Source organism: Leopardus geoffroyi, chromosome D1 (genome assembly GCF_018350155.1).
Source record: "Leopardus geoffroyi isolate Oge1 chromosome D1, O.geoffroyi_Oge1_pat1.0, whole genome shotgun sequence".
NCBI lineage: Eukaryota > Metazoa > Chordata > Mammalia > Carnivora > Felidae > Leopardus > Leopardus geoffroyi.
The window spans coordinates 31,082,679-31,226,857 of record NC_059329.1 but is presented as its reverse complement, the minus strand read 5'-3'; the positions used below and the strand labels follow the sequence as shown (position 1 = coordinate 31,226,857).

General features: G+C 45.4%; 2 protein-coding genes and 2 long non-coding RNA genes across 7 annotated transcripts; 2 read left to right on the top strand and 2 right to left on the bottom strand.

Moving 5' to 3' along the window:
• Positions 1-53,705: 53,705 nt before the first annotated feature.
• Positions 53,706-83,999, top strand: B3GAT1 (beta-1,3-glucuronyltransferase 1). Of its 2 annotated transcripts, none has more exons than XM_045483537.1 (7): positions 53,706-53,850; positions 74,775-74,887; positions 75,036-75,182; positions 78,575-79,083; positions 79,725-80,021; positions 80,761-80,861; positions 82,053-83,999. In XM_045483537.1, exons 3-6 carry the CDS (start codon positions 75,071-75,073, stop codon positions 80,845-80,847), a joined length of 1,005 nt encoding a protein of 334 aa, XP_045339493.1. In that variant the 5' UTR covers positions 53,706-53,850; positions 74,775-74,887; positions 75,036-75,070; the 3' UTR covers positions 80,848-80,861; positions 82,053-83,999. The 2 variants fall into 2 exon arrangements, with proteins under 2 accessions (XP_045339493.1, XP_045339492.1); XM_045483536.1 differs by having other exon boundaries at positions 53,836-53,850; positions 74,775-74,870.
• On the bottom strand, positions 72,438-73,134 carry LOC123600974. The gene is made up of 2 exons (XR_006713904.1): positions 72,570-73,134; positions 72,438-72,536 (listed from the first exon to the last, which is right to left on the bottom strand). It is a non-coding gene; the product is annotated as an uncharacterized LOC123600974 (long non-coding RNA).
• Positions 84,000-86,310: 2,311 nt separating the features above from the next.
• LOC123600972 (beta-galactosidase-1-like protein 2) lies at positions 86,311-135,938 on the bottom strand. Of its 3 annotated transcripts, XM_045483535.1 has the most exons (21): positions 135,779-135,937; positions 128,951-129,137; positions 118,208-118,255; positions 117,607-117,804; positions 115,881-115,949; positions 115,197-115,292; positions 113,303-113,411; positions 108,546-108,638; positions 105,626-105,707; positions 98,830-98,900; positions 95,659-95,743; positions 93,445-93,582; positions 92,803-92,883; positions 92,296-92,402; positions 91,503-91,643; positions 91,136-91,207; positions 90,808-90,886; positions 88,555-88,642; positions 88,163-88,274; positions 87,609-87,725; positions 86,311-87,336 (listed from the first exon to the last, which is right to left on the bottom strand). In XM_045483535.1, the coding sequence occupies exons 4-21, from the start codon at positions 117,726-117,728 to the stop codon at positions 87,250-87,252; spliced, it is 1,749 nt and encodes a 582-aa protein (XP_045339491.1). In that variant the 5' UTR covers positions 117,729-117,804; positions 118,208-118,255; positions 128,951-129,137; positions 135,779-135,937; the 3' UTR covers positions 86,311-87,249. The 3 variants fall into 3 exon arrangements, with proteins under 3 accessions (XP_045339491.1, XP_045339489.1, XP_045339490.1); XM_045483533.1 differs by lacking the exon at positions 128,951-129,137 and having other exon boundaries at positions 135,779-135,938; XM_045483534.1 differs by lacking the exons at positions 118,208-118,255; positions 128,951-129,137 and having other exon boundaries at positions 135,779-135,938.
• Positions 102,914-118,802, top strand: LOC123600975. Its single transcript, XR_006713905.1, has 3 exons — positions 102,914-103,439; positions 113,259-113,368; positions 118,477-118,802. It is a non-coding gene; the product is annotated as an uncharacterized LOC123600975 (long non-coding RNA).
• Positions 135,939-144,179: the final 8,241 nt, after the last annotated feature.

Genomic DNA, 144,179 nt, shown 5'->3' with positions numbered 1-144,179 from the left:
TTGGCTGAACTGTCACATCCCTAGCAACGCAGCCTCCTGAGGAAGGAGGCCCCAGGGACGACCCGTGCTCCTCTCTTCTGCATATTTTGCTGCTTGTCAGCACTGGGCTGGGCACTCAGAACAAAATAGTGAACAAGCCGTGGGCCCAACAGCAGGCTGGCCACCCCTCACTGGTGTTGACCCCAAGGTGACTGGCATGGAGTCCCCTGCTTCTCCATGCTTCCATTCTCCACTCATAATATGGGGCATTTCCAAGAAGAAGGCAGCTCATTGTCAGTGAAGAACCAAGGATTTGGGGTTTCAATGCAGACCACATCACCTGCTGACCCCTGAGGGGAGTCACACAATACTCACCTCACACATGGGCCCTACTATCAATTCCCTGTTTCTCCCATTCCAGCCAGAGAGGGTCATGACTCAAATGTCTTCAAATGATCCCCATTGCTATCAATGTATAATTTCCCTAGCCTGGCATTTCAAAATGTTTTCCCTCTCTCCGTTCCCAAAAGAACATTTAGCCTCATTGTCCCATCCATCCCTCTATGCCTCCTGTGTGCCAACCACAGCCAACCACTTGTTGTTCCTGGTAAATAATACTTGCAGTTCCTGTCAGATTGTATTGCCACTCTCACATGTGATCCCACAGCAATTTTACCTCTATGCTTCTTATGTTATTTTTACATTTCACAGTTTCATATTTTATATTTTTATATCACTATATTATACTTTACCCATTGCATTAGGTACTCTCAGAGGTCATTGCTTATACAATGTAGCTCAGAGATATCTCTGAGCATACATATCTCTGAGCTTCTTGAACACCTCTGACTGCTTCTTGAATGGATGAATAAATACATAGATGAATGAATGAATTTACCTACTTTGCCCATGTCTGTGAAAAGGGGATTACAGTGAATGTCAGAGTGTTAATGTGAGCATCAATTGTGATCTACTGACTAACAATGGAAATAATTATTCAAAGTGGATGATCACTGAAGTCATTATACTTTACCTCCCTCTCTGTGTTTTCTGGCAGCGAGGATGGTATGAAGGCACAGCTACAGAGGTCTTAAGGGGAAAACAGCCATAGAAAACCCAGGTTTTCAGTCTTACCGAAGGAGCAGTTTTGGTTTTGGTTTCTCAGGCCTGAAAAATTGTTGATTGTTATTCCCTGAAGTCACAGTCTTTTCCTGGATCTTACCGTTCACTGAGGCCTCCTCCATGTCCAGGGACACCTGGAAAATAGGCTAGAAACCTAAAGAAGAGAAAGAAGAGGAGGAATTACTAAAACCACCCATGATCCTGCTGGGGGGATAAGAGGTTTATAGGAGATGATTCAGGAACTTCACAGTCTCAAGGAAGACTACCCTTCCCCCAAACATACTGCCATAAGGGTCCTGGATCCCCCACCCTTCCTTTCTGCTAGTGTTATCTTCTAAAGCCCCTCTAGCCTGTATACACGGCTACCGAAAAAATGAGGGAACATATAAATAAATGGGATAGACAGGATGAGTAGAGCTTTAACTCATCAAAGACATAAAGAAAATTCCTGGTATGAGGCAAAAGGATTAAGCTGAAGGCTTGGAGCTATTTCTTCACCCGTGGAAACTGATGCAGCATCAGGCTAGGAAACCCAGACCCTGCAGTGCCTCTCTTCATAATAAAGACAGCAGAAGCCTTTCCTTAGGTGTTCATCCTCTGAGTCTGGGGTGGGGATACCTGCTCTTCTCAGAAACCTCTGTGAACACAGCTAAGAGCTAGAGTGTAGGGGGAAGTCACCACCCCAACCCTGGGGAGTCTCCTGTTTATTCGGGGATGTGGACATGAGAGGAAGCACAACACTCCTAGACACAATTAAATAACCATGTGTCTTGTAGACACTGCCAAACTTTAGTAAAAAAGGCAGGGTCATTTCAGCTTCATTTACCATGACCCTCCCCTCTCAGGTTATATCAGATTGAGTTTCAGTAATAAATTTATGAAATCAAATGTGTCTTCCTATAATCAAGATCCAGAGAAACTTGCCAGAGGATAAGCAGAGAAGTAAGTCTGAACAAAGGAGGTTTTGCCTGTGTGTGGGAAGTGTAAGAAGAATACAAAGTATCCATCCATCCAATAGAAGTTGCAATTGGTTATTTCCTTTGGTAGTATCACATAAGTAGAGTTTTCTCTTTTATGCAAATCATTAATTTTCACCAAAAATGTCTTCAGAAAGACAACCTCCATGACAGAACATTGGAGGGAAAAATAATCGTGCATCCTGGAGATATCCATTCATTTACCTGCAATGCCTAGCATCCAGGCATAGACTGCAGCATTCTCAAATCTGGGAGGGGATGGGACCACAGAACATGTCTTGAGGGACTATCACTCAGGAGCAGAACAGCATCTATCAAAAGTGTTAGACTCATTTTTGAGACAGACTGTCTCACTTCCAGCAATACATAAGTCAATATAGAAGAAAAAGAAAAGAAAAGAAAAACTGAGTTCAATCAAATAGCAAATGCAGAAGAAATCATGGTATTTTTCAATATTCTTGAAATTACATTGGCAATCCTAAAGTGCTCCAGAGGTCTGCATCAAGCACACCCAGAGTAACACAGTGGCCATCATTAGGCTCTGAAGAACTGTCAGTGCAGTTCTTGTGGTGAAGAATATTCCCATTTCGAATGTAATGAAGGCAGACACAAACATAAATCCCAGTCCTTCCTGAAGAAGAAATGTGGCTTTGATAAATGCATACTATTTCATTAGTCAAAAATAATTGGGCATATGTTTAATGTGGTACCTCCATGTCTTCCTACCATGCAATCAGATGGCATGTCTTACACTAAAGAATTTTCTTAGATTCAAGAAAATACAGTATAGTATTTGAGGATCGACTCTGGGCCAGGCTCTGTGTAAGACACCAGGACCAACCATGGTTCTGACCTCAAGAGCCTCCCAGGCCTCTGAAGAGATAGGTGCATTAGCAGGCCATCTGAGAACTGTGTAGCAGGGGCTTGAATGCAGATACTTAGATGGTCTTCGGGAGCACCCAGCTGGGACACTGGTGGAGGTATCTGTGGAAGCTCATGTCTAAGCCAAGCTTGGAGGCAAGGAGTTGGCCCAAGGTGAGAGATAAGAGGATTACAGACAGAGGGACAGGAGATGCAAATGTCTAAGGAAGAGAGAGTGCAGTGCTTTAGAGGAAGCACCAGGAGTTTCATTTGTCTGGAGGCCTGGGCAGCAGGAGACAGGGGAATGACATTAGAGCAGTAAGTGGAGTTCAGATCATGAAGGCCTAGAAGGTTGTGTGGGACTTTATCCTGCAAGCAGTGAGTGGGAAGCCACTGAAGGATTACAGCAGAGGGATGATGGGCATAGATTCACAAATTTAACAAGGGCTCAAGGTGTCAGCGAGGAGGCTACTGCAACAGACAAATGGGAAATGATGGTGGAACCAGTGTGGTGATACCAGGGCTGGAGAAAACAGTGTGGGCTCACAGGAACATTGAGGAGGTAAAATCCATCAGCACTGGAGCTTGATAGGATATGGGGGCACAGTGGTATAATGAGCCCTTGAGGAATGGGGATCAAGAAGGGCCTTGCACCAAGATAAAGAGGAACATGTCTGGGGGGACAGTTTGGGTTTCAACTTGTCTGACCTGTGGCTTGATCTCTATGCACTCAGCTGGCTTGTACTGAGCAACACCTGGCGGGGGTGGGGGGTGCTATGTGCTTGTCACATGAAGGGAAGATATAGCTCCTCACAGAGTCCTCAGGCTTGCAAAAAGCACAGTCCAGGGACTCAACTTTCTCCTGCCAAGCTGACCTCAACTGGTCATCTCTGCTGTGTATCCATCTCTCTGAGGTCATTCCCTCGCACTTCTTCATTCTGGCTTGCTCTTGCTATGAGCTTCCATGTCTTGTTAGTGAGTCCTGAGAGTAGGCAGTTTGAAAGAAAGGAAGCTTCTGCTGCTTCATAATTAATATGCTCAGCATTTTTCCCAAGACCTTCCCTTCAGTCCTGGACTGTAGGTACCAATTCTAGAATGGGGACCTCCAGATTTCCTAGTCCTGGCAACCAGACTCTCCTCCCCTGCTCTGTTCATCCCAACAATTAGAAAGCTTACACCATCTGTGTGTGTGCGTGTGTGTGCATGCACACACATGCCCACGTGTATACACACACACGCACACACATACACACACACACCACAGCGAGGATACAGCTTTTCCTCTGAAACTGATGACAACTTCGACTGATGTAGTTCCTGTTTACTCAGCACCCTCTTTCTTTGCTCCCTATTTTGGAATCTCCAAGGATCACAGATTTGTAAGGACCTTATATAACCTAAAGCAAACTCTTTCATCTGAAAGCGAACAACAGAAACTGATAAGAAGCCCACCCCTATCTCTGCCCCAACCCCCTTTGTCTCCCAGGCCAATGTATTTTCCCCAACCTATAGATCATGTCCATGTTTCTTTCTCCTCCCAGGGCCAAAATGATGGAGAGGTGTTCCTGGGTGTTCTCCACTGATTATGTTGGCTCAGCCTTATATACCTGGTAATAGGGCCCCTTCCCAATTCCATTGCAGGCACAGTGCTGGCCAGAGAGCCACCCTGCAGATGGGCTTTCAAGCCTTTGGACAAACTGCTACAGGGAAAGAAGATGACTCATGCTGCTTGGCTGCCACAGCAGCTACAGCAAGCTCACAGGGGCCAGCCCCATGAATTTGGCTGGACTAGATCCCTGGTTCCCCCTTGGTCTCTCTTTTGTCCTCTTCCCATGCCTTGCCTTCTTTGTCTCTCCCACATCATGCCCCACAACACTGCTGCTAACACAAGGCTTCCTGCCTTTCTCCCTCTGGCCTAGGTAAGGTCTGTGGTGCTGAGGGGAGCTCTGCAGACAGGACAGCTGCCCCTCCAGTGAAAGCCATCTTCATAAGAGCAGCCATCAAGGGCAAAGCACATTGCCCCTCAAAGGTGTGTAGAACTTTTCTGAAATAGTTCTTTTCCAAGCATTAATTAAGGGGATCTGGCAAGGGGGTCCTCCTCTCTAAGATGCAATCTGAGCTTCTTCATCAGTAGATGGGATGATTGAAGAAGGTTCTGAAGTGTAGAACAAGAACTGTCTCTGCAGAGAGAGGCAAAGACGAGGAGGCAGGGGTGTCAATGTGCACAAGCACCCTACATGGCCAAATCTGAGCTCGTTCTCCAGCAGAAGCCTGAGTTTTCAGAACAGAGTCCCTCACAATGGGATCTGGGCTTCAGGGAGTATTTCCTGTATCAAGATGTCTTTACACAACACAATTTGGAAATGGCCTAGAATGAAATTAAATGGTAGTTTGGTTACATTTTAATTACCAGAGGAAGATCAAGATGTTGCTATGATTATAACAAAGGAATCTATATTTATCATCTTGTGGGGTTTTGCATCGGAGATACAGTGATCTTTCTGCAAGGCACCCAATTTATTCATAAAGCCATAGCAAGGCATGGCAACTGTGAGTCATTCATGTGTGTCTCCCTCCTGCCTCTGAGTCAGGAGACAGGCCTAGTGGACAGAATTCTCTGGGTCAAGCCTTCATCTAGAAGATTTGGAAGGAGCCCTGAATCCACCTCCTAGCAGTGGAGGATGAGGTGGGGCAGAATCACTTTATACCCAGCTTTCCATGAGGACAGAGGGACTGGGTTGTCCATCACTGCTAAATAAGGAAGAGGAACACGCAAGCCCCTGAGAGAGAGCCCACAATGCTGACAGGAAAGACAAAGGCCCATACAGGCTTTTCCAGGGCTGGGCGAAGGGAAGCTTCAAAGTTCTTTAATTTTCCTTGCCTGTGCCCACGTGTGACTCGTGATTGAAAACGCCTGTCATTGAATAGGCATTCATAAAACGCCTACAGCCCGCCTGGCTATAGACCAGAAAAGGGTGGGAGGGTGGGGAATGCACTTACAAAGGTGGTAAATGCCACCCAGCAGGGCATACCAGGAAAGCTAAGCTGAGCAGAATCTCAGAGATCCTGGGGCTGTGCCATCGGCCCAGTGAACCAACCAGTGCTACTGCCGGTTCCAGCCCTGGAGCAAGGTACTTAGGAAATAGCTGAGAGAACATGTATCCTCACCTTCAGCATAGCTGCACAGCTTGCAGTGGGATGACAGTTGGCTAATAAGAGGGGACTCAGCCACCAAGGAGCCTAACCCCCACTTATAATGTATGTTATATTCCCTAGCAGTGCTGGAGCCCACCCAGACCAATTGTGCTCATCTCTTCCAATTCCAAGACAAGTGATCTCACTGCAAGCTCAAAATCAGTCATGACAGGAGTATTTACTCCACTGAAACCAGCACACACTAGGCTCCAAGGCTTTTTTTTTTTTCTTGAGGTGATAAACACTTACCAGCACACTATCATACCCCCAAGTCTGAATGGCTAGAATAAAGTGAATTCTGGTTGTCTCTAACCTATTCTTAAACTGATTCTAACACTTCATGCCTTTAGGCCAGCAAAGTACTCTGTTAAGTCAGAAGTGATCTAAAAATATGTCCACCTGCCCCCCAAGACATGAAGGAAACATGCCACCTCTCCTAAGGATGTGGCTTCCTGCCCATGTTGGGGGGACGAAGAATAAATGTGAGTGATCACAAAAGTGAACTGTCTCTCTCTCTCTCTCTCTCTCTCACACACACACACACATACCACATATTTATTGAGTACTTTACCTTATTACATTGTTGAGCTTTTTTAGAATTTAAGAAATAAATACTTGTTTTTTGCTCATTGTATAGATGAGGAAGCTGAATCTCAGAGAGCTCTAAGTGTACAGTCCTAGTTCCATACCTAGAGCCAGAATCATCCAACACTGTGGGGTTCTAACCTCAGGAGCTCCCTGGGAATCACTGTGGGGGCCTCAGGGTACCCCCAAAAAAGATTATGGCAGAACACTTCTTTTAGAGGCCACTGACACCATGTTATTGAATGACAATGACTCTCCCAGGGCTGGGCCTTCAGGGCTGCTGCCCCACAAGCAGACTCCTCTTGGTCTCTGGGGTGGGAGGAGTCACCCACAAGGTGACAACAGAACAAAGGTCAAATGTCATCAGGCTGAGCTAGGTACACTTCTCAAGGGGTAGCTGCCTCTTCGTGGGGCCAGAGACTGTGGGGGCAACTGGACTGGAAGACTCAATTTGCCAAACAACTGGCTGCACTAATGAGGATACAAGCATCCCCCCTTAGCCAGCCAAGAAACTGATGAGAGCTGCCTGAGTCCCCAAAGCAGCAACCTCTCTGATCTGGGTCAGAGAGCAAAAGAAAGCATAGCAGGTTGGAGTTAGGAGGCCATATCTGCATCCCTTGGAAGCCTCTGAATAAGGAAAGGATTGAACTGGATGTCCCTGAGTCCCCTTCTAACTCACACTTTGTTGCTCAGATTCCTCCTACTTCCTGTACCCCTATCATCAGGCTCAGGAGACAAGGCCCAAGAGAATGAATCCTTTGCTGCCTTAGGCACTGGCAGCTTTCCTTCTCTCCCTCCTTGGACTCCTGCCCATGGACAGGTACAGGTCCCACCCCCTAGATGTGATTAAGCCATCTGAAACCATTCACCAGAATTATTGGCTAAAGCATGCTAAGCAGGCATAGGAAACTGAACACTTAAGACATCCAGGGTGACAGGAGACAACAGGCTGTCTGATCTGTTGTTTAGCAATAGATTGTAATTCTAAACACGATGTTCGTTATTCCACTGTGTGGATTCTAATTAACTGTCAGGAATGCATTGTTGAGGGGATGATGGATTATGCTGGGGAAAGTATTAATACAGCTCATTCACTTCTGCCCATGTGCATCCTGAGCCCAGAGCAACTGACTTTGGAGACACTGAGCTGAAGTGAGATGGCCACTCCATGCCTAATGGTGAGAAGGTTATCAGCACCACCACAGCTGCACTGACAGAAGTCACAGCCTCCAGTCCTTTTAGGTCCTACAATCACAGCAGATGTAAGGGTAGCATCACATGATGGCCCACTGAGTCATAAAGGATGCCTATGGCCTGAAGCAATGGGCCAGGCAGTGAAATGGAAATTATGTAGGATAGATATAAGGGTCTGTACATGGTGGTGAGAAGGTGTGGGGTTTACAATGAGAGTCACTAAGTAGAGTCAATCTGCCATCCAGTAAGCAGATGCAAAAATAGTCTGCATTAAGAAAGTTTCTCTCTATGTATAACTCCAAAAGGCTGCCTGCCTCCTCTGTTTCACATTGGTCATACTGTTCAACTCTACCTAAAATACGTTCAAAGATTATATTAGTCTGGATTCTCCATAGAAAGAGAACCAATAGGGGAGAGTAAGGTTTTCTTGTAAGGAATTGGCTCATATGAATTTAGGGCACAGCAAGTCCAAAATCAATAGGGCAGGCCAGCAGGTTGGAAATTCAGGTGAGATTGATATGACAGTCTGGAAGCAAAATTACTTCTTCCTCAGGAAAACTCAGTTTTTGGTCTTCAGGCCTTCAACTGATTTCATCAGGCCTCCCCAACTCCCACATTATGGAAGATAATCTATTTTACTTTTTTATGGTAAACTATTGTCTACAAAATACTTCCACAGCAACATCTACACTAACATTTAAACAACTGGACACCACATCCTAACCAAGTAGACACAAAAAATTAACCATTACAAAGAATCATTGTCAAATCAAACCAACTCATCCAAAGGAAAGGAAACACAATTACATCACCATGCCATATGAGAATTACTTAAAGGAACCACAAATATTTGTGATTTACATACTGCTATATTTCACTAAATGTAACACATTAACAATTGTATTTTTATGTACTATTTATTTTTCTAATTTTTAATGTTTATTTATTTTTGAGAGGCAGAGAGAGACAGAGCGTGGGCAGGGGAGGGGCAGAGAGAGAGAGGGAGACACACAATCTGAAGCAGGCTCCAGGCTCTGAGCTGTCAGCACAGAGCCCGACACAGGGCTCAAACTCACAAGCCATGAGGTCATGACCCAAACTGAAGACGGATGCTTAACTGACTGAGCCATGTAGGTGTGCTTTATGTACTATTTATTAAGAAAGAAGGGACTACCAATTAAATCTGGACACAATGCATTCTTACAACATAATTTTTACTTTATATTTGTTCAAAGAGTTGTTTTGGCTTATTTTGGCTGTGTCTTTTATTATGTATTGCTCTTTTACACTTGTAGAAAGAAAAACAGCAAATATATTGAGTAAAATATTCTTAAAACTGTTTCCCATTCAGAATCTAACTCTTCTGAATCAGTTTTGATTCAAAGCTGGTAATGTTCAGGTTTTTCCACATGATACCATCTGTGCCATCACAAGCTTAGCTGATGCAACATTTTTAAAGGAAACTATATAAGAACTAAAAAAGCTTTGGGAGCTCTTAAGCAGGTTTTGAAATTATGTAGACTAACCAACTTTGACTCTTATTTTAGGAAGATTGCTAAACATTCCTGATTCACTATGCCCCACAACAATTTTGTCCCTGTGCATTAGAAAAGTCCACCTATATTGTCCCCTGGGTGGTTTTCTAGGCCAGTGACAGCAGTCTGCAAGTTTGGAGGCTGGAGCTTCAGACCTTTGTACATATGCAGGCAACAAACATGGTGTCATAATTCACCTAGCTGAAGCCACCATGAGAAGTTGTGATGTATTCCTAAGGCAGAGGTGTTGAAAACTGGGGGCAAATGTGCCTTTAAAAACAATGAACACATTCGCATCAAGTAATTACAGTGCTCTTGCAATGTGGCAGTGTCACTGGCCCATAAGCCCACACCTTGCTCTATCTAGTCCGCACAACAACTGTATCAAGTTGGCATTGCCACCATCCCTGTCTTATGACATAACCAAGGATTAGGGAAATTAAGCAATTTGCCCCAGTTTACAGTGCATTGGTGAAGAAAGCAAGCAATAGCTCAGGTCTGTCTAACAAAAGGAACAGCACTTGCTCTCACAAAGCCTCTTGGAAGAGATGGTAGTGTTCTGCCAGCACTTTGAGGGCCCTTCTTGTAGAGACTTCTGATGATCCCACTGAATTGATGGAGGAAACAGAACTCAAGAAGAGTGGGATCTTACAAGGGAAGGGCCGAGTCTGAGGATACAAACACCCCCAACACTACACTGGTATTTCCACTTGTGTGATTTGGGCCAGGCCTGCACATTATTGCTCCCCCAGAGTTATTACAGGGTGAAATAAGGCACATGGGAAAGAATACCATCTGCCACACCTGCCCTGAAAACAAGCGAAGTTAATATCACATTCATAAAGCTCTGGGGACTGCTTCTCTGATTTTCCCTCTCTGAGCTAGGAGTTTTTGATGAGGAGATCAGCCCCCACCTCCAATAAGAGAGTACTTCAGGTCAGTAGTAGAGAAAGGAAATCAATGTTCAAAGAACAAAAGGATCATTAATGTTTTATTCCCCTGGATAAACAGTATGAAATCCTTATTGATCTTAAATATGTTACTGGACAAATGTACCTTTCAAAAAATGGCCTCTTAGAACTTTGTTCACTGATGATACAGTTTATCTTCCTCTCACCTGCTGGATATCACAAGGTCATCGCTCTCCAATCTGAATGACCCCAGGGGAATTCTTAGAGAGGTTTCAGATTAAACTTTTATATGAACAAAAGCCTGTAATGGCCATGTGTGTGTGATGGTCCCCAGCATCAGGTTGCTGAGCATACTCCTTTCCCCTTCTTCAAATGCAGTTCTGACAAAGACAAAGCCTTACTTTAATCCTGATTATGTTTTTCCCCCGGCCATAACACATTATCCGATAAAGTCTATCTATGTAAAAATAATTTCTAGAGGGCTTATTTACTCAGGACCTAAGGAAGACAGCAAAAACATCTGTTGAGAATGCTCAAGCCCATCACCCCATAAAGAAATACATGAGTTGATTCTACAAGGTCACATGCAGCAGCTAGCAAGACACACTGTGGGTTTGGTGTTGGCCATCAGCCTTCCCTCTAAGTAAAATACTTATTATATTTATCAGAAGCTCCCATATGGCCCTGTGTTGGGCAGGATACTCTGCACAGTCTGCACTGTGCTGGCACGGCCTCTCCTTTCCTCTGTTTCTACCAACGCACATACCCAAAGCTTACCTGTTAGTGCCACAGTTTGACCAGCTGGTTATCAAAGGCTTCTTCTCTGTAAATGTCACAGCTTCTGTCTTTCCATAATGAGCACCCTAAATTTGTGCCCGTGGTCTCATCCCACTTGGGTTTTCTACTGGCCCTTAGCGAGAGCGACCTCCCCCTCCCACCTTTCCTCCTCCTGCTTACTCCTAGATGATCCAGAGTAAGAGAGAGAAGAAGTCAAATCTAGATATGGATTTACTACTGGAAATAAGACCTGGGGCAGGTTGCTTTAGTTTCTCAGAGCTTCAACTTCCTCATCTTTAAAATCAGGATAATTACATGTACCCTCTGCCTTATCTCCATGATGATTTGGAGAACTAAAGAACATTGTCTATATTAACAACTATTATAAAGACATTAATTACCATCACCATGGGTATTGTCATTGAAAGATGTGAATTACCATAATTTTTTTCCTGTGGAAGTCATATCTGATGACTGAGATAAGGCCTTCGAGGACCTTGACCTATGGATCAGGGCTTGGGAAATTTTACTATCATTGTCAGCCTCATTCAACAGCATGTATTAGGTTCCCAGGTATTTTGGACAAAGCTAGGCAGAGATCGAGTGAAGAACTTCTATCCTCGAGGAGATTAGTATTTGGCCCTGTGGTTGTACAGGAGATACTCTTTCTGATGAGATTAATCATCATATAATTCAGGTGTGCTGGAAAAATCTGAACCTCAGAATAACAGAACTCCAGTCTCCACTTTCCATCAAGAGATCTAGAACAACCCAGCGTGACAATGATGCTGGTCCAGCTGCTGGCACAGAAGTGATGGCCAGCTCAGCAATGAGTCCTTGGAAAAGCTCTCCTCCTTGCCTGTTTCACCTACAGCAGCCTCTAACTCTGGTATCTTACTATCGCTGTCTCAACAAACGGTCTGCATTTAGACCCTTTTCTCAGGCCTTGATTTGGGGGAAAACTTAGACAAGACAATGACTAGAGTGTTATGAATTTGGACTCCAGCTGCAGAAAAGAGAAGGCTCAAGCCATTAGAATAGGTGAGTTGTCAGATACAAAAGAGAGATCAGGAGACAGACTCTGAATAGTCTGATTTTGGGAGAAATCTTCATATATAGGGCAGGAGAGGAAAGGATTGTGCTGGTCCTGACAATGTAGTAAATAGACCTTACAAGAGAGATGCTGGGGCCTTTGGGTGCCTGACAGATTGGTGTGGCTTCTCTGTCTAGGAGGCTGGAGGGACAGCCCAGGCAGTCTGGCTCCTCTGGAATTTTGCATTTCATTCAAATAACTGATCTGGAAAACAGGGTCTGGTCACTAACTAGTTCCCTAGTGTTTCTTTAAAAAATACAAAGCACTTTCTTCTACTAAGGATGTTCCTTACCCATAATATCAAGAGATAATAACCAAAAGGGAAAATCCAAAGATTTAACAGTAATGAAATAGAAGTATTTGAATCTAAATACATAGAAGACTTGGTTCTCTGGCGTTTCTACTCATGCCTCAATCCCATACTCCTACCACTTTTCATTCTCCAGACAGGTCTCTCCAGTAGTGGTGAAAAGGAACCCCTGGGAAGTGGAAGGTGGCAGAAAGATGTGATATCACAGAGACAGGGAGAAGGGCTGCCAGAATAAAAGGCAACCATCATCGTCTGATCATGCAGAGAGGCTGAAGGAGGAGAAGGTGGAGGAAATGCCACTGATCCAGCATTTCAGTCTTTGGTGACCTTTTAAAAAAACAGACACCAGAGGGTGCAAAGTTGAATACTGGAGAGATGGGAGGGCCAGAGAGAGCACCAAAATCAGATAAACTGGGAAGTGAGTGAGAGGGAATAGCAACCAGGTGTAAGGGTGTGTAGCAGAGATTTTGTAGAGAAGAGGGGCCTGGGAGTGTGGACGCTAACTCTTGTTTATATTAAACTGAATATATCATATTTTGTTAGGACAGAAAAGTACTTTCTTGTTAATTTAAGTGTTTTAAATATAGTTATATATTTTTCTTATTTTTAGAAAAAAAGATTAGAGCAGAAATCAATGCTATCAAAAGCAAAAAAAAAAAAAAAAAAAGTAGAATGACCAATGAAACCAGAAGCTGGTTCTTTGAAATAATTAACAAAATTGATAAACCACTAGCCAGTTTTATCAAAAACAAAAAGGAAAGGACCCAAATAAATAAAATCAAGAATGAAAGAGGAGAGATCACAACCAACACAGAAGAAATAAAAACAATAATAAGAGAATATCACAAGCCAATACACCAATAAAATGGGAAATCTGGAAGAAATGGACAAATTCTTAGAAACATAAACTACCAAAACTGAAAACAGGAAGAAATAGAAAATGTGAACAGATCATAACCAGTAAAGAAATTGAATTAATAATCAAAAATCTGCCAAAAAAAACAAGAGTCCAGGGCCAGATGGCATTCCAGGGGAATTCAACCAAACATTTAAGGAAGAGTTAACACCTATTCTGCTGAAGCTGTTCAAAAAAAAAAAAAAAATAGAAATAGAAGGAAAAATTTCCACACTGCTTCTATGAAGCCAGCATTACCTTGATTCCAAAACCAGACAGAAACCCCACTAAAAAGGAGGACTATAGAACAATATCCCTGATGAACATGGATGCAAAAATCCTCAACAAGATATTAGCCAACTGGATCCAACAATACATGAAAAAAATTACTCACCACAATGAAGTGGGATTTATACCTGGGATGCAGGACTTGTTCAATATCCACAAAACAATCAATGTGATTCATCACTTCAATAAAAGAAAGGAAAAGAACCACATGATCCTCTCAATAGATGCAGAGAAAGCATTTCACAAAATACATCATCCTTTCTTGATAAAAACCCTCAAGAAAGTATGGATAGAAGGATCATACCTCGAAATCATAAAATCCATGTGTGAAAGACCCAATGCTAATCTCATCCTCGATGGGAAAAACAGAGAGCTTTCCCCCCAAGGTGCAGAACGAGACAAGGATGTCCACTCTAGCCATCGTTATTCAACATAGTATTGGAAGTCTTAGCCTCAGCAATCAGACAACACAAAGAAATAAAAGGCATCCAAATCAGCCAAGAGGAGGTCAAACTTTCACTCTTTGCAGACGACATGATACTCTATATGGAAAACCCAAACGATTCCACCAAAAAACTTCTGGAACTCATCCATGAATTCAGCAAAGTTGAAGGATATAAAATCAATGCACAGAAATTGGTTGTATTCCTATACACCAACAATGAAGCAGCAGAAAGAGAAATCAAGGAATCGATTCCATTTTCAATTTCACCAAAAACCATAAAATACCTAGGGATAAATCTAACCAAAGAGGTGAAAAATCTATACACTGAAAACTATAGAAAGCTTATGAAAGAAATTGAAGAAGACACACAAAAAAAGGAAACATATTCTATGTTTCTGCATAGGGAGAACAATTATTGTTAAAATGTCAATGCTACCCAAAGCAATCTACGTATTCAATGCAATCCCCATCAAAATAACACAAGAATTCTTCACAGAGCTAGAACAAACAATCCTAAAATTTGTATGGAACTATAAAAGACCCCAAATAGCCAAAGCAATATTGAAAAAGAAAACCAAAGCAGGAGGCATCACAATCCCAGACTTCAAGCTGTATTACAAAGCTGTAATCATCAAGACAGTATGGTACTGGCACAAGAACATACACTCAGATCAATGGAACAGAATAGAGAACCCAGAAATGGACCCACAAACATATGGCCAACTAATCTTTGACAGAGCAAGAAAGAATATCCAATGGAATAAAGACAATCTCTTCAGCAAGCGATGCTGGGAAAACTGGACAGTGACATGCAGAAAATGAACCCAGACCACTTTCCTACACCATACACAAAAATAAACTCAAAATGGATGAAAGACCTAAATGTAATACAGGAAGTCATCAAAATCCTCGAGGAGAAAGCAGGCAAAAACCTCTTTGACCTTGGCCACAGAAACTTCTTACTCAGCATGTCTCCAGAGGCAAGGGAAACAAAAGCAAAAAATGAACTATTGGGACCTTATCAAAATAAAAAGCTTCTGCACAGTGAAGGAATCAATCAGCAAAACCAAAAGGCACTGATGGGATGGGAGAAGATATTTGCAAACTGCATATCAAATGGTGAGTATCCAAAATCTATAAAGAACTTACCAACCCAACACCCAAAAAAACAAATAATCCACTGAAGAAATGGGCAAAAGACACAAACAGACACTTCTCCAAAGAAGACATCCAGATGGCCACCCAACACATGAAAAAATGCTCAGTATCACTCATCATCAGGGAAATACAAATCAAAACCACAATGAGATACCACCTTACACCGGTCAGAATGGCTAACATTAACAACTCAGGCAACAACAGTTGTTGGTGGGGATGTGGAGAAACAGGATCTCTTTTGCACTGCTGGTGGGAATGCAAACCGGTGCAGCCACTCTGGAAAACAGCATCAAGGTTCCCCAAAAAATTAAAAATAGAACTACCCTATGACCCAGCAATTGAACTATTAGGTATTTATCCAAGGGACACAGGTATGCTGTTTCGAAGGGGCACATGCACCCCAATGTTTATAGCAGCACTATCACAATAACCAAAGTATGGAAAGAGTCCAAATGTCTATCGATGGATGGATAAAGAAGATGTGGTATATATATATATATATATATATATATATATATATATATATACACACACATACATACAATGGAGTATTACTCAGCAATCAAAAAGAATGAAATCTTGCCATTTGCAACTATGTGGATGGAACTAGAGGGTATTATGCTAAGCGAAATTAGTCAGAGAAAGAGAAATATCATATGATTTCACTCATATGAGGACTTTATGACACCAAACAGATGAACCCAAGGGAAGGGAGGCAAAAATAATATAAAAATAGGGAGGGGAACAAAACATAAGAGACTCTTACATATGGAGAACAAAAAGAGGGTTACTGGAGGGGTTATGTGATGGGGGATGGGCTAAACAGGTAAGGGGCATTAAGGAATCTACTCCTGAAATCATTGTTGCACTATATGCTAACTAACTTGGATGTAAATTAAAAAAAATAATAATAACAATGATGATGAGAAGAAGAAGAAAAAGAAGAAGAAGAAGAAGAAGAAGAAGAAGAAGAAAAGGAAGAAGAAAAGGAAGAAGAAGAAGAAGAAGAAGAAGAAGAAGAAGAAGAAAAGAAGAAGAAGAAGAAGAAGAAGAAGAAGAAGAAGAAGAAGAAGAAGAAGAAGAAGAAAAAGAAGAAATTTTTAAAAAGCCATTCGGCAAGGAGGAGAAAGATGTGGAAGATGCAGGAGAGAGAGGGTCTATCTGGGGAGGGTCAGCCAAGTCCTTGCTCACCTTCTGCCAGACCCAGCAGTCTCCAAGTGGAAGAGATGTGTCTTGTTCTTCTTCATCCACACTATGCATCCCCATCACCTAACATTGTGTCCAGCATAAAGTGGGTGGTGTGCAAATATTTGCAAATTAAAATAGGAGGCAAGAAAGGGAAATGAGGAATGGAGAATTTGAAATACAAAAGAAGGGAAATGGGAGTTTCCATGGAGTAATCTCAACTTTCTCAGTAGAAAAGGAAAATGTCATCTGCTCAAAATGAGACAGATGGAGGGGCGCCTGGGTGGCTCAGTTGGTTGAGAGACCGACTTCAGCTCAGGTCATGATCTCATGGTTTGTGAGTTCAAGCCCCGTGTCAGTGTCTATGCTGACAGCTCAGAGCCTGGAGTCTGCTTCTGGCTCTGTGTCTCCCTCTCTCTCTGCCCCTCCGTCACTCATGCTCTGTCTCTCTCTGTCTCAGAAATAAATAAACATTAAAAAAAAATTAAAAAAAATGAGACAGATGGAGAAAGCACTAGAAGGTTAAGTAATGTGGAGAGGATGTAGAAATGCCTCTGAAAGCAATATGCTGAACAGAGCTTCCCAACCAGGGGGACCAAGGCAGATCTATGTGCCATGAGTCTGTGAGCACCAGCCATGAGGGCAGAGTGCCGGGTTGGCTCTTGCAGTCCCAGGAAGCCCAGAGGAGATTCTCAAAAGCGGTTCCAGAACTCACAGGACATGGGGCACATGCCATTCAGTGTGATGCTCTGAGTGTGGCTGAGGAGGTTCTAGGTCACACGCACATCTACTCCAGCAGCCCCTGCTTCTGGTTGACAAAAGGGCCCACAGGAGAATCTGTGCTCCTGTCACCCAAGGACACCATCTGCAGCCAAGGTATAGCCAATTGTGGTGATGGTTTCTGGCCAGTGCATCTGTAGGCAAAGGGCCCATATGTATATGTCCACATAACATTTGTGGCCGATATGTCCTTCAGTGGTGTCCAAACTGGCTGCTCTAAAAGTGTATGCACATTCATTATTTTGAAATACTTGATATGAAAAAGGCCAATAAGAAATCCATTTAAATTATTATAATAAATTCCAACATTACTTTTGTCAGTGAAAGAAAAGGAAGAACTGTTTGAGCCTTTAAATATAATTTTAGATGTTGTAAATTTTTGAGTGGTTGTAAAAAAATGGTTTTAAAACTTTTATTGCCTACTGTGTGAACAAAGTTTCCAGTCAATGGTGCCTATCAAGAATCTGAACAAATTATCACTAAGTCTGAGACATAAATTGCCTTGTAGCTATTTTAAGCATCAAAATTGATATACAAAAAAAGTTATGTTCATGGAAACCAGTTCAAGTTTTCATTTAAATTTTGTTATGAATTTCTAGAACTCTTATAAAAATTATTAAATATCTTCCTTAGAATTGTATATTTTATCATTTTTCATCAGCTTTAACATAAAAAAAGAATGTAATGGATATTTTCACCATGTGCCATATAGATACCACCAAATGCCCTCCAGGTTGCTCCAGTACACCATTCAAATATTATTTCCTGTGTATACCATGACATGAAAAAGAAGAAAGGTCAGAAAGCTTTGTGGAAACAAATCAAGAAGAAATTAATAGAAGATGGCATATAGATATAGATATAGATATAGATGATGGTATAGATTAGATATAGATATAGATATAGATATAGATATAGATATAGATATAGATATAGATATATGCAGTGGTCCAGGCCAGCATGAGCAAAGGTCTCTGAGGAAGAGACCCCCAGGAGGGAACAGCACGGAGGACCCAGAAGGAGGCTGTAAGGGACAAGGTGCAATTCCAGCAGTATGAGTCCCCCCTGGCAAGGTGAAATGCAAGGAGTAGGGGGTTGTTCACCCGACCTGGGAGCCTAAATTTGGGGGTCTAAATCCAATCCAGGTGAGCATCTGCAGGGCCAAGTCTTTCTAGGGATGTCCTAGAAGCATCCCTCCCTGAGACATTACCATGCATCACACAGACATGAAGACTTTCCATTTTTAAAGTGCTCCTTCTTATTTCAATCACCTGAAATGTCACTGTATTCCCTATTCCAACTGTGACTACAATGTGCCACGTCGGCCTTATAAATCATCCACTCATAGACAACAAGTCTAAGCCTGGAAAATCGTAGGGTGGGTTTTACTGCACCATGTAGTGGGAAATACTGGCCAGAGACTTGGGTTCAGGTATGTTTGGGCCACTGACCAGTTTAGGGACCTCTGGCCACCTACATTCTCTTTCTGGCCTCAGATTCCTCATTTGTAAAATGATAGGGTTTTACTAGATGCTAGCTAGCTATTTATTTATTTATTTATTTATTTATTTATTTATTTATTTTTATATTTTAAAAAGAGAGAGCAAGTAGAGAGAGCAGAAAGAGAAAGAGAGAATTTTAATCAGGCTCCATACTCAGCATGAAGCCCAATTCAGGGCTCGATCCGACAACCCTGGGATCATGACCTGAGCCGAAATCAAGAGTTGGAACACTCAACTGAGCCATCCAGGCATCCCAACTAGATGATCTTTAAGGTCCCTTCCAGCCTTGACATTTTCCATTTTTGAAGTAATCTATATCCAAAAGATTTAATTAAATGTTGATTCATAACACTAGGTCAGAATCACTGGGATGCAACCCCTCTGACAGGAGCTATACTTGCATTGTTCATGGATGTATTCCTGGTGCTGAGAACAGATCTAGGCATATGTAGGGACTCAGTAAGTATTGGCTGGCTGGCTGGATGGATGACTGGATGGCTGGATGGCTGGATGGACAAATGGATGGATGGGTAATATTTCTAAGAATATGTTCATGACACACTCTCTGTTTAAGACACCTATAAATTTAACTTATTTGAAAAAAATTTAGTAGGGCATAGGGAGTCAGCCCACCATGAACCAAAGTAACTTTATAGTGGCACATTTCATATTAAAACCATATTAGAAAAATGTACGGAAAGGGGAGAGCTATGAATACATACCCATCAGAATTCCCAGACCATGGGGCCGGGGAAGCTATTGATTCTCACTTTACCATTTTTGGAAAGTTTTTATAAGTAGGGAAGATTTAAAACCCTTTTAGGAGGATGAAACTCTGCTGGATGGTGGGAAAGAACATACCGCCTGCATTAAAGAAGTCATTGGAGATAGAGTTGAAGTCCAGGCCTTGTGCATGGGTGGAGGAGGTGATGAGGAGAACCAGTTCTTCAAGTTGATCAGTCCAGTCTTTGAATTTGAGCAGTGGCCACTACTTTCCAGCTGTTGGCCCTCCTCTGAGCCCTGATAAGAATGGTAATGCCCAAAGGCTAGAGAAAGCCTGAGGAACTGCCTCCCTCCTTCCACTTTCCCCAGGGGAAAAGCCCTCCATCCTCTAAAGTCAGCACAGAATGAATGCCCCATTAGAGGTTTGTCCATCCTGTGTCTTGCCTCCAGCAGTTAATACCTGCCCAGCTCTTGGATTGCCTTCTGTATTGTGACCAGGGCTGGTCCAGGAAGTGCAAAGACCTCAAATGATTGGTCTGGGCAAAATCCTTATGAAGGTGCTGTTCCTGGTGTGGGATCATCCACTATTCCACAGATACTTCTGCTTTCACAGAGGTGAGAGGTGATTCCCATCAGATATTCCAGTCAGGTCTATTTTGTTTACCTGTCCTCTCCCAGGAGACACCTGGCCCTGGTTTGCTCACCTGAACTCAATGTCTTTTATCATTTGCAGTTCACCTGGTGACCTCACTCTCTCCATCATTCACCTCTAAGTGGTGAGGAGGCCAGACTTCCCAACCTCTAGCTCTGTTATTTCCAATGGAATCACACACATAAATCATTCAAAGGATTGCCCACAAGTTATGGAACACCATTCCCGACCTCTGTATTTTCTTCCTGCTGCTGCCATACCAAATCATCCCAAATTTAGTGGCTTAAAGCCACATACATTTATTACCTTATAATAAACATTCAGGTCAGTGGAGCTGTGTTCCCTTCCAGAGGTACTATCAGAGAATATGTTTCCTTGCCTTTTCCAGCTTCTGGAGCCACCTTCATTTCTTGATGTGTGGCCCCATTCTCCATCTTCAAAGCCAGCAGTATAGCATCTTCAAATCTCTCTGTGACTCTCTGACCCTGCTTTGGTCATCATCTTTCCTCTCTCTCTGACTTGCTTACAAGAATCCCTACGATTATACTAGCACATTCAGGTAATCTGAGATTATCTCTCTATCTCAGGATCCTTAGTTTGGTCATCTGCACACATTCTCAGAGCCCAGGAACCAGAATATGGACATCTTTGGGACACGTGGATGGCTCAGTCAGTTAAGCAGCCGACTCTTGATTTCGGTTCAGGTGATGATCTCACAATTCGTGAGTTCAAGCCCTGCATCAGGCTCTGAGCTGACAATGGGGAGCCTGCTTGGGATTCTCTCTCTCTCTCCCTCTCTCTCTCTCTCTCTCTGCCCCCCCCCATGGATGCTTTCTCTCTCTCTCTCTCTCTCTCTCAAATAAATAAACAAAAAAAATGTGGGCAACTTTGGGGGTCATTATTGCCTCCCATTACATGGCTCAGGAAGCTCAAAACTATCCAGTGCCCTCCTATTAAAGAAAAGATGTGGCACCCAGTTGGCTCAATAGGTTGAGCATCCTACTCCTGATTTCAGCTCAAGTCATTATCCTCAGGTGGTCGGACCAAGCTCCATATCTGGCTCCACACTGAACATGGAGTTTGCTTAAGATTCTCTCTCTCTTTCTCTCTCTCTTCCTCTGTCTCTCTCCCCTCTCCCTCTCCCATGCTCTCTCTCTCTAAAATAAAATTAAAACAAGAGAAAAGTTTTTTAAAAAAGAAAAAAAAAAAAAAGAAAAGCTAATGCCCTGACAAGGACTGCACACTTAGGTCCCCAGTTACCTCTTTTTTTTTTTTAATGTTTAGTTATTTATTTTGAGACAGAGAGGGAATCCCAAGCAAGCTCTGTGCTGACAACCACAAGATCATGACCTGAGCCATAATCAAGAGTGAGACCTTAACTGATTGAACCACCAGGTGCTGCCCCCCCCCACCCCAGTTACCTCTTCGATGTCAACATTTATTACTCTCCTTTGAACACTTGGTTCCAGCCACATGAGCCTCCTTGGGATTCCTCAAGCATGCCAGGTCTATGTTCATCTCAGGGCTTCTGCCTGAAACACCCTTCTCTCACACATGCATACCATAGCTCCTTCTCTTTCAAGTCTTCGCCTCAATATCACCTTCTCAGTGAAAATTTTCCTGACCACTCTAACATTGCCACTCCCTCCCTCCTCCTTACTAATGCTCTGGCATTTGCTATATTCCTGTTTATTGCTCTTCTTTACCTTTGTCATCTTCCAGGATATTTTTCCCTTTTTTACTTGTGTATAGTCCACCTGCCCTCATTAATAAACTCCATGAGGGAGGTTTTGTCTTTTTTGGTCTAACCATAACCCCAGTGCATTCGATTGTCCCCCAAATTCAATGGACACTCAGTAAACATCTGTGGAATTCTGTTATTCATTCAAAATAATCTGTTAAGCACCTACTATCAGTGCCACTACATCACACAGCTCCAATAGGTATCATCCACATCATAATCTACAGACCAACCCATCTGGTGGAAGGGGCCCTGGGCTCTGTGCTCCAGGCAGGAAACAGAGATGAAGGAAGGTCTCTGCCCTTATAGAACAGACATCTAGTGGGAGAAGTTGATACAAAACCAAATAATAAAACATGGTGAGACAGGCACTAATTCAGGCAAGTATGAAATATCATGAGATCATTCCTCACCTTATCATCTCATACATGTGGTGACATCACAAGACACCATGCATGTCCTTGGCCTTGGCAGCCACCTGCAGTAAATAGCAGGCCTCATCCACAAGGCCCAGGAGGCAGGTGTGTGATGACTCAATTTTTTTCCAATAGAAGTACCATAAATCAACCCATTTAGGGTGCCTGGATGGCTTACTTGGTTGAGGATCTGATTCTTGACTTTGGTTCAGGTCATGATCCCAGGGTCGTGGCATCAAGCCCTGCGTAGGGCTCCGCTCTGAGTGTGGAGCCTGCTTAAAATTCTCCCTCTCTCTTTATCTTTGTCTCTCAATCCCTCTGCCCCTCTCCCCCATTGCATGTTCTCTCTCTGTAAAATTAAAAAAATAAGGCAATCCAATATTGCTACACCTTGTCACAGAACTGGATCAGACCATCAGAGGCCATCAGTCACATGCCACCCATCAGCAAGAAGCTGGATCCCCACATCTGCTGCCCTAGCTCACCAGGAGCTATGGTAGACAGCCAGAGTCTGGGACTAGTGGTGGCTGCCACCCCCTGTACTTGTGTAATTGAGTAGACCCAACTGGATGAGAATAGCATTTGTCACTTTTTATGAGGGCATCTCTCCTCTTGGCTTCAAAACCCACATTACCTCTTTCTTATTTCCTCTTGGATATGTAGTACACAGCTAAAATGAAAGCAATTAATTGAGGCCTTTTACTAATACGAAAGTTTTTCTGTAGTACCAACTTAATTACGTAATGGCATAGAAAGCAAGCTGCCTGCATGGGCTGAGAGCACACAGCAGAACTGGCCACCTCTCAATAACCCACACTTCAGATCAGGCTGTCATTGCCTTTGGAAGCCCAGGGACTAAATCCAAACCGGGTTACACATATGCTTCTGCAGTGCCTCACCCCTGTACAGCCAAGGATGGCTGTCAGCCCTGCCTGAATTAACTGTTCATATTTCCCTCATAACATGGACTAGTCATGGAGCTTTCTTCTTCCTTGATTCAGGAAGGTGAGGATCAGACAAGCCTGCTACACTCTGCTCATTCTGATCCTACCATAAATAGATTGCTTTTGGGGGGCTAGTGAGAGAAAAAGGCAGAGCCAATATCAAGCTTGTGGTCAGTGTCCCACATAGACCAGTGCATTCCTAGTCCATAGTCCCCACTGACCACCAGGCAGCAAGCACAAGGCCGTGGGAGTGAATCAGTCCTAGTTAGACAGAATTCCTGGAGTACTTAGCATCACTCACACTGCAGTACTCATGAGTACACAGACAAGTAGTTGGGAAAACAAGTCTCACTCACATGGATACATATCCAACTCTGGGAGCCACATACAAAGTGCCAAGTACACAGTTCAAAGAGTAGGTCCTTGGGGACCAGAAGACGCAGAGGCCACAGTGAGCTGAAGCAGACAGAGAAAGGCTTCTGGAGAGGAATGAAGATGAAGTTGGACTTGCTGGATAATCAGGACTCATAAAGGCACTCCAGTGTGTGGAAGGAGAGGTATGCCATGAGCACAAGCAAGGCACAGATGTGGTACGGACATGTCAGGAAGACACCCACAGATCCCTCTGCCTAGGTCACAGACCCATGCCAGCAAAGTGCAGGAGGCAAGTTTACAAGGCAAACCAGAGGGTCACTTGGTCATTATTCCAACCCAAACCACCCATTCCAACATCAGTGTGCACACAACACCACACCTCTAAACACTAACCACTCTGGAACATTCACTGTATCCAAACACTATCTAAGCAGTTTTCAGGTCCTAAGTCACTTATTCAAATCAACCATATGTACTAGATACCATTTTATATCCATTAACAAATGAGAAAACTGAGGCCCAGAGAAGGTAAGTTGCTGGGCCAAACTCACACAGTGTGGGAGCTAGATTTTGAACTTAGGGAGTCTGGCTCCAGAACCCATAAAGTTGTTTTTATTCCCAGTGCCTTAATTCAGAAGTGGTGTCTTTATTTATTATTAATGTACATGGTAGCAATATCAACTTTAGTGGAAAACAATCACCCATAGCCCAAGCCAACAGGTTAAAACTATGGGTTTTGTTTCCTGTTTTATTCTATTCCCTGTCACCGAGTGGCCGATTTGCTCCCACATCATTTGGTTCATAGCTGCTGCTGTAGACTTTCCACTCTGCCCATGCTAACATGTCCCTAGGACCCCCAGGCCTCCCCCATCCAGCAAATGAAAGATTAATACCTGACACATTTTTAACTGCTGTGATATATTGTCTCTTGCAGACAAGTGCTGATGATGTCCAAAGGGAGTGATTACTTATCCCTCTTGAGTAAAATAAGCAGGAGGCAACCTCTGGCTCCAGGTGGTACCCAGGAGGAAATGAGTCTAGATGTAAATCAAAGCCAGCAGCAGCCATGTGAGATCAGACCCAAGAGAGAACATCTTCCACAGTGCCAACTCAGCACCCTACATCTCCAGGTGCCTGCTATCTCCTGCCATAGGAGGTACTATCATGGACACTGTAAATGTGGGACCTTCAGGACTGGTGACAATTTTGATGGGTTGCACTAAAAAACTCTGTAAAGATGGTTAAGATTTAACATGACTGACTGCCTAAATGCTTCTTTTTATGTGTCTATAAAAGTGATATCATCAAAGCAGAGCCTTGGGACGATTAATCTGCCTGCAGTCTGCAGGGAGCCCAGACAGGGACTATTGCCCAAGGCCTGGAGGTGTGGCCAGAGGGCTTGAGTCAGGGCTGTGGATCTGGCAGAAGGGATGCAGGCAGGAAGCAAGAAGGAAGAGTCAACAGGACACAGAGACTGGATGGACATGGGTGAAGGGCACTGGGGGGCACTCGTGACTCTAGGGTTTGACCAGGAGAATGGAGATGCCAAAAACCAATAGGAATGATAGAAGATAATGGGCTTTATTTTTAATATGATGAGTTGGAGCCTGGAACTTGGGAGAGAAGGAAGAGCTTATGTCTGTCCTCAGTTTGAGGGGACAGTTCACACCTTGTTCACCTTGGCATTCTCAATTCCCAAGGCTTCCTGCTAGGAAAGGAGTCTTTGAAATTTCTGGGAAGGAGATGAGCTCTCTGTGGGAATATGCATGGAAAAGACATGGGCAGGGAGGAGAAGTCCTCCAGACTCCCCACCTCAGAAGATAGGAAGAAAAAGGGAGTCAAAGGGAGATCAGTTGGGGGGAGTAACAAGTGAACCAAAAATGGGCTTTATTTTTGAATAAAGTGTCTGCTACACTTTCCAGCTGGCACAGGCTCCCTACAAAGGACAAAACCAGCCACTCCACCATTGCTGGGGGATTGCCTACCCATCAACTCTGCACCTGTGATCCATCCAGGTGATTCACTCACACAGAAATGATCATTTTAAGGATTGATTCATTCTCTGTACAGCAGTAGGAAGATCAGCAATGGGCCCATAGGCTGCCCAGAAACTAGAGCAAGCCAGGTACCCATCCTCCCTCTGGGCAACTTTATCACCTGCCCTCAGACCCTGGGTCTTTTTTTCTTTTGTAGATTATGACAGAGTTGGCCTGCAGTCTATTTATTTCTGTTTCTTTCTTATTCTTCCCTTAAATTCATCTTTAGGGCAGATGAATCCACCATCACCCCCTCTACTTACCACTTAGAAAGAGAAACAAGAGTAATCCTTGTGGCGAACGACAGAGCTAGGAGGGATGCTGGCAGGCATTAGGGTGGGGGGAGGGGGCACTCTACCTGAAACTGGCCAGAGTTGAAGCTGGTGGGTAGCCACTCATTTCTGGATCATGAAGGCCAAATATTTCCTAACTGTGGCCAACAAGTTGGATCCAAAGTCCTCCCAGGTTTATGAAGACTTTGGGGATAGAAAGGTCATCACTGTTAGGACCCATCCACAAAACTGTATCATTCAGTTCTCAGGTCATGAATATGAGCTGTCTAATCTGACAATTGGAGTATAGAGACTGGAAGCATATACAGTCATATTAGGAATTTTTCCTAAAACTTCCACTATGTCCCTTCCACTCACAATCCCCCAAATAGATGGCTCCAGCAGAGAGCAGACTCTGAAGCTGCTAACCATTGTAAAGGAGCTTTGATGCTCACTAATGCAGCTTTGGTGCTTCAGCAAAGAGCAGCAAAAGCCTCAGGGAAAATGCAGAGATTAGATGGAAGCTTTCTTATCTCTGGGTGATTTAAGAAGTCACTGTTACCCACAGGGCTAACTCTCACATGGTCAAAACTTTAAATTCCTGGGAAGGCAGAGTATGGACCTCCCAACTCAAATACAACCCGCAAGTCCCCTGACCCTGGCTGGGTTATGACTGTGGAGATACTGCTCCTTATCCAGGCTCACAGCCCAGAACCCACCTGGTCTAAATCACCAAAGGTAGGGTTCTGTGTTCCGTGCTCTCCTAGAATCACAGAGATTGTTCAGAATGTATGAGATGGACATATCATGCCACTCCAAATGCCACACCGGCTTCCCTAGAACCAGTGGGTGGCACGTCCCACTAGCTGAGCAGCAGGGGAAAGGGCACCCACCCAGTGACCTCAGTGCTCTGGGAGGACACTCTGCACCTCTCTGGGCAGGATGACCATCAGGCACAGAGACTGCAAGGGGATTCACCCAAGTTATCTGACTAAACTCTCAAACCACTCTCATTTCGTGGGTAAGGAAACAGAAGCTCAGTGAGGTTTAAATGAGTGGCCCAGGAATAAGGGGTAAGCCCATGTTCTCACTCAGAGCTGGATGACTCTGAAAGTCTGTGGGCAGGGGAGGGGCTTAGGAATAAAGAGAGGGGGGCCCCAGACAAAGGGATCCAAAAGAGTTAGCACTGCCTCAGAAACATGATAAAGCCTGCAAAATTCTAATCCCCTGGGGTGGCCTTTCTAGCCATTTCCCTAGAAAGAGTGATGGAGCATCAATCCCCTTATCATAAACCTGGCTCATGAATCAGCCAAGACACTCAAAAAGGAATGGGGAGATCCATGGACTTCCCAGAATTTTAGCTGACCCCAAATGGACATTTCTTTCTCCACATCCACTTATTTCTCCACAGTGGTATATTTGGAATTGTGTGGGTTGAGAAACAGAATTTCTATTCCCACCCCACCCGGCTTTGCTTCCTCAAGGAGTCTGAAGCATTTACTATCTCTCTTCTGTTTGTTCTCATCAATGGGTGACTGCTGTTGCCTGCTCTCTCCTTATCCCTCCATCCTATCTCTTTCTCTGAGTGGCCCTGGATCTACCCCTGGGTCCTTCTACAACTCAGTCACCTAACAAAGATTTCTGCCAGAACAGCATGACCCAAACCCATGGCATGAGGGCTTTCCCAAGAGCCAGGGCTGGTTGGGGTCTGAACAGTGGCCTGGTTGCTGGGACCACTCCAGGAGCACCTGTACCCATGACCTGGCACCAGCCAAGGTCCCTCCCACCAAGGATGGAGGGGAAAGCCTGGGAGAATCTCTCCCAGCAGGATCTGATTTTTCAGAGAGGCGGGGCTCTTCATGGCTATGATGCCTCAGCAACTTTAAAAAATAATTATCTCTGTGCCACGCTTTTTCTGAGAACTGCTGGGACCAAAAGAACAGCTCTACTCAGGGGGGAAAAAACAAGGGACAGAAACTGTCAGGATAAATACAGCCAGCCGGACAGCATGACTCTGCTGAGCTGGAGTTTTGGGGGTTTTGTTTTATTTTTATTTTTATTTTCTCTTTGTTAAGATTCTTCATGGAACTGCTATGAGGCACATCTCACTAAGATGCTCTGCAGGAGAAGAGAGGGAAGAGCTGATGGCTCTGAAAAGTACCTGAATAAACCACCAGGGTTGATAGCATGCCCAGAGCTCAGATCTCTGTCTTCATGGGCAAGTCAGAGCAGTAAATAGGGATTTCCAGCTGGTGAGCAGTTCTATGGCCCCTAACATTGTTCAGGCATTTTGATCACTGTCCAACCCCTGTCCCTACCACCCAGTTGAATTGTCATATAGGCAAACAAGCAGACCCTTACATCTGCTCCTGCCACCTGAGGCCCTCCCAGGGTGTGATGGACCTGCGTAGAAGTCTTATTTCCTGTGGGGGAGCTTTGTAAAAACACCTTGCCTGGGGACAGAAGCTGCACCCTCATCAGAGGACCCTCCTCCAGATGCAAACAAGTGTTGGATTTAAATCTGGCTGCCTTATTTGTGGACAGGAAGGATCTTCCTCTAGGAACAGGAAATCTCCAGAAGTAAGTCTTCCTACTCAAGAATGAGAGGGAAAGGGACCAAGCACCTACCTCATTCTGACAGACTTATCTCAGGGATGGCAGGATTGATGTTAATACTGAAGCTACCTATACATATATCACAGTTAATAAAAATTTCATATTCATTAAATACCTGTTATGTACATAGCACTTTCTATGCAGTATAAACAAAAGCATACCACAGCAACCCATAACCTTTAACACACTGAAACAGTCCTCAAAAAGCCCTCATTCATTTTCCATTCATTCACTCACTGATTCAGTATTTAATTTTATCACCCGTTAGGCCCCAGCACTCAGCATGACACCTCAGGAAATGCTAGGATAAGATACACTTTCTTTTTTTTATGTTTATTTATTTTTGAGAGAGAGATAGAGAGAAAGCAGGGGAGAGGCAGAGAGAGAGGGAGACATAGAATCTGAAGCAGGCTCCAGGCTCTGAGCTGTCAACACAGAGCCCAATGCAGGGCTCAAACCCACAAACCTTGAGATCATGACCTGAGCCGAAGTTGGACTCTTAATGGCTTAACCAAATGAGCTACCCAGGCACCTGTGTCATATACACTTCGTAGCCTTACAAGGAATACACTCTTGTGGATAAAAATGAATTCTGGTTCAAATAAAAAAGTGCAGAAGCCCAGGGTGGGGGTGATTTTTGAGCTGGGCCTGGGAGCTGTTCAGTAGGAGTTCAGCAGATGGGAAAGAGAATGGTCACCTTCTAAGTAGAGAATAACATTACACATTGGAGAGGGGAGTTGCAAACACAGTAACAAATAACTGGCAATAAAAGGCAGAATGTGATAAATGTCAAATGAGTGTTTCTGACAGTAAATGCTAGACAAGTTAAAGAAAAATACCCATTTGAATTGGGCTGGTCAGGAAAGACTACACAGAGCGTGAAGTTTTTAACAGGATCTTACAAAAGGAGCAGCCTTTACTTAAGCAGCTAGAGAGAGAAGAGCACATTCCTGATAGAGGACAAAGTCAACTAGGGCCAGATTTCAGGACATCTGGAACCCATGGCCACCAAGTCAGGAGTTTGTTCATGGAAGTAGCAGGAGTGAAATGTGAAATCCAATGGAGTGGCTTGAGGAGAGGAGGGTTTTCCCCATTCAGAAGCAGAAGATGGTATAGCCATGGTGCTGATGTCTGGCAAGCTTGGACACGCACAAGGAAGGCAGGCCAACCACCGTCTCCAAGGCCCCTTTGAACTGCCCGTGGAGGTGTGCCCCTTGTCCCTCAGCTGCTCAGAAAGCAAGCACCCTTCCTCCAACATCACTCACACCATGTGGGTAGTGTTTGTTGCTCTTTATCAAGAAAGAGCCTTTTCTATCAAAAGCAAAATGAAACATCGAGGTATCCTAAACACAGCTTATATTGAAAATACAACTTTCCACTTTGTCTCTGTGGGTGGCAAGGGCTCTCTTCTTCTTCCCTTATTGCTCTGGACACTTTGTTCACAAGATACACCATTTCTCTTGAAGCCTTGGGAGCCCAGATGGCCACCTCTTGTCCTTTGTGCTACAGCAGCCAACTGCCCAGTGGTCAAACCTGAGGACTCACCAGCAGTAACTGGGGGAAACTTAGAGGAGAAAAACTCTGAAGCCTGACTTCCACAGAAAGGAATAAGGCAGGAAATAAAGACCATCTATAATCTCACCAGCTACTTCTAACAGTTTAGTAAATTTTCTCCTAGAATATTTTTACAGATTTTATACTGCTGATGTCATGTTATATGTCCAGTTGTGTATCCATTTTGTTAAGCACTTCCCAACATCTTTTTGTAACACTATTGTCTTCAGAGAGTTTGACCTCACTCATTCTTGGAATCCCAGCTTAGATGGCATTTCTTCCAGGAAGACTTCTCTGACCATTCTCACCTCAGGTAATGGTCTCTCTTGTGGGCTACCTTAGTCCTGACTTCTACCAGACTCCTTGTCAACGGTATTAGAATTTCCTTGTTATGTGAGGGTCACGAGGGCAGAAACTGTGTTTGTTTTGATAATTATATCCTCCATGCCTAGCATAGTTCCTGATGCATATTAGGAATTCAATATTTATTTGCTGGATGGGTGGATGTCATTCTTCATCTTTAATGGTCACATAATATTTTCTTCAAGGATATTCCATAATTATACATTAATTGCTAAGCATTTTTTTCCTTTTTTTCAGTTTTATTGAGATATAATCGACATATAAATTGTACCAGTTTTAAGTGTACCACCTAGCAATTCGGTGCATGGGTATATTAAGATACGATCGCCCCACAGTAAGTTTAGCCAACATCCATCACCTCACATGTTAAAATTTTTTTCTTGTGATGATGAACATTCTTAATTGTCTCATTTCTTTCTTGCCTCCCCCACTAAATGGTAAGTTCCATGAAGTGCAGAAACCATGCCCTTTCTATTCACCAACATGTCCCCAACATCAAATACAGTACTTAGAACATTATCGATCTTGAAATTTATTGAATAAATGACCTAAAGAAGAAATAGACAGTTGGATTGCAATTGTAATAAACAATACTTAGATGAATATCTTTGTACAAGAATCTCAAACACAAAGGAGAATTATTTACTCAGATTGTTTGGATATATATATAGACTTCTAATGCATGTGTCCACACTATGCTAGGTAAGGCAGTACCTCTATGCTCCTATCAGAAGTCAGTGTAAAAGAATGATGTTAGCATGTCCTCAACTCATTGAAGCAATGAGTTTAAAAGTTAACCTTTTAGGGGTGCCTGGGTGGCTCAGTCAGTTAAGCATCCAACTTCAGCTCAGGCCATGATCTCCCAGTCCGTGAATTTGAGCCCTGTGTCAGGATCTGTGCTGACAGCTCAGAGCCTGGAGCCTGCTTCAGATTCTGTGTCTCCCTCTCTCTCTGCCCCTCCCCTGCCCATGCTCTGTCTCTCTCTGTCTCAAAAATAAATAAAAAACATTAAAATTTTTTTTCAAAAAGTCAACCTTTTAAATCTCTGTAAATGTAGTAGGTGAAAACGTTATCTCTTGTATGTCAGTTTGCATTTATTTGATTCCTAAGAAGAGTTAACATTTTTTAAATGTTTATTAGGCATTGCTATCTTGACCTGCCCATGTATGATTTTCATCTATCTTCCTACAGGGGTCTTAGTATTTGTCTTACCAATGTAAGCATGAACTCTTCAGATCAGTTATTCTTTGTTTTTGATAGCTTTAACTTTTCCCATTACATTTGCCTTTTCATTGCCAAATACTTTTTATGCATAGAGTTTTTAAAATGTAATCAAATTTATTGTTATCTGTTTCTTCACTTTTATGCCTAACATACCCTTTTTCATTTAGAGGCAAGTACAGACTTAAATTTTCTTCTAATTTCAATATGGTTTGATTTTTCCCTATTAACATAGATCTCTTTTTATATACAGTACAAAGTGAGATCCTTAACTACCTATTTTCTCCAAAGAACAAGCCATTTTTCCTAACAATTTGATCACTCACTCTTTTTCACACTGAGATGCCATGCCTCCTATATCATATGAAAGGCCCTTATGTAGGTTATCCTGTGCCATAAATCTCTCTCCTCTTCCTTAACTACTAAACAGTCTTATTTAGTGATGATTTATGATATGTTCAAATATATGATAAAACAAACCCTCTCATTCAACTTCTCCGTCATAATTCTTAGCTATTTTCACCTGTATATTTTTTAATGAATTTAAAAATTATTTTGTCGTCTTCCCCTCCTCATGAAAAAAAATCAGAGCTTGAGAAAAAATTAAACTTATGAGTTAACATGGGAAGAATCGATATATTTATGATATTCAGGCTTCCCATTTTCCTGTCTTATTGAGGCTCCTCCTGCATGTGCTACACTCGGTTTGGATAGGGCATGAGGGCAAGCAGTGGGGTGTGCCAGGACTCTGGGGAGCACTCGACCTTTCTGACAGGGTTCTCTCCCCTGGAGGTAGAGGGCACAGGACAGAGCTGGCGTGGAAGGCTATCTGAAGAGCTGTTGGTATGAGATCCATACAGCGATTATTCAGCTAATTTACAGCCCAAATGAACATTTTGATCTGAAATAATTTGGTAATTTGGGCCAAAATGAGGATGAAAAATAGACTGCAGAAAGTAGCAACATCATGGCATATTTACAAAATTTTTTTTAAAAAAGCACTCATAAACATGAATCCTATTCTTAGCTCTGCTGCTTACCAGCTGCATAACCAGACACATCATTTCCCCTCTCTGGGCCTCGGTTTTTGCATCTGTGAAGTGAATAGGTTGGATTAGATAGTGTCAAATTTTTTTCTTCTCTGAGTTTCTACCAGCCAACTTGCAAACTATTGTGGCTACATTTGCTTATTGATTGATTAGCAAAATTTGGAAGATCCCATTCATTGATCTCTAACTCCAATTATACAAAACACAGTTTAACCTCGGCATTATTATCCATGACCTTTACAGTCAAACCTAAGACACCTACAAGACATTGGACTAGATTCCTAGGGTATGCAGGACATGGGGACAGGAGTCAAAGGATCCTCCCATTACTCACTGCTGTTTAGAATCAAGACTGGAAAACAGTAATCTTATCTGTCAGTTTCCTTTCTTCCATGACCGATGTAATAGGACCAGCATGGAGGCCACAACCAAAGTGGCAGGGTTTGGGAGGTTGTGTCACATGGGACAGCTTACTGCTGTAAAACAGCAATAGGCAGACACTCCTAAGTGCTGTGGACACTGTCAGTGGGCTTGAGGTCCTCAGGGGGTAAGCCTCCATACCCCAACAAAGGCTACAGTCAGATCTCCAGTCACTTCTAGTGGCTTCTAAGGGAAGGACCCATTCTCCAGGTCTTCACTGCTGCAGAAGTGAGTTCTAATTCTGAAACACCCTTTAATCCAAACAGACAAGGCTTTGCAAGCCCTGACTAAAATAAATAAAAGATAAAAGACCTGACTCCCCTGCAAGGCTCTATCGTACAGACCTAAGTGAGCTAACATGCCTGAACCCACAGTATTCTTAGTGCCCAAATCACACACAGGTACAATGGATAAGGAAGGGCCAGAAGAACCTGGGAACATCATAGGAAGAGGAAAGACACAGTGAAGTTGGATCTGAAGCAACAGTGCAGCACTGGGTACATTGTTTAGTTTCTTTGAGCCTCTGTCTCTTCACCTATAAAATGGGTATTGTTCATTAAATGAGTTAGCATTGGTAAAGTGCCTCACACATGAAAGGTAATCAATAAATGTTACTCTCTTCCTTTCCTCATCCCCAACCCAGAAGCACAGATTAATTAGAAAGAAATATGGTGAAAACTATGCCAATTCACATCTCCCACTTATTAACAATGTAAATTGGACCCTCCCTTCAACCTTCCCTTCCTCACCAGTTACATGAGAATGACGGTGCACACAGCAGACAGGAAATCAGTAGGCAGGTGTGAAAGTTCGTTATCCACCAATAAGTGCCACGAAAAGGTAAGGTAAGATTCTTGTTTTTAAAGAATGGAGAAGGGCACCTCTCTGACAACCCCATGGAGTGTGCAGTCACTGTGTGACTGCATGCAGGGTGGCTTCATGGTAATTAGTGCCCAATTCCCATCATTAGATCCAGCAGGCAGCCGGCATCTCAGAAAGGAGCCTTCTAACTGCTGAAGCTAATGATGATGTTGCCGTGTTAACCTTCCCCGGGGGTGTTCTCCATTGCTGGGAAGCCAGAAGATGAGCTATTTTCTGGCTTGGCTTTGCTCTCACAGCTGGACAGCTGCCTCTGGGCTGGAACCACAGGACTCTCCTACAGTGGTTTTCCTTCACTGCAATGTTATTTTCCAAGAAAACAGGATAAGAGTATTCAGATACACTCCCTGACTTTCTGAGAAAAATTAATGTAGATGACATGTCCCTCAGGTATCTGGGCAACAGCAGCTCTCCATGTGTGAGATACCTACTCCTGGTCCCTCTCCCATATGGCCCCTTATCCCCCTTCAAGGCTCAGTGTGAACCTCCCACACCATACTGTTTACCTGTTCTCATTCCCAAGAGTGTAAGCTTCTCCAGGGCAGACTGTATCTTATTCATGTTTGTGTCTCCAGTGCCTGGCTCATAATAGGCACTCAACAAAAGACAAATTTAAATAGTCTTGAACTCCACCAAAGACCCATGTACTGAGGACCTAGAGCTGCCCAAGGGTTAACTTCAGGGGTACAGGTAGCTGTGGGCAGGAGTGGAGCTCATGGATGCTAAGACGGAGACGGACAGGCAGGAAAGTGGGTGCTTTGGAAGTGAGACATCCCCCTGACCTGGGAATACCATCCTGCAGTGGAAGCAGAGGGCCTGCTTTTTCCAGGAGACTCCTAAATTTTGAGTTCTACCCATAGTGACCATATTTTCTAAACCAAAACCTAGAAAATTAAGATAAAAATTAAATATTATATGGTGACCCATTTAAGTTGTCCATTTAATGAAATGAATACAATCATTAGAAGTCAACAGTTATAAAGCCCAATACCCAGAACTACCAGGGGAAAACTTTCTAGGGGAGGGGTGAATTAACTTCATTATACTTTAGGTTGTATTGTGAAGAACCAATCCTAAGTAAAGCTGATAAAGTACTTGGCAGGTTAATGCACTGACAGCTGGTTCTGGCTCCCAGGCAACCCTGCCACATGTAACTCATGGAGAGTTACAGACTCACCCTCCAAACACCCAAGAAGCAATTTCCCTGCAGAAAGAAGAAATTTCCTCAGATCCCATCTCAGTTGGCCAGACATATTAGTTTGACCCCACTGAAGGACAGATAAACCTGGGTTCTATTCAGAGCTCTCAAGATATTCTGTGATCTTGAAGAAATCACCTGGAGCCTCAGTTTCCAAATCTGCAAAAGGGTGCATTGGGCCAATCGATGGTTTCCAACACCTTCTCGAGCTCCCCTGAGGTACTTGGATCACCATGTGGAGGTTGTCCAAGCCCTGCACCCACCCCACCTCACTGCCCCAGCTCCCATGGCAGCACTCCCAAGAACAGAAACAGCAACTCTTTTACCTGTTTTAAATACTGGAGCATATTATACAGTTTTGTTTGGAAAAATCAAGTATGCAAACCACTGGACTGGATGATCTCTAACAATCTTTCTGGCTCTTGTTCCAGGTATGGTCTTCTCAGTGGAACTGCAGAACAGAGCAAAGCCTGACTAAAGTCAATATCCTGGGCAGCCCCATGAGGGGACATCTTTGTAGCAGGAGGTGGAACGAAAGGACCAGGATATGAGGTAATGTTTTCCCCATCAAGCCAGATAGCTTGGGCCAGAAAGACATGGACCCCATCACCCTCCTAATATATCTGTGTGCCCTAGAGCAAATGCTTTAGCTTCTCTGATATTTGGTTTCCTCATCTGTTAAATCATAAGAAAATGTCTCCCTGAACGGTCAACCTGACACATGGAAACACAGGAGAGAGCCTTTCTGGGTGCAGATCTCTTTCCTTTCCTGCTAGAAGGAAAGAACACTGACTTGCTGCTTCTAAAAAATAGCATTCTTTTTTTCAGAATTGTTTTTGGTGTCTTTCTTTATAGAGGCTTAATTGGGAAGAAAAAATATATAATCTTCTCACATTATTATTAAAAGCATCAGTTAATCCTGCTGTGAAGAGCCGCAATTTACTTGGGAGGGGCTGAGGAACAGTGAGTCCTCCGGAACAGAGCCATCACTGGTTTACAAGCCCTCCAGGCAACTGGCTTCTTGCTGGACACTCCACTGTCCCTACTGATATGTGAGATATAGGGGAGGGCAGGGAGTAATATGACCCCATCCTGCTTCACCCAGCAGGACTGACAGACATCCAGGGAAGGGAAGGTGAGCTTGGTCTGACCCTCACTTGGAGTGTGTGAGGTCCTGCAGCTAAAGACCCCATGAGCCAGCTTAGGTGGGGGTATGTTAGTACCTGTGGGCCCTGTGCCTTGTATGCTCAGTTCAAGCCTCAGTCTCCTAAGTGTGTCCCTGTCTGTTCCCTGATCAGCACTTGCTTTTCTCTAGAGCTGATACCCCAACCCTTGCACCAACTAGAAACTTCAGTATATCCAGAAAGTCCCCTTCTATAGCCACTAGACTTTTCTGCATCAGCACTTATTAGTCTGACCTTCTCCTGGGCTCCTCCTTGCCAAGCTCCCCTACCTGCCAGACTTTTAGCCTACCTCAACTTTGCATGACCTCTGTGATCCATCTGGCTGGCTTCCCTGCTGCTAAAACCTGTTATATGGGCTGCCCTAGACTGCCTTGTGCTGCACCGTCTCTTGACCTCACCATCCCCAGATGTACTTGCTGCCAAGTAAAAGCCTCAGGTCCAGGACACCTCAGTTCCAGAATCTGTCCCGTTCCTTTTGAACATTGCCAAGCCCATCACCATGCCTAATTTACCTGAGAATCAAGTTTTTTATTACTGTGATGCTAAACTGACTATGCTAGACTAATTTGCTCCAGCATTACTAAGAAGTAACTAAGTTTAGATATAGCCATACATGCAAATCAAAGACATTTAGAATTAACAAGAATCTTAGACCCAGCTCATCTGGCCCAATCACCTCATTTCAGGGTTAAGAAGACTCAAGCTCCAAAAGGGGAAGTGACTGCAGAAGTCACACAGCAAGCCAATCACTTATAAAGGTAATTCCTCTGGACACAGCAGCCTGATGGAGACAGGTTGGGTGTCTCCTGCTTGGAGACAGGAGCAAGACTAAATGGCAGGGGTGGAAGCCAGGGCTCAACAGCAGGAAAACAGAAGTGACATTTGCCTAATGGTAAGCTTCTCTGACCCCTTCAAGGTCAGTGTTGATAGAACGTGGGTCCCAATTGATAAAAGGAAGGTTTTGAAAAACATTTGGTCCAATGACACTGCCTCCAGCCATCTCTGTGTACTCACAGGCTCTCTTGCAAGCAAATTTGTTTCCATTCTCTTTCCCTTGCACTCGACTCAGCTAACATGGGCCAACTAATTGTACCCAATGGACCCATAAACAAAGGTAAATCAGATCTGGGTTCCTGCATTCCTGAATAGTCACAGAATGTGGGCACCAGGACAAATGTGGGAGAGAGAATATACTCCTCTGGGTGACCTCAGCTTTCTACCTGGTCCTTTCATCTACAGCTGCACTCCCAAGGAGGTAAGATGAGGGAGAACATCTGATTTGACCAAAGGAACTGCTTGTTCTTGTGTGTGTGTGTGTGTGTGTGTGTGTGTGTGGGGCCTCAGAGCCTGAGTTCCTGATGGCTGTGTTAGTATAATTGGGTTGTAGGACAGACTAGGAATTTGAAGCCCCACACGCAGAAGGATCCAGCTCACTTTGCAGCTTGCACTCAAGAGCTAAATGACACGTAATTCAGTTAAAGGAGAAGGAAGCAAACCTCATCACAACAGTTGAAAACATGAAAACAACAAATAAACAGCTGCTTTGAGCCTGCTACAAGGAGGCCAATTTGATCTTTGCAGAAAGAAAAGTGCCATCTTGCATGTGCGTGCCTGTGTGGGCTTGTGTGTGTAGGGAGGGGCAGCTCTCTTCAAGAAGCTGCAGCTGTGAGCAGTTCAGAGCACAGCATTAACCAAGTTCCTGGAACAATTTGCTAGATTAGAACTACAGCATTCACAGCACACAGAGTAGGGTCCCAGGTGGCAGTACTAGTGGGGTACACTCACATATGTGCCCCCACCACACATGCACACACATAATCCCCTGCTATAGTTGGGCTAAAAGGGCAATATCTGGAGTCTGAGAACTGGTAGTCCTGGTCCTGAAAATGCATTCCAACACTCCTATCCCCAGCCACTGGTGAACTCAGACAAATAGCATCACTTTACCCAGTGTGTATGAGACAAACAGCCTGTCACAGAACCACAAGAACCCAACTTAAAAGGCAGATTCCTGGGCCCCCTCCTAAATTTGTAAATCAGAATTTCCTAGTAAATCAGAATCCCCTAGGAGAACCTCAGTGGGGGCACAGGAACCTCAGTGATTCTTCTGTGCACAAAAGTTGAAGCCGTACTAAGTGACATATTGTCTCTAAGAGTATCAGTTAGCTCTTGCTATAATAATTCTGCATAGTGAAAACAGGGGCACCTGGGTGGCTCAGTCGGTTAAGCTTCTGACTTCAGCTCAGGTCATGATCTCATGGTTTGTGGATTCAAGCACTGCATCAGGCCCTGTGCTGACAGCTCAGAGCCTGGAGCCTACTTCAGATTCTGTGTCTCTTTCACTCTGTCCCTCCCCCCACTCAAAGCCTGTCTCTCTCTCTCTCTCTCTCAACAATGAATAAACATTAAATAATAATAATAATAATAATAATAATTCTGCCTAGTCTAAACAAAACCACAAAACCTCAGTGGCTTAAAACAAGAGTCATTTGTCCTCACAGATTAGCAGGCCAACAGAGGCAATTTAGCTTCAAGCTATAGGTTTGCAAGTGCTGGGGTCTAGATGTGCAGTCATTCTGGAGTGAGGCTGAGGGGGAAGCAACTCCTCTCATAGCTATGGCAAAGATGGAAAAAAGGCAAAGATCTGTAAGACCTCTTGAGGCCTAGTCTCAGAATGGCTTGCTGCCACTTCCACCCTGTTCCAATGTCTGGATTTAGTTATATGGACAGACCCAGAGTCAAATAGGAAACTACACACTGCCAACAATAAGTCTATAACAATGGTATAGATTCAGGGATGGGTGAAGAATTGGGGCCAACTGATTCTCACAGTTTCTTATTTTCTTCATCTACAAAAGAACTTTAATTCTCAATTATCCTGTCTGTAAAATGTGTACATGATAATCCCTGCTCCTACCCTGTCCCATGGAAGCATCACAAGGATATAACATAATCATGGTAAGGAGGTAACATGTCTGACAATGATTTGTACTGCGTGAGATGATATGTACATTAGCTAACATGACTGTTATGGCTAACCGTGAGTCCAGGAAGGGGGAGGAGAGTGGCACACGAGACAACCTCCATGTCCTCCAGATTCTCCAAATCCATATGCCATGAGACTGGTTGTACAGCACTACCTGTGCTCATTCATCTATTCCCCCCTGCCTGCTGTCATGCTCTCTGCATAGTAAGGAACACAACAAGAAATCATTGTTTGGGAGACTCAGGACACAAAGCATAGGCTTGAACCCAGACACTAGTTCCTAGCCCACCTTCTTCATTGTGCATCTAGGATTTGGCTCCTTATATGTTTTTCCATGGGTTCATGACTATCACAGCAGGAATGTGGCCGAAAGCCACTCCCTTTCCCCTCATCCCTTCAATGGAATGTTGTAATGTGGGACCTGTTGAATCTCTCCCAAAGCTCCTCTCAGGGTAATCGTTAAGGGCATCAACATCCTTAGAGATACTCATCTCCCTAGAACTGAGGGAGATATAGTGAAGATGAAGACACACATTTTACACTTTTCCCAGTAGGTACCCAGGTGGGAGATTTTTGTCAGTCACACCTAGAACTCAGTAAGTTTTCAATCTCCAGACTCAAGTGTTTTGACAAACCAAGAAAAATTTTTTGTATTATTTCTTTATTTATTGCTTCTCCATCTGTTCCTTTTTCTCCTTATGGAACTCCTGCTATTTACATGTGAAGTCTCCAGAATCTGTCCTCCAAATATCTTCTTTATTGTCTCCTCATATTTTCCAACTCTTTATTTTTTGCTTCATATGTGAAATATTTCTTCCACTTGATCTTCTAAACCACTAATTTACCTCTCAGGAGTTTCCATCTTCTTCTTTAATTTAGCTACTGAATTTTTCAACTTGGAAAACCTGAGTTTTAGTTTTGGAAAGTGTCCATTATGCTATGGTTTAATATCACTCATTACTCTGGTTTTATAGTGTTGCTAGATTTCCTCTGTGTTCTCTAGTAGAGCCACTTACTCTGGACATTTCTGATTGTTCTGTCCCAGGCTGAAGGGTCCCACTCAGTGTGCTTCAATTTTCCATTGCTACCCCATATTTACTTTGTGGGCCCTTCCCAGCCAACTGAGCTTCCCTGAGCTGCTGCAAACCAGGATTCCTGTGAGTCCCCATGGCAAGCTGTCAGTCTTCCATCGATGATCGAGAAGGAAAGCTCTCTGCTTCTACCCCCATGGCAGCTGGAGTAGCACTCTCACACCTTCATGGCTGGGGAGGGACTCAGACCACCCCTAGACCTTCGGCAGTTTCTCTGAATCCAGGGATAATAGCGGTATCTAAAGGACTATTCAGAATCCTCCTTAAAGTATCTAATATTCATCTCATGGGGCACCTGGGTGGCTCAGTTGGTTGAGCATCTGATTTCGGCTCAGGTCATGATTTCGCAGTTCACAAGTTCAAGCCCCGGGTCGGGCTTTGTGCTGACAGCTCAGAGCCTGGAGCCTGCTTCAGATTTGGTGTCTCCCTCTCTCTCTGCCCCTTCCCTGCCCATGCTCTTTCTCTCTCTGTCTCAAAAATAAGCAAACATTAAAAAAAATCTTAAAGTATCTAATATTCATCTCAAACTTAATGGCCAAAACAGAGTTCTTGGTTTTTCCTAAGAAATCTGATTCCTGCTTTTTGATTCACAAACCTAGGAGTTGTCTTTAATTTCTCCATTTCCTTCATCGTGCATTTCCAAAACCTATCAAGTCTTATTGGTTATCCTAGGTCTAATTACCACACTGACCTATCAAGATATTTTTCATGTGTCTACAGTAATCAGATTTTCTTATTAGGACATACAGTCCTAGATTTTGACCTCCTGCTTCCAGTTTGTTATTCTAGCACTATGCATTCAAAACAAAAATATATTAGACTCACATGTGCTATCTTGCTATCTCTCAAAATAAATAAATAAACTTTTAAAAAATATATACATATTTAATACATACTGTATGCCAGGCCCTGGGTTAGGTGCTGAAAAGTGATGGTGAACCAATCATGGTTCTCACCTCCAAGATGCTTATTGTATATAGGTAGGGAAATGTATCTGTGAACAGGAAATACTGCACAAAGGGCTAAGTTCCATATAGGGGTAAGGGAGAAGTACTATAGGAATGAGAAGAATGAGTAACCATTTTCTGATATATGTTAAGGAATCCAAGCCTTTAATTCTTCCTTTGCCTTCAGTATTTCTTCCTATTCAATAGGAGTCCCTAAGAGCCATGCATTCTTTCTGTCTCTACTCTCCATGGTGTTTTCCCCCACCTCTCTTGACCATTGCCTTCCTCCTTCCCCATATCTCTCCTGCTACATCCTCTTTCCCCTGGAAGGAGCACCTAAGTCCAACTATTCTTACCCCAATAGAACGTCACTGAGAAGACCACCTCTTCTGTGCTTTTGCCTCCCACATCAGCTCAGGGAACAAAGTTTATCAACCTCTTTTATCTGTTATTCTTACTTGTACTATCTGAAGGCAGTGCAAATTAAGAGAAAAAGATGTTGGCTCAGAAAAATTTAACTCTAGTACTCTTGGCTCTGCCAAGCCTTATGATTTTAGGCAAATCACTGAACCTTATGGGCCTCAGTTTCCTCATTTATAAAATGCAAAAATTAGATAAGATATTTTATGGAGGACAAGGCCTCTTCTAGACTTGGCATTCTATGAGTTTGTAAAACTTGTTTACTGTGATTTTAATGGAATGTAGGACTTTTATCTTGGTGAAAAGAAATCAAAATATGAACATTATCACTGCCTTCACACTTTTATCCTGCCTTGTATCCATGAGCCTTCAATACTCAAAGTGAGCTTAGTGGAACCATGGTAACAGTATCAGTATCTGAATCAGAATCCATATTCCAATCAGATTCCAATCAGAATCAGGAGATTCCTATGTATTTTAAAGTCTGAGAGACAGTGCCCTAAGGACATGGCCCAAAGAGAAAAAAAAAAAAAAAAGGGGGAGATTTCAGTTTGAGTAGGAATAATTTTCTAATTTAGGAAGCAGACGAAAGATGGACTGAGATGTCTTAAAAGGCAGTGGGGCCTATGGCATTGGGTTAAAGCAGAAATAAGAAAGGCACCTATCTGGAGTGTTGTACAGGGGAATGGAGTATCCTATAGAGGTTTGGATGGATGGCCTGTGATTTCTTCTGAGGTATAAGGTTTTTAAATTCGACCTTTGCCCATTGCCTTGATTCTATCCAGAAGGCCAGTTGAGCCTGAATTCAAGCTCACTATTCTACTTCACTGGTTTTGAAATACAATTACTAAATACAGATGTAATGGTAGAAGACAGCAGAATGTGGCATAGGAAAGTGACAAGGGCCCATCCTGATTGTACATCATTTCCTTCCCTCCAAGAAACCCTTTCTTGGGATGCTGCTGGGTCTATTGCAGGCCTAAAAACATTATTAGTGCCTGAACTGTGTAAGACCCTTTTCTCCCTTCCTGGTCAAGGGCTTAGATTCCCAATTTAGAAGCTAATTCTTGTTCAAATTAGTCCATCTCATAGATAGAATTAGAAGCTGGGTGATGATTTGGAAAATACAATCAATTTAGTCCAATTGTTTTTGTATGTCAGCTTCATCCAATAATGAAGAATTTGCTCCTCAGGCTCTAAGGCTGATAATGAGCCATTATCCATAGAAGTGAAGTTAGTCTGATAGAACACAGGAGACAAATGGGTTAAGGGCTGCCTTCTTTCCCCAACATAGGCTCTCAGCCAGGGCCAGAAGGGAAGCTGGCATAAGGAGGCTAGTGATCATATTCTACCCAAGGAAGAAAACTTGAGCAAAGCAGGACAATTACCTCTAAGAGGTCAGATCTCAAGGTAGGGCCAGGTCAAGGCAAGGCACCCATCTGTGCCTCAGTTTCCTTATATCTAATTCGAGGGTAATGAGACCTACCCTATCTACCTCATGGTATTATATTTAGGAACAAACAACATAATTTATATGAAACCTCATTTATTCATTCATTTATTTTTAATAAACATTTATAACATCTGATATTTCTTAGGCCTCTAGCATGTACCAAACACTTTTAGGTGAAAGAGATGATTTAATGAATAAGTCACAGTTCCAACTTCTGTGGAACTCATGTGAAATTATACACTTACCTAATAAATAGTAGGGATGGTGGTGATGATAATGGTGGTGGTGATGATGGTGGTGATGATGATGATGATGACAATGATGATTAGGAATTCACTCCAGAAGATACTGCTAACCAGTGCCTGATTTTAATACACAGTGAAAGATTGTTCCTTCCATTGCTCATCTTGGCTATGAGCTAAGAGAGATTAAAATGCTTTTATACAAAGCAAACAATATACATATTTTATGAAATACATTTCTCGCCTGTTTAATTGTGGGATCTTCAAGAGAGGCAGAAAGATTCACCATTCACCACTGAGATGAATGGATTGGGTTTTAGCTTTCAGTCTTAGGACGGCCCCTGTCCATTGTAATGTCTTAGTTCTGCAGGCCTGCTGGGACTCTGAGAACACAGAAGGATTGGTGGCCATGCAATGTGGCCTGGGCAGCTTTCTTTCATTCCTAGGCCTCAGTGTGCCCAGTTGTAAAGCCACAATGTCCACTTTCCCTTTGCTTATGTTTCTTAACCCTGATTGATCACAAATAAATCTGCTGAAATTCACAAAGACGATAATAGTTTACCAGAGGACAAGGAGAAAGTTCATTACAAATGGCCTGTCTTAGCATCTCTGGTAGTCTTCCCAATTCCTTTCAATGACAAGACACTACTATCCTTGCCCTTAATCCTTAATAAATACATTCTAGTATCTCCCTCCCCCCTAAAATTTAGGAGCTTTAAATGTGGTTTCAAATTGGGGATATGCTGAGCCTTCTTGTATAGCAACTGTGGAGTTCTACTAGGTAGTCTGTGGCTGAACGTAGCTAGGTTAGGCCTATGAGAGGACTCTCTGATTGCCCTAGCTACATCAATAGGCAAATGTCACTTAACAAGGGTGGGTCTACCGACAAACTGATGACCCAGAGTTTGGGACCTCTTTTCTCAACCTCAGAGCTAAGTAACAGGAAGCCTGCTTTCAAGTTCTGCCAGTTGGGCCACCAATGTGCTGAGAGTTATAATTTGAATTTGGGGACCCATTGTGCTGGGACTTCATTCTACCTTCACTACACCAAAATCATGTCATCAATTCCATAGAACACTGTCTTTTCCCACTGTGCTGCATCTCCTTGGTTGTCTTTTTTCTCCGTTAGACTACAAGCTCACTGAGGGTAAGTAAAATGTTACAAGCACCTAGCAGGCCCTCAACCAAAGTTAAATGGGTGAATAAATGGGTGGGGTTTTTTTAAGGAAGAACTAAAAGAAGAAAACATATAGAAACTGATTTTTTAAAACATATAATACTATAAGTTAAAAGGATTTTAGACATCACCTAATTAGCAGAAATGGCCATCCCTATCCTACCACACACTCAATGCAAAATTACTAATAGGTCATGGCACTCTGTCCTGCTTACCACAGATGTAGCTTCAGACAACACTTCAGACAACACTTCACACAACACTTCACACATCTAGAATGAATTACTGAAATTGGCATGCAAAATAAAATTGATTTGCCATCATGATCTAGGTCAGCCCCCTCATTTGGAAAATGGGCCCTCTTGACCTTTTCCAATCCTTTCCTGAATACGTTGTTTCTATTCTATGTCTTATCTAGTTGTCATTTTAAAGAAGACTCTATCTTGGGGTGCCCGGGTGGCTCAGTAGGTCAAACGGCCAACTTCAGCTCAGGTCATGATCTCACAGTTCACGATTTCAAGCCCCACGTTAGGCTCTGTGCTGACGGCTCAGATCCTGGAGCCTGCTTTGGATTCTGTATCTCCCTCTCTCTCTGACCCTCCCCACTCACACTCTGTCTCTCTCTCTCAAAAGTAAATAAACATTAAAAAAAATTTTTTTAAAGATTCTGTCTTTTTCAAAGAAACACAGCTACAGGGCCTATAAACAGGGCTCTATGTGGATGTCAGCCTGGCTTCCACAATGTGAAGCCCTCCTGCCAAGCCCAAGTTGGGCTTCCAGAGTCCTAATATTGCTTATGTCCAGATGCAAGAACATATGCTGCTCATGAGTGGTGCTGGCCTCGGTGCTGAAACATAGATATGTATATGAGACAGTAAAACCTACATTATTGAGGATTTAGGGTGTTTGCTTTGCTGAATGAGGGATTAGAGACCAGAAAGCCCAAGATGACCATCTATTTGCAGAAAATGGAGCTGGAGAATTAGAACTATCAGATGTGTGCTCTACCCCAGAGGGCTATTAGAGCTCTCCCTAACTCCTTAGCCCCTTTATCCATCAGTAGTCTATCTGAGAACAGATCACCAGCTCCCCTACACAGACCCTGAATGCATGCAGTGAGGAAGTAGCAATCAGGTGAAGGGGAGTTTTCCCAGTTATAGGCCTGGCTGCAGTCATTTGTGTGTGGGCTACCTGGTGAGCAGCCACAGTGGCCTGAGGGCTAATTGTCTGAGCTGGAAGTTCAAGACTTCAATCTTTGGGATCTCACTGAACAGTTGACTGCTGAATAGTTTCCAGGCTTTCAACTGGTCTTGCCTCCATCATTTCTTCCCAGTCTGAGGAAAAGTTTGATTCTAGATATTCAGCACCCTTTCCATTCATATGTCCTCACTGCCCAGAAATCCTGACAGACTCTTGCTTGTTTCACAAAGCCAGAAAGAACGTGTTCCTCAGTCCCCTCAGCTTCCCATTATCAATGAGGCTGTCAGAGAGCATTTAGTGTGAGTTCTCTCTTTTTCTGTCTTCCATAATACATAGATCAGGCCACATGCAAGTTTGGCAAAGAGCATCAATGCTCACTGATTCTGAGTATCCCCTCCTCACTTCTGCCATTCTCATGTCTCCAGGAGAAAAAAAAAAAAAGAAGAGAAAAATGGAAGGAAGGAAGGAAGGAAGGAAGGAAGGAAGGAAGGAAGGAAATTCACAGATCTAAGGAATCTTGAGAGGGAGGAGAGAGGTCTGCTTCCGATACACTGAGCACAAAAAAAAAATTCTCAAATTTTTTGATATCAAATTTTCTTCCAGAATATGCTTGATCAAAAATTAATACTTTAAGGGGCATCTATGTGGCTCAGTCAGTTAAGCATCCAACTTGGGCTCAGGTCATGATCTTGCAGTTCATGAGTTCAAGCCCTGCATCTGACTCTGTGCTGATAGTTTGGAGCCTGATTCAGATTCTGTCTCTCTCTCTCTCTTTCTCTCTCTCTCTCTCTCTCTCTCTCTCAAAAAATGAATAAACATTAAAAATTTTTAAATAAATAAAATTTTTAAAAATCACTAATTTAAGTCTAAAATTTGCCTGCAACTGTTATAGACTCCTTTTCTTCCTTTCCTATCCAAAAGAAGTCATGACACCCAGCATCTTGGGCAATAAGGAAAAAGTTGGAGGTCATTGCCCAGTGCTTCCTCTCTCCTCCCCTCCTACATTTTGCCCTCTACAGAAGCCTCACACCAGTCTCTACCTGCCTCCCAGATGACTCATCCCTCTTCTTGCCTTCAGAAGAATCCAGTGGTAGGGCACATGGGGAAAAGCAGATGGCAAATGGAAACACAGAAACCTCAGGCTTGAGAGGACTGCCAGACTGAAAGCAGGAGCCATATCTTTCATTTCTCTATTTTCAGCACCTAGTATAAGTCCTGGCACAGAACAGGCTCCCAGAAATTGGGTGGAATAAATGAATGAATGAATGAATGAATGAGAGAAATCAAAGCACCCATAAGGAAAGACTCTTAGTCCTTCTTTATGTCTTCCAAATTCAAAAAAGAAGGTGAGAGAGGCTCAGGAGAAAGGAGTCACTTCTCCAGAAGCTCTGCTCACACTGGAGGTCTAAGATGTCTGCCCATCACCCTGGAGTCTAGGCAGGAAATTAAGCAACTACATCCATCATATTTATTGAACAGCTCTTCTCTAGAAGACACTTGTGCAGGAGGTCGGTCATGCACATGAATCCTCAAACTCTGAAAGAGAATGTTCTTCTCACTTCACAGCACTTTGTCCTTGCTCTCCACACTCCAGCCTCACTTGCCTTGTTTTTGTTTCTCAAACACACTGAGCCTTTTCTTGCCTCCCAACTTTGTCTATTGCTGTTCTCTAGGGCTGGGACTCTTTTCTCCAGCTCTTCATGCAACTGGCCCTACCATTCTGCAGGATGCAGCTCAACTGTGAACTCTTGATGGAGACTTTCCCTGATCTTCTCATGTAAAAAGCCCCTCTCAGGATTCTCCCTAGTTCTTGATCCTGTGATTTCCTTCTTATATCTCATTCAATATTTGTATTTATTCAGCGTGTTTGCTTGTCTATTATACCCCTAGCATATAAGCTCCTGAGGTATACTGGGATGATGAACAGCATGAGTTCTAGAATTAGACTGACTGCATGAAATGCCAACTTTCTCACTTACTAAACATGTGACCTTGATTATATTACCTAAATACTATGCCCTGGATTCCTGACCTATAAAATGGAATTTATAATAGAACCTTGTCATAAACAGTGCCTCATAAACAAACATCATGAAATTTGTTAATGCATGTGAAGACTTAGAACATTACCTGGTACATATAAAGGGACTCATGAAAATTAACTTTGCTCATTGTTGTTATTTACTGCTACATCTGTTATTACTGCTCTATCCTGATGCTTAGCACAGAGTCTGGCATAAGAGCATCTTATAATAGGCACAGAATATCAGCTAAACAAATGAAAGCATGCATGCATCAATAAGAGCCTTCAGAAAAGCCCAGAGAAGATGTGATGGCACTGAGAGGAAGGCAGTTTACTTCCTGAGGTGCCTCAGTCAGGAGAGGTTGCAGGGGGAGAGCAGCAGGGCCAGAGAAGGCTCTTGAAGGAACTGAGGGAGACCCTAGGGCTCACACTGTGACTAACCCAGACCTGGGCCATAAGGAGTTCCAGAGGGACTTGGGAGGAATGGGTTCTGGGGAATAGTTAGGGAGTAGTTGAAGAGGTCAAGGGGCAACCTCGGGTGGTTTTCACCACCCCAAGAGGACAGAGACTGGTCCCAAGTTTGCCTCAGAGGGATGCACCTCCAACTCACAGGGCTCTCCTCCCATAGCCTCTCACGCCTCCCTCAGCCACAGGAAAAAGAAAGCAAAACAAAAATGAGATCATTTTATGTTGGCGAGGATGTAGAGAAAAAGGAACCCTTGTGCACTGTTGGGGGAATGCAAGCTGGTGCAGCCACTCTGGAAAACAGTATGGAGGTTCCTCAAAAAGTTAAAATTTGAAGTACCCTACAATCCAGTAACTGTACTACTGGGTATTTACCCAAAGAACACGAAAACACCAATTCAAAAAGACATATGCACCTCTGTGTTTATTGCAACATTATTTACAATATTCAAACTCCATAGTTTGGCACACTGAGCAACCCAAGTGTTCATCTATTGAGGAATGGATAAAGAAGATGTGGTATACATATAGTGGAATATTACTTGCCAATAAAAAGAATGAAATCTTGCCATTTGCAGCAACATGGATGGATCTACAGTCTCTAATGGTAAGTGAAATAAGTCAATCAGAGAGAGATGAATTCCATGATTTAATTCATGTGTGAAAATTAAGAAAACAAACAAAGAAAAAAAAGAGACAAACCAAGTAACAGACTCTTAAGTACAGAGAACAAACTGATGCTTACCAGAGGGGAGGTGAGTGGGCAGGTGGCTGAAATAGGTGAAGGGGATTAAGAGTACATTTATCACGATAAACACTGAGTAATGTATAGAATTGTTGAATCACTGTATTGTACACCTGAAACTAATATAACACTGTATGTTAACTATACTGGAATTTTAGAAACTGAGATAATTTGGGGGGTCTAAAGCCATGCAACTGCACCCTCCCCATGGATGCAGGGATTTGAGAAGGGCAAGTTCAGCCTCCTTGCTGTAGTTCAGGAAGGATCCTGGACCTGCTAAAGAGAGAAAGAGGGAGACAGTGGGAGGTCTGAGAGTCCTGAGAACCCAAGGACCATTTCTGATTTGTTATGGGGAAGCAATAATGTTCAAAATCCAAAGCTCTGACCAGAGAACTGCTGATGAAAGAGAACAGCTAAAAAGTTTCCTCTCCATTCTCTCTCTGGGCCATGAGCTCAACCACCCAAAACAACACATGCACACACATCCAGCGAGAGCCACTGAGGAGCAGGTCATGCATGCCTGCCAGATGCTGTGAGGTGTGCCAGGGCCCTGGGGAACTCACCCTGACCGCCCTGCCCAGCCTGAGTGCAGCTGTCCTTCCTCTCAACTCCCACCACTCTGGTGAGGTAGGGGCTACAATAATGGGTGAGCACATGCAGCATGTGGGGGCCCGGGGGAGTCTTCGTGGACCAGTACATTCACATCAGCAAAATCACTGCTGTAGATTCCAGGGTGGGGGGTGGCTCCCTAGAAATGGGGGCCCCAACAGAGAGCAAAGACTAGCACTGGATCCCAGATAGGCAGAGAGCAGCTCAGCTGTTTTCTGTTATCTCTCTGGACTTTTTGGTTAGCTGAGGAGGAAGGGTAGTCAGAAAAGGAAGTTTCATTACAAATCAGAAGAAGGCCAAAGCTCCTGCTGAAAGAGAGGCCAGCAGAGTCAGAGGGAACTTACAAGGGGAAAAATTAACTGATAAGAGTAAACTGTTATTCATATTAAATTAGGGGACAGGTGATTTGGAGAAAACCTACAGACCCTCCCAGATGGTTTTTGGGGTTTTGCATTGCAGATGATGGTTTTATGGAACCCTTCTGGGAGTCAGATTGTAGGAGCTGTGCCAGGACCCGAGCAGGGACAGGACTCCCTTCCTATTTAACTACACAATAAACACATAATAGCTTGTCCCAGAGGACAGACCCAGGCTTTGCATACTAAACATTTTGGTGGTAGGCTTTGGGGGCCTCTGAGAAGAGGGGCTCACTCTTGGCAGGGAAGAGGGGGAATGGGAAGATCAATCATTCAAGGAGATTCAGGAACTGCTCCAGGTGTTTGGAGCAAGGGCTAAATTATAGGGGAAGCACTAAATCCAGATGTGGAAGAGAAGGGTTTCCAGAGACCTGAAGAGGCAAGCAGGAAAACAGAAAAAGGAGTAGAAGGCAATCATTATGGCCCAACCACCTTGTGGGGACTGGTGTGTATATGTGTGTGCACATATACATCTACATGTGTGGGCGGGTTCTGGTATGCATAGGTGTATGCATGCATGCATGAGCGCACTGGAGGAATACAAGAGTTGTGTGTGTTTGTATGTGTATCTGCCTCTGTGTGCACATTTTGTGTCTATATAGTTGTTTGTGTATTTATATGTGTTCACGCACTTGGGGTGTTGCCAAAACTTCCCACCGAAACTAATGGCAGGCTGTTCTCTCTTCACTGAGGCTTATCATGCTAATTTTAATCCCACATTATTGTTTTAAGTTGGCTCTAAAAATTAATATTAAAAAATTCTATAAACAGAGCCTGGGGCTAAATTGCAAGAAAGGTCCCTAGAAAGACGTTTTATTATCACTATTGTTCTCATAAGAATGTTGAGGGTAAAGCTTGTCACCCTTCCTGTTCCATCTGGCTAACCTCCCATTAGTGCAAGGCAGAGCACCAGAGAACACCTGCAGAAGGTATCCAACTGGCCACAGCCTGTCAGGACCAGAGAGGACTGGTGATTGTTTAGTGAGACCCCTGGTTTTCTTACTGAAAACACTGTCTGTGAAAAGACTAACTACCTAGTCACTCAGGTAGTATCTTCAGAATCAGCCTGAAGCTCTCCATTGCCTGAGTTTACCATATGAAGGTTATGTCCTGTCCTGGGAGAATGGATGGAAAATGAGTGTAATCTCTGGCACACCCTCACGCACATAGTTCACACATTGCTGATGATGACATCCTTTGTGGCTCCAGTTCCCTTGTTCATAAAATCAGGGGTTAGAACTAACAACTCTTGTAAGCCATTTCTATTCTACCATTTGGTGAGTGTGTGAACAGGACCAGCTGGTTTAGTTGGGGAGAGAGGCAGTTTGTATTCCATGCAAACTCATGGCCTGGCCCCTCCACTGTGCTCTCCTGATCTGCCCTCTCTTGTTCCAGCATCTGCCCTTCCCCTGCTCCAGTTGGTGTGGAGCAGGGAGCAGAATGTAGAGACAAGGAAAACATAGTCTCCGGAAAGATTCTCTTAGCAGAGTAAAAGGAACAAGGGTTATTCAATAGGGAAGGAAAAAGCAAAGTATAGGGATTGCTGTAATTCATGCTTCATTAAGAGAATGAGGAAATGATCCTGTGCTGCAGCAGAAGGTACTCAGGTTAGATTTGGAAGAACTTCCTTGCTGGTGAAGAGGGCTGTTAAATACAGGAAAGGAAGAGGGAATGAGAGGGAGGGACAGCTGTCACCAGAAGCAGTAATTAATTATATTTTCAAATATCTGTGAGATGGTATGGACGATGAGGCCCCTTCCACATCTTAAGATCTTGATCAAAGTAGCTGATTCTGAAGCCCCTGCCCCTGCCCCTACCCCATCCTCCACCCACCACACATATTCAGGGAAGGAGCAGGGCAGAGCCTGGCTGGGTACTGACCAGGAGAGGGAAGGTGGTGGGGAAAGAGGTCCCCTGCTTCTCACCATCAGTCCATGGTACATAGAAACACATTGACTGGTGGTACAACTTTCATTCAGCAATGCCTGACAGTGGGTCTAGAGTTGGTGGAGGTAAGAAGGCATCAGACCTTGAGCAAGAATTTGAGCTTCTAAAAAACACTGACATTCTCTGGCCCTGCTATGGCCAGAACCCCAGCAATAGGAGCTGGCCTCTCCTGGGGCTGTGAAGAGGACACAGGGTGGCCTTGACTACAAGTGTCCGGGAGGAAGACCAGCCTGTGGGTACAAACCCTTAAAACAGGTATAAGGATAGCTTCTAAGTCTCTGGCAACCTGACACAAGAGCATTTGGAAGTATCTCCATAGATAGCTACATGCCATGGCTATATCTACACCCCATATATACATGTACACACATATGCATACACAAGGACTCCCTGGTCATACACTCCCCTGGCCCTCCTGGCACACACAGGCAGGAAATATACTGGGGCTTCTTTGCCCAAGGAACCCTGGGAAATTACTAGATAGCCTGCTGGCCCCCTTCTCTCCATCTCTGCTCCTCCTTGTTCCTTCCCAGTCCATCTCTACCCCACGCATTGCCCCCCTGCTTTCTCTTTGGAATGTCCAGGGCACTGTGGGAGAGGGAGTTGAAGATGACACTCGGCAGCTGGACATGCCCTTCGACAAGGCAGCAGTGCCCACAGGTGGGGCCGCTCTGTTGGCTGGCGCCCAGGGACCCCCGTCTTCACCCTACATAGGTAGCTCCGTATCCCAGCAGGTACCCCTGCCCCCACCAGCTATCTCCCACTCCGGGGTGCCTGAAACCGAGGAGGGAGCCGCACCCTCCCCGCTCCCCAGCTCTGCCTCCCAGTCCCAGAGAACCGCCCCCCAACTGCCCAGCCCGGAAACAATCACCCTTTGAGAAAGGCTGCCAAGCTGGGCGCCAGGAACAGCCAGGATGGAGGCGGGGTGGGATGGGGGTGCAGGCAGCGGGTCTGGCGAGCTTTAACTCTAGAGAGCCGAGGTGGTGCTTGTCTCGGCCCCCGCCCGCAGCCCCTGCTCCAGCTCCTCAAGCTGGTGCTGTTGGGGCTGGGAAGGGCGAGTGTGTAGGGGGGCGAGGGGTGATACCAATCTCGGGAGGGGGGGTCGCCTCCTCCTCCTCGCGCCCCCCGCCTCAGCTGGCGAGGTTGGTACCGCCCATTAGCGGCGCGGGTCCCGCCGGCAGCTTGCGCGCTCTCGGGGGCGGGGGCGGGGGGAGTGGGGGTGGGGAACGAAGGGGTGGGGGCGGGGCGGCAGGCGCTGTCAGAGCCGCGGCTGCACCGGCGCATCCGCTGCTGCCGAGGGGACTCCGCGCTGGCCCTGTCGGCTCGGCTCCGGCCGCTCCGCGCCTCCCCCTCGCTGTCCCCAGGGCCTGGCTCCCTCGCCTCACCCCCTCTCCGGTACCCCGTGCCTCCCCCTCCCCGGCTCCCCCGCCCCTGTCTCCCTGCCTGCGCCCTCCCGCGCGCTCCCAGGCTCCGGCCGCCGCCTCGTTGAGCCCAGAAGGAGCCGGGCCGGGGCGGCGGGTGGGTGCGCGGACCCCGCGGCTATGAAGTGGCCCCCGGGGGCCCGGAGCCCGAGAGCCCCCGGGGAGGGAGGTGAGCGCGGCCCAGGGCAGCAGCCAAGGGGCGCCGGAGTCGGCGCGTAGGGGCCGCCGCCCGCCATGGACCGCGCCGGGGACGATCCGGACTCGCCGCCGCAGGTCAGTGCCCCCGCGCCCGCGAGAGCCACCGCCGCGCACAGAGCCCCATTATGCGTCCCCATCAGTACCCATGCCATGTCCTCCTTGGGTGCGAGTGTGTCTGTATGGGGTGTGTGTGTGTGTGTGTGTGTGTGTGTGTGTGTGTGTGCGTGTGTGCGTGCGCGAGCGCGCGCAGCGGGGGCAGCTGGAAAGCGGCCGGGAACGGGCCGGGGCTGGGAGGCACTGCTACCGAGGGGGCTGCGAAACAAAACCCGGGCGATGCCTGCCCTCCTCCGGTCGGCCTTAAGGGGAGAGTTGGTTCTCGGCAGCTTCTCACAACTGGCGCAGGCTTCTAGCTCTTGGGTCCCTTTCCACCTCAGCAGGTGGTTCCTGGTGGCCGGAGGAGTCAGGGGCCCGCACACCTGCCGCACCCCTGCTCCCCAAAGCCATCCCCAGTCGCTCTGAGGCTGCAGGCGCTGGCAAGTTAACTCTCTTCAGGGGACCCAGGCTTTGCAACTCTGCTGGGGAGACTGAAAGGTTGTGAGGTGGCAAGGATGACAAAGGGTCCTTGGGACCCTCAGCGTAGCCAGGAGGAAGGAGGCATGACCAGCTTCACCACCCAGCCTCCTCCATCTGGGCTTAGGCCTGAGGTCCTGATCCCTCCAAAGGGAGGGATACAACTTCTGAAAAGGAGGCTGAGAGGTGAGGCAGGAAAGAATAGAGGAAGCCACAGGATCTAACAGTGCCAGGGAAAGGAGGTGACAGCCTGGTACCAAGCAACTAAGGTCAAGAGACACCCCTTCCCCCACACACATATAATACATCAATCAACAAACAGCCCTGACTACCTCCCCTTCCCCTGCCTCCACCCAGCCAGGCCTAGTGTCACCCATGCACTATTTTTTACATTTTTTTTAATGTTTATATTTATTTTTGAAACAGAGAGACAGAGCATCAGTCGGGGAGGGACAGAGAGAGAGGGAAACACAGAATCCCAAGCAGGCTCCAGGCTCTGAGCTGTCAGCACAGAGCTTGATGCTGGGATCTAACTCATCAACCTCAAGATCATGATCTGAGTCGAAGTCAGAAGCTCAACCAGCTGAGCCACCCAGACTCCCCAGCCATGTACTATTTAGATGAATTCTAGTAGAAGCTGGCGCTAAGGGATTCCAGGGATTTCCAATTCACAGGACTCCAAAGGGGACCTCTGCTGACAGTTGCTAGCCCTATGCTGGTGGGGCAGCTCTGCCTGCATGGTTACCAGTCTGGATGGAGGACCCATTGGGACCTGGTTGGGTTCTGTGGCATGCTCTGTAAAAGGATCAGGTGTGAGTGTCCTGTGCATAGCACTGTGAAGTTATTATGTGTTTGTGTGGAAACAGGGGGCACATAGCTTCTTAAGTTACTGGGGTTATGGGGGCAAGTGGCTTCACAAGACTGACGCTGTAGGGTTTTCTAAGATTTGTCTTTCTGTGCCTCATGTCTCCCTACCTCTGCCAATAGCCACCACAGAGATTGAGACATTTGCTCCCAGAACCTGCTTAACTGGTGACCATTATTGCCCTTACTGGACCAAATGACAAGACCCCCCTTCCTTCATATGGAATGAAGACCCTTCCCATAAGACCCTCAAAGAGACTGTCTACTCTGCCAAGTCCATCCCCAGCACCCCAAAGGTTCTAGAGTTGCACGCCATTTGCCGCTTCCCCTTTTGGTGCGAGCAAGATGGCTTGCCAGCATTAATGGAAGAAGGAGGGTTAATGAATGTGTGCCCATTCAGCACAGGAGCTAAGTGGCTTGCTGTGCCCATTTCTCTACCTGTTCCTACATACTTGGAAATTACTCTATTTTTAGGCATGTTGGAAGCTTACATGTGCTGGATTGAATATGTGCATATAGGTTTCTGGATGAGCAGGCACTAACTGGTCCACCTGAAGGATGGGGCAGGTAAATCACTGAGGTGGGACAGCTCCAGTGACAGGATTTGAGCCTGCAGTAGAGACCAGGGGTTGTAGAGGAAGATGCCAGTGGGGCTAGCCCAGTCCCCTGCCTCAGGCCTCTGGATAGACCTGGATTTTCCCATAGTAGTTTTTGAGCGGTGAGGGAAACAAGTCGGCTTTACTTCTTGTTGTGAAGCATAGGGTGAGGAGACAAGGCAGGAGCTTTGCAAGTGTGAGAAATGCAGTAGGGTGAGCTGCCTGGGAGTCAGGCTTAAGGGTAGGGGAACATGCTGGTTAAGTCTGGCTAGAAAAGAGGAATAGAAATGCCTGAGAGCTCCCATCTGCTGACACTGAAGGAGAAGCAAAGGCAGGGCTCAGGAAGAGAAGGAATCTGAGAGTCTGAGGTAGGCAGAGGAGTTAGCCTGAGACAACAAAGACACAGAAACACGCTCACAGAACAACAGGGCAGGCGGCCCAGAGGCAGAGGTCTGGCTTGCCTGGCAGTGTAGTTGGGGTTTGTCCAGTGCTCTCCCAAGCTCCAAGGTATCAGCACTCATTTGCCTGGGCAGGGGACTCCTCAGGGAATCAGGAGGACAGTCTCCTGAGGAATGCTCTTTCCATGGCTCTGATGAATGCAGGGGTGGTTCAGAGGGAGGCCCAAAGGCAGAAAGGGAACTGACTATTGGATCAAGAGTCTTCTGGAAGACCTTCTTGCTCAGGCCCATCCCCCAGTGCTGAGGGTTTCTCCCATCTTCTGGACCCTGCCCCTCCGCCCCTCCTGGTCCTGGGATGAAGTGGGGTAGGGAAGGGTGTCGACTCTGGGGAGACTGGCTCTGGGGAGAAGGAAAAAGAAAAACCTCTTTCATGACCCCCCAGGTTGCCAGACAAGAACTTTGGAGACCCTGCTGAAGAGCATTATGGGGAAAGGAATTAGTACAATGCAGAGCACAGGCTCTCAGCCAGGCCTGGGGGGCCCAGCTCTGTTCCCTCTATGACTAGTTGAGTGGACTTTGGGAAAAACTGAGCCCTCTAAGCCCTGGTTTCCTAAAAACCTGTAAATTGAGGAAGCCTCATCTCACCAGGCTGTCTTTAAGTGAAGTGCTAGATGGATATTAATTTATGTACTTATTTTATATAACCTCCCCCCCTATTCTTCCAGGATCTGGATGGCTCTAGGATTTGGAGTAGCAATTCTCTGGCCAGTTCTGAAACCAGTCACATTGGGATGGTTGTAGTCTCTCCACCCCCCATGCTGTTCCACCCCATCTGCTTTGCCACACCTCCAGACTCTGGGCCTTCCCCTGGCCCACCTGGGGCATGCCTGTGTTGTAAGGACACTCTAGGTGTCTCCTTGAAACAGCATCAACAATGTTTCGATGTCTCATTAGTAGTCAGTGTAATTGTTCCAATTTATCAGCCAATGCTCCCCTAAAACAATTTGTGTAACTTAGAAGAACTCTGGTTCTGTGACCTCCTATTATCCATGATGAAAGATGACAAGGTGGACAGAGATCACTCAAAATTCTGTTCACTTCCACACACATTGACTGAGCACCTACTGTGTTCCAGGCTCTGGGCCAGTGCTGAGAACATAAGGCATCAAATAATCCAAAATCAGGGGTTTTTATTTAGCTTTTGGAAGGGTTATGTGGGTTGCTTTTTTTTTTTTTTTTTTTTTTTTTGCAGCTACAGCAAATTTACTTTTCTAATGAGGTTCAGCCCCAGCCAATATTAAAATGAGTCTGTGCTCCCTGTGCATACCAGCTGACAGCAGGGCAGGCAGCCTCCCAGCAAAGTGCCTGGCAGGGATTAGGGCTTTGCCACCGATAAGCCCAAAAGTGGAGAGTCTCAGTCTGGATCACCAAGAGTTGACTGGATTTAGGGATAAGCCTTGCCCACAGGGCTGCGGGTCTCACAGCTAAGTATTAGAGCCATGGGCAGGGCTTCTTTCTTCTTGTATGTGGGAAATGTGAGCTCTTATTATCTCTTTATGAAGGGAAGAAGCATGGAGGGAGCAGAGACAAGAAAGCAATATTGGGTATTAGGAGTGGAACTATAGTACCAGACCTGAGGTTGGGTACCTGGTTCTGCCAGTCCTCTCTGGCTGGGCTCATGCCTTCTCCTCTCTCCTTCACTTCTGTCTTGCTTCCTTCCTTATGGGGCAGGTGGGCAATCTGGCCTCTGAGGCCACACGTCTCTTTAGGCTCAAGACTCTGTACTATTCATTTGACCGCTATTCAGAAACCTGCGTAGCCCAACACTAGATGTAGGATGGGCTGCTTTCCCTCCCATAGTGGGCAGTTCCTCATTCATAGCAGCCACATTTCAAGAGTTCAGTAGCCACATGTGGCTAGTGGCTACCATACTGGACAGCACAGATACAGAACATTCCCAGCATCACAGAAAGTTCTACTGAAAGTGCCATTCTAAACTTGACATAGATGGTTTAGTGAGATGGCTAAGAGCATGGACTCTGGAGCCTGACTGGCTAAATTCAAATATTGCTCTGCTACTTAATAACTGTGTTTCCTTGGGATGTTACTTAACCTCTCTGTGCCTCAGACTTATCATCTCAAAAATGGGAATAATACTAGGAGATTTATGAGGACAGAGCAAGTCATTACAGTTAATCATGGTGATCACCCAGAACATGCAATAGTAAGTGCTTTGCCTAGCAATTTTTATTATTCATTTATTTAACAATTCACTTAATAAACATTGAACAGCTTACTTTATGCCTGGCATGATGCCAGGTGCTGGGTCTGTCAGTCGTCAGCATGTGACCTTGCTTCCTAAGCCTCAGTCTCCTCACCTGTGATGGGAATGTAGCCCAATAATAGCCCCTGCACCACACCCCTGATGAGATACAATGAGATGAGGAATATGTCTTCCTTTGTCCGTGACACCTCCAGATAAACAGGAGCTAACATTTCTGGAAGTGGATGCACCTGAAATTCTCTTTTTATTGGAACCACTCTCACCAAAAAGCATTTCCTAAGCCCCCAGAGGTTCAAAATGAGCAAATGAGGCCCCAGCTGCCTCCAGCATCATGCTGAGTGAGGATGGAGCAGGAGACTTAAGGGGCTCTTGCCTGGGCTCAACCCCACCCTTGTCCTGAGGGAAAGAAAGCTAGGAGGCCACTGTCCTGAGCTCAACAGAGGGAAGCAGCAAGGAGGGAGAAGGGCCCTTGGCCTGACAGGATGAGGTGATCAGCTGGCTAACCCAGGGACACAGCTATGTCAGCAGCTCACTATGTAATAGAATCTCGTGGAACCTCATCTTCCTCATCTAAAATATGAGGAGTGGGAGCCATATGAACATTGCCCTACCTGACTTATACCATTTACCTTGGTAGAGGAAATGGGTCTGAGAATCAAGAATTTGCCATCCATAGCCACAAAGTATCAGATAAACACTGAAAACTATCTAGCCTGCAGGGCTTTGCCCAGAATTTGGATTCTGTGATTCTTGGTTGCTTCCTTCTTTTTATAGATAAGGAAACTAATGCCCAGAGAGGTTCCTGGCTTATCTCAGGTCACACAGCATGGTAGTGCCTTATCCTAGACCATGACCTAAGTCTCCCAGCTCCCTGCTTCTCCCTCTCTGTCAGCCGCCTGCCCTCTTATCAAGACAGAGATGCACATCAGGGCAGCAGGAACAGCCTCACTCAGGCTGGGGCTAAGAGGCCAGCGCTTGAGACACCAAGGCCTCTTTCACACAGGCTGGGATGAGTCTTCTCTCTCCTCCTCTGACACATGGCCCGGGAAGACTAACCAAACTATCTCTGACAGACCCCAGGGAAGGTTAGATCTTTCAGACCACAGGCAACACATTAAAAATACATACAAAACTTTAATTAAATCACTGAACCATTATCCCAGTATTGTGTCCATGCACATTCTAACCAAAGGAATAAGGTCAGCCTGGAAATCATCAGGCTGAGTGAGCCACCAGGGGCCTTTGATATCTTGAGACTGAGGTTGTCTCAGCCCAGACCTAAAGCACTCAGGGTCCCCAGTGGTTGATTGAGGGTTTCCTCAGGGATGTCTTCTGAAGCCTGAGGAGATCTGGGCATGCTCCTCAGCCCACCTCCCCCATCACCAGCATCCTGATGCCCTTGGAAATAGGTACGTGCAGACTCCCAGAGATGTTAGTGACCTGTCCCCTGGGAGGCAAAGTTAATGGAATAATGCATCCAGGCCAAATAGGCCGCATGATGGACTTCAAGGAGGTGCCTCTTCCCTTTGGCCATCCTGGGCATATATTTCTTTCCCCCACTCAGTACCCTGTGCTCTCTTCTCTACCCTCTTAGTGCATGGAGCGCAGACCAAGGACAACCCCTTGTTCCAAAAGAGTGACTGGCCAGAACTCACACCAGGATCCAGGAGCCTCATTTCTGGGCAGCAGGTTGTCCATGCCACCAGCCTGTTTAGGTTGACGTACAGCCTCTGGACATGTTATTTTATTTTTCTGCCAGAGTTTCTGAACTTAAGCTGAAGTATTACTAGCCTAACTCATCACTTGTTGATACTAACTTCTTCTCCCACTCATAAATCTCTCTGGAAACAAATGCCCCAACTGCTCCATCTCTGTCCCTTCCCAAGCCCCATGACTGGGTGACACAGCAAGCTGCCATGAGTGTGCATGTATAAGGATGTGTGTGTGTGTGCATGCATGTGTGAGCATGTGTGTGCATTCATGTGTGTCTGTGTATGTGTGCACACACTCTTCCACTACATCTTGCTCACTCCTAGCAGCACATCTGGAACCTCTGGGGGGTGCCCTGTGTATGTGTACACACAGCAGTGCTCCCCAGTGACAGCCAGCAGGAAGGTGTACCCAGGAGCCCCACTTGGTACTACACACAGGTGCCCACTCCAGCCCTGATGCCATGAAAGCCCCCAGCCCCGCCATCCCCTCACCCTGCCTAGTGTGAGGCCCTAAGGGACGTGTCATTGTTGACAGATCTAACCAGACCTCTGGATAACCAGTTCTTTTTTGTGTGTGTACTACACACACACACACACACACACACACACACACACACACACCATCTACCACCTTAACCATTTCTCAGAGTTTAGTGGTATTAAGTACATTCACATTGTCATGCAACCATCTATCTCCAGAACTTTTTCATCTTGAAAATTGGAAACTATACTCATTAAACAACATCTTTCCACTTCTCCTTCCCTTGGCCCAGGTAACCACTGTTCTGCCTTCTGTTTCTGAGCCCGACTACTCTAGATACCTAATGTAAGTGGTGTCATCCAGTATTTTTCCTTCTGTGCCTGGCATCTTTCACTTAGCATAATGTCCTCAAGGTTCATCCATATTGCAGCATGGGTCAGGATTTCCTTCCTTTCTTAGGCTGAATAATATTCCATTGTATATGTCAACTGCATTTTATTCAGTCATCCAGTTGACAGGTTCTTTGATGCCAGGCCATGGAGCAAAAAGTTCTAGGTAATGGTGGTTCTCCCCACTTGACCTTCTCATTTAGGGGGTGTCTCAGTATAAGGGTCCAGCAGAGACCTCTATGCTCTGAGTTAACCTACATGCCAGGTAGCATAGGAGCACAGAAAAGAAGCCCCATTTTATTTGAAGAGAATGGTATCTTTTGAGGATCTCTGGTTGCTCCCTTCACTGCCCAGTGACAACTGAGCATCCTTGATGCCTACCCCTGTGTGGCATTCCCCAGGAGAAGTGCACCTGGCCCAGTCCTTGAAGGTTAAACAGGAGCTCAGTGCACTGAGGAATAATGAGGAGAAAAACATTCTAGGCAGAGGTACCTGCCAGTGAAGGGATGCCAAAATCCTGTCCCAAACCCCTCCCTACATGCCACCTTCTCAGGACCCTGAGAGAGAAATCTTCCCTGTACTCCCAGAGCTCTTCCCTGGGGGCAGGAGCCCTTGGTGACCTCAGAGAGCTCCTGTGTATGTGGCAAGCCTACCTTAGCACATGGCTTTGCGCTGTTAAGGCTCCATCTTTATGATCCATAGCCACCCTGCTGCTAGCTATATAATACACAGTCGGTAAAACATATAGATAATGTCAGCATAATCTACCATCTGGGGGACTGAGATTTAGGGATCCTCCATTCATCACATTCACGCCTGCCTGCTCACGGGGGGAACACACACTGTCCACTCTGGACTCCCAGGCCTTCTGAGGCTGGGCTCCCTGTACCCAACCACCTTCAACACCTTTCCTTAACTATTCCTCATCCAGTCAACAGGGTTAGCTGATACCAGGAGGGATCTAAAGGATAAGGTACAAGTAAGAGAGAAAGTTGAGCAGCCTCCGAGGTGGAAGATGAAGCTTTCCAGGCATCCGGCCTGCTTCCAGGGGAGAAAAGCCAGGGAATGAGGGGGCCCATAGGTGCATGGCCCTAGACCCCTGCTGATGGCCAACTGTCAGCCCCAATGCTGTGAGAGTCTCCATTCTCTGAGAGCTCTGGAAGCAGGAAAAGAGAAGAGGGGGCACCTGACCTTCAACATCCCCAGTCCTTGCCTAAGTGTGTGTCTCAGGGGATTGGGCAGAAACATGGAACTGATGTTGGGAGGCAGTACCAGGAGGTGTCCCAACACCAGGACAGGCCCTGGCCATCTACCCATAGCACAGCCTCTCAGTTCTGAGCTTAGCTTCCAAATCTGTGAAAGAGGAGCAAGGAAAGAAGTGCCTTCCCAAGGGAGCTGTGCAGAAAGGCAGCCATGGGCAACTGTATGTGAAAGAGCTTATAAACTCTGTAGTGGGCTGGAGGTGACCTGGAGGTCAGCACAGGGCTAGAGGGGCCAGGGCCAGGGCGCCAGGTTTCCAGGACATGGTCTCCCTGTGTGTGTGGCAAGTCTGCCTTCTCCAGGCCACTGCACACTTGCACCTTTGTTTATCACACTGCTGCATGCCAATGTGCCTGCTTATTGTGGAGTCCAGTCTCAGCACAGCCTTGTCCATGGAGGGAGGAATCTGCTAGAAAAGCTGCCCCAGAGGCTGGTCAGTGCTCACCTCTCTCTTCCCCTTCTTTTTCAGGCTCTTGAATTCAGCTGAATCTTAAAACAAGGTGGTGGTGGTGGTTATAATTACTCTTTTACTTTACATTATCTGACATTTTTAGTGTTAATTGTATGCAGGCCCCATGCTAGATTTTTCCATGGATTCCTTCATCTGATCCCAAAAATAGTCCAGTAAGAGTCACAGGGGTATTGGTGCAGCTTCTGCTTTGTGTCAGGGCCTGGATTCTGTGGTGGGATCCAGAGGTACTTAAGTAAGACCTGGTGCCCCCAGGGGAACCCATGGCCTAGAAGCTGGAGACAAACATGAAAAACAATAAGTGCACAGAAGGTTACAAGGCTGAACCTTCACTGCATGGACACTGAGTGCTCAGGCCTGGAGAAGAGCATGGCTGGGGAAGGTTTCAAAGAAGGAAGGGCAGCCTGAGGGCATAGAGCTCAGGATGGTCTCACCTGGTCAGCACCCTCACCCAGAACTATGTAGACATCAGCTCCAAGAGAAACTGAGACAGACAGCAGCCTGAACGACATGAGGGTGGGAAAGATGGTGCTATGGGGACAGACTAGCATTGGCTGCTTACACCCTCCCTGGAAGGTGTCTGAATGCCAGCATCACCCACAATCTGAGAGGCTCTGTATGGCTATCCCAGTCCACCCTCACCATCGACCCTCAGGTTACCTGGCCTGCTTGGTTCCAGTCCCCAGGCCCTGGTCACATGCCCTGCCTGCTGGTCTGCAGAGATCTAATGGATGCCAAGTCAGTCACCATGTCCTGTGCCAGGCTCCATAATGTGGACCCTCATTGCAACAAGTGCTTGGCATCCACTGAGGCCAGCATTTCGCTTGTTTCATCCTCCCTGGGCCACCTCTGTAATTGAGGGCCAATGATATGAGAGCTGTGCCCTCCCAGCTCCCAAAGCCCAGGATGCTAGGGTACCATGGTCTTTCTGGGTTCCAGACTGTTCTCTAACCTCAGCCTCAGCAGGGAGCAGACCATCCCCACTGCTGCTGCTAGGCTGGCAGAAAAGGAGGGTCATACCTGTGTGGTTCTTGACCGCTGTTCCACTAGCAACTGATGATTTGCTTGTCTTGTCCCACTAGCCCCTACTGTTCATCTTGTATTGGAATCTGCTGAGCCCTCCACTCCTATTGCCCTCATCCCCACTCAGGCAGGTACCTGTGGTGGCCTGACCCCATGAGTGTGTGCCACTTGGAGGCAAGGCCCCACCACACGTCCTGAGCTTCTCTGCACCTCTCACAGAGCTCACTAAGTATTGCGGCAAGCTGGGCAGGAAAGGCTCACAAGCATTTTTCTGTAACCATACGTGGAATCCAAGGCCAGACAGTATCCTGGTGCAACCTCGACCTGTGCCAGGGTGATATGCATTGCCAGTTCTGCACCCCTGTCTCCAAGAGGGTGAGGTGAGGCCAGGGCAGGCAGAGGATATGGGGAGGTGTCCTAGCAACCGTGAGTGAGAACTCCAGTGCTCCCACAGCTCATGATGCAGAGGACAGAGGAGCTGTTCTGGATTTGCTCACAGAACAAACCAAGTATGTTGATTTGCGCTTCATGCAGGAGCAAAGATCCAATTCTGGGAGTTGGCAGAATCGGGAGAAGCACTGGGTCCAAACTTGGCACTCATACGCATAGCTGGGCACCACATACTGAGTGTTAGCAGGCTCCAGTTAAGGGGACCACTGCCCACTGTGCCCAGAACAGTCCCTGAGCATGTCTATTCCTGATGCATTGACTCCTGTTTTTTTTATCACTTCAGCATGGTCTGGAGGGCCCTGTTTTTGGTAATAAAATACATGGTCACACCCACTCTGATGGACAGGGTCAAGGGAGGTGACTTAAGCACAGATGCCCAGTATACGCATGCAGGCCAGGAGGAGGAGCCCTAGTTTCCACTGAGCCCAGTGAAGAGGTAGGAGCATGTCCCTGGAAGGCAGCCAGCAGTGAGCTTGGACCAGGAGAGGTGTCACAGCTGCACTGCCTGGCCCCTGTGAGGGTCACTTCCACCTAGGGAGCAGGTCTCAGACAGACATGAGGCTAAGCCGCTGTCTCACTGGACCCAGGATGCCTGGACACTCAATGCCCTGTGCCTCCGTTTTCTTCATCTGTAAAACATCAATAAAACTTTGGAATTACAAGGGTTTATTGATTAAATGAGATCACCAGTATGAAATCATTTGGGAAGTTACAGATCCCTATTGGGATGAGTCATTTTATCAGTAGTTTTTAGGGGAGGCTGCCCCCTACCCACAGCACCACAGAGAAGGTAAATTGGCCTGTCCACCTCTATGTTCTAGGATCTGGGGCCATTGGATGCCAAGGGCACACAAGGTAATCCTTCCTTTGAACAGAGACCCAATCATGGGATTCTCCAGAAGGACTCAGAAGCAATAACCAAACCCAGCCAAGAGTGTGTGTACATGTGCCCATGAACACATGTGCATTCATTCAGATGGTGTGCTGGCCATGAGCACAGATCTGCATTCAGGTGTGTGTGTGAAATAACTTGCTGCCCTGTTAAATCACTCTGAAGGGGTGCTGTGTAGTTAGCTGACACAGCCTTGGTGACTTGTCAGAATGGAAGACTCAGTCCGGCCATTCTCCTGAGTGAAATTACAAATTCAGGAGGATGGGGAGCAGGGTATCTCAGTCACCTTTACCAGGCTGACATCTTCCCCAGTCAGTTTACAGAGGGTGGTAAGAGGTAAGAGGCCACAAACACCAAATTGATACTCAGACTATCACAGGATAAGGAGCTGTGACAGCCAGCAGGGTCAGGTACACACGTACCATGCTGGGTGATGGCAGAGGTCTGGCAAAGAGGGACAGCAGGGGTCAGAGGCCAAGGTGAAGAAGCAAGGTTGCAGGTGGAAGGAAATAAGGGAGATGCTAGCTTGTGAGAGCCAGGCCTTGCTTGCTCTTTGGGCATCTTGACTCTAAATTGAGACCTCTTCTCTTGGGGCTGGCTCAGACACTGGCCCTAGATGGGAATGGGCAATTACCATCTGAATGAACCAAGTAGGTCTTCTAGCTACCAGAACTTCCCCAAGTAGTGCAGGGAGAGGAGAAGGCTCTGGATGGTAGAGGCCAGAGACTGCTGTGGACAGAAAGTGGATAGGAAATAGAAGAGGGTGCAGCTAGAGCAGTGGGCTGGGCCACATGGCAAAGAGGCTTGAATGCCAAGCTAAGTAAGTTACAGTCAGCAGGAGATGCAAAAGGTTTTGAGTGTGAGCAAGTCAGTATGGGGGTGAGGGTCAGGCAGTGGGCTGGAATCTGAAGAAAGATCACAATGGGTGGCTGTGGGAGCAAAGATATGACCCAGACCTGTATTGGAGGGATGCAGCTCAAGGCCTAGGGGCAGGCCAGGCCAAAGGAGCTGAGGCCCACCTTACGTGAAGAGGGGGAGGGATCCAGGGCATTTCTGGGATTTTTATATTGGCAGAAGATGGATGACAGAAAGAAGGAAGGGATGGGGAGCTGCTCTAGGAGGAAAGATGATACTTGAATCTTAGTCATGTTGTATTTAAGGTCACAGTGGAATATGCCGGACAATAAAAGAGGCATAACAACTCCACACTGGAGATGGGGAAACTGAGGCTAAGAGAAATCAAAGGTAGTTATCAATGTCCTCACACTGTGTAAGGCCAATGTTAGCACTTGAGGAAGGGAGGTGTCCGTTCTGACTATCCCAGCCACCCTTCCTCACTGCCTCCTCCTTCGGGGGTGATATGGGGCTTTCAGGATCTGTGGCTCCCACCCTGCCTTCCAGCAGCCAGTTCAGCTGGAGGGAGTTGGAAAGAAGCAAGGCCAAGCAGATCCATCTCATGCCCCCTTCTGGGCTGTAAGTAAGTTTGGCAGTTGCAAATAGCTGCTTTTATTGGCACCAATCATGGGTCAGATAGTTTAAACTTATTTTGCCTAATTACCCTAACAACCCTAGTGAGGGATGCACTATTTTTATTCCCATTTTACAGATGGAAAACCAAGGATCAGAGAGATTACCTTGCCCAAGTCACACAGCAGAGGATGAAAGCCTCTAGTATTGTGCCCAGGGCTGTTGGCTCCAGGGCACAGGCTCTTCACTATTTGTCCAATTGTGTGCCACTCTTCTGGGCAGAAAAGAGCAAAGAAAGATGGGAGGGAGGCAACAGAAGGCTGTGACTATGGTTAGAACCTGCTGTTACCCTCAGGAGCTACAGGGGCCAAACAGGAGCTGAGGGTCCAGAGTGGAGACCAGGCCTCCTTGTTTTGATGGACAGACTCTAAGGTGTCCTCCCTCCACCACATCTCCTGACTGCTGCTGTTTGTCCTTTGTGTAACTTCTTCCTCTTTGGTGTGGATGGCACCTGTGACCACCCTCTAACCAGTAGGATGTAGCAGAAGTGATGGGATGTCACTCCCATATTTTGTTATGTAGGACTCTGTCCCATTGGCAAACTTGCTCTAGATCCCACCCCCCTCCCTTGCTGGCCTGATGGAGTAAGTATTTATATTGGAGAAACCTATATGGCAAGGAACTTCGGGCAGCCTCTAGGCATTGAGGGCAGTCCCAGACAACAGCCAGCAGGGAGAGTGGCCCTGAGTCCTATGCCCGAAAGGCAGAGGACTCTGCCAATAGCTTGAGCCTAGAAGCAGGTTCCTCCCCAGTGAGCCCCCCAAGGAGAGTGCAGCCCAGACAGTACACTGCAACCTTGTGAGCCCCTGAGCCATGTCTGCGCTCCTGAGCCACAGAAACTGAAGAGAGTAGACGTGTGTCATTTTAAGCAGCTAAGTGTATGAAGACTTGCTAGGCAGCAGTTGACCTTCCCTTCAAAATGCTGGCATGGCTGCCAGAACAGGCCTGGGGCGAGGATGGAAAGATGACATGGAAGGGAAGGTAAAGGAGGTGAGGGTGGTGGCACTTTGCAGGCCCAGAGCCCTCCCTGGGCCCCAAGGCCCCAGCCAAATGCAGAATGCTATGCTGGAAGCTGGGCCACAGGGCTCTTTGGACTGCTCCCCAAAGTCCCACACTCCAAAGTGTGACCCTTACTGCAGGGCTCTGTGGCCATGTGCAGCAGTTTGCCTGACTTGTACTCTCCATTGTCCTGCCAGTGATTAGCACACACCTGCAGAATGCCTTGCCCACCAGCCCCCTACAGTCAGCCCTCACAACTTGCCACATGCTAGCTCTTCAGGGGGGTGCCCATGGGCCTGGCCGGCCATTACCCAACTCTCCACAACCCTCCATCAGGCATATGTCCTCCAACTAGCTGTCTCCCTGGCCACTGCACCCTCCCTGCTGTCCCCACTCTTGAAGGACCAAGTTGGGGTCATCTGTGTGCTTGGGCCCCAGCCTAGGCCAGCACCAACTGACAGTAGCAACTAATGTCCCCACAAAATGAAGCATTTGATTTTTTTCTCTAAGAGCCTCCTGCCTGGAGGCTCTGGGATGAGTGGATGCCTCTCTGCCTGAAGCCCACAGGCTACATGATTCAGGGAACTTCAATGAAACCAGCTGGGGCCAATCTCTTGTTCTGTTTAAATTCCTGCAGTGAACCAGAATGGACTTTACCTTGCAGAATACCACACAAAACCAAACCCCAATTTTCATTTCTTACTGATTCATAATCCAAATTGAGTTGAAAGGCTGTTTCAGAAAAAACAAAAAAAGAAACAAAGGAGCTACCTAAAACAAACAAACCATGAGTTGCATTTTCTGACACTGTTGGGCTGGAAGAAAACCAAAGCATAAAAGTGTGCTTTACGCCAAGCCTGAACTGAACTAATACTTCCTCTGCCCAAGCCCTTGGCTTGGTTTTCCCAGCTAGAAAGGAACAAGATGGTGCAAGATCTGGAATCTATGCCACTCTTCCTATCGGAAGTATCCAGGAGTGAGAGCCAGCAGTGGCCAGGCCCTGAGGCAGGACACAGACCTCCCCAGAGCCTGGGTCTTCCTCTCCTCAGCACCACACCATGAAAGCAGGGTGAGGGAGCCCCTTCCTGGGACACTCAACCTGACCACGAGGAGGGCAGGCCAGGACTGGGCCCCCACAAGTTCAGGAAGCTCTGTCCCTGGGGCAGAAGTGCCAGATGGGTAAGCCAGGAGGCAGCACCAGGCCTGCAGGAAGGGAGGCAGCATGGGCATGCGGGGCACACTGATTGAGAGTCCAAAGGCTTGAGCATGAACTCTGCCAGAGACTGACTTTGGTGGTGACCTTTGGCCAATCACACAGCCTTGGTTTCCTCATATGTAAAGTGAGTTTTCCTGCCTGCTTTATAGGGCTGTTATGAAGATCAAAGGAAAATGAATCCTGTTGGCCCAGCATAGGGCTGTTACTGGGAAGGCTTGCAGTTCCAACCAGGTGTCCCAAAGTACCTTCACTTCTTCTGAGTGGAATGAGTGGTGGAACTCCCATCCCTCCCTCCAAGTCATGGGGGAAAGGGAGGAGGAAAAGGATCAGGAGGCCTGGGCAAAGACGCTACTTGGATACCTCCACCATGAGTGTTCTGGGGGATGGTGGGTGGAGAGAGGCCAGTGCCTGTGTCCTGTTCCCCAGCAGGAGCTGGTGGCTGGAAGCCAGGGCCAGGTTTGGGGATGGAACATGGGGGTGGCCAGGTGTGGCAGAAGACTGAGGCTGGGTTAATAAAGTATGGATTGACTGGCCCAGGCAATGATTAGCTCTGGCATTGGGCTTTTCCTGAGCAACGGCAGCAGAATCAATACTAATCCCTTGATCCCATTAGGGGCTCTTGCAGGTCTCTGGGACAAAGTCTGTGCCCCTCTGACAGAGGCACTGTCTGGGGCTAGAGGGTAAAGCTGGAGCCTTGACCAGCATCCTTCCCACTATCTTCTTTTAAAACTTCCCCACTTTCTGCCTCCTATTACCACATCCCTGCTCCCATGCTCAAAGGTCTGGTGCCTTCCCTAGCCATCCTAGCTTCCCCATCCCCCTCTGACTATGCCAACCTCCTTCTGGGCCCCCAACCAGTGGAGCTGGTTATGCTTCTGCATGGGGAGGCTTCAGCATCTGTCTCGTCAGCCCCAGGGGGACTCAGGCTTCCAGATGACAGAGGATGGCTTCACACATACAGCAGAAGCTCTCCTAACCAAGCCTTTCCTCAGTTGGCTTAGCATACTACTGATTCTCTCCATTCCATTTGTAAAGCACACTAACAGATGCGTGTGCAAGCATAATGCTGGACCTCCCCTCTGGTGTCCCCCCTCCCTGTGCTTATACTAGCCAAGCTGCATACTTGCTGAGAGTCCATAGTGTTTGTTCCCGAACGGTTTACAATGGGCATGCTTGCTGTCACCATCGTGGGATATTATACAAACCATGAAACATGAACCAGAAAGAAATAAATATGCTGTGTCTATGAAAACTTAAGTTGAATGCTCTCAAAGGACTCCATAAGATGCATCTAGGGAAAAATTCTCAAAATTAGGTGAGGATTGGTTGGAAAAGTCATAAAAACTTTAAAGCATACTGCACTTGAATTGTTCACCAAGTGTCCTTCAGGTCTCAGACTACTTCAAAGAAACCCACACTGGAGGTCACAGGCAGGGCACTGTGGTGTAGATGACGTCAGAAAGGCAACATGGGACTCACCTCAACTGTCCCTTGGCCCAAGAAAGAGCCTTGGCCCTGTGTCAAAAAAGCAGAAGTGCTGCAAGCTACCCAGTGCTGGGTGGTTTGGGTTTGTGAAAAATGACCACATTATTGTGTAGTAGTGGGAAAACATCATTTATTGAGCTCTTAGCTATTTAAAAGTTGCTTAAGTTGAAAATGTGTATTCTATGTGTGCATTTGAAGGACTCTTCACTTTAATGGATTCCTTTGACCAACTGACAAATGATGTCAGTCTTGGATGGTTTCTGAGTTTGTTTGTGACTAGTCTCCATCACACACACACACACACACACACACACACACACACACACACTCTGCAACATTAGAACTCATCACACATCACCCTGAGTGATGTTGTGGGAGCCTCACAGACACCTGTGTAAAGTTCCTCCTTCCCTCTGGGCTGCGAGATGCTGGAAGGAAACCCTTGCCTCCCTCCCCCATGCTGCTGCATTGCCCATAGAACCTAACACAGTACTTGCTTGCCTACTACAGATGCTGAGTTAATATTTGTTGAATCTGATTAAATAAGCCTCCTCTTCAGCAACTAGGGGCATTGATGAGGTTTTCATCTGAACACCTGTAGGCTCAGAAGGAAACTTTCCTTGCATTTAGAATCATCCAGCCTTGAAGCCAACATGGATCTAGTTCTGCCACCCCAGGCCCAGCATCTCCTGTCCAGCCTGACTGGCTTTGCCCCCAGTCTTGGGCAGTTCCATCTGAGTTCCCATACCCAGGGAACCTAGTTCTCACACACAGCCTATGACACCCTAAAACCCATAGACAAATTCCTATGTCTTTCCAGACATGGCCAATCATCATAGCTAATTGGTCCTTAAATCATGACTATGTTCCATGAAAAGTTGCTAGGTTGACTTCCAGCCTTGAATGCCTACATGACCCCCACTGTTCTCATATAGAACACTTCTTCATCTTCATGGAGGCCTGTTTCAACCTCACATTGCTAAAATGGCAAAACTAAAAATTCATTAGAACTCTCCCAATCCAGCCTCCGTATTTTAAGATGAAGGTGGAGGCCAAGGAGGGCAAGCAATGGAACCCAGTCCCCCAGTGAAGGGGGACACTGTCCACTACCCAGAGCACTGTCCAGGCCATTGCTGCCCCATCTCCCTACCACTGCCTCCAAGTGCTCTGCTTTTGTTGCCAAATGACCATCCCCCACTCGACCTTATATCCTCCACCCACATCACAGCCTTTGTGTCCAGTGAAGGCTTCTGAGGGCACCAGGAGGGTGGAAGGGCCTCCACATATCTGCACTTACTGGGGGACAAATGACAATTGAGGTTGCTCACAGATATGAGTGACAAGTATCAGGTGGGGAATCATAGCCCCACCAGGTCCCTGCAGTTTCCTGTCAGCCACCCCTCGCAGCCTCCACTCAGCACTTCCTCAAACATCCCATTCTCCCTGCTCTTGCCACCTCCTCTCTGCTGGCCTCTGGGGTGTGGCCAACTTCTGCCCTAGCCAGCAAGGGCCCAGAGCAACTCTGGGGTCTGAACCTGTGACCACAGTCTAGCTACTGCCTTTCCACCAAGGCACAGGCAGAAGCAGCAGGCTGTGGTCAGGAGGCCACCCTTGTAGTCCCGTCTACAGATCTGCAATAGGCGTAAGTGCAGCCCCCAGCTGCCTCCCCTGCCCCCAGCCCCATTTCCCATAAACCTGCCCTCTGCTGGCTAGCTGTCTTTCTCTAAGGCTGGGGGCTCTCTCTGTGCTGCTTAACAACTGCCTGGTAATTAGCTCCACGATTTTGCTACTATGCTTATAATAGCCTCCATTAAAGTTATGGGGTTTTCAAGCCATAATGGCTTCCAGAGTAATTAATGCACAACTGGGTTTATTGCTAAGTTTATTTTTAGAGCTTTTCTCCCTCATCCCATCCTTCCTTTCCTTTCATAGATGTTTTGACCAAAAAGACTGGATGGGATCAGAACGGTCTCTCCAGAGCCCTCATGTACACTTGACTGCATCCTTCCTCACCCCAAACCTGCTTCCTGCTCCCACCTCCAGGGAGCTGCTGGGACCCCACAGAGCAGACAACTTTCATGGAGGAGTGTGGCTGTGAAGCAGTTCTTGGCCAGGGCCTGTGTGTGGACCTGTGGTTACCCTGCACCTGAGCTGGATTCTAGGCTCTTGAGCCTGGAACCTCTCTTCCCACACTCCTGCCAACAGCATAGAGCCAAAGGGCCTGGACTTATGTCTGGGTCAACCATGACCTTATTGATTGCAACTTCAGACAAGTCACTGATCCTCACTGGGCATCAATGATTTCCTTGTGAAATGGGGTTACAACAGCACCTATGGCCAGCGGTCCATGAGGATTGAACATGAAGTATTGAGTGTCATTTCTGGACACCACCAAGTGCTACATAGCAGCTTGTTATTACTAATGACAGCCCAAGCAGACAAGCAGGAGGTTGACCAGGTGCAAGAGGAAAGAGACTTGGGATAAAGAGGCTGCCCATTAAAAAAAAAAAAAAGGTATAGATGCAGGCACCTGCACCATGAGCAGGCTGGATATGCACACAACAAATTGGCATGGAGCTTGCCTCTCTGTTACTTTCTCCATCCTGGAATTAGGACCCTCCCCAAGATGAAGGACATTTGGAAAAGCTCCTTTTTGAGTCACTAAGAACCCAAAGGAAATCTCCCAGCTAGACCTCTTAGAAGTTCCCTTGTCTTCCATCAAATGTGGCCTAAGATGGCCCAGCCAAACCAAGCCCCTGACTCAGCCCTTTGCAGCCTAGTCAGTGACCTTGGAGTGGAGAAATTGGGCTGGGGCTGAGGGTGGCATGAGGTCACTCCATTTCATCATACTTAGTACATGAGATCCAGACAGGCCTCCTGGGGTGGACACTGGGCTCTGTCACCTGGAGGGGCCATGGAAGAGGAGTTTGTAGAAGACACAGCACATACCCCAGAATTATTCTCCCTGGTCTGTGTCCACATCATTTGTCCCTGCCAGTAACATTTAACCTCAGTGGATCTTCCATTTCCCTGAGAAGTTGGGGTAGCCTGTTTACCTCCTGCCTACGAGGAGACAGTGGAGGCAGAGCAGGCCCCTGGTGGTAAGTGGTTGGCTGCAACATGCTGACTGACCCTGGAAACCACAGTGCTCTTTACTGGAAGACATAACTGGTTCTTCCACAAGGTGACAAAACTATTTGGAGAGAGGACTAGACAAGGACAGAGAAACACACTGTTTCCAAATCTGGGATTGGGAGGTGGGGGGCAAAATTCTCCTTAGCCATGGCTCCTGATGCTGCCAGAGATGGAAAGCATGTGCTACCTGGGGCTGGATTGGGCAGCTGGCCTCTCTAAGGGATGTCACTGCACAGTGCTGGACACTAGAAGTGGTGAGCATGCCAGGACCAGCCATGGACTTCCCAGGACTGACATTTCCCCACCCCCTTTGCAGATCCCATCTGCATCTTACACAGGGTTCAGCAGAGAAGGGACAAGGAAGGCAGAGAATAGGATCTGACAGTTTCCATGGTGGTTGTGAGGGCTCTGTGTGTGCTCTCTTTGTCACACAAGACAACAAGCCCCAGAGAAGGATGCTGCTGACAGACCCTCTGCAGAACTGAGAAGAAATTCAAGCAGGCTCACCCTACTCATCGAAGGGGTGTCTCTCCCAGGGCTCCTGTTGCTGCTATTTTGAGTTCCGTCTCCTCAGGGTATGGCAGCCCCCACAGGGACCATCTCTTCACCTTGCTGATACCCAAGCTATGCAGAATTCATGAGAATTTCCTATTGACATCGACAAAGAGAAGGCACTTGCTGCATGTACTCCCAGGGCCTGTCCCCAAAACATCTCCTGTTGGCCCTCACCCCAACGCCTACCCCTTTATCTAGGCTATGAAGAAACCATCTGGACATAAACGTGGACACCAGAGTAGCCAATGCATCTTGAGCACTCAGTATATATATATATACATCAGACACCATTCTGTGGCTTTTGTGAGGTTAACATTTAATTCTGAGCCTTGTGACATAGGTAGTGATAGTACCCTATTTCATAGATGAGAAAATAGAGGCAGAAACAGTTGCCATAACTTGGTAAAGGGCATATGGCTTGTTGGTGGCAGAGTTGGGGTTTAAACCAAGACTTGTGTGTCTGAAAGCCGTGCCCTTAACCTCTGTGCCCTGCTGACTCATGTAACTGGGCAGCACCTTGTCCCCATGCCTGTGGGGGACAGAGGCTGGCCAAAGCAGTCCTCAGGGAGAAGGCAGTGCAGGCTCCACTATGAAAACACCAATGCTGTGAGCCCTGCAGCCAGGCCCTGCCCTTCTGGGCATCTCTCCCCCCACCCCCAGGTCTCTGGCCATCCTGTTCTGCTCTCTCTTGCAGGTGTCCACTTCACAGGGTTCCTGATTGTGCCCCTGGACAGCCACCCCTTTGCAGTCTCTGGTCTGGCTGGACTCTGCAAACCTGCTTCCGCAATGGGTGGGTTGTGAGTGCTGGTAAGACCTGCTAGCCAACATTCGGCTTCTCTGCTCTCCCTGTGCCTGGCCTGAGCAGCCCATTCCTGTTCTTTTCTCCCCTGTGCTTGCCACTGTCTGCTGCCGTCACCCCTGGGGCCACCCTTCTCCTGACCTTGCCGCCACTCAGGTAACGAGGAGCTGTGGGCCCAGCCAGCCTTGGAGATGCCGAAAAGACGGGACATCCTTGCAATCGTCCTCATCGTACTGCCCTGGACACTGCTTGTCACCGTGTGGCACCAGAGCACCATCGCGCCTCTGCTCACCGCACACAAGGGTGAGCCCCTCAACCTCTTGCCCTGGCCCCAGCCAGGCTTCTGTAATAAGAATGACCACAGCTGACGCTGATCGAGTTCGTATTTTCATTTACTAGGCAGTTGGGAAGAGCCATAGGATGATCAAGGCCAATGACCTTACCTTTTGGGGGGTCTTGGTCCCTTTCAGAATCTGATGAGTGCCAACACACGCATGCAAGCACAGATACACATACACGTGCACAGAGACACACATGCAGAGAAACACACAAAGGCACACATGCACAACTCTGCATCCAGTCTCAGGACATGTAAGGACTGGTTGCTTTCAGCTGTGAATGGGAAGGGATGGATGGACAGGGTTTCTGGCCTGTGTTTTAAAACCATTCAGGGAGAGCATATTATTTGCTTCTCTTTTCCTGCTTGGGCAACCCTGATCCTACCTAGTGAAAATAGACCTGGAAAGAGAAAAAGCCCCACAAAGCACTTGTGGATGAACAGACTAGAACCAGTTTCTCCTGGCTCTTAGTCCAAGGCTTTCCCTCTCACCAGGTTGCCTTTCCTTCTCACACTGGGCTCCCTTTACTCTTCTCCCTTCTATCTGCCCCATATCTGGCCTGCCTCCTCATTCCTCAGTCTTTCATCTCATGCTCTTCTTTCCCACCCACCCCATGCATGTACAGACTCAATACTGTAGGGCAGCAATTCTCCTATTGAAATGCACATCATATTACATGGGGGGCATGATAACATACACAAGTACCCAGGCCCATCCCAGAGAAAGAGAATATGGCTCTGTGTTAGGGCCTATAAATCCATGTATGGCTCATAACCCTGAGTGATTTGGATGCAGGCAGTAGCCAAGAATCATAGTCTGAAGCCAGGCTGTTTCACAGTTACGCAGTGGGGCCTGCTCAGCCCCAGCAGTTCTTGAAGCTTCCATGAGGAATATTTTCCAGGCTGGAGATTGCAGAATTCCCACTGCCCCATGCTGGGCACTTAGAGCCTCTCCTGACATTTGTCCTCCAACATCTCTCTTTAATGTTCATCATTTGGAATTGTTATCCTACAACTACATCATTCCAGAAGGTTTAAAGCTACAATACACCAAGTGACATAATATCATGTAAATTCCATTCTTGGCAAAGCTCTAGAGTCAGAGGTGTCAGAATGTTTTGCTAAGCACTGATGCTGCTGCCTGAGGATAGGGAGCTGGCTTTCTGTGTCCTCAGAATATGTCAAGATGGGCTTAAAGAAAGCTGCAATGAAATAATGTCAGGGGCACCAGGAGGCCTTTGTGACTCAAAGGTTGCAGAAGCCCTGAAGCCAGCACTGTGGCCTGGTCAGAATGCATGGAGAACTTTCCCAGGGCCCAGACCAGTCTGTTTGGGGTGATTTGAATGGAAGAAAGATGGGGGAAATGGCTCTAAATCTTCCTTCCCAGTATTCAGTTTCCAAAACTTCACTGACTGCAGGATGAATTAACCCTTATATCAATTTTGGTCAGAATCCCCATCACCTATCTCTCTTTCCTCCACCTTGGTCTGTTTTCCAAGTTTGACCTAAAACCCCTCCAAAAAGTCACCTTTGATCAACAGAGGCTGAGCTAGTCTTCTACACCTGCATTCACACACCAGGGGGCATGGTATTCCCCACTGTATGTCTTGTGCCCTTGGCCTGTGTGAACTCCCTAAGAGGCTGGAGCCAGTCATCTTCTGGGTGCATCTGTACCTCCTCCCGGAGCCCAGTGTCAGATCTAATACATGAACTGCACACACTCCATGTGCTAATGTCAGTGATGGGAAGTAGGGGAGGTGACAGAATGGCTGATTCCCAGCATCCTCCCTGGAACCATACTTCAACCCAATCACGAAAATGCTTATTGCATCCTTTCTCTAGGTACAGGAAGCTATGCAAAAGTAGGGCTGGCAACTGTCCTCCTTTTAAACACGAGGAAATGATAACAACTGCCTGGCAGTGTTCTGAGTCCTTTACATATATTGACTCATTAATCTACATAGTAACTCAATAAAATAGATGCTATTATTAGCTCCATATTGCAGTTGCTAAAATTGAGGCACGAGAAGTAACCTGCTCAAGGGCATAGTTAGTGCCAGAACTGGACAGGGTATGAGCCCAGTGTTTGGATTCCTAGGTATGTCCTCTGTCCATTCCCATCTCCTAGGTATGTCCTCTGACCATTGCCACTTCCTGCTGAGATCGTGTAAGAGCAGTGAGGGCCACACAGTTTTTCACACAGAAAGACTTGGAGAGCAGGGGCTCAGTAAAATCAATACCAATGACCCTGATTTGTCCTCTTGACAGGACTGCTAGCCTTACTAATGAGAAAAATGTCCAGGATGTAAGAAAAAGCTTGGTAATAAGAGCTGCCCCAACCGAAACAGGTTGCCTTCAGGAAGGAATGGGTTCCCCATGCCTGTGAGTGTTTTATCAGAGGCCAGACCTCTTCAAAATTTCACTGCCCCTGATGGTGTCCTTGGGGAGATATGTATAAACACTAGCTGGATGCTAGCACAGTTAGGGTCAGTGGTACGGTTAGTCTCCCAGATGTTTGAATGAGTGTCTAGAAAGTGCAGATCAGGAGTTTGACATCAAGCAGCAGAAAAGCTAAAGCAAGTGTCCACTCTGTCTTTTTGTGTAGGTCAAAATTTAAGAACATCTAAAAGCACAAACAGGTTCAGGATTCAAAATTATCTTGGCAACTATAGGCATAACCCTGGAATAAAACGTGGTAGTTAAACATGAAATTCTGCACCAAGATTCATAAACAGGAAGGGAGAGAGAGGCCCCACTTGAGTAGAGGGTTTGTGAAAAATTGGGCTGAGCTAACCTCACACTTTGTGAGATCCACAGTGCGCTGCAGCTAGGAAAGCACTAACACTGGGGCATTGTGGCATTTACACCACTGCCGGTGGCAGTGCTGTCCTGCTATGCAATCCCAAGGAGGTGGGGGCGGGGGGGGGGGGGGGGGGGGGGGGAGCGGGGGCGGCAAGTGCAGTCAGCTCTGGCCAGATGGGGAGAGCACTAGGGTGGGAAGCGTCAGGACACTTTGTCATATAAAACCCAACACATTTAGGAAGTGAGAAAGCAGTCTTGGAATTTGTCCAGCCACACTCAAATAGCCACAGAGCTGTCAAATATGAGAAGGAGGAAGAGGTTATTTCTGTGTCATTTCGGGAGTCAGAACTGGGAAAATGCCTGAGAGAATTCCAGGGATGCAGCTTTTTCGGTTACCTGTAAAAGCTAGAGCCCAGGCAGGTTTCTGATGGCATTCCTGCAGAAGGAGCAGTGGGGAGGTGTGTCTTAGCAGGGTGGGTGACATCCTGCCCGTACCTAAGGCCAGAGCCAGGCCTGCACAGCCCAGCCACACACCATGTGTCTCCCAACCCTACAGATGACGGTAGTGACCCCCGGCGCGACGTGCCTCAGGGCGCCGACCCCAGGGAATACTGCATGTCCGACCGCGACATCGTGGAGGTGGTGCGCACCGAGTATGTGTACACGCGGCCCCCGCCGTGGTCCGACACGCTGCCCACCATCCACGTGGTGACGCCCACCTACAGCCGCCCGGTGCAGAAGGCCGAGCTGACACGCTTGGCCAACACGCTGCTGCACGTGCCCAACCTGCACTGGCTAGTGGTGGAGGACGCGCCGCGCCGGACGCCGCTGACCGCGCGCCTGCTGCGCGACACCGGCCTCAACTACACCCATCTGCACGTGGAGACACCCCGTAACTACAAGCTGCGCGGCGACGCCCGTGACCCGCGCATCCCGCGGGGCACAATGCAGCGCAACCTGGCCCTGCGCTGGCTGCGGGAGACCTTCCCGCGCAACACCAGCCAACCGGGTGTGGTGTACTTCGCTGACGACGACAACACGTACAGTCTGGAGCTCTTTGAGGAGGTGTGGGACGGGGCAGAAGGCTGGGAAGGGGTGGGAGGATGCCGGTGAGGGGCCTCTGGTGTGGGGGCCCTTTGGTATGGGCACGAAGGGAAATAGTGGGGTGGGGCGAGCAATGCCTGCTGGGGTGTCAGTGTAGACTGCAGGCAACCCGAGAAGGGATGGAAAAAACTCATTGCAGACTTCTGCAGTCACCCCTGCCTCAAGGGAAGAAAGCAGAGGATGTAGCTCATAGAACAAAGTCTTGGCCTTAGAGGCATGCCCTCAAGTGGTATAATTTTATGTGCAATAATTTATCCTTGGGACTTGGGAGTCATGGGAGTCTGGGCAGGGGAAGATGTCATTTCAGACTCTACATTGGGAAGACAGAGGTTTTTGCAGGAGGAGAGAAAGCTAGACTCCAAGTCTTGTGGAGAAGAAGCATTTTAGCTGGGGTGAGCGTCAGGCCTTGCTTATGGCAAGGCAGGTTCCTCTGTAGATGCCTATCATGGAGGATGCATCTGGAGATGGGGCTGGGCCGGATCCCCTGGTATGGCTTCAGATGGCCTGTGTGTGTAGAGTTAATTGATTTCTCCTTCTCTGGGGACATGCACCACTCCCTGTCAGCAGTCCCATGTGTCCTGACTCTGGATTCCCTCTTGTAGATGCGCAGCACCAGGAGGGTGTCTGTGTGGCCCGTTGCCTTCGTTGGTGGCCTTCGGTACGAGGCCCCACGGGTCAACGGGGCTGGGAAGGTGGTAGGCTGGAAGACAGTGTTCGACCCGCACCGACCATTTGCAATAGACATGGCTGGATTTGCAGTCAACCTGAGGCTCATTCTACAGCGTAGCCAGGCCTACTTCAAGCTGCGTGGTGTGAAGGGAGGCTACCAGGAAAGCAGCCTCCTCCGAGAACTTGTTACCCTCAATGACCTGGAGCCCAAGGCAGCCAACTGCACCAAGGTAAACCCTCAGCAGAACTGGCAGGTATAACGCAAGCTTTTCCCAGCCCATCCAAACACTCCCGACAGGTCAGAGGGAAGGAAATAAAGACCTCAAAACTGCACTGCAAGGGACCAGCCTAGAGCCATGCCTTCCTAGAACACCCTCCCAAGAAGGTAGCTTATACCCAGTCAGGCCATCATGCTAAAATCAAGCACAGAAATGGAGAGGGTGGCAGTCAGTAAGGAAGACCAAGGGTTGCATCCCCTCCCAAACCTCAAAACAGCTAGGCTCCAGACATGTGTGAACACATATGCATGAACGTGTTCATGCCAAGGTGCATGCACACACATGCCTGCATGCACGTGTGTGCACACGCACACACATACACACTGCTTCTAGTTTGGACTGCTCCAGCGAGGGCCAGGACTATACACTTGGCTGAGCCGAAGTCTCTTGAAGAAATGTCTCCTTCTCTAGAGAGACCCATCAAAAAACACAGGGGAAGATGAGAAGTAAGAGGAAATCTTGGGACTTATTTGTCTATTTTCTGTAGCTGCACACTTTGTATTTCCAACAGATATTTTGAATGCCTTATATGTACAAACAGCAAGAATCAGGAGGCAGGTAGAAATAAAGAACAAGGACAGAACGGAGGGGCAGCAGAAGTACTTGTAGAGTGTGGGAGGGACCTGGGAGGGGGTAAGGTGAGGTTAGGGGGGGACCTGCTCCATGTTGTTTTGTGTCTCTGGACACACAGATCCTGGTCTGGCACACACGGACAGAGAAGCCGGTGCTGGTGAATGAGGGGAAAAAAGGCTTCACTGACCCCACTGTGGAGATCTGAGCCCCAGGCTACAGGTATGGCAGTGACAAGGGTAGACAACACACTGGGCAGGGGCACCCCAAGTGTGGATGTGGAACAAATCTGCCAAGGCTTTTCCTCTTGGTTTTTAATTGTGGGAGGGCAGGGCAAATACTTCAAGAGTGGAAGAGACATAGCTGAAGTCCCCTTCTCATTGTGCCGCCTAGAAGTTCACGGGAGCCAATTTCCCCTGCACACCTGGGTCCTTCTGCCACCAACTCCTTTGAAGGTCTCACCTTCTAGACACAGCCTCATGACAACCTCCTGTCATTACTGCTGTTATTGTGGCCATGACACCAGTCCCATTGCAAGGCATTACTATGTGGACTCTTTCTCCAGGCTTTGTCTTCCCCTGTGGATTCCTCTTCAGCCATGCTGCTGTGGCAGGGACCCCTCATTCTTCTGCTTCCACCTCATCAAGCACCTCCGTGTGTCTCTTAATAGCAACAGTGTAGCACATTGATGAAAGCATGGACCCCAGAGCCTAGCTCAGGCTCCAGGCCTACCACTTTTCATCCTTTGACCTTACTTTCTTTCTCTAGGCCCCAGTTTATTGACCTGTAAAATGGGTTGTTAGGGGCACCAAGAACAATCTTTGGTACATAATGAGTCTTATGTAAGTGTTGCTACTTTTATTTAATTCTTTACAACTTTCTATTGAAGTAGGCCACAGGATCTATCTACATTTTAGAGGTAAAGAAAGGGTGTTCAGAAAAGCTAAATGAAGTGAATTGTGCCAGCTGTTTGTCCAAGTCAGGAAGTTTATGGGCTTTTCTATAATATCATCCCAGAGGTGGGAGCTCAGACGGTGGGATACACATCTGTCCTCTGGCCTCAGAGTTAAGCTTCAACTTCTATATCATGTTGGCAGCTACCTTGCCCACAGGAGACCATGGGGTGTCAGTCTGCCTGTTTTGTGCCTTGAACCAAAATATCAGCTTGAACAGTGCCACTGAAAATGCATCTGTACAAAGCCCCATCCCCTACCTCCTCACCTGGTCACTGGAAGGACCTGCCCCCACCTGCCTCTCAATAAGGGATTCACAGAGGACCCTAGAGGTTGGGCTCTGTGGAGCTCCTGGGTGAACCCTGATGGTGGCTCATGATTGAGCAGTTTGGCCAGACTGGCTGCCCCTCACCTGCCTCCCTGCTTAAACGCCTCACCCATATTCTTCTCCCCTTCACAGGAGCCTCCTTCTCGAACCCTGTTCCTGGCCTTCCATCCTCTCCCCATGGCTGATGGTCCCTCCGAGGCAAACTCCTAAGGAATCACCATCACCCTCCTTTCTATACTGGGGGCTTCAGAGAGAGCCCAGCCTGATGCCAGGACAAAGGACGGAGAATCAAAGCACAGAAATCCCAGACCTGTTGTTATCTTCCATCCAGTATGACCAGGGGCCCAGCTGCTAGCCAAGTCATGCCAACCAGCGAGCCGGTGCCCCAGCACGCCTCCCCAGAGCTTCCTGCACTGACAGGGCCTGACGGAGCAGATGCGGTGGGCACCTAAGCCCTGGAGTGATGCCAGGCTGGGAGAGAGGTGAAAAGACCCCAGCTGTCAAGTGCAGTGTGGCCTTGCCCGGCTCCCTGCTCCTGGGGCCCAGCACGACTGCACAGGCCACCTGGCCAGGGAATTCTGAAGACCAGAGAACAGCCCCCTGCCCAGGCATCAGGAACACTGCCCCGCCCTGTCCTCGGAGAGCTGCTCTCAAGTAGACATACCTCTGTGGCTTTCCTCTGGTTCCTATTTCCAGAGCATAAGGCTGTCTTTGATCCCAACAGGCAACCACCCTGCATGAGGGGAGCCTGGGCCTGCCATCAGGCTCCCCCATACCTCAGGCTTGTGGTGGGAGTGGAGTCCCCTACTCTGGGCTCACATCCCTCAAGCCTGCTCCTTCCAGCACAGGGAAGAAGGTGGGCCCTCGAGCCAGCACAGGTCATGGACTGACCTGGACTAAGATCATGCAGGCCCCTGTCTAGACACTGTCTCCCCACTGCCCACTGGGCTCCATGGCCTCTTGCTTGGGCTGGGACTGGGGAGGGCAGGAGCCCTCTTTCTGGAGCTCTTGAGAACCACAGACCTCAGGGGCTGAAGTGAGCCAGGGGTGGGCAAGGCAGAAAGAGGAGGGAGGCAGGGGCCATCCAGTACTCCTTCCTGCCCCTGTTTAAGGGAGGAAGGGGCTTTGGGTTAGCAGAGGGACTTGTGGAAAAGGGGCAGAGATCATTTGGATCCTGAGGGGAAAGGAGACCTGAGCACACATTACTTTAGAAATCATTCTATTGTAAACACAAAATGGGAACAAAACTCTCCCTTCTCCCTGAGTTGGGAGCATGAGAACAAGCCTGCTGCTTGTTCCCTCTCCCCCCACCCCCACCCCTGAGGAAGAACAGTGTGCATGTGTTACTTCCCTGTACCTGGAGGCTACTGACAGGGACAGCCCTCTGCTGGCTATCACTCATGCTCCTGAAAGTTGGAAGCACAATTTTCCTCCCAACTGGAGGAAAAGGAAAGGCCTGAGCCTACTGAAGAGGTGTTTATTTTTTAACCCTAACAGCCCTCACTCCATTTAAACTCACAGGACCGGTCTGAGGACCGCTAAGAACCCACTCCTGGGTGGGTGGGTAGGATTCAGTCCAGCAACCTAACATTCAAAAAATAGCATTGGCTGCCTATTTTGAAATGGATTTAACTTCCCACAGCATTCGTGAAACCATCCAATGGGATCATATCCCTGAGAACCCTGAGCCACCTTGCAGGATATTCCCAGCCTCTTACACTTTCTATGGTGGCTCGGGAAATCAACCCCTCAGAATCAAGTGGGGTGTCATGGGAGGGGTGGGAGGAGGTGTGCACAGGGCACCCACCAAATGAGTGAATTCATGCCCAGGCACAGTACTGCCTCACTCACTGAAACCAGCCCTGAATGCTCAGGTCAGCCTGGCTGGTCTTAGGCCACCTTCTTAGCCAAAAACCCAGGGCTTATTTTTCAGGAAATTGATAATGAACAACAAAATGGAATATTCTGTTTTTATTTTTGTTTTTTTTTTTTGGCGGATGCTATTTCTGTTGATTTCACCTAATAGCCTCGCTTAGCCGCATGTGTATTTATTTATAATTATAACCCTGGTGGACTGCAGCTTTCATCTTTGTTGGGAATGAGTTTGTTATCAATCAGAGTTGGGTCCGTGACTACAATTTGTTTCTCAAACCCAGTGTGTTCCTGCTCCCCACCACAAGAGTGAGGCCGGGGTCTAGGAGCCACCAGAACAGAGCCTGGGGTGAGGGTGGAGCCTGTGCAGCTGCACCATCTGGTCTGTTTTAATTTAACTGTATTTAATTTGTTTCCAAAATTAAAAGTCAAACATGGTTTTTAATAGCCCTAATCCTCTGCAGCCCTGCCTTACTTTATTCTCATTTACTGCTTTAACCATCCAACAAGTATTTACTTGGCAGGTGCCTACTATGAACAGGCATTAATCTAGGTACTAGCACAGAGCACTTGTCTTCATGGAGCTTCCCTCCTTAGGGACAAGACAGATGAACACCAGGCATATACGGTATTTTAGATGTGATCTGGTCTAACGAGAAGTATGAGGCCAGATAGGGGTGTCAGAGTGTAGCTGAGGAGGAGTTGATCCCCTCTCTAGGGTGGTCAGGAAGGCCTCCCTGATGAGAGGACCCAGCAGAGCAGTAGAGTACAGACACACAGTTACCTGGATCAGACCATTCCAGAAACGGGAACTCACTTCCAGGCAGAGTCCAGGCAGAGAGTACTTAGCATTTTTAAAGATCAGCAAAAAGGCCAGTATGCCTACAACTGACTGGCAAGACAGGAGGGGTTGGGTGGGAGGTAAGATGGATGCAGTTGGTGGGGTGCACAGAATATACTGGTCCTGGGAACCGGGCAAAGCTTTTGGCTTCTGCAAGTAAAAAGGGAAGTGGAGCCGTTGGAGGGTTTGGAGCAAAGGGCCAAACTGGCCTATAAAGAAATCACTCCCCTTTCTGTGCTGACCATAAACAGAGGGCAGGGCAGGCTAGCAGAGGTGGCTCCTGCCATGATCCAGGCAGGAGATGATGGTGAGTCAGAAGAGCAAGCCTTGGGACAGAGAGAAGTGGTCAGGTTCTGGATATGCCTGAGATACAGCCAGGAGAATGGAGTGGTGGAGTGGTGGAGTGGTTGTGCAATATAAAATGGAGAAGCTAAAACCAATCTGAGACACAGAATAACCATTTCCTGCTACGGGACAGAGTGCAGCAGGGATCATGGGGGAGTAATCGGACTTGGTCATCACATGCAGGAGCAAAGGTGAGTGTACAGCCAGTAGATCTGGAGCTCAGATGGAGATAAACATTGGAGAGCATGAATTTCCAGGCTGTTTACAAACCCTGATTAGTGATGCACCCACAGTGAGTGTGGACAGAGGGAAGAAGAGGCCCAAGGAGCAGGTCTAGAGATGTGGGGGTGATGAAGAGTCTTCTAAAGATTCTGTGATGAAGCCATCCAGTAGGGAAGGTCCGGACAAACATGAATAAACTCTGTAGGATGAGCTCTGCCAAGGGGCTTTGACAGAGAGAAGCTGCAGGGTTAGCTGGCAGATAAGAAGGTCAAGAACAGTAAGATGGGGCAAGAGGACCAATGCATCCCTGAGCAGATTTTGATAAAAGCAATTCAAGGGGATTCTTCACTTTATAAAAGGATTTGCTATAAGATTCATTTAAATACCAGTTCCCTATCACATCTTCCAACAAAGCCAACTTTTACATACACCTTTGTGAGAACACGGTCAGGTATAAAGTAAGGTACAGTGACACCGCTCCCAGTGCTGGCCATCCCCAGATAGTAGGACCCTTGGGCCCAGCCCCTTGTTACTGTATGTCCTTGACCCAGGCTCAGCTCTTGGGCCCAGTGGCTACACACCACAAATGCCCTACTGCAGAGTCCTTTCCTTAGCCAAGCCCAAGATGTAAGCCATGGGGTGGCTGGGAGCCCCATGGCCTGCTATTCCCCACAGGCCTTTATGGATTCCTGGCATAGGCATCGTCCTGGAGAGGTATTGGCTATTTACGTTTGATTATTACTGGCAATAATTAGTTTCTGGCAGTACAATCCAGATGTTATTCGTGAGGAAAACTCACCCTCTGTAGCTAACTCATATGTCGAGCTCTTGGCTATCTAGCAGATTCTTGCAACTGCCCACCAGCACCAGAGTGAATCTGTACTTGACTTCTCCTCTCCAAGGGCACTACCAATCCATAATGACATGTCAGGCAGAATGAAGGTCAGGAGGGAGGTGGTAAGGAGCCAGGGGCTAGATCATCCACTAACTAGGTAAAGTCAGGGTCTAGATTCTCAGTGCCAGATAGACTAAATGGGTGCCTGACACCACAATGCCTTTGCCTGTGGTAAACAGGGGCACAGATGGGATCAGAAATATCACTAAAAAGGGTTTGATTCAACTCTTGCTTTATTGCAATTCAGGACAGTGAACCTAAGCCAAACCAGTGGACTTGATCCCTAGAACAAGCACCTCAAATTTGGACAGACAGTTGCAAAGGAAGACTGGCTCTCCTCCCTCCTGCTTAGTTACAAGGATTGAAGGAGAGACTGAGCCGGAAGCAAGATCTGGTCTAGGCTTGCAGGCCCCGTGGTTACACCAACATAGCAGGGAGGCTCCCTGCCCAAGCCACTGGAGCTGGGCCCTCATATTGGGGTGTGGTTTCTTCTAGGGCCTGCATTCCCTCCTCAGCTGATGTTCCTTCTCATCAAGTAAAACCAGAAATATTCTCTAATTCAGGCTGAGTATTTCTGTTTCTCCTAAGCTTGGCTTGTCATCCTGTCAGATGCAGTTAAAGTGGAAAGGAAAAGAAGATGTGTGTGTCTCTCAAATGGAGCTTCTTCCAGAATCCCAGAGAGAGGTGAGACATCCACCCCCTTCCCCATTCTATACAAATGGTGACAAACCTTCTATTTCAGAAATGAAAAGGGGCCATGAGGGCCATGCTGAGTGCAGGTGAGAACATCATAGAAGCAAACCTCATCACGTGGAGATATGATGAGACATTCCCACCCCCCAGAGAGACATCCCTCTGTCCTCTCCCAAAGAGCAGGAAAGTAGAAAGGTGCCATCAACAAAGCCCAGTCAAGAAGCCACTTAGGTAAGAAGAGGGTCCCTCCCTCCTATTCCACTTCTCTTCTTCAGTTCTTCCAAGTTTAGGGCCTTGAATTAAAGTAGGGGGCAGAGCCGTAGCCCCCGTGGCTGCCTGAGAATGTTACTTAAGGAAACTCTCCCACATGGGAGAGTGTCATGGAGCAGAGCACCAGTCCTTGCTCAGCTGGGAGGACAGTGGTGTTCTCCTGCTTCCAGGGGGCGCAGGAGCGGTGCTGCTCAATCAAGGTACTGGTTCCTGCCTAGGTGGGGTGTTTCAGTGAACTGTATCACAGGGCCTGCCATCTTCTCCTCGAAAACAATGACCTGGGAGAGAGAAGGGCTGGTGTATGACAGTAGCCGAGGTTTGTCTTGGAGCCAGATGAGGGTGCCTTAGGGGAAGGGATTGAGAAGCAGGCTGGAAGGAATGGGGACCCACAACTCATCAGCACCAAGGAGGAATACAGAAGGAGCTGGCTAAACCTTCTGCCCCCCCCCCACCCTAACCAACCTTAATAGACTGTCACCCGCAGCCCCCAGGGAAACACTGTGATACTGGGGAGGGCTGGGACAAGGGAAGGACTTCCAAGTGTTCCCACCTGGTTGATGCCTTGATCCAACCAGGCACCTGGGAGGTAGAGGGTCTCCTGGGGTCCGATGTTCCAGTAGCGTCCAAGGTTTTGGCCATTGATGAATACAACCCCCTTCTCCCAGCCCTTTAAGCAGAGTGGGAAAGGGGTTAGTTTACCATGAAAGGCACTGAAAATAAAGTCACATGAGAAGACAGAGATGGACACATGCCTTGCATTCTTCTCTCAGCTTCCAAGATATCAGTATGAATGGATATTTTAACAGTCATGAGGTTAACACATGGGGTATTCGATCTCCTGTGTCCACTAGCTCTAAGCCTCCCCAGCAAGGCACCCAAGCTCAGACCTGGACCCTAAGAAGTATCACCAGGTGGTTCTTCTGCTTTGAGTCCACCCCCCTCTCAAGGGAGGCCCCAGAGACCCTTCAGAGAGGGCAACACAAAGACGGAGACTCTCTGGGTGCAGGTGATATAGAAGGCTCCAGCAAGGGCAAGTACAGGGGCTTGGGCTCAGAGCCCTCGGAGGGAAGACTGGAGAACCCAGGCAGTAAGGGGACTACAAACCTCCAGCTTCATGAAGGTGTCAAAAGGGGAAAGGGAAATTGACAAGACACCCAAAAAGAAAGCAGGGAACGTAGGTACTGCAGGGATAGGGCTCCATTTGTCGACGCTGAACCTATGAACAGAAGACAAGAAAGAAGAAGGGCACATTCTCAGATCTGGACCCTATCCCGCACTCAATCACCAAGGCATCCCAAATTTTCACCACCTGTTAACCAGCATATCATGGAAATTCCCCAGTCTTTAGCGTTGGTACTGCCCCTACCCTGAGCAAGCTGCTCTGGGCTCTGGGTCTGTTTACACGTGATTGGGAAGAGCTAGGCCAGAGCAGGGCCTTCCTGGCTCTTATTACATGTTATCCATGGGTACACACACTTCATGGGGTCAGGACTCACCTCTGAAAGAAGCTCTTTTTCATATCCAAGCTGTAGATTCTGAATTTTTTCAAGGGAGAATCATTCAGATAGATATTTCCAATTAAACCTGTTGGAAGAAATCAAGGAAACATGAATAAGGCCAAAGGAAGGGGCACAGCTGACCCAGCTAAGGCCCAGTACATACATGGAGAGTTTCTGGAAAGTTCAAGTGAAAATTCCTCCAGAAGTATATACTCCCTACAGTATATACTACAGAGCTCTTCACGTGGTATAAAACCTCCTCTAGAAATCCCAAAGGAGAGAAGAGTTAGTAATAGCAATATTTGCCAGGCCTTCTCTGGGACTTGCATGGAAGAGTACATCTAAGGGCAATGACAGAGCTGAGAATCTCATAGGGTGAGAACAGTCTCTGGTCTCTCTCTGAAGGGGAAACTCCCTTTTGGGTATGAGAATTCCAACACAATAAAATGAAGCCCAGTGGGCAAATGATCAAGAGGTCACAACAGTTCTAACTTAGCTTCAAGGTCAGATTCAGTGGTGTCCCAAACTAAACAGACCTAATAACTCAGCCAGAAATCTTCTATATGGCCTAGGATTAAGGATATATTGTTTAAGTATTTGAATTGTGAACAGATGGCAATATGATTTGGGCATCTGAGTCTGAGGACCCATGCACACTTTTGCATAGTGATTAACTAGTGCCTGGGGGGAGGAGCCATCGATGTTGGTCCTGGAGCAGCTTCCAAGGTCCTCATAATCATGGAGCTGCTGAGTTTCTGAAGAAGGATTGTGAATAGGCTAGGGACTGTAAACAGGTTCCATGGAGCCTGTGGACTCTTAAATTGCAGGTACAGGTGTATGTGGGGGTAGGTCTATGACTTAAAAACACTGAACTGCTCCAGGGGTAAGAACTCCACAGTGAGAGTCCAAGGCACATCTTAATCAGGGACCTGGGAGGCAAAGACTGGGAACAGGGTCATGCTGGCAATCCCTTCCTGCCCCAGGAGAGCAAAGGAAGTGAAGATGGGCCTGGAGATGGAGCTCCTTGGAGGAAGAAGCTGAGATCCAGAGAGTAACACTGGGGGGATTGCTTAGGGGAAAAGGAAGGTAAGCCTGGACAATGCTAGAAGCAACTGTGAGGCCTATCCAGAGAGGGTCAATCCCCAGGACCCAAGAAGCCCCCAATGGCTGGGCCACAGTGCTTCCCTGGCAGGCAGGGAAGGGATGCACAAACTTCCTCATTACAAAGGCAAACACCCATGAGAGTTGGGAGGTCACCAGTGTCCCTTACAGTAGTAGGATTTATTTGTCTGAATTCTTATGTCACAACTTACATGAAACCACCCACATTTTGACAGATGAAAAGGAAGAGGCACATTTAAGCATAGAAGGTTTAGAAGACCAGGAAAAATAGAGGCATCTGGGTGGCTCAGTTTGCTGAGAATCCGACTCTTGATTTCGGCTCAGGTCATGATCTGACAGTCATGAGATCAAGCCCACGTCAGGTTCCATGCCAGGCATGGAGCCTGCTTGGGATTCTCTCTCTCCTTCTGCCCCTCCCCTACCTCTCTCAGCCTCTTTCAAAAAACAAACAAACAACCCAGGAAAAATAACATGAATTGGTAAAATATTCCTAGGGGAGCATACTATCAAGAGCATTTGTTTACTGTATGTACTAACTCCTCCTCCCCACCACAAATGAGATCATCAATGGATTTCCAATGTGGATCAAGAAAAGAAATTGAGTGTGAAGATTCAAGAAGGCAAGGGTCCTATGCCATTTTTCGATTTCTGGGGATCCCCTTCCTTAAGTCTCACCACCCCCACCCCACGCCAAGCAGATTATCCCCTGATAAAGCAGACTGCAGCCCAGAGAGATGTGGAAAGGCTGGCTCAGTGTTTCCTGTGTGTTCACCATGGACATGTGGACAACATGCATAGGAAAGAGGTCAGAACCCAGGTGGGACTTTCAGGCCCACATCCACCTCCCTCCAGTGGGCCTCCATGACTCAGCTCCCTCCAATGGCCCTCTGCAACCCACCTGTCTCCAATAGGACTCTACAAACCTCTTCCTTCCAATGGGCCTCCATGACCCACCTGCCTTCAATGGGTTTCCACAATGGGCTCCCTCCAAAGGGCTACAATGGGCTACAATGACTCTACCTCATGAGAGTCAGCCTCCATGAACTGCTGGCATGCTGGTATGAAGAAAATATAGCCAGGCACTGCTAAGCACTAGAAGCTCTTCTCTTAGCACATGCTATGACCCACCTTTGCGCTGGTCATCAATATTATCCCCGTAGTTGACTCGCCCACGATTCTCCACCAAGATCCTCAGCCTGGTGTAACCCTGCCAGGAACATAGTGGTTGATGATGACTGCCTGATTACCCAGCCACAAGATTTCTTTATGGAACCCCAATTATTCCCTGAACTCTGAGGATGGGGGTGATCAGATACCAATGCTCTTCTCTTCTTGCCATCAGCAGCTCTGTGATTAAGAAGGCTCCCATCTTCTAGGTCTTCCTCTTTGACTCCCACCAAACCTATTCAGGAAGCAGCTGGTGCTAGCCATTACCCAGCTCCCCAGAATAACAAACCTGGATCAAGGGAATAACGATCTTCTTCTTTTCATAGTCCAAGAATCCTATAGACACTGTGTTCACAAATACCTGCCAAAGGAACAGACAGAAAGCATCCATGGGTCCACAGGAGAGTGGCATAAGAGGAATTTCTGCTAAGCAAAGAAAGGGGTAATATTATGTGTGTGTGGTGAATATGGGTGTTAGCCAGGCATAGGAGGAAAAATGGGCATTAGCCCATGATTGTAGTTGAAAAAGACAATGATGGGCCATTTCTACACACTGGTACCAGGCAGATACATGAGGACTCAGGAGAGAGAGTCAGATGTATATGGTAGGGCTGGATGACTACAAGGTCACAGGAATTAAGAGAAGACATTCCTACCTGTCCCCGGTCACGCACAAGACCACTAAGGACACCTGATGAAGCAATGGTAGTCTCATACAGAGTGTACCCAAATGACTGTCCATTTCCATTGTTTATTGGCAGGTTCTCCATATTGACTGGTTTTTCAGAATTGACTGGCTGTAGAGAGAAGAGTTGGGAAAGATGCAGACTAGGCAGAGGAGAAAAGAGGCACAAATTTCATCCTGAGTCTTCTCGGGGAGTGTGGAGTAGCAGACAGATCCTACCTGGGGCTGGCTGTGGGGCAAGGGGCCCTCTAGCCTTTTCTACTAGTTTGACTTCTCATTACACAAACATGGGGAGCCAGTCCTGCCAACTGGTTCTCCAACCTCCAAAGTTCTGATTTTGACTTATCACATTAACCCATGGCTATCCAGGGTCACGCGTGTGTGTGAAGGCAATGGAATGAATCCCAGCAATGTATCAGACCTGTGGCCTTTCAAACCGCCACCATTTCTGCATCACAGCACCCCCCTGAGTCAGCTCCAGGGTGCACCCTATTCTCAGAGAGGGATAGAGCCCACTCACAGGCCTCCTCACCTCCTCTCTGTCCACCCAGGCTGGAGAAAAAGACTTCCTACTGTGTTACCCAGTTTTTCTTCAAGTTCTTTTTGTTCCTTCCCACTTCATACCCTAGCAAAAGTCTGTTCTCTTAACTCTGAGCTCTAACGTCATAAAACAGACCTCAAAGCTATCAAGCATTTTTTACCCCTCCACAGCCCTGCTTGCCCACCTAGCAACTGCCCTGGCTTCTCTACCCTGCTGCACTCACCTCCTCCATGTACTGCAGGGCGTCCCACAGTGACAGGTAAAAATTCAGGCTCAAGGGCTCATATGCAATCTTGGGAAGAAGGTCAGGCTGGGGAGGGAGAGGAACACCTGCAACACAGACAAGAGGGCCATCCCAAAAAGTCATTGCCTCCTCCAGCCTCCCTAGCCACTGGCTCTTGTCCACAGCCCAGTGTGATCCTTTATTCTGGAGCCAAGATGTAAACAGTCTTAGACTGCCCGATTCCCACTAGGAAGGTAATGTGGGGGCGGGGGTGCAGGGGACTTTCTCATACCCTCAGGAGTCTTACCGCCCAGAGAAAAGATGAAGCTGCAAGCACACAAACTATGATGAAAACAGTTTCTCAAACTTGCCTGTCCTTGTCTAGGGACATTCTTGCACATAGATCAACTGGGGTTTAGGTGGGATAGTGAAGAAGTAACTCTTTAGGGGTCTCAGAGCACAAGTAAGGGCCCAAATTGGTGCTCAAGTCTGCTGACTGCCAGGTACCTGAGATGGAGCCAAAGAAACTTCGGAGCTTGAAGTATTTAGCTGTGTAATCCCCCGCCTCTGTCAGCACAGCATCGTAGTCTGCAAGACACCAGGACACTGTCACTTGTCACCTGTATCACAGGACAGTGTCCGCAGCAGAAAAAAAGAGAAAGGAGAAGCTGGAGTATAGAGGCAGGGTCTTTTTCTCAGTAATCTGGGAGGCAAAACACTTTTCATGTGAGCCATCAGTCAGAATACAATAAATACTAAATACTATAAAGTGACACCAAAAGTGCCATGGCCATAGCATGACCCTCAATTTCCTGCATCTTGCCTACCTTCTGTGGACTCTCAACCTAAAGGGAATCAGAGGTCACACATCTCAAGGGCCTAAAGAGGCTGCCCTCATTGAAGAATCTGCCTTCACCCTGCCTGTGCCTCTCATTTCCAAAGGCTCACAGGCATGTCCATGGGCTTCCATCTCCTACTGCTCTAGAAATTTAAAAGTGACAATCCAGACAAAACTATCCCTTCCCCAGGCATTCTAGAGCCGAATGCACTAAAGGTGCCAGATGCTGCCCCTAAATGATTCTCCATAAAAAGCCCCAGACATGCAAATGTGGCATGTTCCAGGGAAGGCCGGTGTTGGGGACTACTTACCATAGCTGGTGACATCAGACTTATAGTCATGAAAATGCATGGCTCCATTTATGAAGCCAAAGTTTGTGCCTCCATGGAACATGTAGAGGTTGATGGAGGAGCCAGCATCGAGAATGGCAGACACTGTTTTTAAAACCTCTGCAGCAGGAGGGGAGAGAGGGGATGTGCAGAGCGAGTCAGAGATTGGGACAAGCCTCTCAGCTTTTCTGATCCCCCAACCCCATCAAATTCAACTCCATAGCTCTGCCCTTCAGCTTCCACTAGAACCGCAATCACAGAACATGAAGGGCATGAAGAGAAATGGGCCAGGGGCGCCTGGGTGGCGCAGTCGGTTAAGCGTCCGACTTCAGCCAGGTCATGATCTCGCGGTCCGTGAGTTCGAGCCCCGTGTCAGGCTCTGGGCTGATGGCTCAGAGCCTGGAGCCTGCTTCCGATTCTGTGTCTCCCTCTCTCTCTGCCCCTCCCCCGTTCATGCGATGTCTCTCTCTGTCCCAAAAATAAATAAACGTTGAAAAAAAAATTAAAAAAAAAAAAAAAAAAAAAAGAGAAATGGGCCAGCACCACAGCCCCTGAGCTGCAGCCTTCCAGCTGTCGGTTCCACCATGTCCCTGATGACTATGATCAGAACAGTGTGCTGCTTGGGCTACCTCCACCCTTCTCAACCATTACTCACACTTGGAAAGATGCAAAAGACTGGACTCATAATTGGAGATGTTTAATTCTGATCACCTCCCCAATCCCACCTCTATGAGAAAATAAGCCAAAGATGTGAAAACATAACATCAAAGGAGAAATATCAAGTACTTTTATACACACACACACACACACACACACACACACGTATTGGCAATCATATTGGAAAATATTAATTTTTTTTTAAAACTCAGTATTGATGAATCTGTGGGAAATAAGTATTCTTGTTTAATAATAGTAAGAATTGCTAACATCTTGCCAGAGTACATGTATACCGAAATGTATACTGAAACTTCATTCATGTAGCAATTCTATTGCTAGGAACTTAAGCTAGGAAAAATAATATGCCAGGTATGCAAAACTGGATGTTCAAGAATGTTCACTGCAATGGTGTTCAATTAACAAAAACCACTGGGGGGTGCCTGGGTGACTTAGGCGTTGAGCTCAGGAGTTGAGCATCCAACTCTTGAATTTGGCTCAGGTCATGCTCCTGGGGTCATGAGATCAAGTCCTTCATCAGGGGCCCTGCACGGAGCATTGGAACCTGCTTAAGATTCTCTCGCTCTCCCTCTCTCTCTCTCTCCCTGATATCTAAAAAAAAATAAATTAATTAAAAATAAATTTAAAAAAACGAAAACCACTGGAAGCAACCTAAGTGTTCATCAATAAGAGAATGGCTAAATAAATCGTGTTTTAATCACCAACACCACAGGGTTCTTTGCATCCTTTAAAACAGTGATGGACTCTCTAATAGTGTGGAAGGCTCTCCATTTGTGTCAGTCACTGGCACAAGCAGGTAACACAGAGCAGATGTGACTGTATGTGTCCATATCTCTATCTGTGTGTGCGTACAGGGCTGCAGACAGAGATAGCAAACTGCTAGCACACTCTACAGCTGACCCTTGAACAACATGGGTTTGAGCTGTGCAGCTCCACTTATGTACACTTTTTTATAGTGCAGTGCTGTATTTTCTCTTCCATATGATTTTCTTAATAGCATTATCTTCCCTCTAGCTTGCTTTGTTGTAATACAGTATATGATACATACCATGTACAAAATATGTGTTAATCAATTGTTCATGGTATCAGTGGGTTTTTGGTCAATAGCAGGCTATTAGTTATATTTGGGGTGAGTCAAAAGTTATACCCAGTTTTCAACTGTGCAGGGGGTCAGCACCCTTAACCTGCACATTGTTCAACAGTCAACTGCATGTGTTTTCTCTGGGCTCTGGGATTTTTATTTCTTCTTTCTACATTTTCTGTATTTGCAGGATGTTTGCAATAGGCACACATTATTTATCTAATACAGAAACATGATAAAGTACTGTTAAAAGTCCTACCATTCTCTTTAAATGTCAAGACAAATGACTCTGGACTATCAAGATCTGACTATTACATGCAGATAATCCAAGGAGCCTTGCACCCTACAGCTTATTTACATCAATTAGCAGGTTATTTGGAACTGATTTTTACTTTGTAGGTCAATATACATGGTGGATATAGGTACCGTAAAGCACTCACCAGAAGAATCCAGGATGTTGTGTGGGCCTCCCCACGAGTCAAACCACCCGGTCCAGTACTCCATCACCATTTTGGGCTGAACCCTCTGGACACCACAAAATGAGAAGTTAGCTGGCCAAAAGAGGCAGAGGAGAGCTCTTCCTTCAGGGAAATCCTAGCCCCTCGGCCCTCCCAACTCATCCCTGGCCACACACTCCTTGACTTAAGGTCTATCAAAAGCAGAGCACAGGTGAGGACCAAATGCACGAGCACCAGCTGAATCTCCACATGTGGCCTCCATACTTCAGGTGGAAAGTGGAACGAACTAACACAGTTGATGCAGGAGACCCTGCTGCCTTAATGTGGTTTTAATGTTGCATACGGTGCTAGTGAGAAAACACAGAAATGTGTGTTCAATGTTAGTCTGCATTAGAATTCAGCATGTGCTCCGAGAGTCTTTTCCTACATTGGTTTGCTTTCCAGGCCAAGCCAACCTTTGCCTATCCTCTCTCGGGGAAGGAGAATGTTATATCAGGATAATTCCATTTCTGAAGGGCACGCCGATGATGCAGACCCCTCAGGTGCTGGAAGAGTCAGAGGGCTATAGAGTGGGCCCTTTCTTGAGATCTAGCTTAAACAAAAGTGTAAAACTGGACAAGAAAATCAGAGCACTATATAGCACACTTATTCACAGTTCAGGCGCTGCAGCCATAATAATTGGCTTCACACCTTGGCTAGGAAGTTCAATAACAATTAAGTCTTTAATATTACCTCAGAGTACTGACTTTCGCATGGGATTGTCCCCAGGAAGCAGAAATCATTCCCAGAGCCATGCTTTATTCTGCCATGTTTTCAGAAGAACCAGAGCATCTGAGGGAGGTGTAAGGACTAATTTGCTGCTGTTTCAGGTTTCCTACTAGAGATCCTTCCTCATTCATCCTCATTTATCAAGTACTTTCTCTGTTAGTGATGGCCTTACATTTAGAGGACAACACATACAGAGCAACAAAATCTGGTCCAGAGTGATGGGGTAGATTTATTATCTTATGAGTAGAAGATATCAACCCCACCAGAGTAAAGGTCAAAGTAGTCACAACAATTTTTTTAGCAAGACTGGTGTTTTGGTTGTCTTTACAGCTGTCTCCCTCCCAAGAAGGGGATACACTATACCATGTTTAAGTCACTAAGGGAGAAGTAGATTCCAAGTGTCATATGTCAATAGTCTCCAGTGCCAGGAAGGGATTTCCCAACTTGAGTGTGCCAGGGCCAAGGTATGGGGGTATCTACCAGTGGCCCAGGTCACTGCCCCACACAATGTGGTGAAGAGCTAGAACTCTGCCTCAGTCAACTGTGCTATACTCCCTCACCAGTCACTTACTGGGTGCTCTATTTGTTCTATAAATCTGTGCCCTTAACTGTAAAATGAGGAGACAGCTCACCTGGTTACTGGGAGAATTAAATGAGATATTACATGTACAGCCTTCAGCACATGATGCCTAGCACTTGGGAAGAGCTCAAGAAACCATCACTGGACATGGACATGAGGACCCAGCAAGGTTTTGACATCCCAAAGTAAGCAGAGCTGGAACTATCCTGTTTGAGTATTCAAAGCAGACTTTGATCTAAGTCCTCTTCCTTGAGGAAAACAGACATCCCTGAACTGTGGACACAAAGGCCATTGGCAGTACCAGTCTGTCAGCAGGATGACCTGGCCTGGGTGCACAGGTGTGGGGCCCCTCTCTAAGGATGACTAGAAAGGAGCCAACATGAAGCCTTGCTATCCCAGCTGCTTTCCAAATATTACCTCATTTGATCCTCAACCCTATGAGAAGATACTACCATCATTCACACTTCACAGAAGAGGAAAGAAAAGCACAGAGAGATCACACTACAGAGTGGGCAGAGGGGAAGCTCACAAAATGCTATACCTGCCTTGGACAGCACTCAAGCACAATCCTACTCAGTTGCTGGGGAACTGTTTATTGGACACATATTTCCATAGGTAGGTCACAAACCCCATGAGGACACAGACCCTACTATCTTAGTTACTTCAGGGTAAGAGAGCCTAACCACACTCTACATGCAGAGCAGACACTCAGTGAACACTGGAGGAAGGAAGGAAAGGAGAAAGGGTCTGGACCCAGGCCCACCCAGACCTACTGTCTCTCCCCTGATCAGCCTAACAAAATCTCCCTGGGGTCAGTTCCCATCCTGCCCCATCCCTTCGCATTCCATTTGTCCCTCTAAACTCAAGTAGTAGCCACATCATACACATGGGCAGCCCTCATCTTCCACGGCTTCACACTTCCATGGTGACTTCAGATGGATGTGCCTTCGGATGCTACTTCTGCTCTACCGAACAAACAGGTGGGATGGAGAACAGCCCTACCATCTCTGTGGGCACCTATTCACGAGTGATATGAACACTCCAACAGCTCCACACTAGGCCTGGGATCAATGCCTACATCTAATAGGTGGTGACAATTTGGAGCATTCACACCCTTCAGTAAGACATAGTGAGAGATGGGGCCTCAGCTCTATGAATGGGCCATGGCCAGATTCCATCTGCCTCCTTAGGAAAGACAGACACATGAATTCTAGAGAAGAGAAATCAATCAGAATAGGATTTAACTGTAAATTCCCATCAACTTGAGAGATGTGGACTTATAGTTAGAAACTCTTTTCTCCTCTGACCTGGAATGGCTCAGGCCTCCCATCCTGCTGATGAAATAATCTTTCTAGGCCTAGAAACCTACAGGTTAAGGTCAGACACACAGTACAGGACAGGAAAGCATTTTTGTGGAGTCCACAAAATTCTAGTCCAGAGCTTCTATGAGCAAACTGAGCCTAGAGCTCCAAAAAGGGCCCCTTTCTCAAGAGGCAGGAAACCACATTCATGCATCAGTCTATATAGCAACAACTCAGAGAAACTTCTCCACTTCTACACTGTTATTCTGACTGGGGGTGTGGCAACATGAGGACAACAGGGGTTAGGAGCCACAGTGCAACAGGATGTCTGTGAGATGAAAGGCTGAGCGAGTCCTGAGTCCTTCTTCCCCTGTTCCAGAGCCCTGGGCATAGCTGCAGGTACCCCAAAACACCGCACACTTCCTGACAGAGGTTCTACTTGACTCTAAAACTTCCTACACTCATGCCAAGCAGAGCAGGCAGCTGCTCCTGGGCCAGACTTACCTGGACACTTAAGAGAAAGTTGGTTAATAACTGCAACTCATGCTGTGACTGCAAGTTGATGGTGGCCAGCACTGTGAACGGCAAGCAGAAAAGAGAAAGGATTGTCTTAAAGCCAGGGAGACATTCTGAATTAACCATAACCTTTCCCAATTCATCAGCAAAATAAATTAACTAATCTTGACATTGTTTCCCATCTCCAATTAGAGTTAAGTTCCTGTGATGTCAGGAGATTTATCTTATTCATCTTGGAAACTCTACCACTCAGCACAGAGCTTACAGGACAGTCACTCATGAGACATCTGTTCTTGATTAATGTAATTTTTACAATGAGAGTGTGCATTTCTGTTATTCTTTTGGAGGAGCCGAGAGTCTGATGTTTATTTTGCACCTCAAGTATCTAGTGCAAGGTGATGATCTAAATGAAAACTCCTCTTTTATTCCTTAGATGAGCACTAATTTTGTATTCTATTCCATAATGTGTCCATTCTATAATTTAAAATTATATTTTAAATGGCACCAGTGAGGGGTGCTTGGGTGACTTTGTTGGTTAAGCGTCCAACTCTTGATTTTGGCTCAGGTCATGATCTCATGGTTCACGTGTTCGAGCCCTGCATCGGGCTCTGCACTGACAGCTCAGAGCCTGCTTGGCATTCTCTCTACAAACAAATAAACATTTAAAAATAATAATAAATGGCACCAGTGAAAGGTATGCTGGAGAAAGATGTGCTACATTTGGCTTGTGGCCATAGACCCTTTGGCCTACCCCAGCTGCAGAACTTGGCTCTGAGGCTCCTTGCCTTCCTGCCTGTTGTCCACCTGGACAGTAGGACTCAGAGGCACTGGGCTTGGTCTTAGCTCCAGTGGGTCTGGGAATACATGACAGAGACTGGGCCAGCCTGCCAAGCTGGCTACCCTGACACTATCCTGTTGGACATAAGCCACTGATTACCAGTGATTAAAAATAAACAATAGCTGAGGCTCTAAGAGATTAAAACATTTGCTTCAAGGTCACACAATTGGTGAGCAGCAGACTAGGGCTACAATCCCAGGCCCATCTGACACTGACCCATTGTCCTTGGATGTCACCATCCTCCAGCAATCTACTGGATAAGACTCTATATCGAGACCCCTCGTCACGTAAAGGAGAAACCTTGAAGACGAGAAGCCCGTCTGAAACTGAGCAGGCAAAAATCTCAGAAGTGAACAGGATTAGCATGGCTAACTGAACATAACAACTATTGCTAGCCTTCCTCAAACTCCACTAAAATAAAAATGAAGGAATGCAAAAGTAGAAGTTTGTAAAAAACAAGACCTGAAGAGAAGACAAAGCAGAGAGGAAGTTTCAAGAAAATCTCAGAAGACTGCAAAGGGCAGCGGGTCAGTAAATGGCCTAGGAGAGTGTTAGAAGTTTCGACCACTCCCCACTTCCAGCCAAGGACTTACCTGACGTCCCAGACACCATGCAGCCGGAGGACATCTCTGTCCCCTGCCTTACACACTCCTCAAGCCTCTTCCCCAGCTGCTTCCCCACTGGTGCCCAACCCCAGGGGACCACACTCTCTGGAAAAGCTGAGCCCGAGTGTCTCCAGGCTTGGAGGGATCTGTGCAGCAGAGTGTGGAGAGGTTTGCAGTGGGGCATAAGGGCCATCTCAGTCAGGGGATTCCTGCCCATTCCTCCTGCCTGACTCCAGCAACAGATCAAAGGATTCTTCACTGGAAACACTTAAAAGCGCTAAAGAGATTATCTCCAAACACTGACATTTAAAGGCTTCCATCCTTTAAATAGCACACCCCGGCCCAACCCCTGCCCCAGCCTCTCCTGGCACTCATTGCCATGTGGCTGTTCAGTGCCTCCTCCTTCAACTGCTCAGACAAGAGCCAAACAATTGAGAAAAATCCCCTCGTGGAAGATTGAGCAGAACTGTTAAGTATTAAAAAAAAAAAAAAAAGTAGCACATCCTCAAAGCAAGGTAAGAAAGATACTGTCCATTTAAAAAGTATGTCCTTATCCATTCATCAGTTGATGGACATTTAGGCTCTTTCCATAATTTGGCTATTGTTGAGAGTGCTGCTATGAACATTGGGGTACAAGTGCCCCTATGCGGACCCTGAGAAACGTAACAGGAACCCATGGGGGAGGGGGAGGAAAAAAGGAAAAAAAAAAAAAAAAAAAAAAAGAGGTTAGAGTGGGAGAGAGCCAAAGCATAAGAGACTGTTAAAAACTGAGAACAAACTGAGGGTTGATGGGGGGTGGGAGGGAGGAGAGGGTGGGTGATGGGTATTGAGGAGGGCACCTTTTGGGATGAGCACTGGGTGTTTTATGGAAACCAATTTGGACAATAAATTTCATATATTATAAAAAAAAATAAAAAATAAAAAAAAATAAAAAAATAAAAAGTATGTCCTTGGGGCATCTGGGTGGCTTGGTTGAGCAACCCACTTTGGCTCAGGTCATGATCTCACAGTTTGTGAGTTCAAGCCCCGCGTCGGGCTCTGTGCTGACAGCTCAGAGCCTGGAGCCTACTTCAGATTCTGTGTCTCCCCCTCTCTCTACCCCTCCCCTGCTCATGCTCTGTGTCTCTCTGTCTCTCAATAATAAATAAACGTTAAAAAAAAAAAAAAGTATGCCCTGAGAAAAGAAATCTATTCAAGAAAATAAAATCCAGGAAATAAGAGAAAGATTACAGGACAGAAATTGAGGAAGTCATCCAGAATATGGAACTAAAGGGCAGAGATCAATCAAAAAGACAAGCAACTTAGATAATCGATATAAAAGCCCAATCTACAAATAACAGGAGTGACCAAAAGATCAGAAAAAAGAGGGAAAACATATCAAAAAAAAAAAAGAAAGAAAGAAAGAAAGAAAGCACTGACTAGACGTCCCACTGACAACAACCACAACTGTTTCAATTCAAATGACTCACAAAAGTGCCACAAAAGGAAAAGAATCTCACACCAAAGAACATCATTGTGAAATACCAGAATACCAAGGATAAAGGAAAATCCTGTAACTTTATAGAAATGGGAAAGAAAAAATATACACAGAGAACATATAAAAGAAGGACCAGGAAACAGAATGTGCCTGTACCTCATCAGTGACAGCGGGCGCTAGAAAATCAGGGAACAGTGCCTTCACAGTTCCAGAGACAACCAGAGGTCAGCCATCAGGTCAGGGGCAGTGGGGTCTCAGACGCATCGGACTTGACACAGAATCTGATATATACAGATGTTTGAAACACAGTGTGACAGAAATTTGGAAGATCTTTGGTAAAAGTTTGTTTAAAAGAGAAGGGGGGGGGACACCTAAAACTAATGTAATATTGTGTGTCAACTATGTGTGCGTCAACTTAAATTAAAAATAAATAAATAAATAAATAAATAAATAAATAAATAAATAAATAAAAGAGAAAGGGGGAAGGGGGGAGATTTAAAAAATTGAAAGGAAAAGAGAATAAACAGGATAATTACACCGAAAGTGAAAAACAAGCAACCGAAAGTCAGCCAATTCACAAATACTGCCCAGAATATGGCTCGCACCGTAGCGGGTGGGGAGGGCATTTCCACGTGGTAACGGAGGCACCAAGAAACCAACCAGAATTATGACGTAGCCACACCGCCAGGAACGCTGCGGGCCCAGGTCTCGTACGGGGAGTGGAGGAGGAAGCCACACTTCTGTGGCTTTATTTTTACACCTTGTGAATGTCTTACTTTAATTACATTTTTAACTAACTGAAAAAAGTCTTTCCGGGCAGCAAGCACGGCTCCGGCGGTCAGGGAGTTAGAAGGCACCAGGAGGGGCTTGGCGGGGGCGGAGCCGGGGCTGGGGCGGGAAGGGCACGCCGAGGGCGGGGCCGGGGGGTGGGGCCGGGAGGGGCACGGCGGTGGCGTAGCCAGGGTGAGGCAGAGACGGGCACCGCGGGGGCGGTGCCCGAGTTGGCACGGAGAGGCAAGGAGGGGCCGAAGCGGGGCGTGGGGAGGAGCATGGAGGGGGCATGGCCTGGAGAAGGGGCCTGGCGGGCGGGCGAGGGGAGGAGCGCGCCGTAGAGAGGGTATGGTGTCCAGCAACCTGCCTGGGAGACTCCCTAATGCACCGGAGGCCTTGCTCAGCACACTGCCAACACGCTAAAAATGTACACCAGCCTTCAAAGGGCCTTGCCTTGCCAGCACTGGCCACAGCTCCTCCTAGGCCCCACCGAGTGGCACGGGCCGCGGAGGCCTTGGAAGTAGTCACAGGAGACAGTGCCACCGCGTGGAAATGGCGGGAATCGCTGCTGGTCCTTGAGGAACTCAATAGTCTAGGGAAAGGGCCTTCTGTTCATTCATCCAGCAGTCACGCCCTGGGGGCCCCCTGCTGGCCGGCGCTGGCCTAGGGCTGAAAAGATGAAAGTCCCTATCTGTTCAGTCTAGTGGAGGGGAGGGCGACGAAGAAGGAACTGGAAAGGGACATGCACTGCAGCAGGGGCAAGCCGATTGTGGGAGCCCGCAGGAAGCACCAGGCAGCTCATAAGAGGCCCTTCAACCACCATCATCTATGCAGAGCATGAACCGAACCGTGTCCAGGCACAGGAGTACAGCCTAACAAGACGGAACTTAGCACTGCAGTGAGACAGGTAAATAAAACAAACTACCCAGAATGTTAGAAGGCCAAATAAAGCAGGCCCAAAGAGCCGGGGGAGCTCCAGGAGTAGCTTGGGTGTTTGGAGGAAACCTCACTTGGAGGTGATCTCAGAGAAAAATGGGAGGAAATGGAATAGCTATGCAGGTATCTGCATGAAGGCTGGAGGTGTCCAGTATGTTCCAAGAACAGGTAGGAGGCCAGGAGGGTGGAGCAGGAGACACCTGGCCAGATCACAGAGGTCACAGGTCAAAGGATGCCCCTGGAGGTTTTTCTCATAGCTTGTGCTTCACTGTCAGCAAGGCAGAATGTACCTGAAGTTCAGGTGAGGCATGAGGTGATCCAAATGACATTTTCAAATACTATGTTCAGAAAAAGTTGTGCAGGAGTCAACAGTAAAAAGGAACATCAGTTCAGTGCTGTGGCAATAATGCGTATGAGAACAATGGTAACAGTTCAGATGCTAAAACTTGAATCGGGATAAATTTGAAGATAAAGATAAAAAGAATTTGCTGATGGCTGTATGTCAGGCACACAGAAGGAGAGGTCTGAGAGTGCCTACAAAGTTTAGGGCCAGGGCAACTAGGGGAAATGGAGATGCAATTTACTGAGAATAAGAAGACTAAAAAGTGGGGCAGACTCTGGGAGGGAAACAGACAAGTTCAGTTCTCTGCTGGTTCCACTGAGACCTGCAGCCTTCCTGGGCACTGTGCCCAGTATGCAGATGCACACGTGAGGCAGGAGTTCAGGGAAGGTTGCTGACAGAAACAAGCATCTCACAGTTATCAACACACAGATCAGATTTAAAGTCACCTGGATGACACCACCAGGGCACTGAGTGTATGGAGGAGAGAATTCATTCCAAAGGGTGAGAAGTAAAGAATTTAAACATCAGAATTTGGAGACAGACATGTGACCAGCAGGAGATACCAAGAAGGAGCAGCCTGTGAGTTCAGAGAAAAAAGTAGGAAATTGGGTCTCAGACACCAAGGGTGGAAAACATTTCAAAGGGAAGAGATTGATGGCTGCTGATAAGTAAAATCAGAGAAGTCAGAGGCAATGAGGATGAACACTTAAATTTATAACATGAGGTCACTGGCGATCTCAAAAAGAGCAGCGGCAGTGGAATGGTGAGGGTGGTAATGTGGTTCCCATGGTTTAAGAGAGAGGAGGGGAAAGGGCCTGGGGGGCCAGTGAGCATGGACATGGGGAGAGCTCTTGAAAGGGGAGCAGAGAAACACAACAGGCTTTGGATGGGGAAATGAGTCAAGAGATTTCTTTTAGAAGAGAGAAATAGGGGAGCCTAGGTGACTCTGTTGGTTAAGCATCTGACTCTTGCTTTTGGCTCAGGTCATGATCTGGGGTTCATGAGTTTGAGCCCCGCATCAGGCTCCCTGCTGAGAGCATGGAGCCTGCTTGGGATTCTCCCTCTCCTTTCTCTCTGCCTGTCCCATGGGCACAGGTGCTCTCTCTCTCTCTCTCTCGCTCTCTCTCTCTTCAAAATAAATACATAAATTTTAAAAAATAAAGAAGAGAGAAAGAACATGTTGATATGCAGATGGGAATAATCAAACAGAAAGAGAAAATCTGATCACTGAGGGCAGAAGCAGGGAGCTCCTGGAGCAATGCCCTTGAGTAGCTGAGGGAGAAAGGGCTTGGTGCACAAGGGTGGAGCTGGGCCGGCACATCTACAGTAACAGGAAGAGAGGTTAGAGTCAGGGAGATGGATGCTGCTGGATGGAGAGCCACCATGGTCATCTACACTTACTGCTCAGCCAGTTGCTGTCACAGTAGGGGCTACATACCCCCTGGGCAGTGGTCAGCCATCTCCACGATTTTGGTAGGGTTTGAGTAAGCCATCCTCGCAGGACACCCTCTCTGCAGACATGCAGACGCTTTCCAGTATGACCAACTCACCATTTCCAGCTTGTAGTCTGCAGAACACTGTTAGTGTCCTGAGTAAGTGCTCAGCAGAAGTGGGAGACCAGAGAGATCCATGTGACATGGATCCTCCAACCCTCTGAGGCCCAGAGCTTCGGGCCCAGTGCCATGCAAACAGGAGAAGCACAGATAGCAGAGAAATTCCACTTGTGGCTCAGGCCATTTGGGGAGGGGGGCGTGCACAGTGAGGCCAGGGTGCTGATCCCCCACCCTATCCCTGCACAGCCTCCAGGTAGGCACCTCCATCCATGACTCCCTTTTGCAGGCCGTCCTTGTTGTCTGAAGTCAAGAGCAATTCCACAATACCCCGGTCTTCCAAGGCCTATGGGGGGGAAGAAGACAAGTCAATATTCACTCCTCAGAGCTCCTGCCATGTCACACAGCTGGGAAGGTGGCAGCCAGAAAAGAAAGAGGGAAAGATTCAAAATAAAGCATTTACCTCTCCACAGAAAATGGACAGAAACCCTCCTGTCTGTGCCCACCATGTTCAACAAAGCTCCTATCAGCTGAAGTCCAGCTGAGGCAGGGGTAGGGCTATCAGACTCTGACATCTCTTGGCTGCCCCAGATCTGGCAAGGTGTCAGGTCTGGCTGGTGCCCTGTTCCCATCTAGGAACAGAGGGCAGCTCGGCAGGGCCAGATGCTATGCTGTCACCTAGCAGCTGACTACAGGGCTCTACAAGTGGGTCAGCCCTTCCTGATACCAGAAGCAAGCAGCCCATCACTTCCTCACACTGGGCCAGGGTGGGCTCTGTTCAACCGCCATGCCCCAGCCACATGCCTATGACATGCTGCACATGCCCAATAGAACAGGAAGCACTCCTTGCAGGTTGTAAATCAAATGAAGAACTGGAAGGAACACACACTGTGTTGAGATGCAATAACCATTTTACCACTCCAAATAACTGCTAACATTTATGGACCACTTACAGTCACGCCAGGCCTTCTGCTAACTACTTTATATAGACTAGCCTATTCAATCCTCACATTTAATAACTGTACAGATGAAGAGTCTCAGAGAGGTTGGATAAAGTGTTAAGGGATACAGAGCAAGTGAGCCAGTATGGACTTGAATCTAGAGTCTGCCCACCTTGAAAGGCTCTGCTTTGGGCCTATGGGCTCTTTTGGATTAGAAACCCCAGCAAGGGGGACTTTCCTATAATTTAACATGCAGATATTTTTATAAGATTGCTTATTTCAACCAAATTCTTTGGGAAACAGGTGAGGCAGAGAGATAATCCATGGGGTGCATAATGTTCATATCTAAACCTGATGCAAGTAAGGAAAGAGCAGAGTGGGCCCTAATTCTCAGGGACAACAGAAGCCACAGAAGTTCAATCCATTAGGTAAGATAAGATGTTTATTAAAAGCCCTGGACCTACCACCTCACAACTGTCTAGCCAGTCATTTGCTGATATGTAACAGGCTTTGCCTTTGTTCGTACCTTATACATATAGCATCATGTGGGTTGAGAGGGTGTAACCATCTTTTACAGCTGTACTAGTTGCACTTGACTTTTCATGGCCATTAATCTATTGACTGCACACTGTAAGGGGTAATTACTATTACTGTTTCCTGACGACCAGTGATCTGCCAAGCAGAGTTCAGGGTCTTGTGTCTATAATCTCACTTCATTCCCAGAACAGCCTTAGAGAAAGCATTCTTGTCTCCATTGAACACATGATGAGGCTAAGGCTCAGAAAGGTGAGGTGACTTACCCAAGGTCATCCTATGCTGATGGTGTCCACATGTCCATTACACCCAGAAGAAGCTGCATGGCAGCTCAGGAGGGGAGCTGGGAGCTCTTGCTTGAGAGCAAGAGCTCAGGATGACAGGGGTGTGTGCTGCAGCTTCTTTTTGTCCATCCGTCTCACATATGGTACCTTCCCCAGACACCAGGGAGGTGTTGACTGAGCAGGAGAAGCCCCTTAACAACCGCATTCTCCTCTCCACACCATCAGCAGAGCTCTTCTCTGCAGCTCAGGACTCAGTAAACACCTGCTGGAGAAGCTCCAGCATTCAAGAGATAGTCCAAGGGAAAGAGTTATAATGCAAGAAGCTCTCCTGTCCTGCACCCTCATTGGGATCTTTCTAGCTAATTAAAAGGCAAAGAGGAAGCTGGAGGTGTGGCCTAATCAAGTCTGCAGTTGGGTTTGACTATCAGGGTGGAACTCTCCCCTTCCTGATTTTGGGAATGCCTCTTTCTGGAGACAGCCTTGCTCCCTACATGGGGCTTTCTTGCAAGAGACAAAAAGGGAGCAAGAGTAGATGAAATCCTATAAGCAGGAGTGCTTGAGCTTATTCTGCCTACATGCAGGGACTGAAGTAATTTTCAGACAGAAAATGAATCTGCCTATGACAGTAGAAGAGATACTGACGTCATGGGCCAAAGCTAAAGCAGCTTTAATTAGGTGGATTCCCTGAGGCCACTTAACATTTCCTCAATGTTTCCTCTAAAACCACTGCCAATGATCTATCAAAGTCTTATTTATTGACTACTTACTGAGAACAGTCCTAGAACAATCCTGAGCCAAGTGATCTCACACACACGCACAATTCAGAGAGGCAAATTCTCTCATTATCCCCACTTCAAAGAAGAGAAAATGGAGGTTTAGAAAAATAAAGGCCTTTTCTCAAGGTTTCAGCTACTAAGTAACAGAAACCAGATAGGCCTGTTCTTTAAAGTGTCATCTAGCCCAGCCCTTCTCTGATCTCCCATACATTAAATCAATGGTTCTCAAACTCACACACACATTGGAATCAGATGTCTGAGGACCACTCCAGAGATTCTTATTTAATTTATATGCTATATGGTTTGGGCATAGGGATTTTTAAAGTGAATGTACAGACGAAGCTGGGAACCCTTGCTTTAGATGCTGGAATGAGGGCAGCCTTTACAGGGAGACTTCACTAATCCTCACACTCAATTAAGTCCATCCCTTTATTCTCAGCCACTGCAACCCCATGTGTGTACTGCAACCCCCAATTAGACTCAATAAAAAGTAAATAAGTGATGACCTCACTGAAATAAAAGTATGGTGAAAGGATTCACTAATAAATGTGGTATTAATATGAGAAAAGTACTAGATCAACATGTCACATCACAGCCCATACTACATTCCAGAGGAAGGAATACGAAGAAATAAAGAGCTGATATTTACCTTCTTGATGTAAGGCATATAGGCGGGGTCTCTGTTATAGGAACCATATTCATTCTCCACCTGCACAGCAATGATGGGGCCTCCATGCTTGTACTGGAGAAAGAGATAAACAATCAGAAGCTGAATTTGTAGTGGAAGCTGTACTATCTAATTTCATCATACTTCTCACCCATTAGCAGCAAAATATTCCATTTGGAAGCAAAAGTCTCAAAAGATTTGATTATATAATTGAGAGTGATGTCAGTAAGACACAGAGAAAGTAGGGAGTTCCAGGCCCTGGTTCCCTATGGAAACATCAAACAATACAGACTAAATAAAATAACTTTATTTTATTAACTGGTCTGGAAACTAGTTAAATGTTTAAGCAAATGAAGAAAAACACATGTTTAAAATGATAGGAAATATCTTGGTGTTTTTGCTCATCCTTGCCCAACCTCCTCCCTGGCACAGAGTGGCATAATCCCAAAAGATCAATCTAATTCCCAGTTCCTTCCCTCAGGACAAAAGGAGGAAAATGGAACTTGTTTGTAGCCCACTTGTCTGTGGGCTGCCCAGTAGACTAGTTTCTGTCTCATCTGATTTGGAGCTCAGACAGCAAATGTTGGCATAGTTTGGACCTCAGGCTAAAAGCAACACAAGGCAGTGGAGGTCACAGTATGTGAAAATTTCAGAGGTTCTACAGACTCATGTATGCCTGTGCAAGGGATTATAGGCAGAGGAATATGATAGAACATCTAAGGCCACAAAGGAAGGTGGGGTGAGACTCTTTGGAAAATTAAGACATGTAAAAGCAGCCAGGGAAAATTGGAGTCAGGGGGGTTGGGGAAAGGCACACACACACAGGCCAAACTAGACACATACCCAGGAAACATCTGAGAAGATCTGGAGCCATAACCCCATGCTTATCTTAATGTGTAGGAGCCCACCAAATAGTGAAGATGTTCCCCACAAGTCTGAGACTATGAGAGGTGACTGTTGTTTCAAATGTCCAATTTTAAACAACAACAAAAACACAAGGCAAAGAAACAGGATAATACAGCTCATTCAAAGGAATAAAGTAAATCTCTAAAGAAATGCACACACTTAATAGACAAAGATTTTAAAACAATCGCCATAAATATGCTCAATGAGCTAAAGAAAAACATGGACAAAGAAATCAGGAAAATGCTATATCAGCAAAGTGAGAATATCAATACAGATAGAGAAACTATAAAATATAATAAACAAGATTTCTGGAGCTGAAAAATATATCTGACTAGAAAAAATTCACCATAGAAGTTCAACAGCAGATTCAAACAGGAAGAAGAAAGAATGGGCTAACTGGAAAAGTCATTTGAAATTATTCAGTCTACAGAACAAGAAGAGAGAATGAAGAAAAGGGAACAAAACCTGAGGGACTTATGCAACATCAGTAAGCAGACAAAAATACTCATTGTGGAAATTCCAAAAAGAAGAAAGAAAAGGGGCAGAGAGATTATTTGAAAAATTAATGGCTGGAAACCTCTCAAATTTGAGAGGACATGAGTATACAAATCCAAGAAGCTTCGGTGAACTCCAAGTAGCATTAACCAACAGACAACACTAAGGCACATTACAATCAAACCGTAAAAGCCAAAGACAAAAAGAGATTCTTGAAAGGAGCAAGAGAAAAGCAACTTGACACATACAAAGGATCCCCAATAAGACTATCAGTGGATATCTCACCAGAAATCTGGCAGGGCAGTGACAGAAGGATGATATATTCAAAGTGCTGAAGGGAAAAAAAAAAAAAAAACTATCAACTGAGAATTCTGTATCCAACAAAACTGTCCTTAAACAATGAGGAAGAAGTTAAGACATACTCAGACAAATAAAAGTTGAGGGAATCTGATACCACTAGACTTGAGTTATGAGAAATGCTACACAGAGTCCCTCAAATTGAAATGAAAAGATGCCACACAGTGACTTGAAGCCTCTTGAAAATATAAGGTTCTCCTGTAAAGGTAAATATATTTTAAAAATGTAAAAACCAGTATTATTCTAATTTTAGTTTATAAATCTACTTCTTATTTTTTAACAGGATTTAAAAGACAAATGCTTGAAAATAATTATTAATCTACATTAATGAGTACACAATATATAAATATGTGACTTGTGACATCAATAACATACAGCAAGGTTGAGCTGTAAAGGAGTAGTTGTGATTGTATGTGTGATTAAAGTTTAGTTGACGTCAATATAAAATAGAACATCATATCTTTAGGACAGTATTTGTAATCTTCATGGTAACCACAATGAAAATATCTATAGAATATACACAAAAATGAATGAAAAAGGAATCAAAACTTGTCACTATGAAAAATCAACTAAATACAAAGGAAGGTAGTAATAGAGGAAATAAGGGAGAAAAAAAGCTACAAAACATACAGAAAACAAATAACAAAATGGCCAAAATAAATGCTTCCCTAATAGTAACTTCCTTAAATGTAAATGTTTAAACTCCCCAATAAAAAGACATAGATTTGGACTTGAACAACACTATAGACCAAATGTACCATATCCACATATATAAACACTCCATCCAATGACACAATACACATTTTTCTCAAGTACACATGGAACATTCTTCTCCAGGAGAGATCATATTTTAGGCCACAACAGAAGCTTTAATACTTTTAAAAGATTGAAACCATTCAAAGCATATTTTCCAATCACAGTAGAATGAAACTAGAAACCAACAGCAGAAAGAACACTGAAAAATTCAAATTTCAAATTCCACGAATATGTGGAAATTAAACAACACACTCTTAAAAAACAACCAGTAACCCAAAGAAGAAATAATGGGAAAATCAGGATATATCTTGAGTCAAATGAAAATAAAAATTCAACATAAAGTTATGGGATGAAGCAAAAGCAGTGCTAAGAGGGAAATTTATATCTATAAACACATTAAAAAGGAAGAAAGGTCTTAAGTCAACACCTAACTTTTCACCTTAATGAACTAGGAAAGAGAAATAAGCTAAACTTAAAGGTTTAAGGAGGAAGGAAATAACAAAGGTTAGAACAGAGATAAAAAGAGATTTAAAAATAGAGAAAAATAAAAAAACCCAAGAGTTAGTTCTTTGAAAAGATTAACAAAATTGACAAAGCTTTAGTGAGATTAACTAGCATAGCCACATTATTCACAACAGACAAAAGTAACCTAGGTGTCCACTGATGAATGAATGGATGAGCAAAATGTGGCCCAGAGATACAATAGATTATTATTAGGTCTTAAAAAGTAAGGAAATTCTGACACCCACTACAACACAAATGAACGTTGAAGACATTATGACAAATGAAAGAAGCCAGACATAACAGGACAAGTATTACAGGATTCTACTTATATGAGGTACCTAGAGTAGTCAATTTCATAGAAACAGAAAGTAGAATGGTGGTTGGCAGGGGTTATGGAGAGGGGAGATAGGAAGTTAATATTTAATGGATGCAGAGTTTCAGTTTGGGAAGCTGAAAAAGTTCAGGAAATGGATGGTGGTAATGTTTGCACAACAATGTGAATGTACTTAATACCAGTGAACTTAAAACCACTTAAAAATGGTTAGAATGGTAATTTTTATGTTAGGTAAAATTTATATTATGGCAAAATTACCATAATAAAAATAAAATAATTATGTTATACTCAGAAAATGCTTTTTTAAAGAAAGGTCTAGTACATCATTTCCATATTTAAGAATGCTTCTAAGCCATACTCCTGGCATGACCTTCCCTAAAACCACCTTCCCTAAAACCTCTACCTCCACCAATCTACTACAACCTGCTGAATCATCTCAGTAATTCCATCTTCCTTATAAAAATGTAGGCCAAAAACTTCCTGGCTTGTTGCTTCTTTCATTATTAGGGCTTCCAGATTTAAGAAATAAAAACACAAGATAGCCAGTTATACGTGAATTTATAATGAATAAGTTTTTATATAAATTATGAATATTTTTAATGTAAGTATGTCCCATGTAACATTTAGGATATATTTATACTAAAACATATTCCTTGTTTATCTGAAATTCAAATTTAACTTAGTACCCAGTGTTTTATTTGTCTACCCTACAGATGATCAAGTAGTTCCTTTGATCTATGTGTGCTGTGAACATTACAAACCATTGACTGAAGAGCAATTTTTATTGATGTACTAATTTTTTTTATTAATGTACTAATTTCTCAGCATGACTCTTATTTTTACATAAACTATTATTCCCATTCCTGCTTTTTTATTGCTTCCAAATATTACATGCAATGATAAGATAATTTCTTCCCAAAATTGATTTTTATCACTTATTGAATGAAATATGCACCATACAGCACCTTTTTGATAGTAGAAAGATGTACCTTGAAAAGTCATCAATTGTAATTTTATAACTACAAAAAGTCCCGTGTATTACAGGTAAGGGCCTATCCATTTATGCTCTTTTTCACACAGAACTGAGCCACTATTGGGATGCCAATCAGTGGGTTTTTCAGAATAAGACATGACATTGGACATTGTGTGGAATAATGTAAGCCCTTGTGCCTATCTCTTTAGCACTGAACCACCTAAAACAATATTGAAATACATCTTTTAAAAGACAACTATTGCAAACCCCTCCAATTATAGATCTCAGGCAGTGGAGAAGAATGTGTTCTGTATTGAAAGGAACTGGGAGCCCTTTGTCTGAGAGCTAACCTAGGACTGTTTACTTCCAGTAGGAAAATAGCTGAACTTCCAAGAAGAGTCTCCTTGCTTTTACCTGGAGTGGCACCACCCTGGACATCAGGTGATCAAAATAAAGGTCCACTGCTTCGGTGAAGCCCTTGTAAGTTGTTCTCAGCCTCATGCCAGAGTCTTGGAGTAACCAGCTTGAATAAAAGGGGGGTGGGAATTAGTTGCACTGTTTGTGGGTTTCTCTTGGCAGGAGATGGTGGGGAGAAAAGCAGTGGCTTCAGAGTGCTGGGGGTAAGCAAGACAATTCCCACCCCACCACCTCCACTCAGCCAGGAAGGCAGGAGATTGTGCAAACAGATTCAGGGGCAAACACTGCCAGAACTCAAGACCTGCACTCTGCACTTGTTTCCCTACCAAAAGACACCAGCACTGCTAGGGATTTTATTTCCAGCTTAATGGCTACGGTCTGGCTGCCAGTCAGAGTGCGAAAAGCTTCTCACTGAACTCAAGGCCCAGCATGGAAGCGTTTACTCTAAAATCTCATTACAAAGGGGTAAAGCCAAAAGGGTTAAAGAATCACTGGGACCAGATGCAACTTTCTGGTGTCTCCCAGAAAACTAAGCCTGACATGGAGGTCATGAGAGGCTAATCCACTTCTCATTCCTGTCCATCCGTCCATCTGCTGCTCTCCACGCTGACCCTGTGACTCATTAGCATCAGCCTCCACAGCTCTTCAGAGCTTAGTTCAGAGGAGGAGCTGCAGAGCAAGATTAGTTCTTCCCACAGCCTGTCCCTTGTGATCACATTTCCCAGGTGAACCCAGATCATTTGTTCCAGAGTTAGGAACTCTTCCTTCTCACTTGAAATTCTAAGTAAAACACTTATATTTTCTTAAAAAGGGTCTAATGCTTCACATCCTAAGTTGGAAGTCCTGAACAAGGTCAGAAAATTATCAATTTATGTCAGGTAAAAATGGAGAAGGAGAGAGCAGCTTCCTTTAGACTGACACCTCCACCCTCCATCTCACCTAAACCAGGTCTAGCTTCTCATCACCACTGGGTCTTTGCCTGTTTGGGCCTCCCTGGGGTGTGCCCACATGCCCATCCTCGATGCCAGGACCTGAGTGGACAATGCTGCCCAGGAGAAGGGCTGAGTGCTGGAGCTCCTGCTGTTCTGAGCTAACACTTAAATCCTGTCCTCCTGGCAGCTCTGGCTGGGCCTGAGGACATCACTGACACACAGATTTCTAATCCCTAGGTGCAGGGGGAGGGCACTCTGGCTGTGTGCATGGCCTTGTCAAGGGCACTCTTGCCAAGCTGAACAGCACAGAGACAGAGAAGTGATCCTGGAGAGCAAAGGAGATGGAGACAGAGCCTGCCTGGGATCCCTAGGGAAGGGCTGGGTGGAACTGGAGAAAAGAGAGAAAACAAAGCCTGGGCTAGTAGCTGTGTTACAGGGAGAGGCCATTCCCAAAGGAGACCACGAGGCAAACAGGACCAGCCTTCTTCCCTCTTGGGGTGGCATGGTATAGGAGAGAGTTGATCTAACCATCTGGAACACTGTGAGGATGGGAGAGATTACCCCTATTAACAAGGAAGTCTTTTTGCTGAAAATTAATCACAATGATGAGGACAAGGAATGAATGTGGTACCAGGTGATTACTGCCCAGATTTCTACTCCAGCCACAGAGCACTCTACTGACCTCAGTGGAGACTACACATTCTAACATAACTCATTAAAGCCTTAAATTTTAAGATAAAACATAAAACAAAAACAATAATTTGTTTCTATAATACTTTATTAAGATAAAGTAACATCATTTAAAGTGGCTCCCTTTAGGTCCCACTTATTCTGGAATGGTGTTTCAGTACAGAATGAAAAATATACTTCAATAGCAAAATTAAACCTACCTTTGTGATTAGCATTTTGCACAAGCACACAGGACAGCTCAAGCCACAGCCCCTCACAGCCCTGCTCACCTGGGCAAGCCCCCGAGGTCGATCTCACTGCAGATGTAGGGGCCTGGACGCAGAATCACCCACAAGCCGATCTCTGCAGCCATCAGCACAAAGGCCCTAGGGAGGTCAGTGTCAGCAGCTCTCAAGACATCAGGGGGGGAGGGTGGGGATGAGCCTGGCACACATCACAAGGTGGTGGATCTACCTGGCTTCTCCCCTCCCTGCTTTCAGATGCCCTGCGAGCTGGGTTCTCCCCTGCCCCCAGCCCAGTACTTTCTGCATAGTTCTACTGGGGGCATGAGGACCAAGGACATCAGACAAGATACGGTGTGTGTGGGGGGGTGGGGGGTGGGGGGGGTGTTCCTAACAGTGAACCTGACCCCAACAGTCTTGCTACCCTACATGGGTAAGCCCTGTCCCAGCCCAGGTGCTGGACCACACTACAGAACAGGGCAGACACTGAAGATTGATACCTCTGAGCTGCAATGAAAAGGTCTGAGCTCAGAGGAGGCAAACTCAGACCCTGAGAGTAACAGGTTCATGTCTGGAGAGCATTTGGGTCCTGAGAACAAGGCTCCAGACCCTAGGCTGTCTCTGGTTCTCAATGAAGAATGGAGATGGCCCTTTGATTCCTGACCAACCCATGGGGCCACCTCTTTGCCTCCCAGCCTTAGGCCATGCCACAGAAGCAGTGACAGCACTTACTCCAGGTCCAGGTTCCCAGAGAAGTCAAATTTGCCTCTTTCTGGCTCGTGGAGATTCCATGGAACATAGCTATAATAGAAGATAATTACAGGAATGAGTTTTTCATTTATTCCACTTCATCTTCCAGATTACCTTCTTTATCCCTAAAACCCATTATGATGGTCGAAGATGTATTTCTTAGGCACATTGTTTTAATGGTATCAGGACTGGAACCAAGAACTAACTGAGGAGATCTAGGGACCTTAGAGTATCCAGGGCCAGTCCCTGGGTGGCTAACAACTCATCTCCTTAGGAGAAGGGAGAGAAGGCCAATAAGATTTGGGTGAAGCATAAGATGTGATCACAGGTCAGCTTGAGCATGCACTCCCCCACGTTCCTCCTTCCCTCCCCATGTCTCCTGTTCTCTCTTTATCAGCTGGTGGAGAAAAGGTAACTTTCTAAGAGAGTAAGTTAAAAGTAAGGTAAGAGGAAACCTCTGATCAGTCCTGTTTTTACTGAAGCAACCAGAATTTCAAATAACTCTTTCCTTATCTTCTAAAGAGAAGATAAGGAAATAAAGTAAGTTCTTCAAGGGGCCCAACTCAAGGGATGTATGATAGTAACACAGCTGCTCCTCTCCTGGACTCCCACCCACCCCTGACTTCCAGTGGAGCCCCTTCCAATTGAGACTCAGGAGCTCCACATTTAAGGAAATACACATTACTCAGATTTTATAATGCAAGATGCTTAGCCTATAATATTCCCACCAGCTTCAGGAGTCCTGTGATGTGTGAATGTACCCTCAGGATCAGAACTTACATACACAAATAAATGGATCCTTTTAAGTAATCCTTCTGGAAAATTATATACATGTGTTTCAACTGTGCTGTTATAGCCCAGAACATTCCTGTAATTCTTTTTAGTAATTATCTTCAGAGCTGCTTCAACAAACCACCCAAGAAAATCCACATCCTTGACCTGTAATCACATATTTTTTCCTGAAAATAGAATAGCCCAGCCTGATATAACCCACTTTATTTCATAGACTTGGATCCAACTATCTTTTGGCAGTTTTGAAAAATAAATCCACAGAACGATAAGATTCTTCACAACTGAGCATATTTTTAACTGATTCACATATTCAACATTGTACTGAGTGCCTATCATGTGCCTGTCATTGTGGTCAGTGCTAGACTGGAAGCCATAGTGCTCTGAAGATAATTCTAAACAGGAATGCTGAAAGGTGATGAGAACTTCCTTAGGAAGCTATTTTGAAAAAGATCACACTCATTTGCTAAATAAATTGGGGGGTGGAGTGCTTGTTTAAAATATACATACATATATATATATATATATGATAATTTAATCACCTCCACCCCTACACTCCCCTCCTTCACTATATTCCTTCGTGTATACACCATTGTTCTTTCTATGCCTCTAAACCTTACGTCCATCCTGTCTCCTCATCTGCACTAGTGGGGAGTGCTGTGCAGATGAGGAAAAGGAAGGTGTCATAGCTGGCAAACCTAAGCAGGAGTGTGGGTGACCTGATCCTCCTATATTTTTCCTCACAAAGCTTAGCACAAAGATTCTCTTCAGGGACTGCTCAGGTCCAGGATCTGGCAGCGCTCCCGCATCCTGACACGATGGAGACCTACAGGCTAGACTGCCTAGAAGAAGCCCAGGACACAGATGCCACAGATGCCAAAGCTCCAGGGGCGGGGGAGGGGGTGGTGGCAGCACTCACGTGGTGAGGGTATTCAAGCCACAGGCTTTCATCTTCAGCAAGCGGTCCCTCCAGTATTCCTTGGGCACCCGGAAATAGTGCACAGAGCCCCCAAAGATCCAGAAGGTGGAGTCCTCCAGCATGAAGTGTTGGCCATTGGCCTGCAGCCCTGATTGCCGGTGTCTCAGCCATGCAGGGACCAGATTATACCAGTCCAACCTGCAAAGAGAAAAGGCAGCTGGCAAGGCTGGCTTATCTTCAGCAATGAGCGTTAGGAGACAGGGTTCTTCTCCACAGGCCTGCTTCTGAGGCCTTCAGAAAACGCTCCCCACCCTCCGACTTAGCCAAACCTTGAAAGGCATCTTTCTTCAGCACACTCATATGCACCCCACTGTAGAGGAAGAGCAAGCTGAGACTATAGTCAGGAACAAGACAAACACAATGGTCAACATGGAGACTCTGCTATGGGGACAGAGGGCGAGGTGGGGGTACACGGCACAGAATGGATATTCTCAGGGGGCGCGGGGTGCCCAGGGCAGGTGTGGCACGCAGGTTCCTACAATGGCCAGCTCTTCTAGACCATTTGACTAAACATCAAAGGAGCAGCTACTTCAAATAGTACCTCTGAGCCACATTGTGGTCACAGCTGCCCGGCTTGAGGTGCAAATACCTGGAAGGAGGTATCTGGGTTAGAAACGGCATTTATTCATTGACCAAATTTCCAAGTCTTAATTATTATCTAAAGATCAAGTTGAAGTGATGATCTAGCACAACAGAGAGCCCCACCTGGGAGGGCTGTTGGAAAGTGTTAGTCCCTGGAAAAGCAACCAAGCGGAGCCCACTCAAATTGATCCCCATGACTAGAATTCCCTTCCTCTCTTTTCTCTCCAGTCTCCAAAGGCCATGAGAGAAACCCAGCAAGAGACGCTGGAGGAGCCAGGACACTCAAGAGAGTTGGAGAGAAAGAACCTCAGCTAGGCCAACATGGCGGAGAAGTAGGGCAACCCATACTTCCTGCCACTCTCAAACAAAGAAGTGCAGAAGCCAAAGGACTTTGAACACCAGAGCCTGGGAGGAAAAGAGACTGAATCTACTAGGAAGAAAATGGGGAAGCTGGAAAGAAGATAGGCGGGTAACTGCAAACTGGGGGAGATAAAAAACAGCCACATGGGCACGGAGCGGAGGCACTCCCTTCAACGGAGAGACAAAGGAAACAGATAAAGTTACCCAGACAGAGAAACTATATTGGTTGATTATTCCAGAGAGAGAAAAGGGAGTGCAAATAAGGAGGTGTAGAACATGTATCAAGACAATGGATTAAATATGTCTGTTTAGACAGACAATAACCAGAGTAACCAGCCTAGGGCATGGAAGAGATAAGGAGGAGAAATTGGGGGGGGTGGGGATGGAGAATATATCTATATATCCAGAATTGACCTAGAATTAATCCAGGCAATGCTGCGTCGCTTGTCGGGAGTAGCTGTCTGCAGGGTCTGTGCTGCTGTGGTGGATACGCAGTTACCCAGCACAAAGGGGCATGGTTTGGCATAATCTGGACCCACCTCCACTCTGGGCCCCAGTACTGATCCCTGAGGCCCCACCTTGGCGGTGGCGGTGTGTGGAATGGTGATCCCCCAGTCTCTTCTCCACGGAGCTGGACCCGATGGACTCTGTTTGAGTCGTCCTTATTGTGCCGAGGGCACAGATGGGGAGGTCCTTCTCGCTCCACCAACTCCCGTGACCCTGTGCTTGACTAGGATTCAAAGTTCCGCTCTGTGCACTCTGGCACTGGGGAAGCGCCTCTCAGTGTGACGGATATGTGGTCCTGGCTGGCTTTGTCTGTGCCCCTGCACTTCAGGGAGGACAGCCTTCTCCTACTGGGGACCAAGAGCCACCACCTTCGCCACGAGCCCCCGGGGTGGCAGACACAGGCAGGCTTTGTTCCCACAGCACTCCAGAGAGATGGCAGCCTTTTCCTCCTGCAGACTGCACCCTTGGCCCAGCCACTGTGCCCAGGAGTGGCGGACACAGGCAGATTTTGTACTATCACATAGCCCTCCAGGGAGGGAACCACTTCCTCCAACTGAGGACTGAGCCCCTGACCTACCACCACACCCAGGCTCCCCTCCTCTCCAGGTGCACCAACAGGGAGCCAGCTCCAGTCCAAAGAAAGCCCTGCAGTTAGAAATCGGATCCCTCTCAGTCTCAGTCCCCGGTCTTTCTCCTGTCCAGATACGGTCCTGCACTTCCCTAGCCGCTCCTTTGTCTCTCCGTTGAAGGGAGAAATGGATAGATCATCTAGACACACGGTCAATAAAGAAACAAGGGCCCTGAATGATACATTGGATCAGATGGACTTGACAGATATATTTAGAACTCTGCATCTCAAAGCAACAGAATATACTTTCTTCTCGAGTGCACATGGAACATATCAAAGATAGATCACATACTGGGTCACAAAACAGCCCTTAATAAGTATAAACAAATCGAGACCATACCATGCACACTTTGAGACCACAATGCTATGAAACTTGAAATCAACCACAGGAAAAAGTCTGGAAAACCTCCAAATGCATGGAGGTTAAAAAACATCCTACTGAAGAATGAATGTGTCAATCAGGTAATTAGAGAAATTAGAAAATATATGGAAACAAATGAAAATGAAAATGAAAATGCAACAATCCAAATACTTTGGGATGCAGCAAAGGCAGTCCTGAGAGGAAAATACATTGTAATCCAGGCCTATCTCAAGAAATAAAAAAAATCCCCAATACAAAATCTAACAGCACACCTAAAGTAACTAGAAACAGAACAGCAAATACACCCCAAACCCAGCAGAAGAAGAGAAATAATAAAGATCATAGCAGAAATAAATAATATAGAACTTAAAAAAACAGTAGGCAGATCAATGAAACCAGAGTTGGTTTTTTGAGAAAATAAACAAAATTGATAAACCTCTAGCTAGGCTTCTCAAAAAGAAAAGGGAGATGACCCAAATAGATAAAATCATGAATGAAAATGGAATTATTACAACCAATCCCTCAGAAATACAAGCAATTATCAGGGTATACTAAGAAAAATTATATGCCAACAAACTGGACAACATGGAAGAAATGGAAAAATTCCTAAGCACCCACACACTTCCAAAACTCAAACAGGAAGAAATAGAAAACTTGAACAGACCCATAACCAGCGAAGAAATTGAATCAGTTATCCAAAATCTCCCAACAAATAAGAGTCCAGGACCAGATGGCATCGTGGGTAATTCTACCAGACATTTAAAGCAGAGATAATACCTATCCTTCTCAAGCTGTTCCAAAAAATAGAAAGGGAAGGAAAACTTCCAGACTCATTCTCTGAAGCCAGCATTACTCTGATTCCCAAACCAGACAAAAAAGACAACTACAGGCCAATATACCTGATGAATATGGATGCAAAATTTCTCAATAAGATACTAGCAAATCAAATTCAATGGCATATAAAAAGAATGATTCACCATGATCAAGTGGGATTCATTCCTGGGCTGCAAGGCTGGTTCAATATTTGCAAATCAATCAATATGATATATCACATTAATAAAAGAAGAGATAAGAACCATATCATCCTGTCAATCGATGCAGGAAAAGCATTTGACAAAATTCATCATCCTTTTTAATAAAGACCCTCGAGAGAGTCGGGATGGAAGGAACATACTTAAACATCATAAAAGCCATTTATGAAAAGCCCATAGCTAGTATCATCCTCAACGGGGATACACTGAGAGCTTTCCCCCTGAGATCAAGAACATGACAGGGATGTCCACTCTCACCGCTGTTATTTAACATAGTGTTGGAAGTTCTAGCATTAGCAAACAGACAAAAAAAGGAAATCAAAGGCATCAAAATTGGCAAAGATGAAGTCAAGCTTTCACTTTTTTCAGATGACATGATACTCTACATGGAAAACCTGACAGACTCCACCAAAAGTCTGCTAGAACTGATACATGACTTCAACAAACTCGCAGGATACAAAATTAATGTACATAAATCAGTTGCATTCTTATACACCAATAATGAAGCAACAGAAAGACAAATAAAGAAACTGATCCCATTCACAACTGCACCAAGAAGCATAAAATACCTAGGAATAAACCTAACCAAAGATGTAAAGGATCTGCATGCTGAAAACTATAGAAAGCTTATGAAGGAAATTGAAGAAGATACAAAGAAATGGAAAAGCATTCCATGCTCATGGATTGGAAGAATAAATATTGTTAAAATGTCAATACTACCCAAAGCTATCTACACATTTAATGCAATCCCAATCAAAATTGCACCAGCATTCTTTTCAAAGCTAGAAAAAGCAATCCTAAAATTATATGGAACCACAAAAGACCCAGAATAGCCAAAGTAATATTGAAGAAGAAAACCAAAGTGGGAGGCATCCCAATCCCATACTTTAGCCTCTACTACAAAGCTGTAATCATCAAGACAGCATGGTATTGGCACAAAAACAGACACACAGACCAACAGAATTGAATAGAGACTCCACAATTGGACCCACAAATGTATGGACAACTAATCTTTGACAAAGCAGGAAAGAATATCCAATGGAAAAAAGACAGTCTCTTTAACAAATGGTGCTGGGAGAGCTGGACAGCAACATGCAGAAGAATGAAACTAGACCACTTTCTTACACATTCACAAATGTAAACTCAAAATGGATGAAGGACCTGAATGTGAAACAGGAAACAATCAAAAACGTAGAAGAGAAAGCAGGAAAAAACCTCTCTGACCTCAGCCGCGGGAATTTCTTACTTGACACATCTCCAAAGGCAAGGGAATTAAAAGCAACAATGAACTTTTGGGACCTCATGAAGATAAAAAGCTTCTGCACTGCAAAGGAAACAATCAACAAAACTAAAAGGCAACCAACGGAATGGGAAAAGATATTTGCAAATGACATATCGGAATAAAGGCTGGTATCCAAAATCTATAAAGAACTCACCAAACTCCACACCTGAAAAACAAATAATCCGGTGAAGAAATGGGCAGAAGACATGAATAGACACTTTTCTAAAGACATCCAGATGGCCAACAGGCACATGAAGAGATGTTCAACGTCACTCCTCATCAGGGAAAGACAAATCAAAACCACACTGAGATACCACCTCATGCCAGTCAGAGTGGCTAAAATGAACAAATCAGGGGACTATAGATGCTGGAGAGGATGTGGAGAAATGGGAACCCTCTTGCACTGTTGGTGGGAATGTAAACTGGTGCAGCCGCTCTGGAAAACAGTGTGGAGGTTCCTCAAAAAATTAAAAATAGATCTACCCTATGACCCAGCAATAGCACTGCTAGGAATTTTCCCAAGAGATACAGGAGTGCTGATGCATAGGGGCATTTGCACCGAAATGTTTATAGCAGCACTTTCAACAATAGCCAAATTATGGAAAAGACCTAAATGTCCATCAACTGATGAATGGATAAAGAAATTGTGGTTTATATACACAATGGAATACTACTTGGCAATGAGAAAGAATGAAATCTGGCCATTTGTAGCAACGTGGATGGAACTGGAGAGTATTATGCTAAGTGAAATAAGTCATACAGAGAAAGATATCATATGTTTTCACTCTTATGTGGATCCTGAGAAACTTAATAGAGGACTATGGGGGAGGGGAAGGGGTAAAAAATACATTACAGAGAGGGAAGGAGGCAAACCATAAGAGACTCTTGAATTATGAGAACAAACTGAGGGTAGATGGGGGGTGGAGGAGAGGGGAAATTGGAGATATATATATATATACACACACACACAAATTTATATATATATACATATATATACATATACATACACAAATTTTATATATACATATATGTGTGTGTGTGTGTGTATATATATATATATATATATATATATATATATATATATATATATATGAGAGTTGGAGACAGAAAACAACAGCGTGAGTGAGTGAGTGAGTCTGGGGCAAAAGCAAATTTCCATTGGTGCCTCTTCTATGCCCACTTTTCATTACAGTTCCTGCACTAGAAGGCATATTGCCCTGCAGGGCTCTTCTGCATAAAAGAACTCCCTAAACTGCTGCTGGTCTTTCCATTCCTTTTGTAACACTGGCTAAAACTGTGCCACTGCTTAAGGCCCAAATTGCTTCATTCAATCGATACTGATACACACTGGGGACTGTCATCGCTTAGAAGAAACAGAGATGCATGAACCAAAATGGGCTGAGATCTTCAGTCTTGATTCTGGATTCAGCCATTCTCTGTGCACAGCTCTTTCACAGAGCAGCTCTTTCACAGAGCTCTGGCAGCTCTTTCACAGAGCTCTGGCCAGCCACAGGGACCAATGGTTCAGGTCATGGGAGCAGAGAACACATGCATGTCGCACACACCATCATTGACTCTCCCAACGTGCTTATTGGATGAGCCATCCCTCCTGCTCTCTCTCCATTTCTTCCACAGCCCTGTATTCCTGCTGGGTCCTTTTCCTACATGCCAGCCAGCTTCTCCTCCACCTACAATGCCAAGTGCTTCAGCTCTGAATATAAAGTTACATACCCTACACTGTAAAGCAGCTGGAGCCCTGCTATTAATGGGAAAAATTCAATTGCACACACTCCTCAGGAAGTTAGCTCCCGTCCTACCAAAGCTCTTCCAAACCAGATGTTTCTGACATGTACAGTGTTCTCCACATCACTGTACACTCAGATAATTACAAATTATCGGCTTCTGTAAGCCAAGCGCAAAGATAAGGCCAGGGCTGGCCCTCCAGGGCATGTAAGGCGTGCAGTCCACACAGGGTCCCAAGCTGAGAAGGCTCCCTTGCAACAAGTAGTTAAATAAGCCACAGAGATCTAATCCACAGTGCAATGAATATAGATAATATTGTACTATAATTATGTCATGTGATAAATACTGCTACAGTGGCAATCATATTACAACATATAAATGTATCAAAGCACACACTATACACATAGTTTCAGACACACTACCTTCATCCTGAAATTCTTAATATTTTTTAAACAAGGGCCCCATATTTTCATTACGCACTGGGCCCCACATGTTAGGGTAACCTGGCCTAGCAGTGGCAGAGGGCAGTAGGTGAAATATATATATAGCTAATTGTTGAATGAAGAAATTATCTAAATCATCCAGGAGGAGTCAGAAGGCTTTGTTTAGATGATAACTATTTCACAGGTCTTGAAGGCAGAGAATATAAGAAAACAGAGGAAACTAGGGGCAAAAGTATTAAAAAGTGAACGCAGATGTACTCCAAGAATAGCAAGCAGACTGGTGAGAAGACTGTATGAGCAGTATCCCAGCCTGGAGCCCCTCAACAGTGTATGCCTGGCACTGGCACTCACTGCTCACAACTGCTTGCTACAGTCTGGGATTGGTACAGAAATTGAGGTACCTTTACCGTAATGAAGGTAATTTTATGTCTGTTGAAGCTCATCATAAAAGCTGGGGCAGGGACTTTGTATATCATTTCCTTTTTCTAGTAATAATTTTTGAATGTTTTATCAAGTAACAGACTAGAAAAAAAAATTTAAAGAAGGAAAAATGATTCTTCACCACAGACAGATTGAGAAGTATTGCTCTAGACCAGAAACAACAGTCTGTCCTTGGGCAGTTGTGATCAGAGCTGGGAGGACAAATATATTGACCAGTTCAGTTTACCAGGCTTAGCAACCAAATGGATGTAAGACGTATGAGACCAAAACAGTGTGAAACCACTTCAGCAGAAGCCTTCCTAGCACTTTGCTGAAGTCAGCTACAGCACAAAAAGAGAGGTTTGGGTTTAGCCACAGTGGCTCTCAAAGCTGGTCCCATATCTGAATCACCTGGGAAACTTAAAACAATGAATGTGCAGGCCCCACTCCTGACCAGTTAATGACCTTGGAGGTGGGGCACAGGTATTGGTAGGTTTTCAAAGCTCCACCACAGATCGGAGCAAGGCTGAGCCACTGGTCTAGGGAAAGTTTTACAGGAGGGTCTGGAGCAAATCAGGGACCCTGATGGCCAGAGTAGGGAGAACAGGAGGCCAAGAAGACAGAGGTGACACAGACATCACTGACCACTTGGGAATATTGTAAATGGCCACTATGGGCAAAGAAAATTATTTTGATCTCCTCCTTCCTACTTCTCACAGCCACCAGGACCCAGAATTCATGATGCCACTGCAGGAGTGAAGTTATGCTATATTATAGTTGAAACAGTCATTTGTGGATAACCTGGGAACCTAATCACTTTTTCCTTTCTCTAAACAGAAAAGTTCCATGTTCCAAGTGACTTGTAAGTGATATTTCAGAATATAGTTCTTCCAGAGGACCACCTGTATGGGAAAGTGAAAACAAGAACAATATTTGCACAAGGAGGATCTGGACATGATCCTGGACCATCACTTTGGGTCAGTGACACTAGCTCTGTGGCCATGAGTTTCTTCCTCTGTAAAATGGATGAATGCCTAACTGTTCACAAAGACCCTTTGAAGGTCAGATATAAATGAAATACTCTGAAACGTGCTATAAAAGGAGTTTTGTGGATATTTGAAATGTTTATTTTTATATGCTTTGTATATTAGAATAGCCTCAGTGTGGGTTTTTTTTTTTTTATGTCCTTAATAGGGAATAATCCCAATCTTTCCATTCTTAAGCATTTAATTTTCTGTCTAACCATGTTTTATGCACAAGATTTTGTGCCAAGTCATCTTATTACAGTTTCTAAAATTTTACAACAAAAGGTCTGTCCAGTAGGATCCTGTCAAACCAACCCAGCCCCTTGACCAGCAGTCAGCAAACCCCAGGTGTGGGCCAGAGCCACTATGCCTCCTGTCTTTGTGTAGTCAGCAAGCTACGAATGTCTTTCACATTTTTAAGTGGTTAGAAAAATAAAATCAAAAGAGCAAGATGTGGGAACACAAAAAAATTGTATTAACTTCACATTTCAATGTTCATAAATAGTTTTATTGGCACCCTGTCATGCCCATTCGTTGACATACTGTCTGTGGCTGCTTTGGGGCATAGTGATGTTGACGTGAAAGACACCATGTAGTCTACAAAGCTGAAAACATTTGCTACCTGGCCCTTTACAGGAAACTTTGCCAACCCTGCCCTGAAGGATGAGGCCTTATATACTAAAAGGAGGCCTCAGGCCCTCCGTGGCCACTGTCTGGGCCTCCTAGCCATCTCCTTGCTTTGGCTCTTCCCCTTAGCTCTTCCCTTTGACCATAAGCTCCTGAGTGTTCTGACTGCATCTGAAGTTTCTCATACCACATGCACAGGACAGGTTGTTTTCCTCATATCTGCTCCAAAGAACACACTCTGCCCTCATGCCTCATCTACTCACTAGGCTTTATGTACTCTCCCCAGTGGACACCTCTAGGCATCCCTTAGGTCCTCCACCCTTCAGGCTCACCCCAGGCTAGAGTGAGGAAGAACTGATGGACAGATTCTCTTCTTAAACACAGAGATACATTGACCAGTGGTAATAATACATATTTTTGCCAGTGGTAAAAATACACACATGCACGCACAAAATCTCATTACTTTTAAAGACAGTGAAAATACAATTCAGCAGTCATGCCACCAGGCAGCAATCCTTATCCACTGGCAAGAACTTCAAAAGAACAATCTCCAGCTCACCAAGCTCATATCACTGACCCCAACTTTTATTTAGGACTGTGTCTCCCAAATGATGCGAGAGCCTCCCTCTCTCCACCCACTCGGTGCAGAGGTGCTGATGGTGCTGGAAGCACTCTCTGTGACCCTCATTCCAAAATACTTCCTGCTAGTAAGAGAGTCTCCCTAATCTGTCCCCTCCTTCTGGATTTACATCTCCAGGTGTGCACTGCACCCGAAGGGTACCTTCATCTGGAGTTTGACAAAAATGCAGAAACTCAGGCTTTACCTGAGACCTGAATCAGAATCTGCATTTTGACCAGACCCCACAGTAAAGTTTGAGAAGCACTAATCTATATTTTGTCCTTTGATATACGTATATGCCATCTCTTCCTGGACAGAGCTTGTATTTGCTAGTGTCTTTATGTGCTATCACTTTCTAGATTTTTTTAAATAAGTATTACCTCTCAGTGCTTGTTTAGAGGCATGAAACTAACACTGCAAATAAAAAAAGCTAGCTTGTAACTCCAAATTCTAGAGAATTCAATTGTTTCCCTTCTGAAATCTTTCTGGTAGATTACTAGGTGAATTTTTAATACATTAATAAAAGGGATGAATTCACTGAGAAAATGAGAATGATAAATTTGGTATTTCTCCAAGGAATCCACTGTGAAAAATGAGATAATATATATTAGAGCTTCATAAACGAGAAAACACCGTGAAAATGGTTATTAATACTGATAATGATCATTAGTACTTGTTACCATAAGTTAATAATAACCTCAGTTCTTCCTGAATAATTAACTCAGTAATAACAAAATAAGGACAATGGTTACATGAGGTTGGGAGACACTTTCCTTCTAAATTAGACCTGTTACCACAGAGCAAACCAAACCTTTAGGAAACCCTGTTCCCTTGTTTGTGTTGTTTTTCCCAGTGAGCAACTCATTCATGTTGAAACTTTTTGTTTCAGATTGTGGAAAGCTTTTCTGTGTGTCTGTTTGTTTTTTAGATTGTGGAAAGCTTCTTTTTTTTTTTAAAGAAATCCCTGCACCCAACATGGGGCTCAAACTCAAAACCCCAAGATCAGGAGTTCCATGCGATGCCAACTGAGCCAACCAGGTGTCCCTTGTTGAAACTTTTTTTTTTTTTTTGATACAGGGCATCTGCCTTCTTTTTAACTGGAGCGTATTTTACTTTCTCCTGGAATTTTTGTTTGCCTTTGTATCTTAGCTTCATAGTAGGATAAGTAAATTTTCAGTCCTTGAATAAACTGAAGAAGAGGCCTTGGTCACTGACCTGACCTGTCCTCAGGTTTTCCCTGCTCAGAGTCCTACTCTGTTCACAGTCTACAGTGAGGTTCCTGGAAAGTGGCACACATGTCAGATTTCTGATGGGGCTCCACACAATGTAACAATACTTCTACATTCTGGTTACTTCCATCCCTTTTGGCAGGTGATATATGCTTTGTGAGCCATAGATGCAACAGGTTATAGCAGAAACATTAGGCAGAGGACTTGGGGCTTGGGTTTCCCAGGTGAGGAGTTGCCATCAGGCAGAGACTGGGAGTGTGGAGGGGTAGAGGGATGAATCCTTCTTATACTTTATCACAGTGGTGGATCATAAGGACAAGGGACACAGCACAGGCTCTACACAGGCCAGAGTTCACCAGACATGGTCAAAAGTGCTGAGTTAATGTGCTTGAATTAGAAAAGGCAGATGAGCAGGTGGCAAACTTACAATTTCTTTCATGTGAAATGGGTCCCTGAATTGATTCTCAGATCTCAGAGAGAGTCTTCAGGGTGGGATAGGAGAAGAGCAAGATCCAGTCGCTTACTTGAATGATCTTGAATGAAGTATGCTCATTGAAGCAGGTCTGAAATGGTTCTTTCCATGCCAGAAGGCATCCCTATATCACCTGTGAATCCTGAAAATATATTGGTCAGTAACTGGGGCCATTGTAGAACTGGGAAGCTTCACCTGCGGTCACAGCCATCTCCTTCAGCTTTCTGTCATACCACACAGTCTGACCAGATTCAGACCAGTGTCCATCGACCAGATGTGACAGAGACAGCATCATCAACTTCTGGAGCATGGTGGTCTCCAGCATAGACCAGGCAATGCCCATACAATTTTAGGCTCTCCAAGGGTATGGACAAGCTCAGGAGATGAAGTAGGAATCTGCAGAAATAGTCCTTCAAGTCACAGAACATAAGTCCTCGCTGGTCCTAAGGACTGGTTATTTTGGCACTATATGTAATGTATACTTGAGATATGACAACTTACAAATCCAATTTCCAGGTGCACTGTGAACCCATCAGGGCCACCTTGAGAAGAGGTTCAATCTGGGTCCAAAGCATCACATTAAAGATGATGACCAAGGAAACACTCACATCTTCATTAATCCAAGTGTTCATGCTAGAAACCATTATTTAGATGGCAGTTATGTTAAACTGCCCAAAAGACATCATCATGCATAGAAATCTCCTCACTTGGATTTTTTTTTACCTTTATTTATTTTTGAGACAGAGAGAGACACAGCATGAACGGGGGAGGGGCAGAGAGAGAGGGAGACACAGAATCGGAAGCGTGCTCCAGGCTCTGAGCCATCAGCCCAGAGCCCGACGCGGGGCTCGAACCCACGGACTGTGAGATCGTGACCTGAGCTGAAGTCGGACGCTCAACCGACTGAGCCACCCAGGCGCCCCACCTCACTTGGATTTAAAATACAAATTTCTAGTCGTCACTCTCAAGACCCTAATGTGGTTACAGGCTCCCATGAGGCCCTATTTCCTTGGGCATTCCGTTCCCCTCAACTGTGTACTTGGGGATATTTTGGCCTTAACAGCCTTAAGGCTATACACTCCTCCCTCAGTGGGGAATCGTGAAGGCCTAAGGAAGGAGCTGCCCACTCTTTGACCCAGGCCAGTGCCTTTAATGCCTCTAATCCAGAATAATGGCTCTCGGATCAATCCTGGAACCCCAAGAACTTCAATCCCAGGGAAATGGAACTCTATCCTTGTAGCTGATCCAACTTCCTGGATGTGATCCTTGGCCTGTGCCCAAAGCTTTAGGCTCCTGCTTTGCTAGAACAGCATTAAATATTTCCAAAGGGGTTGAACCTTCCATTTCAAAAGCTAGTATAACCTCATTTTGCAGGTCATTTTGCAGCATTCTGCAGGTCGATGGCACTGCTACAATCTTAGTACCTCTGTCTTTCCCTCTGAAAAGGCTTCTTGGTGAGCCAGGAACTGGCCTAGCATGCAGACTCCAGCAAGTCAGGCCAAGTGTCTACCTACATGATCCAGGGACATGCTGTTGGTTTGGAGGGCAACATCTTCCAAATGCTGTAGGAAGTTTGTATTGAATAAACACCTACTAGACCAAAACCTTGAGACCCAAAGGTGAAGCAACAAAACAGTTCAGTAGTAATCAACCACATATTAACAATAAAAAGTGTCCTGATGTTACATAACAGAAATTTTTCATTATGGGAAAATTTCCCACTGATAGCATCATAAATAGAAAAAAAGATTATATCTCAACTTAGAGAGGGGTGAAAATTCTGTTAGATGACCCAGAGGACTCTACTGATAGCAAGACTCCCCTCTTAGAGTACTTGTGGAATCAGAATAAAATGATTTAATGACACAGGGGCAATATAAATATGCTCAACATTTTTTCTTAATCAGTCGCCACTGCATGAGACTTATCTACATAGATATACAAGAAATGTACTAGCTCTTAAAGACACAAAGAACCTGTGCACATACAAAGTAAACAGAATTTTCCCCTCAGACTTTAGAGCTCAGAATCTCCCTCAAATGATCCAACAGAAACAGAATGTGCTATTTTACTAACTTAACTTATTTTTACTTACTTATTTTAAATGTCTATCGATATTTAAAATGAATATCTTATATGATCAGCAATCCTAGAGACAGAAATATACCAACAGATATTCATTGTAACTTTGTGGATTTTCTTATTTGTTTTTACTTTATATTATTTTATTTTAATTCCAGTGTAGTTAACCTACGTTGCAACTTTGCTTGCAGTAGCTAAAAGATTGGAGACAATCGATGTTCATCAATAGGAGATTGTTTGAATAAATTATGTCCCTAACGAACAAATGGGGTAATAATACATAGAGCTGTCTTGTTGTATATGTAATTCCCCTGAAGAAACCATTATTAGTAATCACCTCTGCTAGAGGTGAGAGGGGTACCTTAGGACCAGAAGTGGAGGCTTTATTTTCCTCTTCATATTATTTGAATATTTTATCCTTACAGATTACCTACTCACAAAGTAAATTTTGCAGGAAAAGCAGCATGCTCTTGAAAGGAACAATGCCACTGTCTTGCTGTGCACGGATGCATGAAATCAGTGAGGATCATCACCTAAGAGGGTCTACCCAGTAGACCCAGTCAAGAGTTATTTGCTTCATTACCATTAGCCTCTAAAAATACCCCTGCCCTTCTATTGCAGGAGAATCTCACACAACATGTGTGGCCTTTAATATCCAGAGCAATAGATTTAAGCAAGAAATAAACCTGAATGGGGAAGAAGCAGAAAATATCCCTATACGAAAAGAATTCTGCTAGATTATAGGGGAGGAACCAGAGAAAGGGGGCTGGCCTCCAGAATCCTTCTCAGGTGCTAAATATTCTGAAAATACTGACCTAAACTCCAGCATATCCTGAATCTTCATTAGAAGAGCATTCAAGTCAGTACAATGGAACTCTGAGTCATTGCATCAAAGATTAAGCACTTTTATTTCACTTGCTACTTCCTTGACCTAACGCACAGAAAACTCTTTGGCTAACCTTCCAATACTTCTGCTGCTCAGGCTGTGCAGCTTTTGCCCCAAATTTAATCTCCATGTTCTTGCTCCAAGACACTCTGGTCCCTTCAGTTGGCTAGTACAGCACTGTAAGAATCCCAGTGCCAACTCTATCTTCCCAGCACAGGATGGCTCAGACATCCTACCTCTCTCTGACTGAGCCACTGCCCAGGTAGCCATGTTCCCCCACTTGTGTCAGAGAAATGACTACCTGCTGAAAGAGACACTTCCCACATGCTGAAAACTTCACTACTAGAAGATGAAAGGAACAGTGTTCAAAGAGTTCAAACATTCCAGGGAATATGACTCAGGCCTCAAGCAGGGTAAAGTCCTAAAACAGGCAAAGCTCATAAAATCGGTGACCTCACAGAAGGCCAGGAAGAGAGGCACAATTTGCCCACACACCCTTGGAAGACAGCACTTTCCATAATATGTTTGAAAGAAGGTGACCAGGTCATGTTGCTAAGTTATCCACCTTCTCTAAGGAGAAGACTGATAAGGTTCTCCTCTTCTTTCCTTCAAGAACTTTGGATCTGGAATCCAGGTAATGTCAGTGAAGGAGCACTAAATGAGGCAGAGCTGGGCAAAGAGATGAACTTACCTTTACAGAGGCATGATGCAGGGTGCCTACCCGGCCACTTTCCTCTCTCCTAACTTTTGCCAGCTAAAATATTAGGTATACGAGATGCAGAGTTAATTGGATTATTGCTCACTGATGCATTTATATTAAGGAAAAAAGTCATGAGTAAGAACTATGCCTTGATCATATCAAGCAGGAATTCTTGCATTCATGGAGTGGGAGTAGGAAAGAGAAGGAGAGGGAGCTGGTTCAGACATGGTTCACATTGATAAGCACCAAAGATCTCCAAATGATATGCTGAGTAAAAGAAACCAGATAAAAACAGAGTACATACTTTAGGACTGCATTTCTATAAAACTCTAGAAAATGCAAACAAATATATGGTGCCAGAAAACAACAGATCAGTGTGCCTGGGGCTGCGGAAGCAGAGAGGGGCAGGAGAGAGAGATGCAAAGGGGCATAAGGAAATCTCTGGGGCTGATGGATATTTTCACTGTCTTAACTGTGGTGGTATTTTCATGTTTGAAATTCTGAATTTTCATATTTGAAAATTTTATATATATATATATATGTTGATCTATATATACATAAATTATATATATATTTATATATATATAAAACTATATAGATATACAAAATTATATATATATAATTATATATATATTTATTTATATATCTATAAAATTTTCAAACTGTGCAAGCTAAACATGCAAGCTTATTGCTAACAATTATACTGCAGTAAAGGTAATTTGAGACCACTGTTCAATCTAAGGAAAAAAAAAAAAGAGGTCATCCTCAAAAGTCATCTTTGTCCTCCTATTTCTTGGATGTGATATAATCAAACAGTTATGACTGACTATGAACCAGCATAAGGTAAAGTTCATGGGAAAAAACAAAAGCCGGATCCCAGCAGCCCCTTCCCTTCCCCCACCCACTACCTGCCTTCTGAGGTACAAGAAAAGGGCTGATCCTAACAGCTCAGCTCCACAAAGCTGCCAGCTAAGTAGCCAATTCCCTTGTGACCTATATTCCACTGGCCACATCCACATTCCCAGCTACTGCTGGGAAAGGTCCCCACCTCCAACTCAGTTAATGATCCAGTCAAAGCTAGAGCAAGGCAAGAAGAGGAAGCAACAAAAAGTGTGTTCTCCTCTGGCCTCCAGAGATAATCCTTGGTGCCCAGCCCATGCAAGACAGGACGAATTGATCAGAAAGCCTATTACCATAATGGTGATACAATCAAAAAGATGCCCAAAAGACACATATTGTGAAGGACCCTAAGAGATGGCCCTGAATTTGGGTCAGAGCTTCTCTGTCTTACCTAGTATAAAAGAAGTAATAACAAGGATAACAATGACTTTACTAAGCATTTCAAACTATTTCCTCAGGCTTGAGTCACACCTATTCCCAGGTACCTCCATAAGCCCCTGACTGATTCCTGCTGCAGCCACCCCAACCCAGGTATGGACATGGTTAACTTACCTGTGAGAAGTTCAGGCTTCTTCACAGCTGTCGACTACCTGACACCTCATCTTCTTTCATGCCAGACATCAACAAATACCCAGCCTCCCTCCCACACCTTTTCCTGTGGACTATTAGGGTGCACTATCTGGCCCAACTCAAGCCCCTCAGAGCTGCTCCTCATAATGACCTGGCTGGGTCCCATGCATGGACTGCCATATCCTTGACCTGCAACAATAGACAAACAACATGCTACTTGCACACCTCTGGCCTTTCTCTCTGTGGTGTGGGCTCCTGATACCCTGCTGCATGCCAGAGGCTCCTGTTGCCTCTGCTTTGAGTAATCCTTCTGGGGTTTGCATCAGCCTTGCATCAGGAGGAAGGCTGAGCATCCTACAAGAGCCAGAGCCAGTCTTCAAAGAGGAATGGGTTACAGATCACTGACAAGATGGAAAAAAAAAGTCTTGGGAACAACTGGGGAAACAAAATGCCTCTTTAATTTTCTGAGCCCCAGAGTAAGAAGAGTGCCATGTCTTTCTCTCAAACAATATCATGACATCCTTCCCAACACCAAAGTCAAGAACAGGTAAAACAAAGAAGACATGTAAGTCTTGAAAAGGTGGAAATAGAAAGAGTTTCTGAAGGTGTTCTTGTGGCAGCAAAATACATTCAGATATTCACTTCCATCAAAAACTTCCCTATCTCCTGGAGGAAACTCAGAGAAACTAACAAAGGGGATAGAGAAGAAGCAAAAGCTAAGTGGTGTTGTCTGCCCGGACTCAGCTTCAACATTAACTTTCAGTGCCAAAGCATTTGATACTGCTGGTCTGTGTTCCCAGCAACACTGGAGGTTTTGAATATGGAAAGTGCCAGCCATCTACCTGAAAGACATGGTCAGGGTTATAGAATACTATAAATAGATACAGTTAACAAAAAATCTGGGCTAGGGCACCCATGCAGGCTGTGGGTAAGTTATTCTATCATTAAACACAACCATTTGCCACAGACAACACTTTGCAAAAGGGGACTGGGAAGGAGTGAGCTGGTGACTGACAAATGGAGAGAGAAGCTGTATCAATCCTAGAGTGAGGCAAATAAATCCAGGGCTGAGGATCTTGGAGGACCCATGGGACAGCGTTCTGCTGACTGCTCTGGGAAGTCAAGATCTACCATAGCTGGGAGCCCCGGCCTCTGCGGAATAGACAAGCCTTCTAGCAGGATTGGTAGGAAACGTACGGACCCGGGAGAAAAACAGAAGCAGGTTCCCCAAGGAGGACTAGGGGCGGAGCAGTGATGGAGGACATTTGAAAGAGACCTGAAAGCTAGTTCTGTTGTCCTTCCCAGAGAGCTGGCAGTATCCACGAGGAAAGCAGAGCCCGGGCATCAGAAGCACAGAGAAAGAGTGGGGAAGCTCTAGGACACAGACACCTGGAGACTGAGCGGGTAGCGCCTAGTGTGACCCAGGGGCCTGGATCTCGAGGCAAGGAGCAGAGTGCCTAGTGATGCAGGGGGACGCCAGACCCAAAGAAGAAGAGACTGGAGAGCCCTTCCCCGTGGGGGCTCGGAATTCGCGGGATGCAGACTCTTGGGGCCGCCTCCCTCAGGTGAGAGGGGAGGCGAGAACTACGGGTGTGGAAGGCTGAGATGTCTGGAGTCAGGCAGGTGCCGGGCGGGGCTCTCTCACCTGCGGAGCACCAGGTAACTCAAGATCACCAGCAGCAGGAGTCCGAGTGTGCGGCTGGGCTTTCGCCCGACGCTCCACTTGCTCATCGCGCGGCTTGGAGGGACCGCAGCTAGCATTCCAGCCAGCACTCAGCCGCGCGCGCAGGAGGCTAGACGCGGGGGGCGGGGCCGCACTCCGGTCGCCCGGGCTACCTGACCGCGGCCCGCCCGGCCCGCAGGCGCTCATTCGCTGAAGCCCTCGGCCCCGCCCCTCGCGCCGTCGGGCTAGCGTGGGCGGGAACCGGGCCTAGAACAGGCTGCAGCCCCGCGCTACCCGGCGGTTCTCGGGGTCTGCAGCGCCCCAAGTCTCAAACGGGCATTGGCTGTTTCTGCGGATATTTACCTGCACGTGATATGCAAACGGGTGCAAAATACCCGGCGCGTGTAGCCCAGTCCTTGCACATTCGTAGAGCACACCCCACCCCCCCACCCCCACGCTACATTAGCAAGCAGCAATTAAAGGCACCTGGCAAAGCCAACGCACTATCTTAAAGCAATTCAGATTTTGAAGAAAGAAAAATTTGTAGTGACATATGTGAAAAGTCAAAACGTTGTAGAATTTTCTTTAGACATAATTTATGGCTTAGTGTGGTTCACGTTTGCATCGCATGGGGATGGTGGGGTGCCGAGAAAGGAACACCAAAATATTTTTTGCCTTTAGTCTCCACAAGTCTTGTTCCGGTCCTGACTCCCAGCACATTCAATTTTTTATCTTTAAAAAGTCCAGATAAAATACATGAAAAGGACGAATAAAATTCTTATTCTGGTACAGAATTATATCACAAAGGATATTGTGTAAGATTTGGGCAAACTTATGCTTTCTAACAATCACACACCTAACTCATGCCAAGAACAGAATTCAGATTTTACTGAAAGAAAATCTGAAACATTTTCTAGGAAGGCTAATGTTTTTTCAGAGCACCCGAGTTTCTAGAAAATACCCCGTTTCATGTTTCAAAACTACTTCTGTCACTTGTACATAGTTTTGAAATTGTAAAGTTGATAGGAACAAAATGAGATTTTACTTTTCAGAACAAAGACATGCAGAGTTTTGTGTGAAGAGTCCTTTTTGTAGCATTGGGAAAATATTTAGTCAGGTAGCAAAAAACCAAGAAGCAAAAACAAACAAGAGGGGAGGATAGCAGGGCCAGAAGCATTCCTGGAGACATTTAGAGAGAGAAGTAGCTACCCCTTAACACACTCTACAAAATCAGTACCTTTTCTCCATTTTTAAAGGCATGTAATTGTTTGATACATACTAGGAGTATGATGAAAATATTTTGGTATAATTGCGATAAAAGCCCATGAAACATGGAGAAAGTGTTAAAGTCTAACACTTTACCCCTTTTTACCTTTGGAGGCCCAACCCTGGCACATACCCAACACTCACCCCTCACTCCTTGTGATATCGCTGGGGAGGAGTACAATCTATTACACATCAGGGTATTCTAAAGTTACTTAAACAATACCAGCAGCTCCATACTTTTTCAGATATTAGCAAAAACTAATGAGCTATAAAACCCCTGAAATTCTTAGCCCAACTCTATTACCCTTGTTTTTATTTATGGAAGAAAACATAAATAACTCAGTGCTTTAAAAATAATCATTACCCCTTAACCCCCTGGGAAGCACAGAACTATAGACACAACTACTCACACTTTAAGAGCAATTTTACTTTATCTTGATTTAATGATACCACGGAGAGTGTTACAAAGATAGCACTAATCTGAGAGGTGTTTTGCTGAGGAGCCAAGACTTTTGGGTTTTAAAATATTAGCAAGATACTCCTTCAAAATACTCTTTTCAAAATGTTTAATGAATTTAACCCAAGGAAGACAATGAAATACTCAAATCCCTGGGAATGTAAGCTACGGTTAAATGAACCTGGCCTGGTGGAGATGAAAACAAAGTATTCTGGCAAGGTGCATGAGGTGGAAACAAATCCCTGACGCTCAGGAATCATAATCTTCACAGGTCATCTTTCTGGGGTCAAGGGTTTTGCTTTAGAAAATATACAAAAAAAAATTAGTGAAGTCCTGTTGATATCCTCAGCCCACAGCTCAGCTATTAGAGCTCTGACAGACTCAGAGAGCATGGTTCCTTCCTTGATAATTCACCTATCCCACATAGTCAGTGGGAAAGAAATGTACACCAAGAAGCACGGTGGGAGTAAAAGCTACAATCAGAATCAGTACAGTGTAGGCTCTCAAGAAAAATAATCGTATCAAACTAACCTCTTTGGCAGTTTTATTTTTATTTATAATAGGTATAACAGACAGGTATATAGATCAATTATTCATTTATTCACATGTCTTATTTTTGAGTACCTTGTGCTAATGCCTTAGATATAGAGTATCTGAATTTTAGAAAAACATTTGACAAAATCTTTCTTTTTTTTTTATTTTTTTTTTTTCAACGTTTATTTATTTTTGGGACAGAGAGAGACAGAGCATGAATGGGGGAGGGGCAGAGAGAGAGGGAGACAGAGAATTGGAAACAGGCTCCAGGCTCTGAGCCACCAGCCCAGAGTCTGACACGGGGCTCGAACTCACGGACCGCGAGATCGTGACCTGGCTGAAGTCAGACGCTTAACCGACTGCGCCACCCAGGCGCCCCGACAAAATCTTTCTTAAGGTCATGAGAACAAGATGCAAAATGTGGCTTCTGTGATAATGCAGCTACCTGGGCCCCTGGAACATGATATAACAACCTCAATTCACCTTCCTCCTTAAAGACAGACACCCCAAACCAGTCCTTGACACCCACCCTCTCCAGTTCTTTTGCTTCAGGTTACATGACAAGACCAGTTATGCTGTCAAGTTGACAAAGAGTCTTGAGCAAAGAAATTAAGAACATGTGGGAATTTCTGGGACTAGAGGAGGGCAATTTCAACCATAGACAAAAGGAAAATAGAAAGTCTCAGGAAGGTGATTTTGGCCTTGGAAAAAGAAAAAGAAAACAGATCCAAGTTAAGATAAGTTGTCAAGGCTTCTTACCTCAAGAGATGTGTCAGTGGGACTGGAAGAGACCTGTATACATTGGGAAGGGATGCACTGAACTTCATCCTTGGCCTTTGTAGTCTAAAAATATCACTTTTCAGCCTCAGCCTTTTGGAAGGCAGAAAAGCCAAAGACCTAATTCCACATTTCATCCATTAAGAAGTAAACAACATGTTTAATGACTACTATGTGCTGAACACTTAGATGCTTGCAGTACATCAGTGGACAATACAGATGAGGATTCTTCCATTTGAAATTTATATTCTAGCTGAGGACAAAAGACACCAAAAATTAACAAATGAATAAGTAAATCATAGAGTCTGTTCAAAGGTAGTACATTTCATAGCAGAAAGAAAGTAGATAAAGGAAGGAGATTGTGAGCGTGGTGGGGAGGGGCATGCACAGAGGCCTTACTGAGACAATGATCTTGAAAGAGGTGATAGTTAACCATGCATGCAGATATCTGGAGGAAGGGCTATGCAAGCAGAAAGAACCCACAGTGCAAAGGCTTTCAGGCAGGCGCATGACAGGGTGTTCTGGGAACTGCAAGGTCCCTGTGGGAAGTGAAGTTGTGGGGGGAGGGGGCTGAGGGTGGGGTGGGGTGGAGAACTGCAGGCAGTGAGGCCAGAGAAGCACAGGGGCCTAACAACAGAAGGCCTTTCAGAGCAGAGTTCTGACTGAATGAAATGGGAGTCATTGCAGGCTTTGGACATGACACCAATTATGCTTTAAAAGACTCCTCTGGCTGCTGTGCTGAGACTCACCAGCAATGGGCAAGAGCAGAAGAAAGGAGACCAGCCAGGAGGCAGCAATCCCAGTGAGAGATGATGCTGGCTCAGGATGATACGAATGGAGGTGGTGGGAAGTGTTGGATTTCTGGAAATAGTATGAAAGCAGAGACTGGAGAATTGTTGTGATTCCAAGGTCATTTCTGGGGTGCGAGAAGTAAAGGGGATTGAAGAATGACTTCAACATGTTGGGCCTAAGAAACTGGAAGAACTGGAGTTGCTCTTACCCATGATGGAGAGGGCTGTGAGAATATCAGAAGCACAGCTTGGGCTGGGTGAGTTTGAGATATCTATGAGATGTGCTAGTGGAGATATCATGTAAGCTGTTGAATGTATAGGCTGAGGTTCAGCCGAGAGGTCTAGGATGGGGTTATAAATGTAGGCATTGGCAGAGAGTTGGTATTTAAAGGCATGAACCTGGGTGAGATCACCAAAGAAGTAAGTGCAGAGAAAGAGGACCAAGGATGAGCCTTGGGACACTTGACCCTGAGAAAAGAGGAGGAACAGCAAAGTTGAAGTAGAAGGAACAGTCAGTGAGGTGGAAAGAAAACTCAGAAAAGATGGAATCCTGAACTCCAACAGAGAGACATTACCAAAGAGGAAGCAGTGATGACCTGTGTTACATGTTACAAGTCAAATTAAGGAAAGACTGAAAATGAATCAAATCAATGTATTCAGTACATGGGTTTTGGTGACTAGGATACAGGCAGTTTAGGTGGGTTGGGGGTAGGACTGGGGAAGCTGACTGGATAGGTTTAGAAAGGGTGAAGAGGAATCTAAGAATTAAAGGGGAATCAATAAATGGAGCTGGTGGTTCTTGACTCTGAGTCAGAGCTAGTGTTCTATTTTCATTTCTATTTTAGTTAGAAACTACCATATGCTTGTATGTGAATAGTGATCATGATCAAAAGGGGGTGAAAATCATGAAGTAGGAGAGCCTGGGAGAAATCTCTGGAGTAATACCCTTGAGTAGGTGAAACGGATGGGGGCTGGTGACCCCATGTAGGATCATTTAGGTGTGAACATATAAGATCATTTAAGGCATCACTGCATTCTCTGCAATAAAATGATCACCTAGGTTAATTTCAAATACCAACAGTGCAACACTGCTAGAAATAAGAACTGGGCTTGTCATTTGAATTTGTTGTTAATATTTGAATATTCACTTTCAGATACAGGGATACATTTGAGATGTGACATGAAGTGAAACCTTAAAATTTTATTGATAAGTTATAGCAAAATAAAACAGTGATTAATGATTATTGTGGAAATTATTACCATTATGTACAGAGGTAGTTATTAAGAACTTACAAATCCTTAAGAACATAGAGAAATACATTGATAGCCTGTAAGAATATTAAGAGAGTACATTAGTTTTCTAAGTTCTAAGGAAGAATATGATATCTTTTTTGAGCCAACAAATGTATGTAAATAGATGACCTTTAAAAATAAAAAAAGATAGACATTATATATTTATACAGTATAAAAATTTAGAAATATAAATAATAATTAAGAGATATCAATATTATTATGTCACAACTTTTATCACTTTAGAATTGTTTGATGTCTACCATTCATAGCATTAAACAACATACTTTTTATAAACTGAATTTAATTGTATAACAATTTCATTGCAGCCATGAGTCTTGGAAAAAAAGTTGTCTTTGGGAATTCTTGCCACCTTGAAATTTCATAAGGAGGAAATGCTACAACATGATGTGCAGCTACATCTATGATAAATCATGTTTGATCCAGATGGAATAAAGAATGAACAACACGTGAAGAAAAGATAAAAGCATTAAATAAAAATGAGGCACACTTTGTTCTCACTACCAAACTTCAAAAGGACAGACTTATAATAATAATTTAAAAAGACAATTTCTTATGGATTTGAGTCAATGGAGGTTAAAAAAAAAAGTTCCTCAAAATAATTGCTCTATCTTGCCACTTTCAGTTGTTTTCAACTGACAAAGGATTGTGTATGTGTCTCTGTATGTGTGTTTGTGTGGTAGTTGTTTTTGTTTGTTTGTTTTTTGTTTGTTTTTTCTCAAGTAATATACATACAGTGTAGTCTTGGCTTCCAGAGTAGAACCCAGTGATTCATCGCTTACACATAACACCCAGTGTTTATCCCAACAAGTGCCCTCCTTAATGCTCATCACCCATTTACCCCACCCACATCAATCCTCAGTTTGTTCTCTGTATTTAAGAGTCTCTTATGGTTTGCCTCCCTCTCTGTTTTTATCATTTTTTTTCCTTCCCTTCCCCTATGATCATCTTTTAAGTTTCTCAAATTCCACATATAAGTGAAATCATGTGATATGCTTTTCTCTTATTTCGCTTAGCATAATACCCTCTAGTTCCATCCACATTGTTGCAAATGGTAAGATTTCATTCTTTTCATCACCAGGTAGTATTCCATTGTTTATGTATAACACATATTCTTAATCCATTCATCAGTTGATGGACATTTGGGCTCTTTCCATAGTTTGGCTATCGTTGATAGCACTGCTATAAACACTAGGGTGCGCGTGCCCCTTTGAATCAGCACTTTTGTATCTGGTAGGCTGCCAAAAGATTTTTAAAAATCTGTGCAACTTATGATTCCCAGGTGCAAAGTTCCTTCTACAAAATATGTTACTGAAAACATTTTCCACAAATTATATTTTGCTATGCACCAGTTAGTGATATGAAATACCCACATTTTGTATATCAGATATCTGGACATATAGGAACAAATAGAAATTTTGTTAAAACTTGACAGCATAATAAACTAACAATGAAGTTAGCTATGCTTCTCCTTTATTTTGTTACCATGATTTCTTAGTGTAGCACTGCAAACTAAGAAATATTTATAAAATGAAAAATTAGGAAATAAAAGTGTCATGTATTTGTCATTGGCAAAGGACAAACATGGGTAAGGCCATAAATGATTTAAAAATTACAAACATATGGTTTCATTCATGACCTTCAGATCCATATTTAGAAAGCAATTTTGGCATATTACAAAGTGAGCACTTTTTTCAGATATTTTTTTAGCTACTATTTTTAAAAATTTAAATCAAAGTTAGTTAACATATACTGTAACAATGATTTCAGGAATAGAATTTAGTGACTCTTCACTTACATATAACACCAGGGCTCATCCCAGCAAGTGTCCTCCTTAATGCCCCTTGCCCTTTCAGTCCTTCCCCTCACCCAACACCCCTCCAGCAACCCCTCAGTTTGTTCTCAGTATTTAAGAGTCTCTTATGGTTTGCTTCCCTCTTTTATTTTTTTTTTATCTTATTTTACCTTCCTTTTCCTTATGTTCATCTGTTTTGTTTCTTAAATGCCACAAATGAATGAAATCATATACTTGTCTTTCTCTGACTGACGTATTTTGCTTAGCATAGTAATAACCTCTTGTTCCATCCACATTTGTTGCAGATGGCAAGATTTCATTCTTTCTGATCGCCAAGATATTCCATTTTGTGTGTGTGTGTGTGTGTGTGTGTGTGTGTGTGTGTGTGTGTATACCACATCTTCGTTATCCATTAATCAGTTGATGGACATTTGCGCTCTTCCCATACTTTGGCTATTGTCGATAATGCAGCTTTAAACATTGGGGTGCATGTGCCCCTTTGAATCAGCATTCCTGCATTCTTTAGATAAATATCTAGTAGTACAATTGCTGGGTTGTAGGGTAGTCCTATTTTAAAATTTTTGAGGAAGCTCCATACTGTTTTCCAGAGTTGCTGCACCAGTTTTCATTCCCACTAGCAGTGCAAAAGGGTTCTACTCCACATCCTTGTCAACATCTGTTGTTTCCCGAGTTGTTCATTTTAGCCACTCTGACAGGTGTGAGGGGTATCTCATCATGGTTTTAATTTGTATTTACCAGATAATAAGTGATGTTGAGCATCTTTTCATGTGTCTGTTAGCCATCTGGATGTCTTCTTTGGAAAAGTGTCTACTCATATCTTCTGCCTGTTTCTTCACTAGATTATTTGTTTTTTGGGTGTTGAGTTTGATAAGTTCTTTATCGATTTTGGATACTAACCCTTTATTTTATATGTCACTTGTAAATATCTTCTCCCATTCTGTCAGTTGCATTTTAGTTTTTCTGATAGTTTCCCTCACTGTGCAGAGGGTTTTTATCTTGATGAGGTCCCAATAGTTCATTTTTGCTTTTGTTTCCCATGTCAAGTAAGAAGTTGCTGCAGCCCAGGTCAAAGAGGTTGTTGCCTGTTTTCTCTTCTAGTATTTTGATGGTTTCCTGTCTCACATTTATGTCTTTCATCCATTTTGAGTTTGTTTTTGTGTGTGGTTTAATAAAGTGGTCCAGATTCATTCTTCTTCATGTCACTATCCAGTTTTCCCAACACTGCTGAAGACACTTTTTTCCATTAGACATTCTTTCCTGCTTTGTCAAAGATTCATTAGCCATATGTTTGTGGGCCCATTTCTGGGTTTTCTATTCTGTTCCATTGACCTATGTGTCAGTATCATACTGTCAACGATTAAAGCTTTGTAATATAGCTTGAAGTCTCAAAGCATGGTGCCTCCAGCTTTGGTTTTCTTTTTCAGGATTGTT

Excerpts from the sequence above, each read along its gene's own strand:
- LOC123600972 (XM_045483533.1), bottom strand. The coding sequence starts at position 135,894 with ATGCTAGCTGCGGTCCCTCCAAGCCGCGCGATGAGCAAGTGGAGCGTC. Across the intron at positions 98,901-105,625 it reads AAAGGGAGTCATGGATGGAG|TGCTGGCCACCATCAACTTG; the intron begins GTGCCTACCTGG and ends TGCCGTTCACAG. Across the intron at positions 92,884-93,444 it reads GTCTGATGTCACCAGCTATG|ACTACGATGCTGTGCTGACA; the intron begins GTAAGTAGTCCC and ends GGTGTCTTGCAG.
- B3GAT1 (XM_045483536.1), top strand. Across the intron at positions 79,084-79,724 it reads GTCTGGAGCTCTTTGAGGAG|ATGCGCAGCACCAGGAGGGT; the intron begins GTGTGGGACGGG and ends TCCCTCTTGTAG. Across the intron at positions 80,022-80,760 it reads AGGCAGCCAACTGCACCAAG|ATCCTGGTCTGGCACACACG; the intron begins GTAAACCCTCAG and ends CTGGACACACAG.